This window comes from Erinaceus europaeus, chromosome 4 (genome assembly GCF_950295315.1).
Source record: "Erinaceus europaeus chromosome 4, mEriEur2.1, whole genome shotgun sequence".
NCBI lineage: Eukaryota > Metazoa > Chordata > Mammalia > Eulipotyphla > Erinaceidae > Erinaceus > Erinaceus europaeus.
In genome coordinates this window covers 55,579,622-55,723,800 of record NC_080165.1, presented here as the reverse complement: position 1 = coordinate 55,723,800, position 144,179 = coordinate 55,579,622, and the positions used below count along the sequence as shown (strand labels likewise).

Sequence of the window (144,179 nt, the reverse complement as noted above, 5' to 3'; positions counted from 1 at the left end):
TAACATAGTAAAACAAATTAGCTAGATACACCAATGTAGCAAAAGGCTACAATAACTTACTTGAAAGCCAAATATGCTGAGTAGAAAGATACAACAGCTGAGTTTACAAGCAGACTAGAGAAACTAGAAATCAGAATGACACAGACTGAAGATAAAATCAGCAAGACTGAGGAAACAGAGGAATTTAGATGAAACAGTAGATAACTTATAAAAGAGGTCAAAAGCTAGTGAAATCAACACCTGGAATGAGTTCAGGAGGAATAACATTTGAATAATAGGTACTCAAGAAGAGGTAAAGACAGGAGAACACCATAATACATGATAATGGACTACAAAAAAAAGCAGGAAAAGACAAACTCATATCTGACGCAACAGACTTTACAATAATCAAGATAATAAAAGGTAGAAATGGACATTACTTAATGCACAAGGGATCAAACAACCAAGAGGAGATAATAGTAATCATTATCTATGCACCAATGAAGGGAATCAAAATATCCAAAAAAGTTGCTGAGAGAAGCAAATACACTGATAGCAATACACTGATACTGGGAGATGTGAATATTTCACTCTCTCAAAAGATCACAAATAAGCTATACCACAAGGACAGCATCAATAAATTCAGAGTCACTGAAATCCTCTCAGATCACAGTGAAATTAAACTAACATTCAACAATAAACAGATAATAGAGGAAGTCCCAAAATATGGAAACTTAACAACTACTAGATCAAATAGGAAATTAAAATGTTCCTGGAAAAGCAATTTGGAGACTTAGTGGAACACTAGGAATGGACCTACCCTACAACCCAACAATTCCTTTCCTGGGGATTTATCCAAAAGAGACAGAAACATCTATCAGAAGATATCTGTGTATACCTATGTTCACAGCAGCACAGTTTGTAATAGCAAGAAGCTAGAAGCAACCCAGATATACAATATTGGATGAGTGGTTTAAAAAAGTCTTTCCTTTCATAGCATTCTCTAATTCCATCCCAGATGGATCACTATCTAACAAAGTCCCAAAACCTAGATATACACCAGTTTCTGTGAGAGAGAGCATATGTTCACATGTATCCATAAACTACTGCAAAATATATACCTGAAAGCAGAAGTACACTAGAGTTTGCAGTGAGTACCCCGCCAACACTTCCTCTCCACTATTCCAAGCTTTGGGTCCATGATTGCTCAACAATTTGGCTTTGTATGTTAACTCTCTTTTCAGCCACCAGGTTCCAGATGCCATCAGGATACCGGCCAGGCTTCCCTGGACTGAAGACCCCACCAATATGTCCTGGAGCTCAGCTTCCCCAGAGACACACCCTACTAGGGAAAGAGAGAGGCAGACTGGGAGTATGGACCGACCAGTCAACGTCCATGTTCAGCAGGGAAACAATTACAGAAGCCAGACCTTCCACCTTCTGCAACCCACAAGACCCTGGGTCCATGCTTCCAGTGGGATAGAGAATGGGAAAGCTATCAGGGGAGGGGATGGAATATGGAGATTGGGTGGTGGGAATTGTGTAGAGTAGTACCCCTTCTACCCTATGGTTTTGTTAATTTATCCTTTCTTAAATAAAAAAAATTTTTTAAGTGTAGTTTATATACATGAGAGACTACTACTCAGCTATTAAAAAATGATGAGGTTTTCTCCTTTGCATCATCTTAGGTGAAACTTGAGGATATCATGTTGAGTGTAATAGGCCTAAAAAGGAAAGATGACCACCAAATGATCTCACTTACTAGTGGGACTTAATAAAGTAGGGACAGGGAGGAAGAACACAAAGTGAAACATGAACTAGACATAGTGTATTGCACCAAAGCAAAGAACCCTGAGGAAGGAGGAAGAGGGTGGATAGGAAGAAAACTCTGGGGGCTTATTATATAATGAAATTATATGCATATATCAATGATTGCACTGTAAAGCATTAATCCCTTCAATTAAAAAAATGTTCCTAGAGTTTCAAAAAAAAATGTTCCTAGAAATGAATTTATCGATGCTTCCTTTAAGTCTAGTATGTGGTCTATTTGTGAGAATATTTCATGTGAATTTAAGAAGAATGTATATTTCAGTTTCTTACAGTGAAGAATTCTAAAAATATTCAAATAGGTCTACTATATCCATTTCTTCATGTAAAATTTCTTGTTTCTTATTTCTCTGCCTGGATGACCTGTCCATTTGGAAAAGTGACGATAATTCTTGGCACAGCTATAGAAGAAATAATTGTCCCAAAAAAATAAACAAAAAATAAATAAATAATTGTCCCTATATATAAATATTTATACCAGCTGGTTTTTGGCTTTGCTTTTATTGATGTGGTGAATGACATTGATTGACTTATGGATGTTGAACCAGCCTTGCATTCCTGGGATAAATCCCATTTTGTCATGATGAACAATCTTTTTGATATACTGCTGTATCCGGTTGGCCAAGATCTTGTTTAATATTTTGGCATCTATGTTCATCAGAGATATTGGTCTGTAGTTTTCCTTTTTTGCTGTGTCTCTATCTGCTTTTGGTATCAGGGTGATGTTGGCTTCATAGAAGGTGGAAGGGAGTGTTTCTGTTTCTTTGATCTTATGGAAAAGCTTTAGAAGTATGGGTGTTAACTGTTTCCTGAAGGTTTTGTAGAATTAATTTGTGAAGCCATCTGGTCCAGGACTTTTGTTGTTGGGGAGATTCTTAGTAACTGTTTCGATTTCTTTGTGATTGTTAGATTTAGGTTTTGTAGTTCTTCTTGGTTCAGTTTTGGAAGGGCATATATTTCCAGGAACTCTTCCATTTCTTCCAGATATTCTAGCTTGGTGGTGTATAGTTCTTTATAGAAGTTTCGCATGATTTTCTGGATTTCTGTAGTTTCAGTTGTGATATCTCCTCCATCGTTTACAATTCCATTAATTTGAGTCTTCTCCTTTTTTTGTTTAGTGAGTATGGCTAGGAGTTTGTCAATCTTGTTTAATTTTTCAAAGAACCGACATTTGGCTTCATTGATCTTTTGTATGGTTCTCTTATTTTTGATGTTGTTTGTTTCTGCTCTAATTTTGGTGATTCCTGTCCTTCTGGTTGCTTTAGGGTTCCTTTGTTCCTCTTCCTCTAAGTCCTTGAGGTGTGCAGTAAGGTCGTGTATTTGAGCTTTTTCTTGTTCTTTAATATGTGATTGTATGGCTATGAGTTTTCCTCTCAATACTGCTTTAGCTGTGTCCTAACTATTTTGATAGCTTGTGTCTTCATTTTCATTTGTTTCCAAGAACATTTGAATTTTTTGCTTGAGTGTCTCTCTGACCCAGTGGTTCTTAAGGAGTATGTTGTTTAGTTTCCATAGTCTGTGTCTTTTAATAATTTTCTGTTTGATGTTAAATGTTATCTTTACTCCACTGTGGTCTGAGAAGATACTTGGGATGATTTCAATACTCTTGAATTTGTTGATGCTGTCTTTGTGGCCTAACATGTGGTCTAATCCTTGAGTATGTGTTGTGTGGATTTGTAAAGAACGTGTATTCCAGTTTTTTGTGGTGAAGGACTCTGAAAATGTCCAAGAGGTCTAGTCTGTCCATCTCTTTGTTTAATTCTCTTGTTTCTTTGTTGGTTCTCTGATTTGTTGATCTGTCTAAGTGTGAGAGTGGGGTGTTAAAGTCTCCCCCTATTATTGTATTACTATTGATGTATTTTTGAAGTTCTCTGAGTAGGTGCATGATGTATTTAGATGGTTCCTCATTGGGTGCATAGATGTTGATAATTGTTAAGTCTTCTTGGCTGATTGATCCTCTAATCATTATGTAATGGTCTTGCCTATCTTTTATTACTTTATTTAATTTAAAATCTTTTGTGTCAGAGATGAGAATGGCTGTTCCTGCCTTTTTCTATATAAATATTTATACCAGGTGAAATAGCTTATATGAAAATGGATGATTAGATTAATCCACATTTAGAGTTTGTGAAGTCAAAGTGATAGAAAACCAATAACAAAAGGGCACTTAATTTTTATTATTTTTTTAATGAAAACATACTTAAAATTATTTATCAAGTTACCTAAGTAGGAAAGAGTGGAAAATGAAGTCTGGTAGATCCGATGCACCAGGAAAAATTGAGAAATCATTATCATAATGATGCACTAGAAGTATAGGACTATTAAATCAAGTACAAGACTTTATAGTTCCAGCTTTATCTAAATATTCAACTGTGGATGTCATTTACTACCAACCTTAGCAATGTGTACTAGTACATATTGGATTCAAAACAGGTGACAAAAGTACAGCAGAAAAATGGCTTAAAGCAGCACAATTTATAATAGCCAAAACATGGAAGTAACGCAGGTGTCCAACAACAGATGAGTAGCTGAGTAAGTTGTGGTATATATATACACAATGGAATACCACTCAGCTACTAAAAATGGTAAATTCACCTTCTTCATCCCATCTTGGATAGAGCCTGAAGGAGTCATATTAATTGAGATAAGTCAGAAACAAAAGGATAAATATGGGAGGATTTCATTTATAGACAGAAGTTAAAAAACAAGAGCAGAAGGGAAAACAGAAAGCCGAACTTGGACTGGAGTTGGTGCAATAAACCGAAGTAAAAGACTCTGGGATTGGGGGAGCATTCAGGTCCTGGATCATGATGGCAGAGGAGGATCTAATGGGGATTAAATTGTTAAATGGAAAACTGGGAAATGTTTTGCATGTACAAACTATTATATTTTACTATTTACTGTAAACCATTAATCCCCCAATAAAGAAATAAAAAAACTAAATGTCTTAAATATATATTAGTTTATTTATTTATTATTATTTGTCTTTACAGAAAATAATTAGTTAGCTGAGTACAAAAACTGTGTGCTCCAGGTCCTTAGAAGGTTCTCTGGATGCTGGGGTACAGTGTTTTATTCACATCTCAGGATTGAGAAATAAACTTCATCATACTATTAGTGGCAAGAGAAAAGCGGTTTTATCAAGTGTCTCCCATGCTGGTCTGCACCATGAGGTTCTGGTGCAACGTCTCCTGCATGTGCATCTTCCGAAACTTCTATCTCTTTAATGTCTCTGATGCCTCCCAAGTCTATAATGTTTCATATTGCTCATTGTCTCTCTATATATATTGAGTATGTGGACATACAGTAATATTGACTAAAATAAAATGAAATTTAAATTAAAGGGGCCGGGTGATAGTGCACCTGGTTGAGGCACATGTTACTGTGCTCAAGGACCTGGTTTCAAGCCCCCAGTCCCCACCTGCAGGAGGAAATTTTCACGAGTGGTGAAGCAGTGCTACAGTTGTCTCTCTGTCTATCTCTATATCCCTCTTCCTCTCAAATAAATAAATAATTAGGTAAATAAAGTTAATAAATTAATATCAACTAAAACATGGTTACCATCTTAAAGACATGATTAGATTTGTTGTCTCTAATTCTAATGATTATATCAAATTTTTTGTTTACTCTGAAAATCCTGACATTCCCTCAAGGATATAGGCATAATTCAGGGATATCAGATAAGAGAGAATTCTTGTTAGCCTGAAGCTCTTTTGACTATAATCTGTGCTTACTGTGATATGGCCAAATCATCACCTGGCAGCTGCAGGCAGAACTACAGAGAAAGCAAAGAATTTCTGACATGCCTGGTATAACACACAGCTGTTAGTAATTAAGAAAAACTGTATAGGAGCTGGGTGGTGGCACATCTGGTTAAGCACATAAATTAGCATGTGCAAGGTTTGAGCTTCCACTCCTCACCACCAGGGGGGATAATTCACAAGTAGTGAAACAGATCTGCAGGTGTCTATCTCTCCCTTTCTATCTCCATCTACTCTTTCAATTTCCCTTTGCTCTGTCAAATAAAGGAGAAAAAGAAAAAAGCAAAAATGGCCACTGGGAGTGGTGGATTCATAGTATTGGCACCCAGCAATAATCCACGTGGCAATTAAAAAATAACAATAATGAAGAAAACTTGTTTAGCAGAGAATTAACATTGTAACTAGGGGTTCTCCAACAGATGGGCAATAAAATAGTTTCATAAATTTTGTTGAAAACAACATCTATGCCTTCTATATAACATTATACAAGCATATATGTTCTTTAACTTCTGTCCATCTTGAGACTTTCCAGCTAACAGGAAAAAGTGAAGAGTGATATAATTTTCACTTTAAAGACACACCTAAGAAATATAAGCAAAGTAAGTCAGATTATATACACTATCATACAACACAAGCAATATTGAAGGGTAGATGTTCTATTATTTATATAAGGCTCTAGTATATTTTATATATTTTTTAATTTTTTATTTATTTAAGAAAGGAGACATTAACAAAATCATATTTTATATTTATTAAACAGGAAAGTCTAGTAAAGAAATCTATAACTAATGAGGAAATAGAGAATTTCTCTGAGAGCACTCAGAGTGTCCCAATATCGCATCTTAGGAATAAAGGAATAAACCAGTAAGGAAAAGAAAAAAAACCAATCCATAACTCACAGGGGGAGAATAGTGATCGTCACTGAGTCCCAAATTAATTTCTTATCAATGAGTTCACATGTGAATTATAACATCATTATTTTTTTTCACTGACACAGATGGTTATGGGGCTTGAGTCACTGGACCAAAGCCTAAAAAAAGGTCTTAGGACACCATAGAATGCACTCTTGGGAAAACTGAAAATGTGGGATCCATCTGTCATGTTATAGAAAGATATATCTCCATCCTCATAGTCTAGAAATATTCCTACAACAACTGGTATTTCTCTTAGAGTGAGATGAGTTTCAGGTGAGGTGAGAGCCCAGTATTCCCCATCATAGAGCCTAATGGCCCAGAAGCCATTCTGTGGGGATATTGTGACCCTTCCCTTCCTTGTTGCATTATCCCTACAAATTCCTAGGTCCCAGGAATGTGTGCCCCCAACCTTTACCTCCCAGTAATGTCTCCCCATGCTGAGGCCTTGCTGTCCCAGCACACAGGGAAGGGAATCAAATCTCTGAGTAGAACTAGGCAGATCTTGCTGTATTTCTTGCCAGATTACTTGTCTTCCATCTTCAGACAAGGAGAGGGCAGGATGGGCTGTGGCTGCATCCAGAGTCACATTGACTGCAAAGATAAGTGGACCATCATACTCCTGAGAAGGGCCTCAGTAGCCCTAGGCAAAGGCAAAATGATCCCTATACTTTGAAGTCCTTTCTGGTTCTGGGTGGATACAGGTTACCTGCAACCATCTCTACCAGTGATCACCTAACAAGGTGTAGAAGCCTTACTGCACCATTCGGGTTTTTTCTTAAATATTTTTCATTTTTTTATTTTATATATGTTTATTGGACAAAGAAAGAGAGAAATTGAGAGAGAAGGGGTAAAGAGAGAGGAATAGAGAAAGGTAGATGCCTGCAGTACTGCTTTACCACTTATGAAGCTTGTCCACAACACAAGGTAGAGATCAGGGGGTTGAACCTGGATTCTTGCACATTGCAATGTGAATGCTTAAAGTAGTGTACCACTGCCTTTTTTTTTCATTTTTCTAACTTCCACATGGAAAAATCTCTAGAACTCCAAGCCTGCTTGATGAATCCAACACTACATATGGCTTTTACTTTCTTTTTTTTTTTCACTTGATAGGACAGAGGAGTAAGGGAGGTAGCAAGAGAAAGAGGAAGGGAGACACCTGCAGCACAGCTTCATGCTAATGAAACTTCTCTACTGAAGACAAGGACCAAGGACTTGAACTCCAGTCCTTGTGCATGGTGACATGTCCAATCAACAAATTGTGCCCTTGCCTAGCCCCAACATACCAGTATCAAATGCTTCTTTCCTCCAGTCTGCAAGGAATAAATAAACATGAGAACCTACCACCTAAAAGATAAAGCTGCCTATTGCCAGAATAATATGATGATAAATCCCACAATAAAAATCAGGCATAACAGAAAACAAGGAAATATGATTTTACATATTAGAGTGCCTCTTTACAATCTGACAAATCATGTCAGTCTTGAATACTGGGCTAATTCTTATGCCCTACTCATCACACAACCTCATAGCACTAATATCTTAATTGGTATGTTTGAAGTAAAACTGGGAATACGGTATGTCTGATTTTTTTTTCACTTAGTACTCCCCAGTTTTATGAGATTTTAGCTACTCTACCTATCCCCAAAACATAATGTGGTCTGTAATTAAAAAGTAATAAACTACTAAAATTTAATGCTACAAAACACATCGTTTCTACTAAAATACAGAGCAAACTATTGAGTTCATGGATTGTTTGCTTAGGGGTTTCTTTGTTTCCAATCAATTTATTTGTTTATTTGATAGAGACAGAAAGAAGTTGAGAGGGATGAGAGATATAGAGAAGGAGAGAAAGAGTACTGCTTCCCTTCTTGTGAAGCTTCCACTCTGCAGGCTGGGATCAGGGGCTTGATGCTGGGCCATTACACATGGTTACATGTGCACTCAGCCAGCTCAGTCACCACATGCCCACCCTCTAAAGTAATATTTTTAACTGTAGTTTTTAATTTAAAATAATTGATATGGCTGGAGAGGTGGCTTGGTGATAAAGTACCATGCATGCTTGAAGCTCTGAAGTCTACTCCCAGTGCCATGTAGCAGCAGTAAGAAATTCTGAATGATACAGGTGGCTGTTTATTTCTCTCTATATCTCTATCTTTATCTCTATCTCTCACTTTCTCTCTCTCATTTTAAGAAATAGCATTACATTGTCTTTGGAGGAAATTCAGTGGTAGCACACATGTGTGAGACCTGGGTTCAAATTCCAGCATATACACACTAAATAAATAAATAAATAAATAAATGATATTACCTGGTAGTATGTTGTCCTTTAGACTCTTTACTCACCTGCATATAATGGTGCAACCCTCCAGACTGCAAAAGAACAAAATAGGAGTCTTAATTGGTTTCTTTTCTTATTTTTTAAATCTCTTTATTTATTGGGTAGAGATAGCCAGAAATCAAGAGGAAGAAGATAAAGGGGGAGAAACAGAGACACCTGAAGCACTGCTTCACCACTTGCAAAGCTCTCCTCCTACAGGTGGCATTGCAGGGCTTCAACCTGAGTCCTTACACATTGTAACATGTGTGCTCAAGCAGGTGTGCCACCTGGCCCCTATTTCTTATTTTCTCTTATTCTTTTTTCTATTTCTCAATATTTTTGTCCATTATTATGACTGAGTCATATATATATATACCAGAGCAATGCTCAGCTTTGCTTTATAATAGTACAGGGGACTGAACTTGAGACTTTGAATCCTCAGGCATGAGTGTCTGTTTGCAAAACTATTATGCTATCTACCCCTGCCCTTTAATATTTATATTTTTAAGCGCAATAATAAAAATGATCAGGAGCAGTAATTTAAAGGAATCTATACACCCTTACATTTATAGCTGCACTATTGGTAATAACCAAAATATGTGAGCAACCTAAATGTGCAGCAACAACAACAAAAAAAATGGATAAAGTTAAGGGAAACATATTCAATGGAATACCAATATGAATTTTAAAAAGATGATTATGTCCTTCAGGACAAAGTGGATAGAACTTGAGTTGATTCTCTTAGAGACTTAAGTACTGAGGTGAGAGACATCCACCAGATGACTTTGTTCATATACAAAACATAGGGAATTGAGGAGACTTCTAGAGGCATGGCCATGGAGTTGTTACTCAGCATCACTCCCCTGACTAACTAAATAAAGCAATGAAAAAAGTCACCTGAAAACTCAACAAAATACAACTGGGATTTCTTCAGAAACTCACTAAGCCACAGATGAGTGCAGACATGTGTGGTCAATGGGGTTAGGGAGGGATTCTCAGGACTTAAGTGGCAGCTGGTGCTATTTGGGGAGTTATGTAGCAGAGCGCATTGCTGGTGGCAGGATGTTGGGGATCATCTAATACAATATATACTGTATCTTGATTTTCTGGACTTATGCATGTTTTAGACTAGCATAAACTATGATTTAAGCAATCATTCTGTAAGATTTGACAACTCCATGGTTTCCCAGAGGTCAGTGGGTGTTATGAGAGGCCAAAGCCTCCCCCTCTGCCACAGTGATCACCCAAGGACTGATGAGAAACTATGTGACCTGTTAACCTTCAGTTTATTGCCTATCTCAACACCTTATGGGATTAGTTAGTAAAATAGTAAAAATATTGTACTTGTTCTGAGATAACTGATGTAACTGCCATTTGATATTTACCCTGTGTAATCTGTATCTTTGCTGGGTCCCTAAACTCCTTTCCAGACATACCCCTTATGTCTCTTGCTGATATAAGCATTCTGTGGAACTTCCTTGTTACAAACCTATAAAAAGATAAGACTGTTCTTTGTTAGTGCGTGCACTTCTTTTGTCTCCCTCAGACAGATGGGTGTTTGTCACACTGGCCTTTCTTAGAATAAACTTTAGTCTTAGAATATTTTTCCTTGTTTGAGTAAACTTGTTTGAGTTAGCCTGAGTGGAAATTTCAGTGTCAAAGACCAGTGGTGCTCATCCCTTCAGCAGGAACATGAGTCTGAGTGCTTAACCTGTGAAATTAGGTTCAATGGGATATTAAATTGCCCACAAGGACTCACTGGCGTTTATGGGAAAAATCTGGCTGAGGATCAGAGCCCTCTGGTTGGCTTAGGCTCCTACGACAGACTAGAAAGGTAAATCCTAGCCATTTTGGAATGCATGACAAGGGATTAGCAGCTGCTGCACTTCACTCCCAGGATCAACAATTTAAAGCAATAATTATATATATTTTAAAAAATCACCTAAAAAAATCTACAGTTCAGAACTATGACTTCTTAAGTAACTCATTTAGCCAAAAGTGATTGCAGGCACATATGGTCAAAAGATGGGAAAAGCAATGTAGGAAAGATTCTTAGGACTTAAGAAGCCACTCTTAGTGGTGGCTGGCTCCATTTTGGTACTTACAAAGAAGAGCAAATGGTCAGAGGATGGCATACAGGGAATTTCTGGGACCATAAACTGTGAAGTCAGGAGCATCAAGATACTGAACTGTACACAAGGATCACCAGTTAGCAAAAAGCTAACTGAGAACCTATCTACTGTGGGTTACTCAAATACTAGTATCTGGCTAGGGAAATAAATCCTACCTTTTTTTTTTTAACAGTCAGAAAAAAAAAAAGTTGTCCATGCTGTTACCCACACCTCAACCCACCCCACTCCCCAACAGACACATGCAAATCCCAAAGCTGGAAACACAGCAGGGAGATCTCACATTGACGTCAAAAACAGTAAACCAGGCTGATGACACATGATAAAAATCTCTCTTCTTCACCGATATATAAACGGGTAACTTCAATACCATAAACAACACCTCCTGATGGTATAAAAACAAAAGCTATGCTAAAAATGGAAACTGAGAAATACACAAACAGTAATGACAGGAACTCCAAATGGCCAGGCAAATACAGATCTGGGGAATAAATAACATATAGAGAGTTTATAAAAATAACTATGAAATCAATTCAAGAAACTAAAATAGACACAAATTCAGAGATCATTTTACCAAAACATTACAAACACAGAAAAAGAAAAAAAAAACTCAAGCAGAGATGCACGTTGTGAAGAACAGTTTTAATGTAATTCAGACTATAGTTACAGGCCTAGGAAGTAGGCTAAAAGAGGTGGAGGGGGAAATATCCTCTTTTTAAAAATGTTTTATTAAATTAAATGTTTGGTACAAAATTGTAAGATTACAATTTATAGTTCCACACCACACTCACCACCAAAATTCTGTATCCTCACCCTGCCTTCTCCCAAAGATAACCATCATAGTTCTCATAAGTCTTACAAACAGTTAGCTTGCTTCTATTTGGATTTTTTTTTGGCAAGTTCATATAAATCAGATCTCTAGATTCCATATATGACTGAAACCATCTAGTAGTTATCTTTCATCTCTTTACTTATTTGCTAAGCATAGTCACTTCCAGTTCCATCCATTTTGTTCCAAAGAACACAGTACCATATTTTTCTTTATTGCATGAAATTCATTTAGTATTCCATGGAATCCATATCCTATTACTTCAGTAGCCAGTCATCTGGTGATGAGCATATAGGCTGCTTTCACTTTCTGTCTATTGTGAATAGTTCAGCTATGAACATAGGGGTGTTTATGTCTCTTTGAATTAGTGCTTGAGTATCCACTGGATAAATACCTAAGAACAGTACTGATAAGGTGATTCCATTTCTATTTGTTTAAGGATTCTCCATATAGTCTTTTAAAGGGACTGTCTCAGTTTGCATTCACACCAGCTGAAGCAGAGCTCCTTTTGTCTACACCCTCTCCAACACCTGTCCTTTCCTAGTTTATTAATATAAGCCATTCTCTCAGGTGTGAGATAGTATCTCAGTGTAGCTTTAATTTGCATTTATCTAGTTATAAGTGAAGTGGAGCATTTCTTCATGTGTCTGTGGGCCCTTTGCATCTCTTCCTTAGAAAACTGTCTGTTTAGTTTTTTGGCCCAGATTTTTATTGGGTTATTTTTGTTTCTTTTATAGATCTGTAACAATTCTGTATCTGTGTTTGATATCAGTCATTTGTCTGATGTGTGATGTGCAATTACCTTCTCCTGTTTACTGGGCTGCCTGTTTATTCTTCTATAATTTGCTTTTGATATGTAGGCTCTTTTTAGTTTCATGTAATTTCATTTATTTACTCTTGCTTTCATATGCCATGCCCAGGGGATGAGTCCCCAAACATATCTTTGATATGAAGGTACTACAAAGTTTCACCATTTTCTTCTATAAATATTAGAGTTTCTGGTCTAATATCTAGATGTTTGATCCACTTTATCTTACCTTGGTGTGTGGTGTTAGGTGGTGGTCTAGCTTCACTTTTCTACATGTGGCTGTCCAATTTTCCCAGCATCATCTGTTGAAGAGACCTTCTCTACTCCATTGAGTCCCTTTGTCATATATAAGGATATTATATATGTGTGAACTCATTTCTGGGCTTTCAGTTCTACTCCATTGATGCAGGTGTCCATTTTTATTCCAGTACCATGCTGTTTTAATTATTACTGCTTTGTAGTATAAACTTAAGTTGGGGAGTGTGATACCTCCATATTTTTCCTTTTTCTTCAGAAGTAACTCATAGCCTTTTGTGGTTCCACACAAATTTTTGAACAATTTGCTGAAAAAAATGTCATTGGAATTTTTATATAGATTGCATTGAAACTGTAGATTGATTTTGGTAGAATGGCCATTTTAATTATGTTTATTCTTCCAATCCAGGAACAAGTAATGTTCTTCAACTTCTGTGTCCTTCTCTATTTCTTTTAGCAATGTTTTATAGTTTCCATTGTAAAGATCCTTCACTTCTTTTGTGAAATTCACCCCAAGGCATTTTATCTTTTTTGGTACAATTGTAAATGGAATTGAGTTTTATTTCCCTTTCCTCTTACTCCTTATTTGTATACAAAAATGCCACAAACTTACATGTATTGATTTTTATGCTGCTTCTCTACTGAATTTATTAATTATTTCCAATAGTTTCTTGGTGAAGTCTTTGGAGTTCTCTAGGTATGTCATCAGCAATTCATGATAGTTTGATTTCTTCTTTTCTAATCTGTATACCTTTGATATCTTTCTCTTATCTGATTGTGATTACAAGAACCTCAAGAACTACATTGAATGACAGTGGAGATAGTGAACAGCCTTGTCTGGTTCCAAATTTTATAATTAGAAATTATATTAGTTGTGGGTTTGTCACAAATGGTTTTTATTGTGTGTGTTGAAGGATAGTCCTTCTATTCCCAGTTTCATAAGAACCTTTATTATAATTGGATTTTGGATCTTATGGATGCCTTTTCAGCATCAATTGATATGACTGTGTAATTTTTATCTTTCTTTTGGTTGATAAGATGAATTACATTGATTGATTTGTGGATGTTGAATCATCCTTCTATCCCAGGAACGAATCCCACTTGGTCTTGATGAATTATTCTCTTGATATGTTGTTGGATTCAATTTGCCAAGATCTTGTTCAGTATCTTTGTATCAATGTTCATTAGGGATATAGGCCTATAGTTTTTTCTTTTCTGGTAAAGTCTCTTCCTGTTTGGGGATCTAAGTGATGTTCACCATAGAATGTGTTTGGTAGTATTTTCCCTTCTGCTATTTTCTGGAATAGCTTGAGGAGAATTGGTGTTAGTTCTTCTGCAAATGTCTTATAGAATTCATTATTAAAGCCATCTGAGCCTGGGCTCTTATTCTTGGGTAGATTTTTTTATAACCAATTTAATTTCTAAACTAATGACTGGCTTGTTTAAGTTATCTACTTCTTATTGGGTAGCCTAACCCATGTGGTATGACTCTAGAAATGCATCCATCTCTTATAGGTTGTCCAATTTATTTCCATGGAGATGTTCATAATATTCACATATAATTCTTTATATCACCCCATCTTCAGTTATAATTTCATCTCTCTCATTCCTGATTTTTATTTTTATCCTAATTTTCTTTCTCTTAATTTTTGTGAGTCTAGCCAGTGGTTTATCTGTTTTATTTATTCTTTCAAAGAACCAGTTCTTGGTTTCATTAACCTTTTGGATCATCTTTCTGGATTCTATTTCACTAATTTATGCTTTAATTTTGATTATTTCCTTCCTCCTTCTGACTTTTGGGTCTCTTTGTTGCTCCTTTTCTAGTTGACTCAGTTGTGATTTTAGGTAGTTTACTGGAGATCTTTGCTGTTTGTTACTATGAGCCTATATTGCTATAAACTTCCCTCTTAGGACAGCTTTTGCTACATCCCACAGGGCCTCATAGTTGGTCTCTTCATTTTCATTGTTCTTCAAGTAATTTTTAATTTCTCTCTTGACTTCTTCAGTGACCCATGTATTGTTCAGTTTCCATAGTCTGAATGTATTTCTTTGTTTCTTTTTGTAGTTGATTTCTAACCTCACTGCCTCAAGGTCATAAAAGATACTTTTTATTATTTCAGTATTCACATATTTGTGAAGGCTGTCTTTGTTCCAACACATGGTTGATTCTTGAGAATGTTCCTTGTGCATTTGAAAAGAATTTATATTATTTTGAGGACTGAGGTGGGGGGAATGAAAGGTGCTTAATATATGTTAAGTTCATCTCAACTATGACTACATTTAAGGTCTCTTTGTCCATGTTAATCTTTTGTCCTGATAATATGTCTCTTGCTGTGAGTTGTGTATTGACATCTCCAACTAGTACTATGCTGCTGTATGTCTCCCTTAAGGTCAGTAAGTCCTTTTTTTTTTTTTTTTTACGTATTCGGGTGAATGCATATTGGGAACATATATATTGATAATGGTTATGTCTTCCTGTTGGACTGATCCTCTGACCAATATGTGCTATCCATGTCTGTCACCTTTCACCTTCTTTGCCTCAAAATCTAATTTATCTGATTTTAGAATAACTGTTCCTTCCCTTTTATTTGACTCAGAATATCTTGTTTCAACCTCTCACCCAGCACTTTTTTTGTCTTTCTTTTGGATGTGTGTTTCCTGGAGACACAGAATAAATGGGTCTTTCTTTCTAATCCATTCAGTTGCTTTGCATCCTTTGACTGGTAAATTTAAGCCATTGACATTTAGGGTGATTATTGATAAATGTGGTTTGCTACAACAATTCTGGCTTTTGTTTTAAAGTTACTTTGTGTTCTTGTTGACTGTTTCTGTTTGTTATTTTATGTGGATGGTTTTATATAACGGTCTTGCCTACTATATTTCCTATTTGTCTCTGTGCTATATTTTGTTTTGTAGTTTTCATGAGTATTGTATCTAACAATATTTGCAAGAGTATTTTTCAAGTTTGCCTTGGTTCACCAACAACTATATCACTGCTCTCCTCTTTCTTCTGTCTAGTTTTCCCTGTTCTTCTTGAGTTCCTGGTTCTCTTCTAATATTGATCATCACAATAAAAGTTGGGATTGCTTTGCTGCTTCTTTTCATGTGGAACCCCTTTCAGTAATTTTTGCAAGGCAAGCTTAGTAGTGGTAAATTCCTTCAGTTTCTGAATATTTGAAAAAAATGTTTATTTCTCCCTGATATTTGAAAGATTATTTAGTAGGATATTGAATTTATGGCCGGAAATTCTTTTCTTTCAAGACTTTGAATATGTCATTCCCCTCCCTCTTTGCCTCTAGGGTTTGTGATGAGAAATCTCAGGAGAGCCTGATGGCTCTGCCCTTGGGTATGTGGCTTTCTTCCTTTCCCTGGCAGCCTGTAGTTTTGTTTTGTTTTGTTTTTCTTGTCCCCAATTTTGAATAGTTTTATAATAATGTGTATTGAAGTGATCATTTTGGATTCAAAAATTTAGGTGTGCATTCACATTCTAAGATTTCTATATTTTGAATATTGCTCTGGTATGGGATATCTCAGTTAAAGTTTCTTTGAATATGTTCTTTACTTCTCTCTCCTTCCACAGGGATCCAAATAACTCTGATTTTTGTCTTTCTGATGGAGTCTTCTATTTCATTGAGAAGTGCTTCGTATTTCCTACACCTTTTCTTCAAGAATTTTATTATTTTTATTATGTTTGTTTATTTATTGGATAGAAACAGCCATAAATTGAGAGGGAAGGGGATGATAGAGAGGAGGAGAGATAGAGAGACCAATGCTTCACCCTTGTGAAGCTTTTCCCCTGCAGGTGGGGACAGAGGAGCTCAGATTGGGGTTCTTGTACACTGTAACATATAAACTCAACCAGGTGTACTACCACAAGGCCCTTCTCCAAGAGTTTTAAATTCATGAAGTGTGGTGGTTGTGTATTCTAGTATTGATATTCTCTTTTCCATCTGATTAAGTCTACTTCTGAGGCCACTTACCTTAATCTGAATTGCATTTAAAGTGCCATTTAGGACCTCCAGTAATGTTTGGTGTTTTTTTTTCTTCTATAATTTGTAATTCTTTTGTAAAATGACCACTGAGTTCTTTAATCTTTAATTTCTTTTGATTTTATGATGAGTTTTCTGAATCCTACTTCTGTCATTTTTTTCTAGATCTGAGTCTGTCTGGTCATTTGAAGTTTCTGCCATTGCTGTCTGTGTTTCTCTATTTCCCCATTTAGTGTGAATTTTATTGTTGTGCCAGCAGGAGGCACTGTGGCTAAGGTATTCTAGTTCCTGTTTGTCCATATTAGTGACTGATGGGAGATTTTATCCTCAGTCACCTGGATGGTCCTGTGACCTTCATATTAAATGAAGATCTCCCTGTTGCTGTTCTAGCCTTTGTGGGGCAAACTATCCAAAACCAAGAACAAAAAAATATTGCAGGCTTCTAGGGAAAAGAAGAAATTCACATACAAAGGCATAACCACCAGGCTCTCATCAGATTTGTCATTATAAACCCTAAAGGCAAGGAGGAAGGCATATTCAAAGTATTGAAAGATAAGAATTGACAACTATAAATACCTTATCCTCCTAAATTATCTTTCAAGTATGAGGGAGATGGAAAGATCTTTTCAAGCATTCAGAAACTGAAAGAATTTGCTGCTACCAAGCTTGTCTTATAAGAATTAGCGAGTGGAATCCTACATGAAAGAAGCAGCAAAGGAATTCCAACTTTTTTTGTTTTTTTGCCTCCAGGTTTATCATTGAGGCTCAGTGCTGACACTATGAATCCACTGCTCTTTTTCATGTTTATTGTGTAGGACAGATCTAAATTGAGAGAGGAAGTGAAAACAAAGAGTAGAGAGCAAGTAGGCACCTATAGACCTGTTTCACTGCTTGTAAAGCAACCTGCATCCAGGTGAGGAGCCAGGGGCTCCATGGAACCAGGATGCTTGCACAGCTCCTTGTACTTTGTACTATGTGAGCTTAACCCAGTGCACCACTGCCTAGCCCTCAGGAATTCCAACTTTTAATGTTATGATCAGCATTAGAAGAGAACCAGGAACACAACAAGAAGGAAAAACAGACACAGAAAATGGGAGGGCAAAATAGAGCTATGCAACCCAATGTTGATGAACCAAAGCCAACTTATAAAATACTGTTGTGGATAAAATATAGGAAATTTAAACACATAAACTTGAAAAAAAATTGTACCCAACATATCGAAGAGTATGAGAACTATGGTGGTTATTGGTGAAGAGAGGGGCTCACAGAACTTTGATGGTTGGTATAGTGTGTATAACTCTGTAATTTATAATCTGGTAAACTAGTATTAATCACTAGTATAATAGAAAATATGATCAGGTATGTGAGAGAGAAAAATATAGAAACAATCAGATGTAAGTAGCACAGAAAAGGAACAAGGGCTATAAAACAAAAACAAAGAGGTAGAGGAAGAGAGAACACATACTGAATAATTTTCTAAAGCTTACGCTTCAGAAAGTAGGTCAAAATTACTGCTCTATGTGTGCTGCTACCAATATTACATTGCCAACTACAGATATATTCATTTCTGCATCTTATCCTACTACCATAGGTTTAGAACCAAAAAGATAAGGAAGAAAAAAGAAGGAAATTTTCCAGAAATTAGTTTACTCACCAAGTTTATATTGAGCCTTCCTCCTACCTGTGAAAAAATACATATAGTTAAAAGATAAGTACTTTACATATCATAAATAAGATGAAACAAGTGTCATACATGTGCCATTATTTATGTCTATAAACTTGCCAATTCTCATTTCCAAAGCAATAAAGGGAAACTCTAAAGTTCATTCTACCTAAAATTTCACTACACTTTAAAGAATACAAACTTATATGTAGGAACATGAAGGTTTTTAATATTACCTTTTATAGGATACTGAACAATAGCTTAGAAATATCTGAAACTTTAAAGACATATTATCAATGAATATTATTTTATTGAAAATGCATACATAAATTATCTGGAAACAGAAAAATTAATAATTAGATGAAAATACATAAGAAATACTTTTTTCCTGCCATGACATAACCTCCCCAGACAATAACTTGGATCCACCTGCATATCAGATGTCAGGCTCAGGGAAAAAAAAAAAAACTAGTATAGCCACAGTCCCTTTGAAATTAACTAAAATATTCTACTAGCTATCTACAAAATGGAGGACCCCCCAACACTTCATCTGCACTATTGCAGGCTTTAGGTCCATGATTGTTCAACAATTTGTTTGGCTTTGTATATTAACTCTCTTTTCAGCCACCAGGTTCCAGATGCTAGCATGATGCCAACCAGACTTCCTTAGGCAGACAACCCCACCAATGTGTCCTGGAGCTCTGCTTCCCCAGAGCCCTTCCCTACTAGGGAAAGAGAGAGACAGCTGGGAGTATAGATTGACCTGTCATTGCCCATGTTCATCAGGGAAGAAATTACAGAAGCCAGACCTTCAACCTTCTGCATCCTATAATGACCTGGGTCAATACTCCCAGAGGGTTAAAGAATTGGAAAGTTATCAGGGGAGGGGATGGGATACGGAGGTCTGGTGGTGGGAATTGTGAGAAGTTGTACCCCTCTTATCCTATAGTTTTGTCAATGTTTCCTTTTTATAAATAAAAAATTTAAAAAAGGAATAATCAGAGATTTGAGGCAAAAGTATACTTGATAAAATATTTGCATAGCAAGTGAAATTTTGGTAGTTGTGTGCTAAAATTCATTTTAATCTTGCAAGTTTTTCTATGTCATATTAAACTAGACATATAAGTGAAATATCAGTTTCACAATTTGTGGTAAGCCTATGCAAGAGATCACTAAAACTCTTCATTTTTTCTGTTTTCTTATATGACACAGAAGCAGAGGTAGAGAGTGAAAAAGACCACAACACCAAGGCTTCCTTCACTGTGATGTGAGCTGGACTCAAACTAGGGCGCACACATGTCAAGACAGCACACTTTCCAATCAGCTATTTCACTGGCCTCAAAATCAGATATTTCTATTCTTAATATTTTATTTTATTCTAATGAGAGAGAAATATACAGAGAGAGATAGCTGAGTACTCTTCAGTTCATTTGATTGTGTTGCCAAGGATTAAACCTGGGACCTCAGAGCATCAGGCAGAAAAGTAATATGCATAAGGACTATGCAAGTTTCCCAGAAAAAATCAAATATTTCTAAGCCTAATTCCTTTGTCTGGTTAATCTTATATAATAGCTATTGTCATCTGGAAAAGAGAAGAACCCTGCAATGTAGTGATGAGAAGAGAACTAATACATAGTTTTAGGAAATACATAGAAGTATGAGGATGTAAGAATAAAGTTACCAATTTCTTTCTGAAGTTCTTCTGAAATAGAAAAATAGAAAAACAGAAAAATTAAAATGAGTTGAAATTTTCTAATGTACATAAAAATAATAAGATAAACATATAAAAATCATGATGACTGTTGGTGTACTGCACCCAACAGTCAAGTAAAAAACCAAGTAAAAGACACTGGGAGTGGGGCGAGGGTTCAGGTCCTGGAACATGATGGCAGATGAGGACTTAGTGGGGATTGAATTATTATGTGAAAAAGTGGGAAATGTTATGCATGTATAAACTATCATATTTTACTATTGACTATAAATAATTAATCGCCTAATAAAGCTATTAAAAGTAAATAAATAAAACATGATGAGTACTAAGGGAAACTAGTCATAGTCATTGGGAAGACAGAAAAAGCCCAAGAATGTAGTAAAGAATAGGGAACAATGGAACCCTACCTCTCCAGAGCCCTGCCCTACTAGGGAAGGACAGAAACAGGATAGGAGTATGGATCAACCTGCCAACACCTATGTCCAGTGGAGAAGCTATTACAGAAGCCGGACCTTCCACCTTCACCTCATAATGACCCTGGTCCATACTCCTAGAGGGAGAAAGAATAGAAAAGTTTCCAATGAAGGGGATGGGGTATGGAACTCTGGTGGCTCTGGTGGAATTTTGTGGAATTTTGTGGAATTGTACCCTTCTTATCCTATGGTCTTGTTGATCAACATTAAATAAATAATTTTTTAAAAGGAACAAATGTGTAGTTTTTGGAAATATATAAGGATGAAAGAATAAAGTTACCATTTTTTTCCCGAAGTTCTTCTGAAAAGGGAAACAGAAACATGAAAGTGAGTTGAAAATTCCTAAAGCACAGAAAAATGGTAGAATAATCACAATACTAAAGAACTGGGTGGTGGTGCACCTGGTTGAGTGCACCTGTTCCAATGCACAAGGACCCTGGTTCAAACCCCAGATCTCCACCTGCAGAGAGAATGCTTTGCAAGTGATGTAGCAGTACTGCAGGTGTCTCTCTGTTTATCTCCCTCTATTATCCCCTCTTCCCTCTTGACTTCTGGCTGTCTCTATCCAATAAATAAATATGATAATTTAAAAAAAATTTTAAAGAATAACTACAATTTGAAAAAACAAATGCAACAAAAAAGAATGGAAAATTCATTTTTCTCTTTGAGAAAAGGAGTTAATTTTGTCTCAGAAATCAGGAACATATGAATAGAGACATAAGTAGACTTTTAATTACATAAATCTCTTAAAGATTGTTTCAAGAATATAGGTAATTTAAGATTTAATCTTTTCATTTTTAAAAAAGTTATCTAAGATTTGGACCAAAAGTACACTTAACAAAATATTTGCATAGCAAATGCACTTTTGGTAGTTGTGTTCAAAATAGATTTTAATCTTGCAAGTCTTTCTACGTGAAATTAAACTAGACATCTAAGTGAAATATCATTTTCATAATTTGCTGTAAGCCTATGCAGGAGTTCCATAATCCTCCTCATTTCTGTTTTCTTATATGACACAGAGGCAGAGGTAGAATGTGAAAAAGATCACAATACCAAGGCTTCCGTCATTGTGTTGTGGGCTGGGCTCAAAGCAGGGTGCACACATGCCAGGGCAGCACACTTTCCAGTCAGCTATTTCACTGGCTTCAGAATCAGATATTCTTAATATTTTATTTTATTTTATTTTATTCTAATGAAAGAGAGAGGATACAGAGAGAGATAGCTGAGCACTCTTTGGCTCAGGTTGATGGAGATGCCAAGAGCATGAGGCAGAAAAGTAGTATACATAGGAATATGTAAGTTTCCCAGAAAAAAATATCAAATATTTCTAAGCCTAATCCCTTTGTCTGATGAATCTTATATAATAGCTATTGTCATCTGGAAAACAGAAGAAGCCTACAATGTAGTAATGGAAAGAGAATAAATATGCAGTTTTAGGAAATACATAAAAGTATGAAGCTGTAAGAATAAAGTTACCAATTTCTTTCTGAAGTTCTTCTGCAAAAGAAAAACAGGAAAACCTAACCAACACGATTGCCACCTCAACATGCTTCACTTCAGACTTTGTCCAGAGACTTCACATGTGGAATGACAACACTTCAGCTTCATTACTTGGGTGAGACCTTTCCTTTCATAGTATACTCTAATTCCATCTCAGGTGGTTCACTTTCTAACAAAGTCCCAAAACCTAAATATACACCAGTTTCTGTGAGAGAGAGCATATGTTCACACGTATCTATAAACTACTGGAAAATATATACCTGAAAGCAGAAGTACACTAGAGTTTGCAGTGAGTACCTCCCTAACACTTCCTCTCCACTATTCCAAGCTTGGGATCCATGATTGCTCAACATATTGTTTGGCTTCGTATGTTAACTCTCTTTTCAATCACCAGGTTCCAGATGCCACCAGGATGCTGGCCAGGCTTCCCTGGATTGAAGACCCCACCAATGTGTCCTGGAGCTCAGCTTCCCCAGAGACACACCTTACTAGGGAAAGAGAGAGGCAGACTGGGAGTATGGACTGACCTGTCACCACACATGTTCAGCGGGGAAGCAATTACAGAAGCCAGACCTTCTACCTTCTGCAATCCTCAACGACCCTGGGTCCATGCTCCCAGAGGGCTAGAGAATGGGAAAGCTATCATGGGAGGGGGTGGGTTATGGAGATTGGGTGGTGGGAATTGTGTGGAGTTGTACCCCTCCTACCTTATATTTTTGTTCATTAATCCTTTCATAAATAAAAAATTTTTTTTAAATGAGGAGTCCTGCAGTAGCGCAGCAGGTTAAGTGCATGTGGTGCAAAGCGCAAGGACGGGCCTAAGGATTCAGGTTCAAGGCCCCCGCCAGGGCGGTCGCTTCACAGGCAATGAAGCCAGTCTGCAGGTGTCTATCTTTCTCTCCCCCTCTATGTCTTCCCCTTCTCTCTCCATTTCTCTCTGTCCTATCAAACAATGACAACATTGATAACTACAACAATTAAAAAAAAAACAAGGGCTACAGAAAAGGAATATTTAAAGAATACATACAAACATCTGTGGAAAATGCAAGACAATGCATTTTTAACTTTGAGAAAAGGGATTTATTTTAACTCAATAACCTGTAGCATCTGGACAAACCCTTAGTTATTTTTTTAATTCCATCCATCTCTTTTAAGGAATGTTTTAAGAATATAGGTAATTTAAGATTTAATCATTTCTTTTCAAAAGTAATCTATCATTTAAGCCAAAAGTATGCTTTATAAAATACTTGCATAGCAAGTGTATCTTAGTTGTCATGTTATTATATTGATTTTAAGCTTTCAAGTCTTTCCATGTCAACTTAAAGTAGAAATTTAACTAAAATATCATTTTCATAATTTGTGGTAAGCCTATGCAAGAGTTCATTAAAACTCCTTTCCCCCCTTTATTCATAGATAAATGCAGACAGAGGCATAGGTGGAGAGTGAAAGAGACCACAGTAGAAAGACTTCAGTGTGATATGGGCTGGGCTACAAGCAGGGTACACACATACCAAATCAGTACACAAATCCAAGATGATTTTTTTCACTGGCCCCAAAATTAGACACTTCTTTTTCTTAATATTTTATTTTATTCTAATGAGAGAGAGGCATGATATAGAGAAACTAGGTCATTGTTCAACTTAGACTGATGGTGATGCCATGGATTGAGTCAAAGACCAGGAGTATTGGTCATGAAACTCTTTTCATAGCCATTATGGTACTTTCCCAGACCCAAATCAGATATTTCTAAACTTAATCTCTTCATCTCATGAGTCTCATAATAAAATAACTAGACCTGCAAGACAGTAGAAGCCCAAGAATGTAGTTAAATATGTAGTTTTAGGAAATACATAAGTATAAGGATGTAAAAATAAAGTTACCAAATTCTTTCTGAGATTCTTCTGAAAAGTGAAAACAGAAAAATTAAAGTGAGTTGAAATTTTCTAATGCTCAGAAGAATTGTAGGATGAATGCAATCTGGAAAAAAATGCAAGCAAACAAAAGTGGAGAATGCAGAAATAATTTCATCTCAGGTAGTTCACTTTCTAACAAAGTCCCATAACCTAGATATACACCAGTTTCTGTGAGAGAGAGCTTATGTGCACACGTATCCATAAACTACTGCAAAATATATACCTGAAAGCAGGATTACACTAGAGTTTGCAGTGAGTACCTCCCTAACACTTCCTCTCCACTATTCCAAGCTTGGGATCCATGATTGCTCAACAAATTGTTTGGCTTCATATGTTAACTCTCTTTTCAATCACCAGGTTCCAGATGCCACCAGGATGCTGGCTAGGCTTCCCTGGATTGAAGACCCCACCAATGTGTCCTGGAGCTCAGCTTCCCCAGAGACACACCCTACTAGGGAAAGAGAGAGGCAGACTGGGGGTATGGACCGACCAGTCAACGCCCATGTTCAGCGGGGAAGCAACTACAGAAGCCAGACCTTCTACCTTCTGCAACCCTCAACGACCCTGGGTCCATGCTCCCAGAGGGATAGAGAATGGGAAAGCTACCATGAGAGGGAGTGGGTTATGGGGATTGGGTGGTGGGAATTGTGTGGAGTTGTACCCCTCCTACCTTATGCTTTTGTTCACTAATCCTTTCTTAAATAAAAAATTAAAAAAAAAAAAAAAGAATTGTAGGATGAATGCAATCTGGAAAAAAATGCAAGCAAACAAAAGTGGAGAATGCAGAAATACATTTTAAGTTTGCAAAAAGATTTTAACACAAAAAATCAGGAACTTAATGACAGAAACTTAAGTTGATTTTTAATTCCATGCATATCTCTTTAAGGATGTTTTTAATAATATACTATGAGTTAATATTTTCATATTTAAAAGTACTCTATTATTTGAACCAAAAGTATGCTTCATAAAATACCCTTATGCTACTTTCCCAGCCCCAAATCAGATATTTCTAAGCCTAACCCACTCATCTCATGATTATTCAAATAAAGCAACTGAGGTGGAGTCAAGATGGCTGCATGAAGACAACAACTAAGATGACTCTCCACATAAAATCTGCTTTATATTTTAATGTTTATCAGCCACCAAACTGCAGCTGCTGCCATGACGCCAACCTGACTTCCCTGGGCAGACATCCTAGAGCCCTGCCCTACTAGGGAAAGATGGAAACAGACTGGGAGTATGGATCAACGTGTCAATGCCCATGTCCAGCAGAGAAGCAATTACAGAAGCTGGACCTTCCACCTTCTGCACCCCATAATGATCCTGGGTCCATGCTCCCAGAGAGATAAAGAACAGGAAAACTTCCAATGGAGGGTACGGGATGTGGAACTCTGGTGACAGAAATTGTATGGAAGTGGGAATTGTATGGAAGTGTACCCCTATTATCCAACGAACTTGTCGTTTATAATTTAATATATATATATATATCTTCATAGTCTGGCATCTTCAAATGAAAGCTGGATTTCTAGAACAGTTGGAGAGAAATGGCACAGAGAAACCAAGGTGGAAAGTTGTAACCTATGTATGAATTGGCAAAAAAAAAAATTGTTTAAAAGAACAAAGGAGCATGTTGTCTACATCATCCCAACACATCCCCAAGCCCAGAGAGGCTTATTTGCAAAGGAGGAGAAGGCAGTGAGATAAAAAATCTCCTACAAAATGAACACTCTGGTCAGATTCCAGGCACATCAGACTGTTGCAGTAAACAAACTGACTTAACATTTGAGAGGGGAAAATAAATAAATAAATAAATAAAAGAAATCTGAGAAGAAAACAACAAAACTGGTCACTGCTATGCTGTAATCAGTTTTTTAGGCTCATATAATAATAAGGAGGAGGAGGAGGAGCAGATGCTATCCAACACTTTTTTAAAAATTGGAAACTGAGTAAAGAGACTTGAATGTCTGCTGCTGTCTGAAGCCACAGGATTGAAATTTCCACAGAGCACATCTTTTGCCTCCTATCCCAGGCCTACCTAACAGATCAGATCACAGTGTGGATGTGTGTGAATTTCCTTAACTAGAACTGAACTACAGAGAGCCCTGAATAAACTTAGCAGGCTGATCTGCTCCCTGAAATAATAAGGCAACCTAGCCTCCTCTTCAACCTAGACTAGTCACTTGCTACTGCACCAGACACCCGCAAAAATCAGTACTTGGGGAAGCTCCATCAGATGAATATCCATCCCAGTTGGTAACAAAGAAATTAAACTCCTAATAATGACAAGACCCCAACATACCAGCACCATTATGTGTGGTGATTGCATGTATGTACACTACTATTTGACTTTTTTTCGTCTGTCTTCTCTCTTCCTTTGGCCTTTTTTTTCTTTATATTTTTGCTTCATATGTTTTCTGTTTGCCTCTCTTATGAGTGTATACATGTTCTGTTAGTTTGTTCATTCTTTCTATAGCTCACTGTGTATACTCCTGTTGTTGTTTTTTTTTTTGCCTGCTTATTTTTTGTTTGCTTATTTATTTATATTTTTTGTTTGTTTTTTGTCAGTTAGCTGGTTCAGTAATCTATTTCCCTCTTCAATTTGAATACAGAAAACCCTGCCTCTCATCTTCCAATGGCAGTGATGTCACCATAGAACAAAACCTCAATCCACCCTTGAGACACACCACAAAATGACTAGCTTCAGGGATCCTGGGAAAACAGACCAGAGGCTACCTCACACCATAGCTGAACAGAAACACCCAGAATACAAATTTCAAAATACAAGAAATAAAATATTCAAACCAAAAATAACTACTGAAGAAATGAACCAGGGGAGTCAGTGGGCTAAACACATGTGGCGTAAAACGCAAGGACTGTCGTATGCTTTACATTGGTTTGTTCTAGTCCTCCCCTGCCAAGAGAATTGGATCAGTCCAGTTAATTTCGCGGGCCGCTTGGCCCCGCCCCAAGGAACCCCAGGAGAGGGTTCCTGAGTTCTAGAGTAAGAGAGAGTGTTTGTGCCGCCGCAAAGAGACAGCAGAGTTCTGTTTGGTGATTAGTTTGTCTTAGTTTATGAATCGTTGTTCCTGAATAAAGAAATACAGCTTCCCTGCCCAGCCGTTGTCTCCGCGTCTCTGTTACCCGCCGTGAAGCAAGCCAGGCCGGCAAGAGCCTCCGAAAATTTTAACACCATAGCTGAACAGAAACACCCAGAATACAAATTTCAAAATACAAGAAATAAAATATTCAAACCAAAAATAACTACTGAAGAAATGAACCAGGGGAGTCAGTGGGCTAAACACATGTGGCGTAAAACGCAAGGAACAGCCTAAGAATCCCGGTTTGAGCCCCCCCAGCTCCCTACCTGCCGGGGAGTCGCTTCACAGGTGGTGAAGCAGGTCTGCAGGTGTCTTTCTCTCCCTCTCTATATCTTCCCCTCCTCTTTCCATTTCTCTCTGTCCTAATAACAATGACATCAATAACAACAGCAATAATAACAACAATAAAAAATAACAAGGGCAACAAAAGGCAAAATAAATAAATAAATAAATATATTTTTTTAATGAACCAGAACAGAAGCCTAGAAATAAATCCCAACAAGCCAGAAACAAATAAGAATGAAGACAACTTTCAAACATTAATCAATGTGATAATCACAAGAGTAGAGGAAAGCTTCTGATGGAAATGGGAAAACAAGTGAGACTCTAAAAGAAAACACCAACTATCTCAAAGTAATTAGAGAACTAAAACCTGAAATAGTTTAGTTAAGAACTCAACTAGCTTATAAAACTAATACAGTTACTGGACACGATAACAAAATAGCCAAACTAAGGAATGGAACTAAGGGAGGGAGAGCAGAACTACTGAGACAGACAACAGAAATAGCAAGTTCGAGGATGAATTAGAGAAAAATAAGAAAAAAAAAATCAGCTGTTTCACTGGACTCAAAATCATGTATTTCTTCTTTTTTGTTTTTAAAGATTTTTATTTATTGATTCATGTGAAATTATAGGAGAGAGAGAAAGAACCAGACATCACTCTGGTACATGTGCTGCTGAGGATTGAATTTAGGACCTCATACTTGAGAGTCCAATGCCCCATCCACTGCACCACCTCCCGGACACTTTTTTCAATATTTCATTTTTTTTAATCTAGTAAGACAGAAAGAGAGAGAGAGAGAGAGAGAGAGAGAGAGAGAGAGAAGGGACAATATAGAGAGAGATAGCAGAGCTCTCTTCAGGTCAGGCTGATATGGTACCAAGGGTTGAGCCTGAGACCTCAGAGCATCAGGTATAAATCTCTTTCGCATAACCACTATACTACTGTCCTGCCCCAAATTGGATGTTTCTAAGCCTAATCCCTTCAACTCATGAATCTTATAATAATAAAATAATGATACTCATCTGGAAGACATAAGTATCCTAAGAATGGGGAGTCGGATGGTAGTGCAGTGGGTTAAGCGCACATAGTGCAAAGCGCAAGGGCCGCAGAAGGATCCCGGTTCGAGCCCCCAGCTCCCCACCCACAGGGGAGTCGCTTCACAGGTGGTGAAGCAGGTCTGCAGGTGTCTTTCTCTCCCTCTCTCTGTCTTCCCCTCCTCTCTCCATTTCTCTCTGTCCTATCTAACAACGATGACATCAATAACAATAATAATAATAACTACAACAACAATAAAAAAAGGGAAAATAAATTTAAGAAGTAAAAAAAGAATCCTAAGAATGTAGTGAAAGAATGGAAACAAACATGGAGTTTGGGAAATACATAAGTATAACAATGTAAGAATAAACTTACCAAATGTTTTCTGAGGTTTTTCTGATATGGAAAAACAGAAAAATGAAAGTGAGTTGAAAATTTCTAGTGCACAGAAGAATAGTAGGATAATCCATTCATTTCATGACTATCAAAATAAAATAATAGTAGTTATCTGGAGACAGAAGAAGCCTAAGAATGTAACAATGGAAAGGGAACAAATCTGCAGTTTCAGAAAATACGTAAGTAGAAGGATGCAAGAATAGTTACCATTTTTTTTAAATTTTTAAAAATATTTTTATTTATTATTGGCTAGAGACAGAGAATTGAGAGGGGATGGGGGAGGCAGGAAGAGAGACAGAGAGACACTTGCAAGCCCTGCTTCACCACCTGTGAAGCTTTCCCCCTGCAGGTGGGGACCAGGGACTTGAACCTGTGTCCTTATACATTGTAATGTGAGCTCTTAACCAGGTGTGCCACTGCCTGGCCCCAGTTACCAGTTTTTTTTTTTCTGAAGTTTGTCTGAAAAGGAAAACAGAAAAATGAAAGTGAACTAACAATTTCTAGTGCACAGAAGAATAATAAGATAAGGGAGTCTGGTGGTAGTGCAACTGGTTAAGTGCACATGATGCCAAGCTTAAGGACTGGGATAAGGAATTCAGTTGCAGCCCCTGATTCCCACCTGCAAGGGAGTTGCTTCACAGGCGGTGAAGAAGGTCTGCAGGTGTCTTTCTCTCCCCCTCTCTGTTTTCTCCTCCTCCATTTCTCTCTCTCCTATCCAACAATGGCAACATCAGTAACAACAACAATAACTACAACAACAATAAAAAACAAGGGCAACAAAAGGGAAAATAAATATATTTTTAATTATAAGAAAAATTAAAATTATAGTCATTTAAAAAGAATAGTAGGATAAATACAATATGAACAAATGCAAGCAAACAAAAGTGTAAGATACATTTTTCATTTTGAGAAGAGGGATTTTTTTAACACCAAATCAGAAACATGGGGACAAAGACTTAAGTGGACTTCTAATTCCATACATCCCTTTTAATGATTGTTTTAAGAATATTGATAATTTTATATTTAATCCTTTCATATTTAAAAGTAATCTAAGATTTGAACCAAGAATATGTTTAATAAAACACTTGCATAGCTAATTCCGTCTTTGTAGTCTTGTTTGAAATTGATTTAATCTTGCATATCTTTCCGTGTCAAATTAAACTAGACATCTAAGTGAAATATCATTTTTTCTCCAGTGAGGGAGAATGTGGACAGGGATATTTGGAGGGCTAGTTAGCTAGCTATGCCAACTCTCTACTCCTTAGGGAATGACTCCTTTTGGCCTCTGGCCACAGGTTTTTCTTCTTCAAATTCCACTGATCAGTGTCTTAGGCCCAGGCCCTACTCTAGCTGGCTTCTGGCCACAGGTTTTACTGCTAATTCCAATGGAGGGTGGTAAAGCCAGTGGCCCCCGGGTCCTGCTGTGAAATACCAATCTTACGATTTGTGGTAAGCCTATGCAAGAGTTCCATAATAATTTTCTTTTTTTTTTCTGTTTTCTTAAATGATACAGACACAGAGGTAGAGAGTGAAAGAGACCACAGTAGCAAGACTCCCTTCAGTGTGATGTGGGCTGGGTTCCAAGTAGAGTGCACACGTCAGGTCATACACTTTCCAAACAGTTATTTCACTGGACTTAAAATCAGATAAACTTTTTTTTTAATATTTCATTATTTAATCTAATGAGAGAGGACAATACAGAGAGAGAGAGCAGACTTCTCTTTAGGTTAGGTTGATAGGGTACCAAGGGTTGAGCCTGAGACCTCAGAGCATCAAGCATGAAAGTCTTTTGCATAACCATTATGCTAATGTCCCTGTCCAAAATCAGATATTTCAACTTCTGGGAGGCATGGTTTATGGAATAGCTGCAATCAGAAAGGCACTGTCTCCAAAACAACAACTGAATATAGCCAGAGATTGAATTGGACATATAACCTACAACTGAAAGATCTGCAGCCTCAGGTGGGTGCTCGCTCATGGTTGGGGCTCTAAGGGACACGGATTGAAAGATCAACACAGTCAAACCAGAGCTCCAGGCCAGAGGCAGTTACCAAGTCATGCCATTCTGGACAGTAGTGCAGTTACCAAACCCAGAAGAAAAGAAAATGGAGCTTAATACCTCTCAATCTTTAACTCAGGGTTTTTTTGTTTATTTGTTTGTTTTGTTTTGTTTTGAGCCTGAATTTAAGGCAAGAAAAAAACAAATAGCTTTCATGACCACAAAATAGCCAAAAAAAAAAAAATCCCCCCCCCATCCTACTGCTAGGGATTATACAAATAAAAGAAAGAGGCCACAACAGTAGCACCTGCTGGCCAACAATAACCAATACCAAACATATGTAAACAAAGAAATAAACAACAAAATATGGCAAAACAAGCAGATAGAAGCAAAACAGAGGAAATCAAAGAAATTCCAGATGTAGAAAGTCTATTAGAGACAGACTATAGAAAGCTTATTATGAGACCTCTCCAAGAACTTAAGAATTGAAAGAGCATTTTACTTTGGAATTAAGACACACAAAAGAGGGACTCAGAACAGAATCTGATAAGAAGCTACAAAGCTTGAAAGAAGAACTTCAAGAAAAGTTCACTAAGCAGTTAGGAAGCATGAAAGAAAAATTTCAAACAGAACTGCAAGGACTGAAAGACATCTTTAGTGCAGTTCAAACTCAGGTAGAAGGTCTAGGAAGGAGACTCACACCTGCAGAAGAAAGAATTTCAAATCTAGAAGACACAATTAGCCCACTCTCTCAATTCAAAGATGAGGGAGAGGAAAGGTTTAGAAAGAATGAAGCTACTCCCTGTGAAACTGCAGACTCCATCAAAAGGTTGAATGTAAGAGTGATAGAAATATCTGAGGATAAATCAGGTCAAAGGTCAAGAGGTAATTTTCAAAATCAGATATTTTTAAGCCTAATCCCTTCAACTCATGAACTGTACAATAAAATAATGGTATTCAGATCAAGTTGATATGGTACCAAAGGTTGAGCCGGAGACCTCGGAACATCAAGCATGAAATTCTTTTGCATAACCACTATGCTACTGCCCCTGTCTAAAATCTTATAATAAAATAATGGAACTCTGGCGGTGGGAATTGTGTGGAATTGTACCCCTCTTCTCTTATGATCTTGTTGATCATTATTAAATCAATAAAACTAATAATAATAATGATATTCACTTGGAAGACAGAAGCAGCCTAAGAATGTTGTGAAGGACTGGGAACAAATATGTAGTTTGGGAAATACTTAAGTATAATGATGTAAGAATAAACTTACCAATTTCTTTCTGAAGTTCTTCTAAAAAGGAAAAAAAAGTGAATTGAAACTCTTTATTGCATAGAAGAATGGTAGGATAAACACAGTCTGAGAAAACAAATGTAAGCAAACAAATGGAAAAGGCAAGAAAATGCATTTTTCCCTCTGAGAAAAGAGATTCTTTTTAACTAAAAAATCAGGAACATATGGACAAAGACTAGAGGATTTTTTTATTTAATTCCAGTCATCTCTTAACGATTCTCTTAAGAATATAGGTTATTTGAGAACTTTTTCATTTTAAAAGTAATCTAAGATTTAATCCAAATGTATGCTTAAAAAAAATGCTTCGTTGCAAATGCCATGTTGGTAATCCTGCTCAAAACTGACATTAATCTTTAAATTGATATTAATAAAAAGTAAGCTAGAAATCTAAGTGAAACATCTTTTCATACTTTGTGGTAGGCCTGTACTTAATTTCATTAAGACTCTTCTTTTTCCTTTTTCCTTAAATAGACTCAGAGAGGCAGAGGCAGAGAGTGAAAGAGACCACACTAGCAAGGCTTTCTTCATTGTGGTAGTATACATTGAACCATGATGCACACATGTTAAATCAGCTCACTTTCCAAGTAAACTATTTCACTGACCTCAAAATCAGATATTGCTTCTCTTAATATTTTATTTATCCTGAGGAAAGAAAGAGAACTATACTGAGAGAGACAAAAGAATAGTCTGAAGCTCTGTGAATGGTGGTACCAAGGACTGAGTCTGGTACTTCAGAGCATAAGGCATGAAATTCATTGGCATAACCATTAAACCACTTCCCCAGGCCAAAATCAGGTATGTCCAAGCCTAATCCATTCATCTCATGACTATTAAAATAAAATAATGGTAGTATCTAGAGACAGAAGAAGTCTAAGAATGCAATGATGGAAAAGGAAAAAAATCTGTAGTTTTAGGAAATATGTAAGTAGAAGGATGTAAGAATAAAGTTACCAATTTTTTTCCGAAGTTCATCTGAAAAGGGAAACAGAAAAATGAAAGTGAGTTGACAATTCTCAGTGCACAGGAGAATAATAGGACAAATACAATATGAAAAAAATGCAAACAAGCATAAGTGTAAGACACATTTTTCACTTTGAGAAAAGGGAATTTTTAACACTAAATCAGGAACATATGGAGAAAGACTTAAGTGGATTTTTAATTCCATGCATCTCCTTTAAGGATTGTTTTAAGAATATAGATAACTTTAGATTTAATCCTTTCATTTTAAAAGTAATCTAAGATGTGGACCAAGAATATGTTTAACAAAATAGTTACATAGCAAATGTCATCTTGATAGTCTATTTGAAATTGATTTAATCTTACAAGTCTTTCCATGTTAAATTAAACTAGACATCTAAGTGAAATATCAACTTCATAATTTGTGGTAAGCCTATGTAAGTGTTCATTAAAACTCTTAATTTTTTCCTGATATATATGAAACATTTGGCAAGAACATTAGATAAGAAGGGTACATTTCCACACACTTTCCACCCCCAGAGCTCCATATCCAATCCCCTCCCTTGATAGCTTCCCTATTCTTTATCCATCTGGTAGTATGGACCCAGGATCACTGTGGGGTGTAGAAGGTGGGAGGTCTGGCTTCTGTAACTGCTTCTCCGCTGAACATGGACTTTGGCAGGTTGGTCCATACTCCCAGCCTGTTTTCTGTTTTATTACACGACACAGAGGCAGAGGTAAAGAGTGAAAGAGACCACAGTAGCAAGGCTTCCTTCATTGTGATGTGGGTTGGGCTCAAACCAGGATGCACACATGTCAGCTCAGCACACTTTCCAATCAATTAATTCATTGGACCTAAAATCAGATATTTCTTTTTCTAAATATCTCATTTTTTAATATAATGAGAGAGAGAGACAGACAGAGACAGTAGAGCACTCTTCAGGTCAGGTTGATATGGTGCCGAGGGTCAAGCATGAAAGTATCTTGACAACACTATGCTACTTCCCCTGTCCAAAATCAGATATTTCTAAACCTAATACCTTCAACTCATGAATATTTTGGGGGGGGTGATTAGTTTTTTAAATTTTTTTATTATCTTTATTTATTGGATAGAGATAGCCAGAGATCGAGGGGGTAGGGGAGATATAGAGGGAGAGAGACAGAGCGACACCTGCAGACCTGCTTCACTGCTAGTGAAGCTCTCCCCTACAGGTGGGGACCAGGGGCTCAAACTTGGGTCCTTGTGCACTGTAATGTGTGCACTTAACCAGGTGTGCCACTGCCTGGTCCCAGTGAATCTGATAATAAAATTATGATACTCATCTGAAAAACATAAGCAGCCTAAGAATGATGTGAAGGAATGGGAATAAATTTGTAGTTTGAGAAACACTTAAGTATAATGATGTAAGAATAAACTTACCAAAATTTTTTGGAGGTTCTTCTAAAAAGAAAAAATCAGAAAACTTTTAAGTGAGTTGAAAATTTCTAGTGCACATAAGAATAAACACAATCTGAGAAAACAAATGTACACAAATAAGTGGAAAAGGCAAGGAAATTCATTTTTCACTTTGAGAAAAGGGATTCTTTTTAATTAAAAAAAATCAGGAACATGTGGACAAAGATGTGTATTTGTAATTCCAGTCATCTCTTTTAAGGATTGTTTTAAGAATATATGTAATTGTGGTCTGGGAGGTTGAACAGTGGATAAAGCATTGGACTCTTAAGCTTGAGGTCCTGAGTTTACTCCCCGGCACCACATGTATCAGAATGAAGTCTGGTTCTTTCTCTCTCTCCTTCTGTCTTTCCCATTCATAAATAAATCCTTTATTTAAAAAAATATATGTAATTTAGGATTCAATCTTTTCATTTTTAAATGTGTTCTAAGAGTTCATGCAATGTATGCTTAAAATACTATGCCAAAGCCATCTTCTACAGTTGATTTTAATCTTGCAAATCTTACATGTTAAATTAAACTAGTAGTCTGTGTAAAGTTTCATTTTTTAAATTTATGCTAAGCCTTTGCATATATTCATTAAAAGACTTGTTATCTTTTTTCTAGTAGGGACAGAAAGGCAGAGATAGAGAGTGAAAGAGACCACAGTAGCAAGACTCCCTTCAATGTAATGTGGGCTGGGCTCAAACCAGGATGAACACATGTCAAATCAGCACACTTTCTAAGTAGACTATTTCACTGGCCCCAAAATCAGGTATTTCCTCTATTAATACCTTAAATGAAAGTGAGTTGACAATTTCTAGTGACCATAAGCATAGTATGATAAAACAATATTTAAAAATGTACAAACAGTGAGTTGGGCAGTAGCACAGCGGGTTAAGTGCACGTGGCACAAAGTGCAAGAATGGCGTAAAATGGCAGTTCAAGCCCCCAGCTCCCCACCTGCAGGGGAGTCAATTCAGAGGCGATGAAGCAGGTCTGCAGGTGTCTATCTTTCTCTCCCTATCTCTGTCTTCCCCTCATCTCTCCATTTCTCTCTGTCCTATCCAACAACAACAACAAAAAAGATAGGGATGGACACTACTTAATGCTCAGAGGATAAGTCAATCAAGAGGACTTAACAATTATTAACATCTATGCACCCAATGAAAATCCATCTAAACACATCAAACATCTACTGAAAAAGCTACAACAATATAATAACAGCAACACAGTGATAGTAGAAGACTTGAACTTGACAGATCATCCAGAAAATCAATAAAGAAATGAGGGAGCTAGATGAGGAGACAGATAAACTAGAACTATTGGACATTTTCAGAGTCATTCATCCTAAGAAATTGGAATACATTCTACTCAAGTCCACATGGGTCATTTTCAACCATATGTTAGGTCACAAAGACAGCATCAGCAAATTCAAGAGCATTGAAATGATCTCAAGCATCTTTTCAGACCACAATGGAATTAAACTCACACTTAACAATCAACAAAAGATTAGTAATAGTCCCAAAAGCTCAACAGTACACTCCTTAACAACTACTGGGTCGAAGAGGAAATAAAGGAAGAAATCAAAATATTTTGAGAGTCAATGAAAATGAAGACACAAACTATCAAAATATTTGGGAGACAGCTAAGGCAGGACTGAAAGGGAAGTTCATAGCCATACAAGCGCACATTAGGAAACAAGAAAAAACACAAATAAACAACCTAATTGCATACCTTAAAGACCTAGAAGAAGAACAAGAACAAAAGGAACCGTAAAGCAACCAGAAGGACAGAAATCACTAAAGTTAGGGCAGAAATACATAACATTGAAAATAAGAAAACCATACAAAATATCAATGAAAGTAAATGTTGTTTCTTCAAAAGAGTGAAAAAAGTTGACAACCCTTTAGCCAGACTGACAAAACAAAAAAGGGAGAAGACCCAAATAAACCAGATCATAAATGAAAAAGGAGATATCACAACAGACACCACAGAAATTCAACATATTATGTGAGGCTTCTATGAACAACTATGTGCCACCACGCTAGAGAACCTGGAAGAAATGGACAATTTCCTAGATATCTACAAACTTCCAAAATTAAATAAAGAGGGACTAGATAAATGAACAGGCCCATCACAGCTAATGAAATTGAAACAGTTATCAAAAACCTTCCCAAGAATAAAAGTCCTGGACCAGATGGTTTTACAAATAAATTCTACAAAACCTTCAAGGAAGAGTTAATACCTCTTATTTTAAAAGTCTTTCAGAAGACTGAAGACACAGGAATACTTTCTTCCAGTTTCTATGAAACCAACATCACTTTGATACCAAAAGCAGACAGGGACACAACCAAAAAAGAAAACTACAGACCAATATCTCTGATGAACATAGATGCTAAATTATTGAACAAAATTCTAGCCAATTGGATACAGCCGTATATTAAAAAGATTGTTCATCATGACCAAGTGGGGATTATCCCAGGCATGCAAGGTTGGCTTAATATATGGAAATCAATCAATGTGATCCACCACATCAACAAAAGAAAGACCAAAAACCACATGGTCATATCAATAAATGCAGAGAAAGTCTTCAACAAAATCCAACTTCCCTTTATGATCAAAACACTACAAAAAATGGGAATAGATGGAAAATTCCTGAAGATAGTGGAGTCTATATATAGCAAACCTACAGCCAACATCATACTCAATGGTGAAAAACTGGAAGCATTTCCATTCAGATCAGGTACTAGGCAGGGCTGCCCACTATCACCATTACTATTCAACATAGTGTTGGAAGTTCTTGCTATAGCAATCAGGCAGGAGTTAAGGAATTAAAGGCATACAGATTGAAAGAGAGGAAGTCAAACTCTGCCCATTTTCAGATGACATGATAGCATACATAGAAAAACCTGAGGAATCCAGCAAGAAGCTTTTGGAAATCATCAGGCAATATAGTAAGGTATCAGGCTACAAAATTAACATGCAAAAGTCAGTGACATTCCTCTATGCAAACACTAAGTTGGAAGAAGATGAAATCCAGTAATCAATTCCATTTACTATAGCAAAAAAACAAACAAACAATAAAATATCTAGGAATAAACCTAGCCAAAGAAGTGAAAGACTTGTATACTGAAAACTATGATTCACTACTATGCAAGGAAACAGAAAAAGATACAAAGAAGTGGAAAGACATCCCATGTTCACACCTATGGGCATCTAGTCTTTGACAAAGGTACCTGGATTATTAAATGGGGAAAGCAGAGTCTCTTCAACAAAAGGTGTTGGAAAAAATGGTTTGAAGCATGCAGAAGAATGAAACTGAACCACTATTTTTCACTAAACACAAAAGTATATTCCAAGTGGATCAAGGACTTGGATGTTAGACGAGAAACTATCAGATATACTACCCAGAATATACTACCCAGAGCCATATACAAATTTAATGCTATCCTCATCAAGATCCCAACCACATTTTTTAGGAGAATAGAACAAATGCTACAAATACTTATCTGGAACCAGAAACAACCTAAAATTGACAAAACAATTTTGAGAAGAAGGAACAGAACCAGAGGCATCACACTCCCTGATCTCAAATTGTATTATAGGACCATTGTCATCAAAACTGCTTGGTACTGGAACATGAATAGACACACTGACCAGTGGAGTAGAATTGAGAGCCTGGACATAAGCCCCCACACCTATGGGCATCTAGTCTTTGACAAAGGTGTCTGGATTATTAAATGGGGAAAGCAGAGTCTCTTCAACAAAAGGTGTTGGGAAAAATGGGTTGAAGCATGCAGAAGAATGAAACTGAACCACTATATTTCACTAAACACAAAAGTAAATTCCAAGTGGATCAAGGACTTGGATGTTAGACCAGAAACTATCAGATACATAGAGGAAAATATTGGCAGAACTCTTTTTCACATAAATTTTAAAGACATCTTCAATGAAATGAATCCAACTAAAAAGAAGACTAAGGCAAGCATAAACCTATGGGACTACATCAAATTAAAAAGCTTCTGTACAGCAAAAAAAAACCACTACCCAAACCAAGAGACCCCTCACAGAATGGGAGAAAATCTCTACATGAAATACATCATACAAGAGTTTAATAACCAAAATATATGAAGAGCTTGCCAAACTCAACAACAAGAAAACAAATAAACCCATTCAAATATGGGGAGAGGACATGGACAGAATATTCACCACACAAGAGATCCAAAAGGCCAATGAAAAAATGCTCCAAGTCTTTGATTGTCAGATAAATGCAAATAAATACAACTATGAGATACTATTTCACTCCTGTGAGAATATCATACATTAGAAAAGGTAGGAGCAGCAAATGCTGGAGAAGTTGTGGGGTCAAAGGAACCCTCCTACACTGCTGGTAGGAATGTCAATTGGTCCAACCTCTGTGGAGAACAGTCTGGAGAACTCTCAGAAGGCTAGAAATGGACCTACCTTATGATCCTGCAATTCCTCTCCTGGGGATATATATCTAAGGAACCCAACACGCCCATCCAAAGATTTGTGTATACCTCTGTTCATAGCAGCACAATTTGTAATAGCCAAAACCTGGAAGCAAGCCAGGTGTCCAACAATAGATAAGTGGCTGTGCAAGTTGTGTTATATATACACAATGGAATACTACTCAGATATTAAAAATAGTGACTTCAGGGGTTGGGCAGTGGCGCAGTGGGTTAAGCACACATGGCGCAAAGCACAGGGACCAGTGTAAGGATCCCGGTTCAAGCCCTTGGCTCCCCACCTGCAGGGGAGTCGCTTCACAAGCAGTGAAGCAGGTCTGCAGGTGTCTATCTTTCTCTCCCCATCTCTGTCTTCCCCTCCTCTCTCCATTTCTCTCTGTCCTATCCAAGCCCAGCAATAACCCTGGAGGAAAAAAGAAAAGAAAAGGAAAAGAAAAAAAATGGTGACTTCACCGTTTTCAGCTGATCTTGGATGGACCTTGAAAAAATCATTTTAAATGAAATAAGTCAGAAACAGAAGGATGAAAATGGGATCACCTCACTCTCAGACAGAAGTTGAAAAACAAGATCAGAAGAGCAAACACAAGTAGAACCTGAACTGGAATTGGCGTATTACACCGAAGTAAAAGACTCTGGGGTGTGCGTGGAGGGGGGGCGGGGTGTTCCAAAAAGTATGACAGAACACCTAGTATTGTTATGTTGAAATCTAAGTACAACACACACAATTATTCTTTTAATAAAAAAAAGATGTACTACAAAAAAATAGTTTACAGGATCAGAAGATTGTAGGAGTATAGTTTAGCACCACATCCACTTCCACAGTTCTGTGCCTTTCCCTCCTTATACCTTGGCTCTCTGACCAAATTAAAGAACCTCAGGGTATTATATATAACAAAAAGTATAAAAACAAAAAAGATATAATATTAAAATGTACTAAAGAGAAAAATGACATTATTTATTAAAAGTATAGAGGAATGTGCACATAAATGTGGTATAGAAAAAATTATTATATATAAATACATCTGAGAGGGTTTCCTTTTTTTTTTAGCTGTTCTTGTATCACCAAATTTGTTGGAATAGCATCTATTCATTTCTTCTTCCCCTTCATAATTTAAAGTTGTCTCATGTTTCTATCACTTGTGTGTCTAGATCTGTTTCACTGTGTATCACCTTGTTGTAAGTTAAATGTTCCTTGTCTTTCTGTTTGGCACTCCTTTCAGTGACTCTTAAAAGTCAGATCCAGTAATAGTAAACTCCTCTAGCTTTTGTATGTCTGGTATTGTTTTAGTTAACCTACTACTCAATATGTCATAGTGCTTTCTACATACAACAACAACAAAAAAAAAACATAGGAAATAAGAGTGTATATAGACTTCCTTTTCTGTTTTCTGCCCCTATGTATCTTCTTTGCTATGACCTCTTCGATGACTGTTTTCATGGAGTCTGCAAAATAGTTCACATGGACAGTACATTGCTTTGCCTTATGTATCGCCATCTTGGAGCCTCCTTGTCCAACATGATGCCGTAATCTCTTTCATTGGTTCTCTTTTTCTACTCTTCAATTTTTAAAACATGCTATTGTATTTGTTAGGGATGAAATGGAAATGGAAGTGAAAAAAAACTACCAAATAGTTTCATTCTTATATGGCATACAGAGAAGTAACGCAAATGAACTTGCCCAAAAAGTAGTGATCCAACATAAAATATGCTGGTTATCAGAGGGAAAGCAAGGGGAGGGGAAGTAGGGAATGGGGAGGCACAAGAATTTTAGTGGGTGTGCGATAAAATGCACATATTTGTATATGAATATGAAATGATGTTGTCCATGAAATTTTATAATATTAAAAAATAATGGTAAATGGCTAACAGTAAAAAATTAAAATTAAGTAGTAGTACAGGTTTTTAACAAAAGACAAATGTAAAATTCTGCATTTGTGTCATCATCCATTGTATGTAAAAATTCATTATCACTATAATTAGGATTATCACATTTTTCCTTATAACAAAATTCATTCCTTGCACAGCTCTTAACTCCTGGGTCTTTAAAATGCATTGAAATGTTATTATATCTCACCTTTTCTTCTGAGCCATTTCCATAACAAAAATCCCAGAAATGTTCCTGAGATGCACAGGCAAGGTTTTTTATTAGCTCGTATCCAGGAAGTTATCTGAAAGGAAACACCACAAGTACATCCATTTAAATCTAATTTTTAAACCATCAACACTTTTTTTGCATCCAGATTAATACATTTAGAACCCTCTGTTCCTCAGGTGTATCATAATTATATCTGTGTGCTTCCAGGAAGAAATCATCAGAATACATATCTGGTATAAGCCAAGTTCAAGACAGCATATTGGTACTATAGTGGGTACAAGAAAAAATAAGTGGCATACTGTGCTTAAAATATTCTGAGTCAAATTACATGAGATTGACTTTTACACTCAGGGGTCCAAAGTAGTCACAATAAGATAATAAATAAAAGCAAGTTGTGTTTAAACATGAAGGTCAAAAACATTTTGATGAACCTTTAAAGGTCCTTACCATTACTGCTAATATGCATCAAGTAGTCAAGCCCATACAGACGATCTTAGAAGACGAAACTTGATTAATAATATTCTGCTACCTACAATAGACTTCCCTTAGAATACACCTAAAATAGACTTCCTAGCTTTTTCCAACATGAAAACCCCAAATCTCATCTGCTGTATTTTTTACTTTTTAAAAAATTTTATTTATAAAAAGGAAACACTGACAAAACCATACAATAAGAGGGGTACAACTCCACACAATTCCCACCACCAGCTCTCCGTATCCCATTCCCCCCCCCCCCCATAGCTTTCCTATACTTTATCCCTCTGGGATTATGGACCCAAGGTCATTGTGGGATGCAGAAGCTTAAAGGTCTGGCTTCTGTAATTGCTTCCCCGCTGAACATGGGCGTTGACAGGTTGCTCCATACTCCCAGCCTGCCTCTCTCTTTCCTAGTGGGGCAGGGTTCTGGGGAATCAGAGCTCTAGGACACATTGGTGGAGTTGCTTGTCCAGGGAAGTCTGGTTGGCATAATCTTAGCATCTGGAACCTGGTGGATGAAAAGAGAGTTAACATATAAAGACAATAAGTTGTTGACTAATTATGAGCCTAAAGGTTAGAATAGTGCAGATGAAGAGTTGTGGGGGCTGGGGGATCTCTGTTTTGTAGATAGTTAGTAGGCATATTTTAGTTATATTCCAAAGGGCCTATGGCTATACTAGTTTGTTTGGTTTTTTTCCTGAGCCTGACATCTGATATGCAGGTGGATCCAAGTTATTGTCTGGGGAGATGATGTCATGGCTGGAAAAAGGACCAGAAAGCTGGATCAGGGAAGAAAGCAGCTCCCTAATATATATATATATATATTTTTTTCTTTTTTTTGCCTCTAGGATTGTTGCTGAGTCTTGGTGCCTGCACTACAGATCCACTGCTCCTGGAGGCCAATTCCCCCCCTTTTGTTGCCCTTGTTATTATTATTGTTGTTATTATTGTTGGATAGGACAGAGAAATCGAGAGAGTAGGTTAAGACAAAGGAGGGAAGAGAAAGATAGGTACCTGCAGACCTGCTTCACCATCTGTGAAGCGACCCCCTGCAGGTGGGAAGCTGGGGGCTCAAACCGGGATCCAACACTGGTCTTTGTGCTTAGCGCCATCTGTGCTTAACCCGCTATGCTACCTCCTGGCCCCCTGTTCCACCTTCTATCTTAATGCTTTTCAATCAACAAGTTGTGCAAGCTAACATGACTCCATCCTGACTTCCCTGGGCAGACAACCTCACCAGTTTGTCATGGAACCCCACCTCTCCAGAGCCCTACACCACTAGGGAAAGATATAAATGGACTAGGGGGTATGGATCAATCTATCAATGCCCATGCCCAGCACAGAAGCAATTACAGAAACCAGCCTTCCACCTTCTGCACCCTATAAAGATCTTTGGTCCATACTCCCAGAGAGATAAAGACTAGGGACCCTTCCAGTAGAGGGGAGGGTATATGGAACTCTGGTGGTGGGAACTGTATGGAATTCTCCCCTTATTCCACAATCTTGTTAATCATTATTAAATCACTAATAAAAAAAAAACACTAAAAAGCCAAAAAATAGTATTCTGCAAGCTTTAAAAATCTTCTGTATATAACGGTGTACTTAGAATTGACAATACTAGAGGTGGTGCAGTGGATAAAGCATGAGACTCTCAAGCATAAGGACCTGAGTTCAATCCCCGGCAGAATTGACAATACTCCATAGAACACTTTAAAATGTATTGAGTATACATCTCAAGCTATGAAGTTATATGTGTCTATAGATTTTATCTTTAATATAGTTTTAGTTTCACATCAAAACTGAGCAAAATGTCAGTTTCCTATAGAGCATCTATATACCATAGTTCTTTAGCCAGTTCATCAGTGATCATTTAGGCTAATTCTATGTCAATGTTGAGAACAATGTTTCAATGACCATGGGGTGAACATATACTTTCAAAATAGTGATTTTTTTTTCAGTCTTCAGATAAATATCTTAGAGCAACACTGCTGAACTACATGGTATTTTTTCTTTTTTAAATTTTATTAGTGACTATTGATTTATAAAAGTATAAACTAACAAGCCTATAACTTTGCACTGTTTCAACCACCAAAGTTTTGTATCCCCACCCCCTCCACTGGAAACTACAGCAGTGATCCCCAAATCACAGATATAATTTGACTACTCTTTTTTTCATTTTTAAAAAATATTTACGTATTTATTCCCTTTTGTTGCCCTTGTTTGTTTTTTATTGTTGTAGTTACTGATGTTGTCATTGTTGGATAGGACAGAGAGAAATGGAGAGGGGGAGAGAAATATAGACACCTGCAGACCTGCTTCACTGCTTGTGAAGTGACTACCCTACAGGTGGAGAGCCAGGGACTCGAACTGGGATCGTTACACCAGTCCTTACGCTTCCTTTCTGTAACTATCTATCTATTTTTTTGCCCATTTTTTCTATGGCCATGCCTTCTCTTCCTTTCTAAGTCACACCTCCACCTACTACTACTTCTGAGTGTCCTTTCTTTTTCCCTCTTCTCTTTCAGTGTCCTGAGGCAATTGGAGTTCAGAACCCTCTGTTCACTTTCCCCTAACATTTCTCCCCCTTTGAGAGTAGGAACCAAAATTTTTTTGGGGGTGCAGAAGGTGGGAGTTCTGGCTTCTCTAATTGCTTCTCAGCTGATTGTGGGTGTTGGCAAGCCAATCCATACCCCCAACTAACTACATGATATTTCTACTTTCAGTTTTTTAATTTTTTTCTTTATTGAGGCATTAATGGATCACCATATAGTTGTTGACACATAGACACAATTTTCCATTTCCCTGTGATGGGTGTCTTTAAAGCGCTCTCATCCCTTGCAGAGGTCTTTTCCCATCATCATACACCAGGACCCCAGTGCTTTCTTAGTCCCTTGCCCTCTCTTTCTTCCCCAGAGCCTTTTGCCTTAGTGAAATACACAAACCCAGTCCAAGTTTTACTTTGTGTTTCCCTATTTTCAGGTTTTTTATTTAATTTTTTATTTATAAAAAGGAAACATTGACTAATATTACAGCCCATTATCTATTTCGCTCTCTCACTCGCTCTCTTTCCTTCTCTCTCTCTCTTCCTCTCAATTTATCTCTGTCTCTATCCAAAAATATTAAATATTTTTAAAATAAACTCAGTATATTATATATGATAATAAAAGCAAAGAAAAAGCATTGGGGAAGGATTAAAAGGTAGTAGAGACAAAAATGACGTATTTAAAAAGAAAGAGGAGGTATACATGTAAATATATTAGCTATAAACATATATAAATACAGTGAAGAGTCTTTTTTTAACTGTTTTTGTCTCACCATTCTTTGGACAGTGTCTATCCATTTCTTCCTCTCCTTTCATACTTTAAAATTGCCTCATATTGGGGGACTGGGTGGTAGCACAGCAGGTTAAGTACACATGGTGTAAAGTGCAAGGGTCAGCGTAAGGATGCTAGTTTGAGCCCCCAGCTCTCCACTTGCAGGGGGTTGCTTCTCTCCCTCTCTGTCTTCCTGTCCTCTCTCAATTTCTCTCTGTCCTATCCAACAAAGACATCAATAACAACAATAATAACAACCACAACAATGATAAAACAACAAGGGAAAAAAAATAGCCTCCAGGAGCAGTGGATTCATAGTGCAGGCAATTCATAGTCCTAGCAATAACCCTGGAGGCAAAATATAACTAAATAAAATAAAATTGCCTCATACTTCTTAGGCTTATGTTTCTGGGTCTGCTTTGCTGTGTATCACCTAGTTTAGTGTTAAGTGTTCCTTGTTTCTTTCTCTGTGGCACTCTTTTCAGTAATACTTGAAGGGTATATCCGATAATGGCAAACCCCTTTAGTTTTTTGTATGCCTGGTGCTTATCTTATTGCTTCTTCATATTTGAATGTGAGTCTTGCAGGATGGAATATGTGTGGCTGGCAGTTGTCTTTTGTTGGAGAGTGGGGCCCACTGTCCCGGAAAGTCCAGGCCATTGTTTCCTTAACAGGTTGACCCCCAACTCTCCCTTTGGATCAAGACAAGGGCAGGTTCTCCTGATCTCTGGAATTTATGATGGCTGGACCCCTGGACACCGGTGCCTTTCTACACATGCCACCTCCCCCCCACCTTCCTTCTTTAATTAAAAGCCATGGATTACTATGTGTGGTTAACCTTAACCTGATTGCTCAGCTGCTTCCCCCCTTCTGCCTGCAATCTACCTCCAGAAAAATGTACATTGTAAAGCTTGTGACCAAGCTTTGTATGGTAACCTTTTACTTATGATCAAATAGTTTGTTGGTCAAAATGTGACTATGCATTGTATTGCTCTGTGCTTGGGTTAATGATTACCTCAACCTTCCTCCCAAGTTAGGGGTATATCTGCTCGCCTTTCCTTTCAATAAATGGTTGCCCACCATTCCGAGGCAGTCCCCGGAGATGAATGAGTCTGAGATTCTCTCCACGTACGTCTCCCCTGACACACAGTTACCCTAGGACTCCCTGGGGAGCTGTTCTGACATTCATCCCTTATGGCCAGGGGGCGGGGAACCCAGAGTGGACTGCAGTCTTTTTTTTTTTAACTCATATTATGAGACTATAAGTTAATAGGTGTGGCAGTTATCTTTTAACACTTAGAATATATTACTACACTCTCTCTTGGACTCCATGGTTCCTAAAGAAAAATATGATGTGAATCTAACTATGCTGTCTTTGAAAGCAATTCTTTTCTTTTCCATGGCACCTGGCAATTTCTTCTCTTTGTCCTTGACTTTTAATAGTCTCACAGTTTAAAAGTCTATTTTATCAAATATGAGAAGAGCAAATATCAAATATGAGAAGACCCTTCCTGTCTGTCTTATTGGCTTGAAATCCTTACTGCACCATATCATTAAGAGTTTATGTTTGTCTTGAGATCTGATTTGTATTTGTTATATGCATATTATAGATGGACTTTGGATTCTTCCCCATACAGCCCTCTGTAACTTTTGATTCAGAACTGGTTTCCAAAGAAACCTACATGAATAGAGGGTAGAGATTTCATTCCCAGTCACTGATTTCCAGGTATAGAAAAGAGATTACAATTTGAATTATATTGCTAATTCTCATGAGTTAATCATTTAGACCTAAGTAATAAAGCCTCCATAAGACCCAAAAGGAGGGACTTCGGAGAACTGTCAAGTTGAAGAACCTGTAGATTTGAGAAATGGCACACCTGAGGGGCACTGAAAGTCTTGCCTTTTCCCCATACCTTTCTGTATGCATTTCTTCTATCTGATTACTCCTGAGGTGCACTCTTTATAGCAAAGTGGTAAAAACAGCAAACCATTTTGCTACATTCTGTGAATTATTCTAGGAAACTAATCAAACAAAAGACATAGACTGTAGGAACCACTGTAGTCATTTGGCCAGAAGCATAAGCATAGCCTGGGCTTGTGACCGGCATCTTGACATGAATGTCAGTCTTAGAGAATAAATTCTTAACCTATGAAATCTGATACCATTTCTAGAACACCTATTGGTATTTAAGACTTAATTGTTGTGTGGAAACCTCTAAACATACTCACATTGGAACTGGTCTCAGAGAACTTTAAACAGTCATTTTTCTTCATCATTGCTGCCCACTGTCTGGAATGTGCCTAACATGTGCTGCATATTTATTTGTATTGAATAGGCAACTGTCTTTGCTCCTTGAAGAAATAAAGGCATATCAGTAGTTTTGGTGGTGACATGACAATTAGAATGCAATTGAGGGCAGCATCTACTAGTTGAATTAAAATTTGTGTGTCAGTTTCTCTAAATCTTTATAAAGAAAAAAAGGAGGCATTCTAACTCCACTCTGGTAAGTCAGACCAGATCACTGCAACTGCCTAATAAAGAATCACTTTAAATATTTAATATTAAGTCCATGTTTTGGCATAAATTATTATTTTGTTAATTAGTTTGTTAATTAGTTCCAAACTGTAATTCTGTTTTAGGATTATTTACCAAGAAAATAATGCACTACTCCTAGACATCATTCAAATATAGCTTATTCAAACAGATTCTAATGTGCTACAATTTTTCTTCACAAATTAATTGTAGAGAGTTCAGTCATCTGCCACTGCATAAGTCAATACAATGCAGTTCCTGAGAAACTGAAGTTTTAAAAAAACAATGTCAAGAGCCTGGAGAGAGCTCATTCTATTAGAGTACTAGAGTATTAGAGTACCAACTTGTATACCAACTTGATGTCCCAGATACTACAGGCTCAGCTTCTGACACTGTCTTTGCCAGAGCTGAGTAGTGCTTGACACTTGCTCTCCCCGATACTTTAATCTTCTGTTCTCTCACTCAGAATAAACTAACTTGTTAAAAATCAATGTTAGACAAATAGCACAAGAAAAATAGCACAAACTAGAAAAGTCTTAGCTTCTATTGGACACACAAAAAAATGCAAGTTATATAAAGTTCAGGTAACTGCATTGCTTGCAGGTTTATTTTACTTTTCAATTTCAAAAGCTCAGAATCTCTGATAAGTGTGTAAATCAGAAGTATTAAAATGTTAGTTAAGTGCCGAGTAGTGTAGGTCTCTGGCAAGATAGGAATAGTCAAGATATATTTCTATCTCCTTTTTCTGGTCATTACTAGTAATTATTATATTTGAAACTAGGTATGTATGATTTTCATACGTATAGTATCAAAATAAGAAAGATTTCTAAATGGACTAGAACTCTACACACTTAAAAAGAAAAGCATAACATCTTTACACTAATGAATCTTTAATTTACTCATTCATCATGCAGTCAAGGACCATACATCTTGTTTTCCAAACCATGATTTTTCTTTCCTTTGACTCAATCCATTCTAAACAGGTATGCTTGTTACTCACATTTTGGAAGAATTCACTATGTTTCCAAGACATTAGTGTCACTTGAGAATAAGCATTCATCATGGGTAACTTCAGAGTTGTGTGTGATGCTGATTTTCTAGTAGTTGGCGGTAAAACCCAAGTGAAAGAGTACAAGAGAGCTGAGTCAGTACAAGGAAAGATGCTGGCAGTTCAGGACCTTTGGACTGGGTGTTTTTCTCACTGATACTAACTTTATATACTGAAATTCTGAAAAAGAAAGTATGTATATGTTCAGGTCCTCTGAACCCGTGTATGTTATATTCTAATTACACTGTAGATCCATAGTTAAATCTTTTCTCCAGTGCTTATTAGTGTTATACAGAGAAGTGATTCTACGCATGTGAAATATCAGGACATAACTTGTATAGGTACATCTACCATTGTGGTCCTTAGATGTTCTCAAAACATAAAATTTGAGAGGTTCTCAAAAACTAAAATTTGTATTTCGAAAAAATAAGGCAATGTTGATTATAATGATTATAAATGCTGGACTGAGGGAATCACAAATGAGATTTGTGGTAAGATAGTTAAACCCCAATTCTTTAAAGACTTCATTGTTAACATTAGTCAAATAAAGATGGGAAAATAAAATAGTATTTGCAGTAACTAACCTCTAATGTGGTCCTAATAATCCCCAATTCCTAATATTCACACCTTTGTGTAGTCTCCTTCCACATTTAGCCAAGATTGATTTGATATTTCCAAAATGATTCACCCAGCAGAGTGCAGATAATACTGTCTAGGATGACCCAGATTCAAATCCCAGTCCACCATAAGGGATTTATCTGCAGGGGAAAGTTCTCACAAGAGGTGTAACAAGTTGCTGTGTTGCTCTATCTCTGTGTCTCTCTCCCTCTCCCTTGCTTCTCCTCCTTATCTCTTTCTCTCCATTTCTCACCCTCCATCTAGAGGAAAGAAAAACAATGACCCCTGGAACTGGTTCTGTCTTCTTGTTATTTCAGTTGGTCTCATCAGTCATTCACTGCAGAAAGTCAGCTCATGAGCATCTATCTGAAGAAACACAAATGGCAAAAGTTAAAGATTCCTTTTTAAAATTATTTTATCTTTAATTATTTGACAGAGACAGCCAGATATCCAGAGAGAAGGGGAAAATATAGAGGAAGAGAGACAGAGAGATACCTGCAGACCTGCTGCACTAATCGTGAAGCTTTCCCCTTGCAGGTGGAGACCAGGGACTCAAACCCAGGAGGAGGAGGAGAAGAAGAAAAAGAAAGAAAAAAAGAAAGAAAGAGAGAAAGAAAATTCCGCATAAATTTTAAAGACATTTTCAATAAAACAAATCCAATTACAAAGAAGACTAAGGCAAGTATAAACCTATAGAACTACATCAAGTTAAAAAGCTTCTGCACAGCAAAAGAAACAATTACCCAAACCAAGAGACCCCTCACAGAATGGGAGAAGATCTTTACATGCCATACATCAGACAAGAGGCTAATAACCAGAATATATAAATAGCTTGCCAAACTCAACAACAAGAAAACAAATAACCCCATCCAAAAAGGGGAGAGGACATCAACAGAATATTCACCACACAAGAGATCCAAAAGGCCAAGAAACACATGAAAAAATGCTCCACTCTTTGATTGTCAGAGAAATGCAAATAAAGACAACAATGAGATATCACTTCACTCCTGTGAGAATGTCATACATCAGAAAAGGTAGCAGCAGCAAATGCTGGAGAGGTTGTGGGGTCAAAGGAACCCTCCCGTACTGCTGGTGGGAATGTCGATTGATCCAACTTCTGTGGAAAACAGTCTCAAGAACTCTCAGAAGGTTAGAAATGGATCTACCCTATGATCCTGCAATTCCTCTCCTGGGATATATCCTAAGGAACCTAACACATCCATCCAAAAAGATCTGTGTACACATATGTTCTTGGAAGCACAATTTGTAATAGCCAAAACCTAGAAGCAAGCCAGGTGTCCAACAGCAGATGAGTGGCTAAGCAAGTTATGGTATATGTACACAATGGAATACTACTCAGCTGTTAAAAACAGTGACTTCGTCTAGGCTTTTGAGAGAGTCTGCATATCAAATACACAGCCTATATATTAAAAAGATTCAGTTTGTGTTTTGAAAAACTTTGAGACATACAATTTATTTTCCCCCTCTCAAATTAATTAACTAGTGATTTATATGTCTACATTTTGCTAGGAGTGTACATAAACACCATTCCCACCACCAAAAGACTGTGACCCATCCCTCCCACCCACTCCCACCCCCCACTGGCCCAGGAAGCTGCATGTCTACCCCTCACCACAGGGTTTTTACTTTGGTGCCCTACTTACAATTTGGTGAGGTCCTGCTTTTAGTTTCCCTTTCAGATCTTCTTAGTCAACTTCAAGTAGATCAGAAGCATCCAATAGCACAGCTATATACAAGATACTGGGTATTGTACAGCAAACCATAACAAAAGGACTTTTCAAAGTTAACCCAATTACCAAATAATGTGATGATAACATTAACTATCGATTATCTTTTTGAACCCTAAGACAGCAGGAACCTCACATCTCCACTATAGAGCCCCTACTTCCCCCAGTCCTGGAACCCTTGGATACGGCCCACTTTCCTGTATGCCTCTCCCAATCCATATCAAATAATATTGTATCCGCTGATCACAACCTAACCAACGCAACGATTGCCACCTCAACATGCTTCACTTCAGACTGTGTCCAGAGACTTCACGTGTGGAATGACAACCCTTCAGCTTCATTACTCGGGTGAGACCTTTCCTTTCATAGTATACTCTAATTTCATCTCAGGTGGTTCACTTTCTAACAAAGTCCCAAAACCTAGATATACACTAGTTTCTGTGAGAGAGAGCATATGTTCACATGTATCCATAAACTACTGCAAAATATATACCTGAAAGCAGAAGTACACTAGAGTTTGCAGTGAGTATCCCCCTAACACTTCCTCTCCACTATTCCAAGCTTTGGGTCCATGATTGCTCAACAATTTGTTTGGCTTCGTATGTTAACTCTCTTTTCAGTCACCAGGTTCCAGATGCCATCAGGATGCTGGCCAGGCTTCCCTGGATTGAAGACCCCACCAATATGTCCTGGAGCTCAGCTTCCCCAGAGACCCACCCTACTAGGGAAAGAGAGAGGCAGACTGGGAGTATGGATGGACCAGTCAACACCCATGTTCAGCGGGGAAGCAATTATAGAAGCCAGACCTTCTACCTTCTGCAACCCTCAATGACCCTGGGTCCATGCTCCCAGAGGGATGGAGAATGGGAAAGCTATCAGGGGAGGGGGTGGGATATGGAGATTGGGTGGTGGGAATTGTGTGGAGTTGTACCCCTTCTACCCTATGGTTTTGTTAATTAATCCTTTCTTAAATAAATAAAATAAAATAAAATAAAAAACAGTGACTTCACCATTTTCAGCGGATCTTGTATGGACCTTGAGAAAATCATGTTAAATGAAATAAGTCAGAAACAGAAGGATGAATATGGGATTATCTCACTCTCAGGCAGAAGTTGAAAAACAAGGTCAGAAGAGCAAACACATGTAGAGCCTAAACTGGAATTGGCATATTGCACCAAAGTAAAAGACTCTGGGGGGGGGGGGGGGGTTGGGGATACAGGTCCAAAAAGGATGACAGAGGACCTAGTGGGGGTTGTATTGTTATATGGAAAACTGGGAAATGTTATGTATGTACAAACTATTGTATTTACTGTCGAATGTAAAACATTAATTCCCCAATTAAGAAAAAAAAAAACTTTCAACCAACAAGCACATAGTCTTGCAAGCATATCTTAGAGCTTTATCAAGCTTCCAGAAGACTACAATCCAAGTAAGTCAAAATTGTGATGCAACTTAACGAGAGATCTTAAATAAGAACCGTTTAACTAATCCAGCCCTAGACTCCTAACCCTCAGAAAAATATGTGAGATAGTAAGCACTTTGGACTGTTAAATACAAAACTGGCAGATAAATTGAGTTAATAGTGGGTGAAAAATCATCTTCAATATCATTCCTTTTGGCAAAAAATTATAAAACAACAGAGGGGAGATTTTAGAAAGTACATGCAACTAAAACTCCTCTATTATAAATGTAGGAATATAAATTTATATTTTTATTTAAATTTAATCCTAAAGCTAACTCTAACGGTAATATAAGTTATGTCCACATTTGGAAACTGCTATCATCTACTAAAGAAGGCTAAACATAATCTTCCTGAGACCCAGAAATTCTTCCCCAAAAAATGCACAACAGAAATTAGTGAATATTCTTAGCAAAAGATAAGTCCAATAGTGTTCACAGAATAGAAGAGTCAAACATTGAATATAACACATATGTTCCTAACATATTGAAATAAATAAATTCTAGTACATTAAGAAATTAAATGCTTTCCCGTATGCATCTCCCAATCCAAACCAAATAATATTGCATCCGCCGATCACAACCTAACCAACGCAATGATTGCCACCTCAACATGCTTCACCTCAGACTGTATCCAGAGACTTCACGTGTGGAATGACAACCCTTCAGCTTCATTACTCGGGTTCCAGATGCCACCAGGATGCTGACCAGGCTTCCCTGGATTGAAGACCTCACCAATGTGTCCTGGAGCTCAGCTTCCCCAGAGACACACCTTACTAGGGAAAGATAGAGGCAGACTGGGAGTATGGACCCACCAGTCAACGCCCATGTTCAGCGGGGAAGCAATTACAGAAGCCAGACCTTCTACCTTCTGCAACCCTCAACGAGGGGTCCATGCTCCCAGAGGGTCCATGCTCCCAGAGGGATAGAGAATGGGAAAGCTATCATGGGAGGGGGTGGGTTATGGGGATTGGGTGGTGGGAATTGTGTGGAGTTGTACCCCTCCTACCTTATGTTTTTGTTCATTAATCCTTTCTTAAATAAAAAATTTAAAAAAAAGAAATTAAATGCTATGTAGCAGTGAAAAAGAATACAGGTACATACTCAACAATGTAGATTGATTTTATTACATAATTTCTATTAAAATAAATCACAGAATATATGTACTGACATATTGCAGTTATATGTGCTTATATGTACCTTATAAAATAGAGAATACTTGGCACAGCCATATACAAATAATGTCAAAGGACATAAATTATGGTGATGTTGGGTATGATATAGCAAATCCTAACAAAGGGATTTTTCAAAGTTAATCCAATTACCAAATAATGAGATTATAACAAAAACTATCTATTGTCTTCTTGAACCCTAAGACAACAGGAACCTCACATTTCCTCTATAGAGCCTGTTTTTCCCACAGTCCTGGAACCTCTAGGGTGGGGCTCACTTTCCTGCATGGTTCTCTCAACTCATACCAATATATTTTATATACCAATATTATTATATTGCATCCGCCGATCCCAACCTAATCAATGCAATGAGTACCATCTCATCATACTTCACTTCAGACTGTGTCCAGAGATTTCAGGTGTAGAATGTCAACCCTTAAGCCTCATTACTTGGGTGAGACCTTTCCTTTCATAAGATTCTTTAATTCCATTCCAGGTGGTTCACTTCCTAACAAAGTTCCAAAACCTAGATATAGACCAGGTCCCTGAGATAGAGCATATGCTCATATGTATCCATTAGGGCAAAATATATACCTGAAAGCAAAAGTACACAATAGTCTGCAGTGAGTCAGTATAAAGTTCCTAATGAAATAGTATCTAATTAGACTTAGATACCCTCCTCTCATACTTCCTATTACAGTTCCCTCACTCACTCCAAAGCTAACCTTATCAAAGCAAGGACTGCAAAAGCTGAATAAGAGCAGGAGATTGGCATACTTTAATAATGACTCTTTAGTCACTATCAGGCCACCCCATCAGTTGGGGTCCTATTTGGGGGGTCCTGAGATTCCCAAACAGGCATAATGGGCCTAGAGCTCAAATAAATCCCTGTCTCCATTGTTACCGGTCATCTCTTTCAGGAACAACAAAATAGACCCCTTTGTGGGCCCCCCATAGGACCTTACCCTCAACTTGGATAAACAATAGTAGAGAATGTTCCATCCTCCAAAGGGAGGCTGGACAACATACTCTATGCTACACCTGAGGAAGATGGATCCTGATATTGGGGCAGCTTGGGAATGTTCCTACTCATGATCACAGAATGTGAGCTCAGATCTACAGAGATGCAGAGGTCACATAGGCTCTTAAGCTGCATATGGGCCCCAAACCAAATCAAATTGATGGGGTTTACAGTCGGCAATATTGACACCCCTTTCCCATATTAGGGAGCTACTGTCTTCCCTGATCTGGCTTTCTGTCCCTTTTCCATCCACAACATCATCTCCCCAGACAATAACTTGGATCCACCTGCATATCAGATTTCAGGCTAAGGGAAAAAAAAAAACTAGTATAGCCACAGGCCCTTTGGAATATAACTAAAACATGCCTACTAGCTATCTACAAAATGGAGGGCCCCCCAACTCTTCATCTGCATTATTCAGCCTTTAGGTCCATGATTGGTCAACAATTTGTTTGGCTTTGTATGTTAACTCTCTTTTCAGCCACCAGGTTCCAGATACTAGCGTGATGCCGACCAAACTTTCCTGAACAGACGACTCAACCAATGTGTCTTGGAGCTCTGCTTCCCCAGAGACCCACTCTACTAGGGAAAGAAAGAGACAGACTGGGAGTATGGATTGACCTGTCACCACACATGTTCAGCAGGGAAGCAATTACAGAAACCAGCCTTTCCACCTTCTGCATCCCCAATGACCTTGGGTCCATACTCCCAGAGGGATAAAGAATAAGAAAGCATGGGGGGGGGTGTGGATACGGAGAGCTGGTGGTGGGAATTGTGTGGAGTTGTACCCCTCTTATCCTATGGTTTTGTCAGTGTCTCCTTTTTATAAATAAAAAAAAAAAAAGTGAAAGTGAATAGAGAGTACTACTCCATGTGTGGAAACCAGAGTGATAATTATCTAAGGCAGGGTTGCATGATCAGGTGGAACAAGCAAACTTTTTAGGAAACTGGAAATTTTCTATATCTTTATCTAAATTTCATATTTACATAAACTTCATTTAGTTGTATCATGCTAACAAAGACTTTTTTCTGTTGCCCCACAACTATGCCTACATGCTTGGAGTAAGGTCAGGAGTTACATAAACATATAGTAAACACAGAATCTGACATAATCACTAGAATTGAGATATCAGGTCTGATACAAAGCTGTCTACATACTAGGAGAAAGATCATTTATTCTCTATGCCCTTAAGATGTTTATGTATATCCTAAAGATGTTTATATTGACACAGCTGTATGCACACATACCTAATAAACAGAAGAACAGAGAAGTCCAGAGCCTAATTGTGAGATGTACTCCCTGTGTCTGCCGCTCCATATCCTCTATTTTCTCTCACCAATAATGGTGTAATGTCTTAACCATGAGACATGAGCAAAACCCTTATCCCTGGTAATTTATTTTAATAATTTTTATTATCTTTATTAATTTGATAGACACAGCCAGAAATTGAGATGGCAGAGGAATATAGAGAAGAAGAGAGACAGAGACACTTGCAACACTGCTTCACCACTCACAAAGTTTTGCCCTTGCAGGTAGGAACCAGGGTATTGAACCTGGGTCCTTGAGCACTGTAACATGTGCACTCAACCAGGTGCCCCACTGTCTGGTCCCTCCTATGCCTTTTTTTCTATATTGATACCTCTGTTGTGGAAATATACTAGAAATGGACCCTCATGACAACAGCATTCTTGTAAATCAGCATAAGTAGTATTTTTCAACACATACACTATCATATAGCCAACAAACAAATATTTAGAAAATGGTGTGTCAGGATTCTTCTGTGAAACGAAATAAGGTACATAGAGAAAGATATGCACTTCAAAGAATGGACTTACAGTTAGTGAACTTGGGAGCTTTGACAAATGTAGGTCTACATATTCTATGAACGAGTTTTAAATCAACAAGGCAGTCCAGGAATTCAGGTGCATATATGTAGAGTTTCTATGATGCAGTCTTCAGGTATAATTTTCTTCTTGGGAGATCTCAGTCTTGGGGGAAAGATTTTTTTGTTTGTTTTTCTTTATTTTCTGTCCTCTCTGGAGCTTCATTTCGCTGGTCTGAACTTTTCCAATAAAGGCAGAGAGGCAGAAGACAAGAGAGGGAAAGAAACCAAAATACTAAATTTTCCTCCAATGTGGTGGGGGCAGGCTCAAACATAGGTGACAAGCATGACAAGGTAAATGAGTTATTCTGACAGTCCTTAGTATTTGGTCTACCATTTGTTGATTGGGTGATTTCAGACATCTCAATCTTAAAGAATTTTAGTCTGAAATTTATTAGGGATTAAATAAATTTGTATCTTCTAGGACGCAATAAAAGTAAGTTTTATTACCTACTCATTCCTATCTCCACAATAACATGAAATTCCCTAGCACCACAAACTTCTTAATTTCCCCTAATTATCTAACTCCAGCAACTCTTTTCTTTGATTCACCCTTAATTTCTATATTTTAAGTAAATATAGGAGGTATTCCCTTTAATCATCACTTGACTGCCTATTCAGTAGGATGTTTTCTTAGAGCTGTAAAGACAAATGAAATGCAATAAATGACTTTCAAAAAACTCTCTGAAATTTTAAGTTATGCCAGAGCCCAGACAGAGAAAGCTCCCTTCCAATAGCTTAGATTTTTTTGATGCTCCAAAGAATTCTGAGATTTTTTCCAGCCTCTTGATCTTCCTCTTCCTTTCTTTTTGCCTCTCTAAAGTTCTAGCCCTTTGTTGTGATACAGATTCCGGAACCTTCATTGGCCACTCTCCTGTAGTCTGCTTAGGTCTGACCAACCTGAGCCACAAATTTCTCTGTGACCCTCTTAGCTTATCTACAAGGGATTTCCCACATCCAAGTTAATACAATTCAGAGCCAATGAATTTAAGGTGTTCATTTTGTCTTCTTTTACCTCTGACAAAGAAATGCAACTGACACAGAACCAATTGAAGATAACAACTAGAAAATGGCAGTCTTGGGTATGCACTGACTCCCTTTCCAAGATCTACTTGAAACTACTGACCCAAATGTCTTTTCTGTGTAGAGATAAGGATAAAGGAAGAAAGGTGTTAAGATTGTAGAAAACAGAGTAGAGTTTATCTAGTGAAAACAGTAAAAGATGACCAGGAATTGTCTCTGATAAAATGACCTGGTCTAAGTAATAAGAACTACAGGTGAATTTTCATTTCAGGAATAACTTTGGCTGTCATCCTGATCCTTCTGGGACTTGCGATTTTGGCTATTTTGTTAACAAGATGGACAAGACGAAGGCAAAACGGTATGTAACAATGAGTCAAAATTGAGTTTTTCTGAAAGTGATAGCGTGAGGAATCCCAAGATTCAGCTTAAATTTGTTTCTATCAGATAATTTTTGCCAATATTATGACAATTTCCATTTCATAAATTGAATACTCTCTTCTAACCTACTAGAGAATTCTACTTGCACTTTTAAATGTTCCAAGTTTATATTACCAAAATGTCAGTCACAACAAAATCATACATATATATATATATATATACATATACAATGATAAAAAGGTACAAAGAAATAAAATTTAAGTAATCAATTTTTAATTTAGTAAATAACTGCTGTTAATTTTTCTGATATAAAAACAGGCATGGGAATGGGGGTAGATAGCATAACTGTTATGCAAACAGACTCTCCTGCCAGAGGCTCCAAAGTCCTAGGTTCAATCCTCCATACCATCATAAGCCACTGCTGAGCAGTGCTCTGGTAAAAAAAAAAAAAAAAATGGAAGAATACATTAGATGTGACAATAATCACAAAAATAAAAATTAAACTGTCACATTAGAATTAGAAAATTATCTGGATAATAAGGTAAACTACCTGACAGAGGAAATGGAAGACAGAAGACATTATGCTAGCAGCATACACTACTAGCTAGTAGTATGTGGAAAAATTTTAAGAATTCTAGTGACTTCATGTAGGGGGAGATGATAAAAAGAAACAACTACAGAGTAGTCTTGTCAATAAAATAAAGATAGGGCTTATAAAAATAATAAGCACTTTTTTATGTTTTATGGAGAGGCAGAGAGAAAGAGAAAAGAGACCCCAGCACTGAAACACCCTTCAGTGTGATGGAGGTTGGGCTCAAACCGATGCTGTGCACATAGGGAACCAGCACACTACTCCAGTGAAGTATTTCACTAGTTTTGCGGTCAATTTTGTGAAGTTTTTCTTTCAGGGTTTTTCTCTTCATTTTCCATGTCATTCTAGTTAATTTCATCTCCTTCTTATTTCTCTTCTACAACAGCTAGCAGTCCCCAAAGATAAAGTAAAATGGGCACATGGTTAAAACAGGAGTGGTTGTAGACAGTGAAAAGGTGGGAACCAGAAATGTATCAGATTGAGAGGGACAACTCTGAATAAGGTATCAGAGTTTAGGCTGAGGACAGCTGCAATGAGAAAGAAAATAACTCTTAATATGAAAATAAGTTTTGCTTAATTCTTCCACAGAAATTGATGTCTCAAGATACAGTTCAGAACAAAGTAAGTACTTATAGCCATTTAAAAATATATAGTAAACATTTTTATAATTCCCATATATAATGGACTAAATTTTTCTATCTTGTTTACTGTTATGTCTCCAGAACCTTCCACAGTATCTGCTTCCATAAATTGTACATCTAAGTTACTGGGAGAAATCCACCAAGAGTTATCATTCAACACTGAATATCAGCCTGGAGTTAGGCATAATAAGTAGCGAGAAGGCCTGCATGACTATTCTAAGGCTCCCTTCGGATGCCTCCATATTAGGAGTAGCAATAGTAACACCAAGCCATGGTAATAGCAGATTCATCAGACACTGAAGTAGAAGTTCTAAACCTGCTAGTAATTAGGGTTTCATTAAAAGGTTTGAGTATAAAATTTTAATATAGCCAAGAACAATGAAAGGGGGAAAAAAACCTAAAGTGATTATAATTGAGTAGACAAACTTCAGGATGTAAGGAGGTAAAGGTGATTTCTACATAAAGCACCAATAAATGAGATAAAGCTGCCAACAAAGAAAAAAAAAAGGAGAGAGAGAGAATAGGATAAAGGGGCAAGGGAGATAGCAAAATGGTTATGCAGACAGACTCTCATGCCTGAGGCTCCAAAGTCCCAGGTTCAATCCCTGCACCACCATAAGCCAGAGCTGAGCAGTGCTCTGGTGCCTCTCTCTCTCTCTCTCTCTCTCTCTCTCTCTCTCTCTCCTCTTTTTCTCTCTCTCTGTATCTCTCTCAAAATAAAATAAATAAAATATTTTTTAAAAGGAAAGAAAGAAAAAGGAGAAAGAAAAAATCCCAAAGTAAGGGGGAAAAAGAGCTAGATGTTGGAGTATCAATAAGGAAAAGCAACTTTGAGACCACTTCCAATTACTACTGAGCCTGGCTAATATGAAACTGGGTGACTGACATGGCCACTTACAACATCTGCTCTTTTTTTTAATATAAATATTTTATTTATTGGATAGAGACAGAGAGAATTTGAGAAAGAAAGGGGGGGAGGATTAAGCGCACATAGCGCAAAGCAGCAAGGACCGGTGTAAGGAAAGGGGAGATAGGGAAGAGACAAAAAGAAACACCTGCAACCCTGCTTCACCAACAGGTGGGGACAGGGGACTTAAACCCGGGTCCTTGTGCGTTGTAATGTGAGCACTCAGCAGGGCTGACCCCTCAGCTTCTGCTCTTATTGTCTATTCATAGCCCCTAGTTTCTGAACAGTAGATTCATTTGTACCACTATTTACTATTGGGGTGTGCATATCTATAGTAGCTCTGAGTCTTAAATATGGTCCCAATAACTTTCAAGGCAAAAATATCTCTTCTCTGTTTCCTCCAGGCGCTGGTCTTCTGGACTATGAGGATGGTAGAGGTAAATTTATTAAACAAGTAAACAATGGAGAAAGTTTTCTTCAGAGAACAATGTTCTTTTTTTTTTTTTTCTTTTGCATCAGGGTTATTATTAGGGCTTGGTACCAGCACTATGAATTCAACACTCATGGTGGCCATTTTTTCCTTTTTTTTTTTTTTGTTCTTTCTTTCTATGTTACTGGATAGTTACTGAGAGAAATTGAGAGAGGAGAGGGAAGGAAAGAGAGAGAGAGAGATCTGCAGACCTGCCTCACTGCTCTCGAAGTATTCCCTCCCTGCAGGTGGGGAGCAGAGGCTGGAACTTGAGTCCTTGTGCATGGGAATATGTGCATTTTACCTACAAAAGTGCACCACTACCCAATCCCAGAACAAAATTCTTTATATAGATAGATATAGATAGATAGATTTATTTTCCCTTTTGTTGCCCTTTTTATTGTTGTTATTGTTGTTGTTGTTGATGTAGTCATTGGATAGGACAGAGAAATGGAGAGAGGAGGGGAAGACAGAGAGGAGGACAGAAACATAGACACCTGCAGACCTGCTTCACTGCCTGTGAAGCGACTCCCTTGCAGGTGGGGATCCAGGGGCTCCAATAGGGATCCCTATGTCTAAGAAAATTCTTTAGAGAACCCTTGAACATGATTTGTTAGGTTAGTGCATTTTTTTCTATTATAAAATTCAGCTGTCAATCCATCTTTCCATGTGTATATGTTTTCCTCAGAAAAGGCAAGTATGCCCTTTTCTAGGAATATTAAAGTAATTTTTCCAACTCCATTTATCAAAATCTGGAAAAGACTGAGATCTTTAAACAACATCCTAGATATGAGGATAAATGTCTATTGCGTTTGGTTTTTATGATGATTAAATTGAATAGTCTATCAAAATATACATTGGAAACTATAACAGTGTAATAGTAAACATAACTTATTATCCCCATTTTAAAAGACTAAATCAGTGCTAATAAATGTTGATTATTATCCAAATTTATCTAGAAAAGGAAAAAATTCTTTGGCTATACCTCAGGTCAAATCTTCACAGTAGCTCCATATAAGAGATCCGTAACTCCCTGCTAGTAGCTCCAAGACCAGTGTTATGGAATAGTTTAATTCTGTGTTTGAATTTCTCATTTTAAATGATAATCAGCTCTGAGACCATTATTATAATTTTCAGTTTTGAACTGAAGGAAATACTGTTTTCAGAGCTTCTCCAGGCCTGTCTCCCAGTAATCTCTGAGCACACTGAAACCATCCTAGAGAAATCTATTGCACTATAACTACCATTCTTTGATAGTGTGCTTCTTTGGCATGAGCTTGGCCCAGATCTGAATCTGGCCCTCACTAAGTTGAAGGAAGCTTAGGTACTTTTGTCTCTTTTAGAACTTCAAGCATGAAGGTCTTATGCATAACCATTATGCATCTCCCTGGCCATATAAATTATATCTTAGCTGACAAACATTTTATAAATAAATTCATACATACGCTAAAGCAATGTTGCCTAATTGTATTAAATCACTGTAAGCTTTGTTCTTGTGTTATCAATTAAGCTTTTTTGTTGTTGTTGTTACTGCACTTACGAGGTTGCCTATCTCTAATTTCAATTAAAAAAAATTTCAAAAAAAAAAAAAGAACAAAGCACTTGGTGCACTTAATCCACTGCACTACTACTGCCTGACATTTTATCCTCATATCTAGGATGTTTAAAGATCTCAGTCTTTTCCAGATCTTGATAAATGGAGTTGGAAAAATTACTTTAATATTCCTAGAAAAGGGCATACTTGCCTTTTCTGAGGAAAACATATACACATGGAAAGATGGATTGACAGCTGAATTTTATAATAGAAAAAGATGCACTAACCTAACAAATCATGTTCAAGGGTTCTCTAAAGAATTTTCTTAGACATAGGGATCCCTATTGGAGCCCCTGGATCCCCACTTGCAGGGGAGTCGCTTCGCAGGCATTGAAGCAGGTCTGCAGGTGTCTATGTTTCTGTCCTCCTCTCTGTCTTCCCCTCCTCTCTCCATTTCTCTGTCCTATCCAATGACGACATCAACAACAACAACAATAAAAAGGGCAACAAAAGGAAAAATAAATCTATCTATCTATCTATCTATCTATCTATCTATCTATCTGGATTGAAGACCCCACCAATGTGTCCTGGAGCTCAGCTTCCCCAGAGACACACCTTATTAGGGAAAGATAGAGGCAGACTGGGAGTATGGACCAGCCAGTCAACGCCCATGTTCAGCGGGGAAGCAATTACAGAAGCCAGACCTTCTACCTTCTGCAACCCTCAACGACCCTGGGTCCATCCTCCCAGAGGGCTAGAGAATGGGAAAGCTATCATGGGAGGGGGTGGGTTATGGAGATTGGGTGGTGGGAATTGTGTGGAGTTGTACCCCTCCTACCTTATGTTTTTGTTCATTAATCCTTTCTTAAATAAAAAATTTTAAAAAAAAGAACAAATTCAATAATGAATCAGATTTGGTGTATTGCACCAAAGTAAAGGACTCTTGGGTGGAAAGTAGGGTTCAGGTCCTGGAAAATGATGTCAGTGGACCTAGAGGGGGTTCAATTATTATGTGGCAAACTGAGAAATGTTATGCATATACAAACTACTCTATTTTGTTCTGTTACTGTATTTTATTGTTGGCTGTAACCATTAATCCCTTCAATTAAAAAAAAATAATGAATCAAATTTGAGCCACTGAGTTCAATCTTCATATTCCTCATAATAACACCACTTGGTTTAAGACCAAAAACATCATTTCATATTGAATTTTAATATTCATTATTATTGATAGATTTACACTCTAGCTCTCAAATTGGGTTTTATGGTCTGACTTGAATCAAAAATAATGATAGGAGAAAGAGAAAGAACCAGCCATCCCTCTGGTATATCTGCTGCCTGGAGATTGAACTCAGGACCTCATGGTTGAGAGTCCAATGCTTTATCCACTGTGTCACCTCCCAGACCTGCCAATGCCCATGTTCAGTGAAGAAGCAGATGCTTCTAGAAGCCAGACCTTCCACCTTCTGCACCCCATAATGATCCTGGGTCCATGTTCCCAGAAGGATAAAGAATAGGAAAGCTTCCAAAGGGGGGGGGACTCTGATGGTGGGAATTGTGTGGAATTGTACCCCTCTTATGCTCTGGTCTTCTCGATCATTATAAAATCAATATAATAATAATGATGATGATAATGCTTATTTGAAATAAAGCACTCAGAAATCTTATATCTAAGGAGATTCCCAAATATATTTCACACACACACACACACACACACACACACACACACACACACACACACACATATCGCTGAGTTGAGAAAAGAAAGAGGCGGTAACTTGGTTCATATTACACACTTAGACTTGGTCTATTCCTCTTCTTACCTTTCTGATTTGTCATGATAAATAGGAATGGTGAGCAGCAGATCATGGCATCCCTTCCTTTTCTGAGTGAAATACAAGACTATGGGGACTCTAGGAAAGTAGCAAGATGTCTTAGCAGTTGGATTTAGAGTAATGATAAGACTTGTCTATATATAAGCTGTTGGTAAAATTATTTTTTTTTCCCAGAAGATTTTTCCTCTCAAAGATCTAAACGAGGAAGAGGTAAACAGATTTTTTACCTAGTAAATAAATAATGCAGATATAATTGTCAAAGTAGAAACTCACCGTGCTTTCACCTTTTCTTTTAGGATTCCGACATTCATATTCAACAGAAAGTGGTAAATAAATTAGATGCTGTATTTCTGAGAAGTACAGAGTTCTCCTTATGAAAAATTAAGGCTCTTATATTTTTTTCTAATCCTCTAGATCTTTCATATGATGACCAAGGTAAGTCTGTTGAGAAATTGTGGGAGAATGAAAGCCTACCCAGGGGAAAAAGACAAGAAATCAAAGTAGTGTATAGACCTTTCTTAGAGTGCTTAACTCGCATGTTGAGACTCCAGAATCTAACCCTGAATCCTGCATCTAGCCACATACACCAGAATGATGCTCTGTTTCTCTCTCTCTCTCTCCCTCTCTCTCTCTCTCTCTCTCTCTCTCCTCTTCTCTTCTCTTCTTTCTCCTGCGTCTCCTCTCTTCTGTCTCCCTCTCACATCAAAGTTTCTATCTCAAATGAAATTTCTTTAAAAAAATAAAAAATATACTGGACTGGGGAAACAACATAATGATTATACAAAAGACACTTATGCCTGAGGCTCTGAAGTCCCAGGTTCAACCCTCAGTGCCACTATAAGCCAGCGCTGAGCAGTGCTCTGGTAAAATATATAAATAAATAAATAAATAAATAAATATTCAGAAAGGTTCACCTTCACAATAGGAGGTATCTTTTCAACACTGCTATTCATTAACTCTTTTTCACCTCAGTTAACAAGGCAAACTGAATATTCAAGAGAAATCAAACATTTCTACTCTCAAATACTAGTCAGACTGTGCTTTTCTTAATGTAAATGCTAATCAGTGGAGGAATACTATATGTCAGAGCTCAACATGAAAAAAAGGAGGAGAACCAGGAGGTAGCGCAGTGGGTTAAGTGCACGTAGCGAAAAAAAGGAGGAATATTTACTATTTAAGGATTTCCTTAAATTTCATCACACTAGAGCATAACCTAGTCTTTGAGATTTCAAAAGTACAAAAAAAAAGTGCTGCTAATGTCTTCTACTGTTAATTACATCTCATGTTTGCTGGGGAGGGGATGTTAAGTAACAGTTAATCATAAGAAAAACACATTTAACCAAGACAAGAAGTTATCTGAATATAAGAAATTTAAAAACACACAGATAAGGGAGTCAGGTGGTAGCACACGTGGCATGAAGCTCAAGGACTCATGCAAGGATCCCAGTTGGAATCCTAGGCTCCCCACCTGCAGGGGAGTCGCTTCACAATCGGTGAAGCAGGTCTGCAGGTGTCTATTTTTCTCTGTCCCTCTCTGTCTTCCCCTCCTCTCTCCATTTCTCTCTATCCTATCCAACAACAACGGCATCAATAACAACAATAATGACAACAACAATAAAAACAAGGGCAACAAAAGGGAAAATAAATAAAATACATGAAAAAAACACAGATAAGTAAAATTAAGCTGCACACAAAGAAAAGAAGGTAATTAGCATATGATTAGCACTGGCTATGTACTAGTCACTGCTAGATAATTTATTTTGCTTTATTTTCAAAAGACAGAGAAATTGAGAGGGCATGGGGAGATAGGGTGAGAGGAAGAGGGACATCTGCAGTACTGCTTCACTGATTGTGAAGCTTCCCCCCTGCAAGGTGGGAGAGGGCCTTAACCTGAGTTAACATGAGCACATGGTAACATGTATACTCTGCTAGGTGTGCCACCGCCTAGTCCTTGCAGTTTTCATTTTATTCAGTATTTACAAGCAATCCTCTCAGGGGCAAAGAGGATGAACTACCCAAACAATCCCCTTTCTAAGCCATCTTCTAGCCTACAGGTTGCTTCCATGCAAATAAGAGAATGCTCTTTCCTCCACACCCTGCACTAGGGGCCACTGTTAGGGATCTCAGACCCTTTGTGTAGTGAACCACCTATATAACCATAATCCTTTGATTCAAAAGTCAATTTAAGAGGAAGTTCACTCTTACTATGTCCAAAACTGTAACTACTACTAGTCCCTTCTTCACAGAGATGCTGGCACCTGTATTCACTCAGGTCATCTACACTGGATCATCGGTAATTCCTTTCCCTCACACTCTCCATCAGTTATGCCAGAAAATCACATCAGCGATACTTTCAAATTGTATCCCACACCAGACCACTTTTCACCACCCAGACTTTTCTAGTCTAAACACCATCTCTGGCCCTGACTACTTCAATTACTTTGCTTCTACTCTTGTCCTTATAAAGCCTATTATTTCTTTTTTTTATTTTATATATTTTTAATATTTAAAAATTATTTATTCCCTTTGGTTGCCCGTGTTGTTTTATTGTTGTAGTAATTATTGTTATTGTTGTTGGATAGGACAGAGAAAAATGGAGAGAGGAGGGGAAGACAAGAGAGGGGGAGAGAAAGACAGACACCTGCAGACCTGCTTCACCCTCTGTGAAGCAACTCCCCTGCAGGTAGGGAGATGGGGACTCAAACTGGGATCTTTACGCTGGTCCTTGTGCTTTGTACCGCCTGCGCTTAACCCACTGCGCTACGTCCTGTATCCCTATTTCTTATATTTTTATATTACAGAATTCCATGTCGACAAGCATTTGAATCCACACCATTCCCACCACCAGAGTTGTGAATCTTTAGTCTTCCCACTGCAATTCACCACAGTTCCCCTAAAGTTGTAGACATGGGCCAACCATCTTCTCATAAGTCAGGGTGATCCTTAATGAATAGTTCTAAAGTTATAATTAGCTTACTGCACATTTATATCACTAATTTACTGAAGAGGAACTTGTTCTCTCCAAAGATAACCCTAGTGATTTGCCTAAGGTCACAGAATTTACAAGTGAGTTAACCCATATGTAACCTAGAATTGTCTGACTCTGAATTTTAGAGTCATTTGTTCATAATATTTAGCAATAAACTGTCCTTATATTCTTTTCATTTATCAGAGTCATAGGGAGATAAGTTTGTATTGCTTAACCACCTAATCTATAATATTACTTTATTGCAGCATGGGTTGTTAAATTCACCCATAACTAGCGCAAAGTTCCAGAGATAAAACACAAGAAAAGGATCTGGCATGCTAATTGAGGGTCAGAGTACTCGAAATGGAAGTATTAAACTTGAGCCTAGGAGACCTGCTAAGCAAAGTTATGGATCTTCTACTAATCTGAGTGATTTGAGGCAATCACTTAACCCACTGGATCACTATTTTCTCTTACTTATACAGTAAAGCTAATATTTTTACAAAAGCAAGTACAGTAAATGAAGATACTTATAGAAAATTTCAAATGCGGCATATGGAAGTGTTTAGCATCTTTTATATTTTCTGTTTCCAAACAATCCACAGAACCATAAGAGATAAGTAACATAGGGAGTCAGGCGGTAGCGCAGCAGGTTAAGTGCACGTGGCGCAAAGCGCAAGGACCAGGGTAAGGATCCTGGTCCTTGGTTCGAGCCCTGGCTCCCCACCTACGTGGGAGTCGCTTCACAGGTGGTAAAGCAAGTCTGCGGGTGTCTATCTTTCTCTCCCCCTCTCTGTCTTCCCCTTCTCTCTCCATTTCTCTCTCTTCTGTCTTACAATGACAACAACAATAACTGCAACAACAATAAAAAACAAGGGCAACAAAAGGGAAACTAAATAAATAAATATAAAAAAAGAAATGAAAAAAAGGGGAGCCAGGTAGTGGCTGGTTAAGTGCACACACTGCAGTGCACAAGGACCCAAGTTCAAGCCCCTGGTCCCCATCTGCAGGAGGAATGCTTCATGAGTGGTGAAGCAGGGCTGCAGATGTCTCTCTGTCTCTCTCCCTCTCTATATCCCCCTCCCCCTCTCAATTTCTGTCTGTCTCTATCCAATAATAATAAGAAAGATTTTTTAAAAAAAGAAATAAGTAACATTAATGTCAACACAAAGGATTTTTATGTATTTTGGATATAATTCACATCACAAATACAAAAGTGAAATGTTCATTTTCAGAAAAGGAATCTTGGAAAAAATACATACTATCTTCAAATTCTTAGTAGATATTTATACTTTAGTAAAATACAAAAAGATAAAACTATGTAAGTTACTGCTAGGGTATCAGTGGGGATACTTGGCTTCACATATTCACAAAAATAATAGTGATAACATGAATAGTTTTGTCTATTTTGTTTTGTATTTTTCCATAACTTTTATAAGGTTTTATACCTATTTTATAACTATTATACCACTATTATACCTTTTATAAGGTTTTATACCTATTTTATAACTATTATACCACTTAGAAAGCAGGGTTTTAGTCATAAGATACATAACTTAAGCACTCATTACAATTTATCATATTTTGGGGCAGGGGTAGCTAGCATAATGGTTATGCAAAGAGACTGTCTTGCCTGAGGCTCCAAAGTCCTGGGTTCAATCCCTGCTTTAAGTCAAAGCTAGTGCTCTGGAAAAAAAAAATACACAGTTTATCATATTTTCATTGAAACTGAATTCTCAGTCAGTTGAGTTGACATTTATTGTCTTACTCTCAGCTTTATTTCCTAAAAAATATTTTTTTGGAGTAGGGTTAATAGTTTATAGTATATTCTTGAATACATAGACACAACCTCTCATCTTCCCTTGATAGGTGACACAACAGGATCCAATGTCCTTTCATCCTATTCCTTTCTCTCCTTTCCCAAAGTCCTTTGCTTTGATGCAATAATGCCACACCCAGTCCAAGTTTCACCTTTAAATTTTCCCTTACTGACTTTATTTCCTAAATTCTACCTATAAGTGAGATCATTTGATATCAGTCTGTCTCTTTCTGGTTTGTCTCATCCAATATAATACCTTCAAGTTCTTACCAAGATATTACAAAGGAAATGGCCTCATCATTTTTAACAGCTCATATATATCATGACTTTCTTAGCTATTCATCTGTCATTGGCATCTGGCTTTCTTCAAAATTTGAGGCTATTACAAACTGTGCTGCTATGAAGATAGGTGTGCACAGGTCTTTGCAATTAGATGTTTTTGTTTTCCCTGGATATATCCCCAAGAGAGGGATTGCTGGGTCATAAAGTAGGTCCATTTATAATGTGATGAATCTCCAGACTTTTCCATAGAGGCTTGGACCAACTTACATTACTACCTGCAATGTGGGAAGGTCCTTTTTTCCAGCAGGTGGTGTGTTTGTCTTTTCTGGTGTATGACATTCTCACAGATATAAAGCGGTATCTCATTGTGGCTTTTTTTTTTGCAGGTTTTAAAACTTTTTGTTAGCATATTTTAAAAATTGTGCATTCCAATAATTAAAATCATTGAACAAAAAAATGGCACTCTGATGTAACTGCATTTTATAGCCTGCAGGCCACCTTAGACCAACTGGATTTTGACTCTAGATTTCACATGGTCTCCCACTCAGCTTCCTCCTCCACCAACATGCAAGTTCTCTCCCTTCCCTGCCAGCCAAGGGGTGGGAGAGGTAGGCTCGGCCATCGTTGTCAATAGTTCTTGGGTGTGAAAAGGGGCAGCACAGTCATTTAAACTTGATCCAACCTCTTTGCATCTTACAAAGTTAAACAGCTAAAACTAAAATAAGGCAATGCTTGTGGAATGTACAGTGTGCATATTGGGGACACCTGCCTCATTATGGTTCATCGGCTTGCTTCTCCTGTTCAGTCGTTTCTTTTGAAGGCAGGGGGGTTTTCTCTTGCGTTTCTGTCTTCTTCAATTTTGACTTAGCGAATTTCTCAATCTCAGCCTTATCGGGTTTGTCAGACACGGTTGCGGAAGAGAGCAGAGCTGATGCAAGAGCGAATCTGAGAAGTTGAACTGTGCCGGTGCAGCTGCTGAGTGTCTCATTGTTGCTTTTATTCTCATTTCCCTGATCATCAGTGACTTTTTTTTCATAAGTCAGTTGTCCCTTTGTTAGAGAAGATTCTGTTCTTGTCATTCTCCCATTTTTAGTGGGGTTGTTTGTCCTTTTATTATTGAATTTGATCAGCAAACGCTAGAAGAAGAAGAATTGAATTTGATGAGGTTTTTTTTTTTTGTGCATTTTGGTTATCAGATCTCTGTCTGATGTGTACTACATAAAGATTGTCTCCCACTCTGAGGGGAGGTCTTTTTATTACAGTAGAGATTCCTCTTGCCATGCAGAAGCTTTTCAGTTTGATTTGGTCCCATTAGTTTATTTTTACTTTTGTTTTCCTTGCAATTGGATTTGACTCAGCAAAGATGTAACAAGAACTTTCATGTAATTCACCTCATCAACAATTGGAAATCTGGGGGGTCAGATGGTAGTACACATGTTACCTTTCTCAAGAACCCAGGTTTAAGCCCATACTTGCCACCTGCGGGGGAGAGGCTTCATGAGTAGTAAATGAAGGGGGGGGGTAGTAAAAATAGCTGCCAACAGCAAACTGATAAGTGCTGGCACAGAGCCCCCAAACCACGATTATCTCAATAGATGCAGAGAAAGCCTTCAATAAAATCCAACATCCCTTTACTATTAAAACATTTAAAATGATGGAGCTAGATGGAAAATTCCTTAAACTAACTGAATCTGTATCAGTCCTATAGTCAATATCATATGCAATGGCAGAAAAAATTGAGTTTTCCCTCTGTGGTCAGATACAAGAGGGCTGTCCATGTAATCTTGGACCACACACCACATTTCAGTATACACAAAAATATACTGAAAATGGATCAAAGATTTAGATGTTAAGCCAGAAACTTTCAAATACTTAGAGGAAAGCAAAGGCAGAACTCTCTTCCATATAAGTTTTTAATATGTTTTTATGAGACATGAAAATGAGAGACATAAACCATATTAACAACTCAGTTCTGGCATGTATCAGTGCCGGGGACTGAGCCAGCCTGGGACCTCTGCTATACCAGCCTTGTGCTCTAACACTGAGCTATCTTTTGATCCTTCACCTATATACTAGATTCTATTCTTCCAATTTTCCATATATTCATTGTTTCTTCTTATTACAAATATTTACCTTTCTCAACTTCTGACTTTCACTTTTGTTTTTTGTTGTTGTTGCTTTTTTTTTCTTTTAGATAGAAACAGAGAGAAATTGAGAGAGGAAGGGAGATAGAGAGAGGGAAAGAGACACCATGCAGCCCTGCTTCACCACTTGCAAAGCTTTCCCCCTGCAGGTGGGGACCAGGCTCAAACCCAGGTCATTGCACATTGTATGTAGTGTGTGCACTTAACCAGATGTGCCACCAACCTACCCCTTGTTTTTATTTATTTTTGCCTCTGTAGATAGGTAAGTATTTTGATTAGGTAATCTTCTATAACGATACCAAAAAGTACAAGCACTGAAAATCTAAACTGATGTTTCTTTTTTATTTTCTCATTTTTAGAGGGATCCAAAGAATATTATAGTAAGTATGCCCTTGTTTCTCAACAACAGTTTGTCCCCCTTCGCTAATATTTTCCTACACTTTAAGTGCTTTGAGGGAAAAGAAAACACTCCAAATGGATAGTAAACAATAAATAAAGTCTCAGTTCAGGCTAAGGATGAGGAACTAATAGCTAACAAGCTTCCAAATTGGGAATTAAGCAAAACAATTATAATAATAATAAAATTTTTAAAAATAATGAAAGTGATGGGGTTAAAGGAGAAAAGACAAGAGGCAGGGTGAGAAATGTAAACAAAGAAAAATGTATGTCAAGGAGTCAGGCAATAGTGCAGCGGGTTAAACGCATGTGGCACAAATCACAAGGACCAACATAACAAAGCCAGTTGGAGCCTCGAGCCTCCGACTCCCCACCTGCAGGGGAGTCGCTTCACAAGCGGTGAAGCAGGTTTGCAGGTGTCTTTCTCTCCTCTTCTCTGTCTTCCCTTCCTCCCTCCATTTCTTTCTGTCCTATCCAACAATGATGACATCAATAATAACAACAATAATAACTACAATAATAAAACAAGGGCAACAAAAGGGAATAAATAAATATTAAAAAAAAAGAAAAATGTATGCCAGAAAGTTTTATGGAGGGGGGGTTAGATAGCAAAATGATTATGCTAAGAGACTCTCATGGCTGAGGCTCTGAAGTCCCATGTTCAGTTTCCCATACCACCATAAGCCAGAGCTGATCAGTGCTCTGGTTAAAAAAAAAAAAAAAAAAAAAGTTTATAGGAATAATATCCTAAAAAATGAAAAGATACTATAGAACTTTTTTTTCTTTTTGTCTCCATGGTTATCACTGGGGTTCAGTGCCTGCACTACAAATCCACTGCTCCTGTGACTTCTTTTTTTTTTTTGATACAACAGAGAGAAATTGAGAGAGGAGGGGAAGATAGAGAGGGAGAGAGACAGAGAGGTACCTGCAGACCTGCTTCACTGCTTGCAAAGAGACGCCCGGCAGGTAGGGAGTCAGGATGCTCAAACTGGTATGTTTGTGCGGATCCTTGCACTTAGTATTATGGGCACTTATCCCGGTTCAACACTGCCCAGCCCCCTAGAACTTCTTATAAGATTATAGAGAGACTGAAAGAATGGGAGTTACCCATTTTCACAAACTTAGAACTTATGAAATGGAGAAGACAAAACCATTAAGTTTATTAATCAGGAAATTACTGTGTCATTACCTATTTTACAATCTCCATGATTGTGGTGGGGGGGGATGACTATGCACTAGAAAAACCATTGTTTCTTGAGAATAAAGCAGTAGGACTTGGTTTCTAAGAGGCAACAAATGATTCAAGCTGAATACAAATGTTAGAGATCCAAACATTGTTGATCCACTTTATGTTTCTGTGTATATTTGTTTCAGCATCATCAGCCAACTCTTTAGGTAAGTCTTTTTCTGAGTTTCTTTCAATTCTACTGTAACCTGGTTTGCACAAGTCTTATAGTTTCTATATTTGTGTTTTATTTTCTCTTAATGAAATTTTTAAAGTACAAAAATAAATAGCAACTGCAAATCCACATCTTTGACCTAATAACACATATTTTCTCATATTTCTCAACTGACTGATAATATAGATGCCACCTTCATTTTCATTTTTTGACCTAGTCCTGTTCTGTTCTTATGTCTTAAGTTCTGCCCATAAAGCCTTAAATTATATTAGTATTTCTTAAATTATTCTCATTTAATTCTAAACTCTAATAATTCTTAAAATTTCTTGAATTTCATTTATAAAAAGTCATACCTATAAAAGTTAACCATTTTGTCTTTTTCCTAATTCTTGAAACTTTGTCTTACTTGGTTTGTAGATTTTATTATTTCTCCCAGAGTAGTAATTACAAGCACTGAAGAATGCCTTTTAAGGAATGCTCCCGGTTTCCTTGTTATATGTGATACTTGTTTCTATATGGAAACTCTTCTTAGGTTAAGGAAATGACTCTCCACTATCAGTTTATAACAGATCTTATCAATAATGGGTATTGGATAAGTTTTAGCTAATGGTATCTTTTATTCACATGAAATTATTTCATGATTTTAAAAATTTGTTCATTTTTTCTATTTTTCTTCCTTTTAAGTTTTCTCAAGTAACAGTAGTTTCTAACATCATAGAGTCATCCAATGTACCATATCTCAACATTTGTATATATTACATTGTATTCTTCACCAAAAACTTAACTTCCATACACCACAGTAGAATTCACTATACGCAACCACCTAGACTACCACAGAGTGTTACTAAGGAAGACTATAAAAGTTTGAAGTTTATACACAAAAAAGCTATAGCTCCAACTGCCTGCCACTCTACATTATAATAAATTTTTTTTCAGTTTGCTATCAATGATTTTTCTTTTTATTTTATTTTATTTTATTTTTTTATTTAAGAAAGGATTAACTAACAAAACCATAGGGTAGGAGGGGTACAATTCCACACAATTCCCACCACCCAATCTCCATAACCCACCCCCTCCCCTGATAGCTTTCCCATTCTCTATCCCTCTGGGAGCATGGACCCTGGGTCATTGTGGGTTGCAGAAGGTAGAAGGTCTGGCTTCTGTAATTGCTTCCCCGCTGAACATGGGCGTTGACTGGTCCGTCCATACTCCCAGTCTGCCTCTCTCTTTCCCTAGTAGGGTGTGTCTCTGGGGAAGCAGAGCTCCAGGACGCATTGGTGGGGTCTTCAGTCCAGGGAAGCCTGGCCAGCATCCTGATGACATCTGGAACCTGGTGACTGAAAAGAGAGTTAACATACGAAGCCAAACAAATTGTTGAGCAATCATGGACCCAAAGCTTGGAATAGTGGAGAGGAAGTGTTAGGGGGATACTCACTGCAAACTCTAGTGCACTTCTGCTTTCAGGCATATATTTTGCAGTAGTTTACGGATACGTGTGAACATATGCTCTCTCTCATGGAAATTGGTGTATATCTAGGTTTGGGGACTTTGTTAGAAAGTGAACCACCTGAGATGAAATTAGAGTATACTATGAAAGGAAAGGTCTCACCTGAGTAATGAAGTTGAAGGGTTGTCATTCCACACGTGAAGTCTCTGGACACAGTCTGAAGTGAAGCATGTTGAGGTGGCAATCGTTGCATTGGTTAGGTCGTGATCGGCAGATGCAATATTATTTGATATGGATTGGGAGAGACATACGGGAAAGTGGGCCCTATACAATGGTTCCAGGACTGGGGGAAGTAGAGGCTCCATAGTGGAGATGTGAAGTTCCTGCTGTCTTAGGGTTCAAAAAGATAATGGATAGTTAATGTTATCATCACATTAATTGGTAATTGGGTTAACTTTGAAAAGTCCTTTTGTTAGGGTTTGCTGTACAGTACCCAGTATCTTGTATATAGCTGTGCTATTGGTTGCTTCTGATATACTTGGTCTAGGATTTTGAGAGAGTCTGCATATCAATCACACAGCCTATATATTGAAAAGATTCAGTTTGTGTTTTGAAAAACTTCGAGACATACAATTAATTTTCCCCCTCTCATATTAATTAACTAGTGATTTATATGACTACATTTTACTAGCAGTGTACATAAATACCATTCCCACCACCAAAAAACTGTGACCCATCTCTCCCACCCACTCCCACCCCCCACTGTCCCAGGAAGCTGCAAGTCTACCCCTCACCACAGGGTTTTTACTTTGGTGCCCTACTTACAATTTGGTCAGGTCCTGCTTTTAGTTTCCCTTTCAGATCTTCTTCCTCAACTTCTGTTGATGAGTGGGATCATCCCATACTCATCTTTATCTTTCTGACTTAGCTCACTTAACATAATTCCTTCTAGCTCTGTCCAAGATGGGTCAGAGAAGGTGGGTTCATTGTTCTGGATAGCTGCATAGTATTCCATTGTGTATATATACTATACCACAGCTTTCTCAGCCACTCATCTGTTGTTGGGCACCTGGGTTGCTTCCAGGTTTTAGCTATTATGAATTGTGCTGCTATGAACATAGGAGTACACACCTCTTTTTGGTTGGGTGTTATGGAGTCCTTGGGGTATAACCCCAGGAGAGGAATTACTGGATCATATGGAAGGTCCATGTCTAGCCTTCTGAGAGTTTTCCAGACTGCTCTCCACAGAGGCTGGACCAATTTACATTCCCACCAGCAATGAAAAAGGGTTCCTCTGTCCCCACAACCTCTCCATTATTTGTTGCTGCTGTCCTTTTTGATGTATGCCATTCTTACAGGAGTGAGGTGGTATCTTAGTGTTGTCTTAATTTGCATTTCTCTGACAATCAGTGACCTAGAGCAGTTTTTCATATGTTTGTTAGCCTTTTGGATCTCCTCTGAGGTGAATGTTTTGTTCATATCCTCTGCCCATTTTTGGATGGGGTCATTTGCTTTTTTGGTGCTAAGTTTGCTGAGCTCTTTTTATATTTTGGTGATTAGTTTCTTGTCTGATGGATGGCATGTGAAGATCTTCTCCCATTCTGTGAGGGGTCTCTTTGTTTGTTTCATAGTTTCTTTGGATGTGCAGAAGCTTTTCAATTTGATGTAGTCCCATTGGTTTGTTTCTGCTTTAGTCTTCCTTGCAATTGGGTTTGATTCATCAAAGATGTCCTTGAGGTGTAGGTGGGAAACTGTTTTACCAATGTTTTCCTCTAAGTATTTGATTGTTTCTGGTCTGACATCTAGGTCTTTGATCCATTTGGAGTTGATTTTTGTTTCTGGTGATATAAAGTGGTTCAATTTCATTCTTCTGCATGTTGCAACCCAGTTTTCCCAGCACCATTTATTGAAGAGAGCCTCCTTTTTCCATTTAATCCTTTGGGCCCCCTTATCAAAGGTTAGGTGTCCATAGGTGTGGGGATTTATTTCTGGGCTTTCAATTCTGTTCCACTGGTCTGTGTGCCTATTTTTGTTCCAGTAACATGCTGTTTTGATGATGATGGCTTTATAATATAGTTTAAGGTCTGGAGTGTGATGCCTCCATTTCTGTTTCTTTTCTTCAAGATGGTCTTGGCAATTCTAGGTGTTTTCAGGTTCCAGATAAATGATTGTAGTGTTTGTTCTATTCTCTTAAAGAAGCTTGGTGGAACTTTGATGGGTATTGCATTAAATTTGTATATGGCTCTGGGGAGAATATTCATTTTGATGATATATATTCTTCCAATCCATGAGCATGGGATATCTTTCCATTTCGTGGTATCAGTTTCTATTTCCTTGAGTAGCGACTCATAGTTTTCAGTATACAAGTCTTTCACTTCTTTGGTCAACTTTATTCCTAGGTATTTGATTGATTTTGCTGAAACAGTAAATGGGAGTGATTTCTGGATGTCTTCTTCAGATTTAGTGTTTGCATAAAGAAATGCCACTGATTTTTGTACATTGATTTTGTAGCCTGATACCTTGCTATATTGACTAATAACTACCATATCTCAACATTTGTATATATTACATTGTATTCTTCACCAAAAACTTAACTTCCATACACCACAGTAGAATTCACTATACGCAACCACCTAGACTACCACAGAGTGTTACTAAGGAAGACTATAAAAGTTTGAAGTTTATACCCAAAAAAGCAATAGCTCCAACTGCCTGCCACTCTACATTATAATAAAAAAAATTTTTTAATTAAAAAAGGAATCAGGACGTGACCCAAGCTGTGTTCTTTCCTATAACAGCATCTAAATGTAGTATCACCATATGTTGCCATGGGATATACAAATAATACTCTTGTTCTGTTTTATTTTAGCACTGTCTCAGTCAAGCATTGGTAATGGTAAGTTTCTTTATTTTTAAGTCTGGTTTTTAGCCTCATATAATCAAAAAGGCATTTGTCTAAATTTCTAAGATTTCTCACACTGAAGAAAAGCAGGCTTAAGCTTCACATTTCAAATTTCTCTTGATTCTTTTTTTCACTTTTTGATTTTTTTCAATTTATTATTAATGATGCTTTACAAGATTGTAAGTTTACAGGGTATAGTTTCACAGCAAATGCCCACCACCAAAGTTGTGCTTCCCCACCCTCCAAATTATAACTTCCATAGTTCTCACAAAGTCTCAGTTTGTTTACTTCTGTTTGTTTTCAAGAGTTCATGTGTTTCAGCTCTCTATTTTCTTTTTTCTACATAATCCATACACTTAAATAGTCAGCAGGAAATAGATGAAAGTTCCTAGGGGTTTATCATAATGAAATGTCAGCAGCAAACAGAAACCTGTTATTCTGAGAACACAGAATAAATGAAGAGAACAAGGAGTAAGAAAAGTAAGAATGGAGATACAATATCAAGAATAAATGGTGTAAATGGTGTTTTTCTTAAGAATTTCAAAGCTTTGTATGAGTGAAAGGAAGAGGGGCATCTTCCCTGAAAGTGTCTCCAGATCTGGCTGACACTACTAGATATGTCTAATTCCTTCTCCCTCTGAACCCCTCTGACACTCAGGGTTTTTGGTCACCCCATACCTTGGTTCTAGAATTCCCCACTTCAGCCCCACTCCCCAAAATGTATGATTTTTGAACCAGATAATCACATAAACCTTATTTGTTTTTCCTTTTAGAAGAACAGAGGGGTAAGTGCCTCTTCATTTCCAAATTCTAAATACCCTTGGTGTCTTACAAAGCTTCCTAACTCTCCTTGGCTCTTGTTCTTCATTTTCCCTACCTTCTCTGTCACTTTAGCTTTTTATCTAAAATTAATGAGAATTTCATAAATAAAAAACATAGAGGACCAAAACTGCTCTAATTGGCTATGGTGATTTTGACAAAAACAATGAACAGACACTTTGACTTAGAGAAGAGGAAGAACAAAAGGACTGAGAAAAGGGTAAAGAGTAGGTAGAGGGAGTCGGGCGGTAGTTCAGTGGGTTAAGCACACGTGGCGCAAAGCGTGAATGGACCAGCGTAAGGGTCCCGGTTGGAGCCCCTGGCTCCCCACCTGCAGGGAGTCACTTCACAGGCGGTGAAGCAGGTCTGCAGGTTTCTATCTTTCTCTCTGCCTCTCTGTCTTCCCCTCTCTCCATTTCTCTCTGTCCTACCCAACAACGACAACAATAACAACAACAATAATAACTACAAGGGCAACAAAAGGAATAAATAAGTAAATCAAATAAATACTTTTTAAAAAGAGTAGGTATAGAGGACTAGAAGAAAATTGTAAACTAAGTCATTTTTAGTGAGTTCACATTTACATGTTACAGATGAGAACACTGAAGTTCTAGGACTTTATTTAACTTCAAAGTGCATTTATCAATAGTTAGTAAAAGATAAAACAGATTATAAACACAGGTCTTTGTACATCAACTTCTATGCTTGTCCAACTAACTCAAGATACTATTAAATATATTTAATTTCCAAATTCAAAGTTTATTTTTAATAAAGTGTGTACCTTGGGAATTGTGCATATATAAAATTAATATTTCGATTTTAAATATATAATTGAAAAAGTCAGGGTGAATTAGTTTGTGGGGTTTCTGTGACTGACATAACTGTTGTACTGCTTTGTTTTAAAAAAAAAAAGTCAAAATCATTCTGACACTAATATGCTCCTTTAATTTTGCTTATGACAATAGATGAGTGAAGTTTAAAATTATACATAACTAAAGAACCAAGGGGCTAAGCAGTGGTGCACCCAACAGAACATACAAACTACCATGTATAAGATGGGTTCAAGGCTCCCCACTAGAGTTCTGTTTATTTTCATAAGACTTTGTCTATTCCTTTGTTTTAAACCCTGTAGTATTAGGGATTTGCTAAGTAAAGTCACAGGCAGGAAAGTGGGCTTGGGTGCAAAATAGGATGGGGATTATCAAATTTATAAAATAACAGGCTGGAGACAGAGCAAACCACTTCTTAAACCTGAGACTTCAGGATCCCAGGTCTAATCCCCAACACCACTAAAAACCAGTGGTGACAGTGCTCTGATTAAAAAAAAAAAAAAATTCACATAACAATTTAGCCTTCAACATGTGGCCTTTCTACACTGATTATAGTGGGGCTTCTGTTACTGTGTTACTCTCATTAGAAGCTGCACACTGCAGATCTGGTAACCTATGTGTCTGCTGGGAAATGAATGAGAGAGGGCACAATTTCTGGAAAAAGTTCTTGGGGAATGAGAATTATTTAACTATTAACTCAAGGAATAATTTGAGTATTTCTTATTGTTCTCTAGTTGCCCTTTCTCTCCATGGATCTGTGAGTAAGTTTTCTTCTCATTTCAAAATCTGCTATATGGGGTTCCTATAGTAGACAGAGGACTTTTCCCTGTCTTATCTGCTCCCTGTTTCATCAGATCAGCAGGGCTTGAGTCCTTATTCCCCATCTTCCTTTTCATTATTTCTCTCACCTATATTATCCTCACCAGTCTCCATTTCTCCCTTGCTAAGACGATGGGACATCTCTTGAAGCTTTCATTCAAATTCCATCATATTCTTTTCTGTATCTTTTTTTTCTTTCATTTCTTCTTCTCTTTAAAAAACAGACAGCTGCCATTCTTCTAAATTTTTTAAATTTTTATTTATTGGATAGAGACAGCCAGAAATCAAAGGGGAAAATGGATGATAGAAAGGAAGACAGACAGAGAGACACCTGCAGCCATGCTTCACCACTCACAATGCTTCCCCCTGCAGGTGGGGACCAGGGGTTCAAACCTAGGTCCTTGTGCATTGTAATGTGTACTTAACCAGGTGCGCCACCACCTGGCCCCAATAGGTGTCATTCTTTCATTACATCTGCTTTCCTAAAGGAGGAAAAGTATGCTGTTCACCTTAACTGTGGACTTGGGGAAAAAACATATTCACTTCTGTAATCATAAATATGCATTATATCTCCATAAATTGAAACTTACAAAAAAAAATCACTTTTAAATGAAGTTTGACAAAGTGTTTTAGGAATATAAAGGGTCTCTTGTTTAGAAATTTCAGACTCTGGAGCCAGGCAGCCTGGCTTTGCACTCCAAGTGCCCTATTTCCTGAGTCTCTGAATATAGACAAGTTAATCTCTCACTAACTTTTTTTTAATCAGTTAAGTAACTGATTTTAACAGCCAGCTGAAAATCTAAATAGAATAAAACATGGATTATAAGAGGAATTAGATGGCATTACTAGAGAAAAGAGATTAATTGAAGTGATAATTATAATTTTCAAACAATATTTCAGCACTTAATGAATAATCAACAAGGATAATGGAAGTATGTAAAGAAAAAAGTATTGAAACAGGTAGGTCAGGTGAGCATAGGAGAGAAAGGAATAGAGAGGAAACACTTCAGTGAAAAGCTCTAAAACAGGAAAATAAAAGACCAAAGTAAGTTCTAAAGATCTAAGTCATGATTTCATACATAAATAAAAACCTTTGAAATCTTATTGGAAAGTTTATTTATTTCAGAAGTAAAGTTAAGAACTAGAAGTCAGTTATCTGGTAGAATGTTTGACCATATTCCTGGTCCAGGTTGGAACCCTGGCACCACATAGGACTGTCATAATGGGGGGGGAGGGTCTGGTGCTATGGTGCCTCTCTCACTCTCCTTAAGATAAAAAAAAAATCATCCAGGAGTGCTAGAATCACGCATGTGGGAGGCATTGGCATTGCTACAAATAAATACTAAGCTTTATTATTCACTCATTGAGTGAGTGGCTTATTTAAGGAAACTTGAAATCTTAAACACTGAAACAGGGCTCGAGATTGCTAACAATCTCACTGGCTCTTCAAAGGGCATAAAATACACTGATTAGCATACCAAAAAAAAAAAAACAATGAAATGTTTTAACTGTTCTGACCAGCATTTATAACTTTTCAAATAGTAATAGACAATAAGAGAAAAATAGAGAAATTGGTACAAAAGTAAAATACAACAGAATACCTTAAATGCAGTGGAAACTACTACTTTGCTAGAGAATATCATTACTTTAGGGAGCAGGACGGTGGCGCTGCGGGTTAAGTGCATGTGGTGCGAACGGCAAGAATCCTGGTTCCAGCTCCCCACCTGCAGGGGATCCCCTTCACAGGCGGTGAAGCACGTCTCCTGGTGTCTATCTTTCACTCCCCCTCTGTCTTCCCCGCCTCTTTCCGTTTCTCTCTGCCCTATCCAACAACAACGGCAGCAATAACAACAATAATAATAACAACAATGACGACAATAAACAACAAGGGCAACAAAAGGGGGGGGAAACGTTTTAAAAAAATAACAGAATTTTCAGTTTTCCTATTCATTGTTGCAGCTGGTTTTAAGATGGGAAGTACAATTTCCATTTTAAAGACTGCAAGATTAATGCTCAAAGGCCAGTCATAGAATGAAAAGAAGAGCAAAGCTAATCTTAACTAAGACTGTATCACACACCTGGAGAGAATGGAATTGTCTATTTTATGCTTGCTGAGAGTCTAAATCTAAAGGAGGTCATATTTGTTGATTTTCATCACAGGTGATACAAAAGGCATGAAAGCAACTGCAGAACCTTTAGGTAAGTTTCCCCTATTTCTCAATTCAATTCTTGGTAATTTTTGTTTGTTTTGTTTTTTATAGTAGATTTTTCTTCTATTGAGGACAGGGACAGGGATGAGAAGGCACTTTTTACTGAACAACTAGTTTATTATTTTCCTTTTACATTACCAGTGTGAAGAATTTGAGTCAAATTGTGTAAGCAAAAAGTCATTCACTCCAGCACAGAAAATCAAAGCAGTACTTAAAAAACATTTTTTATTTATTTAATAGAGGAAGAAATCATTAGGGAAGGGGAAAATAAGGAGGGAGAGAGAGAGAGCTGCAGAACTGCTTAACTACTCATGAAACTTTCCATTATAGGTGGAGGCAAGTGGCTTGAACCCTGGTCTTTGTGCTTAGTATCCTACACACTCAACTGGTCATGGCACCAATTGGTCCCCAAAACAGTACTTATTATAGAGAAAGTGAGAGGGCAGAGCAGTGACACACCCAGTTAACCCCACGTAGTATGAAGCGCAAGGACCCAAGCAAGGATCCAGGCTCAAGCCCCCAGCTCCCCAACTAAAGGGACACAGCTTCATAAGCTGTGAAGCAGGTCTGCAGGTATCTATCATTCTCTCCCCCTATCTTCCTCTCCTCTATCAATTTCTTTCTGTCCTATCCTATAAATGGGGGGGGGGGGGATAGCTGCCAGGAGCAGTGGATTTGTAGTGCTGGCACCAAGCCCCAGTGGTAACCCTGAAGGAAAAAAAAGTTATTACTAGTAGCATTCATCATCATTATCACCACTGCGATAGGGGATACAGATTTCCAGTTGTTAGACTGCTAAAAGCAAGATTTTCTCTGTCAGAATGTTCAGACCTGTTGGTGTCCAGAAGCAAACTTTTGTAGGAGATGGTATTTACTTAAAAACAAATAGTTTTTAGGGTGGAGAGATAGCATAAAAGTCAATCCCCCACCATAAACCTGAGTTGAGCAGTGTTCTGGGGACACACACACTTTTCTTGACTTTTTTTCTTGTTGCAGAAATAATCCCCAAAAGCACAAGACTAGAGCCAGTTCTTGGTGAAAGAGAGGAGTTTATTACACCGGTGTATAGGAGACTCCAGATCACTCAGGAAGTTCTCCCTGCACCTTGGAAAAACCCACAATTTTATTGCTGTCCCTCCTCCTGAAAGGAGTGTAAAGAGCAGATTTATTTCACTATTACAAAGTAAGCAGAAACCGAAAAAGGCAATCTTTCACGTAATTGCTATACATGCTTCTTATCTGTGGCCTTGGTATGGCCAGAGAAGGGGAGGCCTAGTGCTTGGTATGTATCAGTCCCTAGATAGCTGGATTCCTCCCTAGTTATCTTTACCTTTAAGCACCTTTGCTGTTTGTTAGCTTAGGAATGTGGATGGGGAGGAGGGGTAGCAACTACAGCCACTGTCTTCATTGCAGGGAGAGCAAGCACAAAGGAAATACAGTCTTAGGCTTTATGTCTCCATATCACAGAGGAAAGACAATTCTCCACCAGGAACATAGATTAAAATGTCTACATGGGGTGAATCCGAAGAGTATGCACTCTGTGTTCACCTGTTTTCCACAACATCCTGATAGCCTCAAGAAGGGGAGGAGGTTTACTTAAGATAAATATATGGCAGAGCAGAGACTTGCTTTTATTTCCCAGCAAGTGTAATAAATGAGGAAGTCAGGGATAGTTGGGGAGAAAGAGGATTTTCTCTTTGATAGTTTTAGGGTCCTGAGTAACTAAATGATTTTCTTTTTTCCTTTCTTTATTTTTTTAAATTATTTATTGGGTAGAGACAGCTAGAAATCTAGAGGGAAGGAGGAGATAGACAACTGCAGCCCTGCTTTACCTCTCTCAAATCTTTCCGCCTACAGGTTGGGGCTAGGGGGCTTGAACCCAGGTCCTTGTGCATTGTAGCATGTGTGTCGAACCAGGTACATCACCACCTGGGCCCAAGTGATGATTTTCTATTTGGCAAATGAAAACTACAAAATCACATACCTTCTTACCTAATTAAAAATAAAATAAAAAATCAAGAGTGAGCGGGTTAAGGCCACATGGTACAAAGTGCAAGGATCCCGGTTCGAGCCCCCGGCTGGCTCCCCACCTGCAGGGGAGTCGCTTCACAGGCAGTGAAGCAGGTCTGCAGGTGTCTATCTTTCTCTCCCCCTCTCTGTCTTCCCCTCCTTTCTCCATTTCTCTGTCTTATCTAACAATGACAACATCAATAACAACAACAATATTACAACAACAATAAAAAACAGCAAGGGCAACAAAAGGGAAAATAAATAAATAAATATTTAAAAATTTTTAAAAATCAAGAGTTAATGCAGTCACTTAACAAAAGTAATGCATTTAAATTAAAAGGGGTTGACAGAGGAAGATAGTAAAAATTAAGAATAAAAAATATAAATGCAAAGAATATGATCTTACCAGAGATGAAGACTTTCCTTCTTACTGACTTCCATGTAAATATGTCATGTAGAAAATGCTTAATCTGAAACTCTCCTAGATGTATACCTTTCAATCTTACTCTCTCCAAATTCACTTGTGTTTGTATTTTAGCAGGCACTGCAGGACCCATAAGTAAGTTCCATTTCATTGCCATTCACCCTGCTTTACTACCCTACTAGAATATGTAAGACTTTTATTCATGAATGTTTTTGTTCTCTCTTATAGAAATTGTCAGTCCTTTTCTCTTTTATTTATTATCCTTGTCTTAATAAAGTAGGTACTCTATCAGAAAGTACTGTTAGTTTAAATATTCTTCAAAGTCAACAGCAAAAGGAAAAGGATTAAGAACAAAAATATTAGCTAAAAAGGTAGGAAGTCACATCACTTAAATGCCAGGGGTGGGGAGTAGACAGCATAATGGTTATGCAAACAGACTCTCTGGTCTGAGGCTATGAAGTCCCAGGTTCAGTCCCAGGGCACCACCACAAACCAGTGATGATCAGTGCAGGGGGGTAAGGGGGGGATGCACTAGTAAAGGGTTGGGGAGACGGCATAATTGTTATGCAAAAGATTTTCATGCCTGAGGCTCTAAGATCCCAAATTCAATCCCCAGCACCACCATAAATCAGAGTTGATAAATCCTCTGGGGTGTGTGTATGTGAGTGCCTTTCTCTGTATCTCTCTCATTAAACAATTTTTTTTTATCCCAGTAACACATATAGGAAGAGGGCAATGAGTTGTAGCTGCTAATGATATTGTTTAAATGTTCACTGCTTAAAGTGGGGTCTAGGACCTATTAGTATATTAGAATCAACAAAGTTTGTTGGAAATTCAGAATCTCAGTTTAAAGTCTAGAACCTAAATTGCAAAACTACAATTTCCTGGGGCTAGGGGGAGGGAAGGCAATGAACTATATATATTCTATCTAAGTTTAGCCATTTCCTGCACCCCTGTGGAGTCTTGACATTCTTCTAGCATTTGCCCTTCTTCCATAGCCAGTCAACAGCATCAGGTTGAGCCTGATGTAAAGTTTCAAGACCTCCTTTGAATCTGGAGAGGTGGCAGTTGTTGACTGTGTGGGTCATAGTCTGTCTGGAGCCTCAGGGGCAGTTCAGGTCGTCTCTGGCTCCCCAGCGGTGGAACATAGCGGCGCACCGGCCATGGCCTGTTTGATAGCGATTGAGGAGGGCTCAATCATAACGTGCTAGGTCAAAGCCGGGTTGACGCTTGCAGGGGTCTGTGATGAGGTGTTTGTTCTTTACCTCAGCTGACTGCCAACTCTGTTTCCAAGAGTCTGGAACAGAGAAGTTCAGTGTAGGCGTAGGGGACTAGATTGGATGATGAGACGTCAAGCGTTGGACAGGGTGGGCGAAGATATCCGCGTATATTGGCAGGTCCGGTCGAGCGTAGACGTGGGAAATGAACTTAGATGATGCCGCATCCCGACGAATATCTGGCGGGGCGATGTTGCTAAGAACTGGCAGCCATGGAACCAGGGTGGAATGGATGGTTCCAGAAATTATCCTCATGGAGGAATATAATTTGGAATCGACCAAGTGGACACGGGGGCTACGGAACCATCCTGGGGCACAGTATTCTGCAGTGGAATAGCATAGTGCCAGAGATGATGATCGTAGTGTGGAAGCGCTCGCGCCCCATGAGGAGCTGGCCAGTCTTGCAATGATGTTATTCCTCGCGCCCACCTTTGCTGCAGTTTTTATGAGATGTTTGTGAAATGACAGAGTGCGATCGAGAGTAACGCCAAGATAGACTGGCTGGGCTTCATGCCGGATTCTCGTATCGCCAAGCTGCACATTAAGCTCACGCGAGGCCGAGGCATGATGTAGATGGAAAACAGATGATACCGTTTTTGCAGTGCTAGGGATTAGTCGCCATTTTTTACAGTAATCAGATATCAGAGACATGTCTTTCGTGAGTGTTTCCTCGAGGATGTCAAACTTGGATGCCTGAGTTGCACAGCACATGTCATCGGCGTAGATGAACTTCCTTGAAGAAGTTTCTGGGAGGTCATTGATGTAAATATTAAATAGCATAGGAGCCAGAACAGAGCCCTGGGGGAGGCCACTTGAGACAAGTCTCCATCTGCTAGACTTGTCACCCAGATGCACCCGGAATCTTCTGTTTTGGAGAAGAAACGATATAGTGTTGGCCACCCATGGAGGCAGGCATCTTGAGATCTTGACATGAAGAGTAGCCTTAAAGTCAGTGACAGGATATTACCAAAGTTTAATTTTTCTTAATATATTTCTTTTGTTGGTTTTGTTTTAGTTCCTTTTTATTATTATTGATTTAATGATGATCTACAAGACCATAGAATAAGAGGAGTACAATTCCACACAATTCTCACCACTAGAGCTCTGCATCCCATCGCCTCCATTGGAAGCTTTCCTGCTTATCCCTCTGGGAGCATGGGCCCAGGGTCATTATGGGGTGCAGAATGTGGAAGGTCTGGCTTATGTAATTGCTTCTCCACTGGACATGGGCACTAGTAGGTTGATCCATACTCCCAGTCTGTTTCTATCTCTCCCTAATGGGACAGGGGTCTGGAGAGGTGAGGTTCCAGGGTATATTGGTGAGGTCATCTGCCCAGGGAAGTCAGGTTGCCATCATAGTAGCATATGCAACTAGATGGCTAAAAAGCATTAAGATATAAAGCAGAGCAGATTGTTTAATAATCAGAAACCTATAGGTAAGACTCTAGCAGATGAGATGTGGAGTCTCCATTTTGGAAAAAGCTAGTAAATCTATTTTAGGTATATTCCAAGGGGCCCATGACTTTACTAATTTTTGCCTGAACCCGACAGCCAACATGGAGGTGGGATAAAGGTATTGTCTGGGAAGATGGGATCAGAGTTGGGAATAGGACTAGAAAACTGGATCAGGGAAGAGACTAGCTCCCAAATATGGGGAAAGTATATAAATATTATTAACTGTAAACTCCATCGATTTGATTTGGGGGTCCATATTCAGCACAGGAGCCTGTAACCTTTGCATCTCTGTAGGTCTGTGCTTGCACTCTGTGATCATAGCTAGGAACATTCTAGACTGCACTCATTGCAGGAGCCATCCTCCTTGAATGGCAAAGCATGCTGATTCAATCTACCTTCAGACAATGGAACATTCCCTACCACTGTTGATCCACATTGAGGGCAAGGTCCTATAGGGGCCCACAGAGGGGTCCATTATGTTGTTCCTGATGGAGATGACCAATGACAGTGGTGAGAGGGATCTGTTAGAGGTCTAAGCCCATCATGTCTATGTGGGAATCCCAGGATTCCCTGACTAGGGCCCCAGATGATGGAGTGGCCTGGTAGTGTCCAAAAACGCCACCATTAAACTATGCCAATTGTTTTATTTCTTTTATCAGAGGACTGCGCAGCTATGGTTTATGGTATTGCTGGGAACTGAATCTGATACCTCTGGTACTGCAGGCATGGAAGTCTTTTACATAGCCATTATGCAATCTCCTCAACCCTCTTAAAGATTTATTTAGGGAGGCTAGATGGTAATGCATATAATGCAAGGTACAAGGATCCCAGTTCGAGCCTCCAGCTCCCCACCTGCAGGGAGATGCTTCACAAGTGGTGAAGCAGATCTGCAGGTGTCTTTCTCTCCCTCTCTCTGTCTTCCCCTCCTCTCTCAGTTTCTCTCTGTCCTATCCAACAACAATGATAGCAGCAATAGCAACAACAACAATGGAAAAAAATACTTATGGCAACCAGGAGCAGTGTATTTATAGAGCAGGCAGTGAGCCCCAGCAATAACCCTAGAGGCAAAAGAAAAAAAAAAAAAAAAAGATGTATTTAGTGGGTCAGGAATTGGCAGGGTAGATTGAGCCTAAGGTTCTGAGTATAATTCCTGGCATCATGTACCAGAGTGAGACTGATTCTCTTTTTCTCCCCCCTTTTCATCAATAAGTAAGACTTTCTATTCTTATTTATTTATGTACTTATTCTACCAGAACACTGCTCAGCTCTGACTCATGGCAGTGTTGGGCATTGAATCTGGGGGGCTTTTGGTGCCTCAGGCATAGCCATTATGCTATCTCTCCAGCCCTGTTAACATGCTTCTGCCCATTCCTGCTAAGGATATTTAGAACTTGAGTTCCTGGACCTAGACCAAGTTAGAAAGTAAGAGAAAGAATAGGAATGATTTGAATCTTGAGGCTCCTAGCAAATCATATAACATTTTTATTCTTTCTGGATTATATACAAGAAATGTCATTAAAATAAATTTCAACCTCAAGGGTAAACACCCTCCAAAAGTTAAGAGATAACGAATGTGTGTGTGTATGTGTGTGTGTGTGTGCGCACACGCACGCAAATATGTACCAAAAAAAGTTGTTATTGCCAAATATGGGTTTAGTACCTTAATCTCTTTACCAACTAGCCAATCCTAAGAAAGTCTTGAATCTATCTAGCAATTTTTATTATAAGACATTGCAGGCTATATTACTCTGCTAAATAAAGAAACCAAGGTTGTCCACAAGAGACAGAAATTCCCACTACTTACATGTGAAAATTGAGCTATAGATTCTAATGAAGCAAATTCAGGTTAGCCCAATAAGCAGAAAGGCACTGCCATAAGCAATCCACTTACAGGACACTTTTGGGGAAGACACTGGGACCATTGCTTCCTTGTAGCTCCAACTGTCATATCCCAGTAGTAAACAGGGGACCCCCAAGGTAAGTCTTATTTTTCATCTAGTTAAACGGAAATTTTACTCCTGGTATCTGTATATTTTGTTTTCTCAAAAATAATTTCAATGCAAATTGTATCTCTATGTAAAAGAGCTATTCTGATCAGTTCTATTTTGGTTTTCCCTTATTTCAGCTGGAGCTATTGGACCCATAAGTAAGTTTGTTTTTTTTCTGTTTCCTGATTTTTGCAGTTTGTTTTTCCATGGGATCAGAGACCCTCTTTTACCTCATTCTAACCCTGTTTCTCATTATGATTATAATTGAATGTCCTGACAGCTCTTGCAACTCAAGCTATCAGAAAAAACAGTATCTTGAATTGTCACTAAGTGTTAAACAAGAGAAACCCAAATAATTCATATTTAAATGATAGCCAGAAAAAATAATCACTAAATTGTGACAAAAATAGACTGATTCCTAAAAGGTGGAAAGAGATGCAAGAACAGCTGATATTTCTTGGAGAAAAAAAAAAAAGCATGATAAAGACAAAGGAGAAAATAGTAATAGAAAAAAACATAAAGGAATGGACACCCTATGTATCTTAACAAATTTCAATTCTTTGAGACAGCTGAGGGATGAATAGAGAAAAGAGAGGGTGGACTGAATCCAAGAAAAAGACAATCCAATTTCTATATGTTCTTCTATGTCATAGACTTCTCATGAGTGAATATTGAATGGTTTTACCTGGTCAAAAGGTTATGATACTAAAATTATCTGTAGACTTGCAGGGATAGGTCTGTCTGTCTTAGGTTGAGATGCTGCACAGTTTCTTTTTGTTGCTGTTTCTGGGGCTTCACCTTTTCAGATAGAGAGAAAAAAAGCACAATGGGGAGGAGAGGGATAGATACCTCAGCTCTGAAACTTCTTCCAATGCTGTGAGGGCTGGACTCAAATCCATGTCATACCAGGTGTGCTAACCAGATGAGCTATTTCACCAGCCTTTCAATTAGCAATAATCACGCCCCAGATAAAACTCATTGGCTACGATACTGCCACTGCGCAAAGCTCACCAGCCTTTCATAGGTACTTTATAAAGATTATCAGTGGGGCCGGGTGGTGGTGCACCTAGTTGAGTGCACATGTTACAGTGCACAAGGACCCAGATTCAAGCCCCCAGTCCCCACCTGCAGAGGGAAAGCTTTGCAAGTGGTAAAGCAGTGCTGCAGATGTTTCTCTATCTCTCTCCCTCTCTGTCACCCTCTTCCCTCTCAGTTTTTGGCTGTCTCTATCAAATAAATAAAGATACATTTTAAAAAATAACAATAAAAAATAAAGATTATCAGCGGCATGAGAATTCTTTATTTATTTTCTAAGAACCATTAGTGATTTGAATAAGACTGTTAAGGCTTCTAAACAAAGAAGTAAGTGAAAATGAGGCCAACTGACTTGGGAACATTAATAGGTTGAAATTTTTGGTCTGGAATATACTTTTTATCTACCTGATGTGGTTTGGGTGTGTGATATATTTTTTATTCTTAGTATACTGAGAGTTTATTTAAATGTTTTCTCCTTGAAAAATTCACGTTAAGTGAAGTAAGTCAGAAACAGAAGGATGAATATGGGATGATCTCACTCTCAGGCAGAAGTTGAAAAAAAAGATCAGAAGAGAAAACACAAGTAGAACCTGAACTGGAATTGGCGTGTTACACCAAAGTAAAAGACTCTGGGGTGAGGAGGGGGGAGAATACAGGTCCAAAAAGGGTGACACAGGACCTAGTGGGGTTGTATTGTTATATGAAAAACTTGGAAATGTTGTGCATGTACAAAGTACTGTATTTACTGTCAAATGTAAAACATGAATAAAAAAAAGAAAGAAATGTTTTCTAAGGTAACATTTGAGAATTGACAGATATGGTTTTTCGTTAAGAAATGAGTTTTCTGGGGCCAGGTGGTGTTGCACCTGGTTGAGCGCACATGTTACAGTGCACAAGAGCCCAGGTTTGAGCCCCTGGTCCCCACATGCAGGGGGAAAGCTTCACAAGTGGTAAAGCAGGGCTGCAGTTCCTCTCTAGAACTCCCTTCCCTCTCAAATTCTGGCTCTGTCTATACAATAAGTAAATAAGGTAGTAAAAAATTTAAAGAGTTTTTAAAAATGAGTTTTCTTATGTTTCACTTATAGTGTTTATTTGTTGAATATTGTTGAATATTGTTGAATATTAATAATCTCGGTTTAGAGCTGTAGCTGACTGTCCTTTGTTATAGTAAATCGTTCTTGTAGGCTTTCACACTATTTTCTATGAACATCTTGATGCTCTTAGTTTTTCTATGTGTGCCTTTTATTTTTATTTGTTAGTAATAGTATGTTACAAGATTATAAGATTACAGTGTATAGTTCCCCATCACACCCACCACCAAAGTTCTGTATCCCCATCCTCCCACCTCCCACTATATTTCTCACAGAAGTTGGAAACAGTTTGCTTGTTTCTCTATTATGGGAAATCTTGTAGTATCAAACCACACTGATTTTCCTCCTTTCCATATTTCAGTGCAATTCACAGCACCTATTCGTGAGTAACATTTATATCTGTTTTGTTTCCTTTGATTTCTGTCTTACAAGGTCTAGTGAACTGATAATCACCTGTTTTCTGATGTCATATTTCTCAAGTCCCTAGCATTTCCATTAGTTTCCAAGAAGATTCTGTTTGTGTGTGTGTGTGTGTGTGTGTGTGTGTGTGTGTGTGTGTGTGTGTGAACTAGAAAGACTGAAATAGGTTAGCATATAAAAATTAAAGAAAAGTCTTAGTAGCAATTATAATGCTTAGTTAACAAGGGGAGATTCACTTTTCAAATAAATAATAAGTTCTTAACAAAATTAAAGAGAGAGAGAGAGAGAAATGTAAGAAAAAAGTAGAAGCACACATTAGTATGTAGTGAGCCTTCCCCAAATCTCTTAAAATGCACCCATTATACTGAAAACAGTAAGAGGCCTCCATTCCTAAAGGTCCTTAAATTATGCTTCAAGGAGCCTACCCAGGATTACCATACAAACTATTCTTGATCTTCCTGAAGTTTCCATTTATGACATTCCATCTAGAATGAGTATGAGAGGATTGATAGTTCCTTCACAATGCTGAAGCATACTGACATCTCTCCTGCTATCCCCTCTTATTTTTCAGCCGGAGCTACGGGACCCATCAGTAAGTGAGTTGTCTAATTCTCTCTGGAGCATTTTAACTTCCTTCAGTATCTCAATCCTTTAATGAATCCTGTGCTGGTATTTCAGGCATTTGGTGTCCAAATTTTCTTGATTTTTTTTTTTACTTAGCAATTTTGACCTAGTAATTAAGAACCCTGCAAATATACTGGATTCCACTACTAAATATGAACAACACAGTACAGAATAAATTTCTTGTAGAAGGTTTCCAGTGACTTATCAACATTATACAAAGGATGTTTAAAAGCAAAGTGAGATATAAAAAAAGTGGGGGGGAATTAAATAGAGTATGGGGGTCATTTCCAACCTTACGCAGGGGTTTAAATAGGCCAAAGGAGGTGACAGCTACTTATCTTTTCAGTGAATTCATTACATGCGGATACCTTGATACACTAGATTATTTTATCATTCTAGAAAGAAAATCATCATTCCCACCACTCAGGCAGACGCCAGGTTTAGTGATACAGATGCTTTGTAGGAAAAGTTCATTAATGACCTCTGGAACCTAAAAGCACCACTAATTTCTTTTACCTTTTTTCTATTTTCTATTATTTGCTTTTAGAACTTTCTCAAAAGACTATTGGTAAGTAATTTAAGTCTCAACTATGATATCTTTTTAATTTTTATAATGCTTAAGCTATCAGTTTACTTTTATGTCAATGATTGGTGGCCACAGACTCTAGGACCAAGTGTTATTGCTGTCTCATTATCCCACCCACCCAGATTCTTAAAGGCTGGATTTACCCAGGTTCTACAATAAAAAATTATGAACCATGAAACTAGTATTCAAACTGGAAAAGCTACCATCTCATCTGTGAACTGGGTTCCCACTTAATTATATAATTTATCTCTTGAAACTAATATGTAATAAAATTTCTGAACACAGCACCCGAACATGCATTCTGTGCAAAGACTTTTTCATTATTGGATCTGTCTTCATTTTGCAAAATAACACAAATTTAAGGGTTTTGGTTTTTTGTTTGTTGTTTTTGGTAGGGGTTGTTTTGTTTTGCTTTGTTTTGCTTTAGTTTCTAACTGCTTTGAACAGTTCTCATCAGAACAATTGGGTTCTGTTATTTCAGCTCTTAGCAACTTAGCCGACTACATTTTCCCTTTTCTTTATTTTTAATTATCTATTTATTGGATAGAAATAGCCAGAAATTGAGAGGGGAGCTACAGAGAGAGAGAGAGACAGACACCTGCAATACTGCTTCACCACTCAAAAAACTTTCCCCCTGTGGGCAGAGGCTGGTGGCTGGAACCCAGGTCCTTGTGCAGTGTAATACGGGTGCTCAACAAGGTGTGCCACCACCCGGCCCCAACCTACTGCATTTTTCCATAGAAATCTCATAAATAGTAAATAGGCTTAAAGATACAATTATCAGTAGTTTCATACTTACATTAAAAAATAGCAAATGACTATAGCTTCATGCACTGTATTACTGAAATTGCAACATAAATAAAACGTTCTATTTTAAATTTGTTATGTAATTTGGGGTTTCCTAGTATTCATCTGACAGAATAAATATGATTTGTACTTACTACATTTGTCCATAATCACATCTAGTTCACTACTCCTGCAATAGCTTGCAGTGTGTCACACTCTCACATGCATTATTGTTTGGGGGTCTAAGCAATGTTCCAATGGTGGTCAATAAACAAAGGTAAGAAAGAGAGAAGTGAAAGTACACTAAGTCACAATTTAAAAGTTGGAAAAATGGAGAGAAAAAAAATAGGAAAACTAAAGAAACAAAATAAATTATCATCTATCCAGAAATTTATTGACTTTTACAAAGAGGATAAGAGCCTAGGTATTGTCCAGGATCAAGGGTACTTTTTTCTGGCCACTGCGTCTTGGTGCCTACACAATGAATCCAACACTCTTGGCAGCCACTTTTCCCCCTTGTCTTTTTTTCTTTTTTTCACCTGGTAGGACAGAGATATCTTGAAAGGGAATAGAGAGATAGCTTAAAAACCTGTGAAGCTTCGCATGTGCAGGTAGTGACTGGTGCCTTGAACCCAAGTCCTTGACTGTGGTAATGTGTGCGCTCCAGTGGTAAGCCATTGCTGGCCCCTCAAGGGAACTTTTTTAACACAGACACAGTCAAAGAAAATATTAAATTATTTTTTCAGAATACCTAGATTTCTAGTATATCTTTATTTCATAGCTCAGGATATCCAGAACTAGTAAACCAACCTTTGATTCTTTTGCAAAGACTTATTTTTATTAATGAGAAAGAAAGCAGAAGCATCTCTATGACTCGTGTGGTGTCAAGGACTGAATTTATGACCCCATGCCTACAGAGTCTGAACTTTTTTCCCAGTCCGTGACTTTCTAGCTTTTGTACATAGGAAAATCTTTTCCCCCCCCCCCGAACTCCCCCCGTGGGGTTTATGTATCAGAAAAAGGAAAAAAGATATTTTTCATCATAGTTCTTATGAAGTAAGGAGCTGTGCAGAAGAGAGTTACTGCGACATCCACTGGGAGGATGGATGTTCTTTTTGAATTTTTTTAAATGTTTTTTATTTATAAAAAGGAAACACTGGGGGTCGGGCGGTGGTGCAGTGGGTTAAGCGCACGTGGTGCAAAGCGCAGGGACCCGCGTAAGGATCCCGGTTGAGCCCCCGGCCCCCTACCTGCAGGGAAGTCGCTTCATGGGCGGTGAAGCAGGTCTGCAGGTGTCTGTCTTTCTCTCCCCTCTCTCTGTCTTCCCCTCCTCTCTCCATTTCTCTCTGTCCTATCCAACAACAAAGCAACGTCAACAATGGCAATAATAACTGCAACGAGGCTGCAACAACTAGGGCAACAAAAAGGGGAAAAAAATGGCCTCCAGGAGCGGTGGATTCATGGTGCAGGCACCGAGCCCAGCAATAACCCTGGAGGAAAAAAAAAAAAAGGAAACATTGACTAAACCATAGGATAAGAGGGGTACAACTCCAAACAGTTCCCACCACCATCCGTACCCCATCCCCTCCCTTGATAGCCTTCCTATTCTTTATCCCTCTGGGAATATGGACCCAAGGTCATTGTGGGATGCAGAAGGTGGAAGGTCTGGCTTCTGTAATTGCTTCCCCGCTGAACATGGGCATCGACAGGTCATCCATACTCCCAGACTGCCTCTCTCTTTCCCTAGAGGGGCAGGGCTCTGGGGAAGCAGAGCTCCAGGACATATTGGTGGGGTTGTCTGTCCAGGGAAGTCTGATCAGAGGGATGTTCTTTTAACATCAGTGAAATGGACACCCACAAGATTAGCAGAGTCCTCATCTGGCACTAATTTACACAGCAGGACTTGAGACAGGAAATGCAACTTGACAGCAGAGCAGTATTTGTCATCCCTCCTCTGTAGGAATAACACAGTGGCCAATGGAAATATCTCAAAGTCACTCTTTCATTTGCCATTGGCTGAATATGGGGATGTCTCTGTAAGATGTCTCCTGTAAGAACTTCATATACGGGGCCGGGTGGTGGAGCACCTGATTGAGCGCACATGTTACAGTGCACAGGGACCTAGGTTCGAGCCCTCTGGTCCCTATCTGCAGGGGGGAAAGCTTCACAAGTGGTGAAGCAGGGCTGCAGGTGTCTCTCTTCCTCTCTATCACCCCCTTCCCTCTCAATTTCTGACAGTCTCTATTCAGCAAATAAAGGTAAAGAAAAATTTTTAAAAAAAAAGAAAGTCTTCATACACATATCCCTAGGGATCCTAGGATAAATATATGTTCAGTACACTTAGGGAAGCACAGAACTCTAATATATATATATATATATATATATATCCCAGTTCAGGAGCACTTTGCTAACCAAAGACTATCCTTGTGCAAAAGCCAATATAACTTAAAATTTTTATCAGATCACTAAAGTATCATAGCTAGAAAATCAACTGAAGGGGAACTGGGTGGTGGTACACTTGGTTGAGCACACATGTTACAATGCACAAGGACCTGGGTTCAAACCCCCTGTCTGCACCTGCAGGGGGGAAACTTCCCAATCAGTGAAGCAGTACTGCAGGTGTCTCTCTTTTTCTCTCCCTATTTCCCATCCTCTCTGGGTTTCTGGATGTCTCTATCTAATAAATAAAGATAATTTTTTTAAAAAATCAACTGAAGGTCAAATTCTCTTTGCAAATGAAAGGCTTTGGTAACCCTTAGTCTGCAGACACCAAATGTAATCAAAGCAGAAGTTTAATGCTTTGTCAGTCCCCAATAAAGTCAAAGCTAAATTTTTACCACTCACCCTAAACCTATCCTTAGAACATATTAACTGGTCAGAAATATCTTAGTTCAAAGGAAAGCCTTTGAAAAGGTTGTATCTACTACTATTACTGATAGGAAAGGGAAGTGCAGAGTTTTACCTTTTTCTAATTTCATCTAGATTGACAAATATCCTGGAGAAACCCTTGCCTCAAGATAAATATTACAGTATATGCCAAATATCTCTTTTATTTTATACTTGTGTAGCTGGTTTAGTCCTTCGTGATGATCTTATTATTTTCTCTACCTCCAAAAGCTCTGTCCTTAGAATAAATTAATGAAAATTTTATTCTAGATTTGAACATGCAGCTAATATGTCAATTTGAATTTCCTTTCAGTGCAAACTCCAGGACCTATTGGTAAGTGGGACATATATCATATTTTTCTATTAATGGTTATAGTGATTTGTCAATTAAGAAAAATGTTTCCAAGCAAAGTTGCAGCAGAGATAATCTTTGGGAAGATATATATAAACATATAGTAAATTATCAATAATACAAAAGAAGTAGGACTGTGATAGTAAAGCAAACATAATTTGTAGGAAAGCATGGAGGAATATAGTGGGGAAAAAATACAAATAAGGGGAGTCGGGCTGTAGCGCACCGGGTTAAGCGCAGGTGGCGCAAAGCACATGGACCGGCATAAGGATCCCGGTTTGAGCCCCGGCTCCCCACCTGTAGGGGAGTCGCTTCACAGGCGGTGAAGCAGGTCTGCAGGTGTCTATCTTTCTCTCCCCCTCTCTGTCTTCCCCTCCTGTCTCCATTTCTCTCTGTCCTATCCAACAACGATAACAACAATAATAACTACAACAATAAGACAACAAGGGCAACAAAAGGGAATAAATAAAGTAAATATATATAAAAAATTTTAAAAAAATACAAATAAGGTTTCTATATAAACACCTACACAAAAAGTCAGAATGAATGAATATCCTCCCAACTAAAAGAGAGCCACAAGTTTCTCTGAGGAAAACTGATTCTCATATAGTCCAGGTGCAGTGTAATAACATATTTAATGCTGAATATTAGAATTTAGTAATTCCTGGGAATCCATTTTTATTCCTGTCCTTTGGTACTTGTGTTTATTTATGTACAGTAGCCACAATAATTTACCTATTTTTATTTTTTAGTACAATACACTGGACCCAAAGGTAAGTCCCTTATCTATTCTTCCTCTGGTATTTTTTGGTGTTCAAGTGAAACTGACAATAGCTTAAAAATCGACCAAACCTCTTAGAGTAGAAGACGCACTCTGAAGACCCTAGCTGTTTTGAATCCTTAATGATGACTCTTAATCTTCATGTTCTACAGTGTCTAGAGAGCATTTTTCTGTCCTGAAAATATTTATTTCCACAAGAAGAGTAGTTGTATATATGGTTTTATGTTTCTCAGTTTCCACCTGCTAAAAATCCTCCAAGGTTTGTTTTTAAAGAAAAAATGGTAAAAAAAAAAAAAATCTTCCTAGTAGTGTCCATAATGACATCTATAATAATGCATAACTTTGTTTAAATAACAGGAAAAGAATAATAAGGTATATTTCCAGTTCTGAAAAGCTTTGTAATTTACATAGGGGCTATCCAGAGGTATTAGGAACAATGTAAAGAAAATGAGAAAAGAAAGCTAAATTCTAAATATATATATGAGAGAAGACAGACACATTTAAATAGACTAAGGTCTTACCAGTCTCTTTCCCAGTTTCACAGCAGAAGTCTACCAAGGAATATAACTTAGGATCAAGTCAACTCTGAATCCCCATTCTTCACTACCAATTTCAAAAGCCTTCTCTACTTTCATGTCCTATCCCAAAATATATTAACCCTACACTCTCTTCAACACATACATACATACACACAGAGACTACACACACACACACACACACACACACACACACACACACACACACACACAGCTTTAGGAAAGTGGTTATGACAATAGTTGGACTGTAATTACAGGTACTGGCAATGTATCAGTAAACTACAAAATGTAAGTAGAAGAAAATAAGGTAGAACAGTGGATAGAGTGTTGGATTCTCAAGCATCAAATTCTAATTTTGGTCCCAGCATCACATGTGCCAGAGTGAGGACCTGGTTCTCTTCCTCCCTCTCTCAAGTAAATAAACAAATTATTAATTTTTTAAAGAGAGATTTAAAGGTAACATTAATGTTACCTTTAACCAGGATAAAGCCAGTGTCAAAATCTAATGTCAAAACCAATCCAAATTTATAAACATTACGGAATCTGAATATTTGATGACAGCTTTTAAACATTTAAATCAAACAGGAAAAAAATTATCAAAAGTCAGTTGTACTCAAACTGAGCTCCTACATGTGTCAAAGACTCACCTGAACACTAAGGATAAAGTCATGAATTAAGAGAGAGACATGGTTGATCTCTGATGCCATGGAGTTTACAACCTTACAAGGTGTCTGAAAAAAAAAAAGAGTCAGAATGGAGGACAGAATACTACACAGTCATTCTATGAACACTAAAACTATATGTTTCCTGACTTTTAAATTATAATTCTAAATATCCTTTTTGTTAGCTAACACGTGTTATCAATTTTTAACTAACCCCCCCAAATCAAAGATGCTTCTCTCAGGACTCTTAACACCAGGTTCTATAGCTTTGAAAGTTCTCATAATTCTCATTGCTGAAAGATCATAAGCCAACTCACATTATAGGACGCCACCATGACTATAAGAAGCATCTCACTGGGCAGAAAATCTATATGGGCACTTAAGATTCCTCTTCCTTTCTTTTCTCACCCCACTTAATTCTTCCCTATGTGTAAAGATAGAGACAGACTGGGAGTATGGACCGACCACTCAACACCCAGGTTCAGCAGGGAAGCAATTACAGAAGCCAGACCTTCCACCTTCTGCATCCCCCACAATGACCTTGGGTCCATACTCCCAGAGGGATAAAGAATAGGAAAGCTATCAGGGGAGGGAATGGGATGCAGAGTTCTGGTGGTGGGGATTGTGTGGAGTTGCACCCCTCTTATCTGGTAGTTTTGTCAATATTTCCTTTTTATAAATAAAAATTTTTTAAATTTAAAACTATATAATTATGAATATATGCAAAGCAGATTGTCACATTTATACCTCCTCGGTTGTCCCCTAAATTAGAAGTAATTTGGAGAAAGTTAAAAATGCACTGATTAACTTTTAATAAACATAAAAACAAAACAACAACAAAATGTACTTTGAAACCCAGGAAGTGGTGCAGTTGAACTTCAAAGTATAAGGTTCCACATTCGATCTCCAGCATTACATGTGCCAGTAATCATCTGGTGTCTCCCCCCCATTAATAAATAAATCTTTTTAAAAATAGCTTCACATAGGACTGATAAGGAAAAATTTTTCAAAGCAATTGAAATATTAGGTAAAGAATAAGAGTGACAAAATTCCAAAAAGGTATATGGTTATGACATTACGAACCCATGGAAGTGCTCTAAGTACTTTCTATTCCTGAAAGGAACAAGGAGGTTAAACAAGAACTCACCTTATGGGCACTCTCCTGCCCCAAACCTGAGGAAAGAGGGTTGAGGAAGCAGAGCACAAGTGTGGGTACCTAAGCCCATGTGCTGCACTGAGCTAGCAGGCAGATTTAGAACTCCTTGGATCATCTATTTCCATCACTAACACTCATTTCTCCCTTTTTATTTTCTTCCCTTTTTTCTACCAGCTGAAAGTTCAGAAATGACCAGTAAGTTACCTGCCAATTCCTAAAGGATAATCTCCTTTGGTTTCCTACAGGGTCTGTGAAATCATTTGTTTCTGTCTTATGATTATAGAAATGTTTGTATCTCCATCTCCACTGCACCCCATCCCCCCCAAAAAATATAAAGAACGGGGAAATGCAAAGCCCCACTTAAAAGCCCATATTAATATATACACATAATTTCATTTTCAGAATAATTGAGGGAACTATCCAGAGTTGATTGTGACTTGTCAGCAGGGGAAGAAGAATGTTTGTGCTGGTGAATGAAAGCTTGCTCAGGCTATCAGCAATAGAGATGAAGGACCTGGTTAAGCCCACCCACCCACTCCCCACTTGCAGTAGGGACACTTCATGAGCAGTGATGCAGGTCTGCAGGTCTGCAGGTGTCTCTTTTTCTCTTCCCCTCTCTAACCCCCCCCCCCAATTACTCTCTTATTGAATGAAAAGGAAAAAAAAAAGCCACCAGAAGTGGTGGATTTGTAGTTCTAATACCAAGCCTCTGTGACTAGAGGCAAATATATATATATAATTGTCTTCAAACTAAGCAGGAATACAATTACAGCACATGACACTACAACACCTGCATGAATTAATACTCCTGCCATTGCCATTTCCAATAGCCCTTCTCAGAACAGCATAAAAAGTAGTTCCTCTAACCACACTAATTTTTGTCTCTCTATTTTTCAGGCACAGGGTCTTCTGGTAAGTGTGACTATCTCCTTTTTTTTTTTTTGCCTCCAGGGTTATTGCTGGGGCTCAGTGCCTTCACTATGAATCCACTGCTCCTGGAGGCCATTTTTCCCACTTTGTTGCCCTTGTTGTAGTTGTTATTGTTGTCATAGCTGTTGTTGAGTAGGACAGAGAGAAATCAAAAAGAGGAAGGGAATACAGAGAGGAGGAGAGAAAGATAAGACACCTGCAGACCTGCTTCACCGCTTGTGAAGCGACCTCCTGCAGGTGGGGAGTCAGAAACCTGGATCCTAACCCAGCTCTTGTATTACCCACCCGCCATGTGCGCTTAACCCGCTGTGCTACCACCAAGCTCCGCACTATCTCCTTTCATGAAGGAACTCAGTAAACTCCAGCAGTCTCCAACACAATTTGTTGAATCAAAATGCATCCACCTATATTGGGATTGCAATAATAGTATTAGCTTAAAGTGCCTATTTCCTCGAGCCCTTGTTTTTCCATTAATCAGAATTCTATTTAATTAAGAAGTTTCTAGCATATTCATTTCTTCCTATAAAAATTAAAGCTTAATGGAAGAAAGTTTCTCTGAGACTCCAAAGATTGCCTATTAGAGGGTTGGAAAGACAACTCACGTGGATAGTGCACCTGCTTTGTCATGAACACCATCCAAGTTGAAGTCTGCCTCTTATTTCACTGCAGGAAAATTTAGTACTGTGGCAACTTTCCTTCTAGCTCTATCTTTTCATGTGGAAAAGTTGGCTAAGAGCAGTTAAGGCCTAGCATTAATGAAAATTGCCAGTTAGGAATTTTCTTTACTGAAGGGGAAAAGTAAATGGGAGAAAAATATGTAGATAATACCTGTTTTTTCACTAGGGTCATCTATATAAGAAATTAATTAAATATTTAGCATTAATAATAAACCTAGCAAAGTCTGTTGAAACTTGAGTTCTGATAAAGAAACTGGGAACTCATATTCTTTTTTTATCTTTGCTTATTTATGATTGCATAGATTCAGAGAATTTGAGAATGGGAGAGGGAGACAGAGATGGAGAGAGACAGAGAGAAACCTGCAACCCTGCTTCACCACTTGTGAAGCTTTCCCCCTGCAGGTGGGGACCAGGGACCCAAATCTGTGTCCTTGCGCATTGTAGTATGTTCACTTAACCAGGTGTGCCACCTCCTGGCCCCTCTTTTTTTTTTCCTGATTCTAAAGTTTACTCTTTGTACTATCAATGTCTACTTTTATTTATTTATTTATTTATATTATTTTATTTTCCCTTTTGTTACCCTTGTTGTTTAACATTGTTATGGTTATTGATGTCGTTGTTGGTAGATAGGACAGAGAGAAATGGAGAGGGGAGGGGAAGACAGAGAGGGGGAGAGATAGACACCTGCAGATCTGCTTCACCGCCTGTGAAGCGACTCCCCTGCAGGTGGGGAGCCCGGGCTCGAACCGGGATCCTTATGCCAGTCCTTGTGCTTTGTGCCACGTGTGCTTAAGCTGCTGTGCCACCGCCTGACTCCCGTCTACTTTTATTTTAAGGGGAGTTCAATGGTGTTTACAGTTCTTTTTATTATTATTATTATTATTATTATTATTATTATTATTAATGATTTAATAATAATCGACAAGACTGCAGGATAAGAGGGGTACAATTCCATACAATTCCCACTACCAGGGAAATGTATTCCATTCCCTTCATTGGAAGTTTCCCTTTTCTTTATCCCTCTGGGAGCATGGACCAAAGATCTTTATGGAGTGCAGAAGGTGGCATGTCTGGCTTCTGTAATTGCTACTCCGCTGGACATTGGCATTGCCTGGCCAATCCAATACCCCCAGCCTGTTTCTATCTTTCCCTAATGGGATAGGGCTCTGGGGAGGTGGGGTGGTCTGACCAGGGAAGTCACTTTGGCATTATGGTAGCACCTGCAACTTGGTAGATGAAAAGCATTAAGATATAAAGCAGAACAAATTGTTTAATAATCAGGAACCTAACAGTAAGAATACAACAGGTGAGATTTGGGGTGTTCATATTGTAAGAGGCTAGGAAGTCTATTTTAGGTATATCCAAAGAGGCCCATGACTTTACTAATTTTTTCCTGAGCCTGACAGTTAACAGGCACGTGAGTTAAATTATTGCCTGGGAATGATGTCAGAGTTGGGAATAGGACTAGAAAACTGGATCAGAGAAGAAAGTAGCCCCCAAATATGGGGAAAGTATATAAACACCATTATTTGTAAACTTCATCCATCAGAACTAGGGTCCATGACTATTCCATGTTTAGCACAGGAACCTGTGTAACCTCTGCATCCCTGTCATTCTGAGCTCACATTCCATGGTCATAGCTAGTAACATTCTAGGCTGCACTCATTTCAGGCCCATACTCCTCGAGTGGCAGAGTATGTTGGCCCAGCCTCCCTTAGGAGAGCTATTGCACACTTTTACCTTAAGGTATATGTTTTCCCCTAACTTACAGATACATGTGCACATGTGCTCTATCTCATGGGCCCTGGTCTATATCTGTGGTCTAGATTCTGTAGCTTCCTTAGGAAGTGCACCACCCAAAATGGAGCTAAAGGGTGCTATGAGCTAGGAAAGGTCTCACCAGAGTATTGGAACTGGAGTGTTGACATCCGAGGCCTGGCATCTCTGGACACAGTCTGAAGTGAAACATGTCAAGGTGGTACTGCTTCCATTGATTTGGTTGAGATCAGCAGATGCAGTATCTAATGGTATGGATATCAGTATCTAAATGAGCATACCCTGGACGTACCATGACTGGGAGAAATACGTGTTTTATAGGGAATGAGGAAGGTTCCTTGCTATCTTGGAGTTTAAAAAGACAAAAGTTAATTATTATTATAACCAAGTTATTTGGGATTTTGGTTTACTTTGAAAACTCCATGGTTAGGATCTACTGTACCATACAAGACCTCACCATGATTTATGTTCTTTGCTGCCATTTACAAATAACTCCATCTTATGCACTGACAAGACCAGCTGCTCTGGTCTCCCTGGTCTAAGATTATAGGTGATTTAATATTTCCAAAGAAAAAAATGCATTATCAATTTAAGCCAAAGCCCAATGTTAAAACTGAATTAATTTACCGATGTGAAGCCTTAAGCGCTTAGATTGAAGTATATACTCAGAACTGGAGTCTATGCATTAAAAAGCTGGAGCTAGTCATAAATTTTTGAAAATTTCCTGTGTCTTTGATCAGAAAAAAAAAAACATTCCAAGCAATGACATCACTAGAAAATTCACCAACAGAAAAAAGAAAAAATAGAAGAAAAGCTGGGCATTGGTGTATCTGGTTGAGTGCAAATATTATAAGGCTTAGTGACCTGATCTCAAGAGCCAATCACCACCTGTAGGGAAATTTCACAGTAATGAAGTAGAACCACAGGTTTCTCTCTTCCTCTCTATATTCCCTTACCCTCTCAATTTCTGACTGTCCTGTCAAATAAATGAATAAATAAATTATTGAGAGAGAAAGGAAAAAAAGATAGAAAGAAAAAAGGAGATTAAACAAGAGAAAGAAATAAAAAGTCTCTCTGCTTGTTTTTCAGGGAGACCGCCTTCTCATGCAGTCAGTAAGTGTGTGTTCATTTAATTCTCTGCCATGGGGCTCCACTGGTTTCTGGTCAGGTCCAAGGGCTATATCTGACCAAAGTGAAATGCAAGGGGCTTAAGGTATATCTGGGCCTTTTACTACCTCATTGTCAAAATGTGTCAAGGTTACTAATGATCGGCTGGAAAGTTCTAGTACTACTGATTTACATACATTGAAAAGGAAAGAAAAAACTATATGTATATTATCATTAAAGACTATAGGAAAAGAGAAATTTGGACTTCTTATCTAACACTAACTGATTTTCCTCATTTGAATTCCCAAATATATGAAGCAAATTTTGCTTACCATATATGAATTTAATAAGCTTGAAATTTTCTTATCTTTATTTATTTATTTTTAATAGAAACAGAGAGAAATTGTGAGGGAAGGGAGAAATAGAGTGGAAAAGAGACAGAGAGACACCTGCAGACCTGCTTCACCACTCCTGAAGTTTTCCCCCTGCAGGAGGGGACCAGGGGCTAGAACCCGGATCTTTGCGCACTGTAATGTGTATGCTTAACCAGGTGTGTCACCACCTGACCCCCTGGGCGTGAAATTTCTATTTCCTCATTATCTTGCTTTCACGTTACTAACAATTTTATAGATACAATAAATGTGCATTGGTAGAATATATAGATATAGTACACGGGAAATTTTCACAGCAGTTAAAAAATGACCATCTACAAAAGAGTTAATGATTTGAAAACTAAATTGAATGGGGGAAGGAATAAGAGATAGTAATTTTGTCTGTCTTTTTTTCCAGCTGGATCAACTCCACATGCCATCAGTAAGTCTTTCCATGTTTCTTTTCACTGTAGGGGTTCTATCACCTCTCCTTTCTTTGACATAGCTAGAACGCTGAGCTTGGGGTACATGCTTCCTTAATCTTCCCAAAGTCAAGATTTCATTGTTATTCTGATGTTTTTAAATTCAAATCCTGCTTATTTACATAAAAATAAAGCTGTGCATCCCCCTGTAGTAAAGACCTAATGAAAATAAATTCTGCAAATAGAAGGGGGAAAATAATGGGTGAGAAGGGGTTGCAAAGATATTAATACTTCTTAGTCTTTAAGCTCATCCATCTTCAATGCTCAATGCTAAGTCTAAAACTAAAGCAAGAGGGACAGGGTGGTGACTTACTGGGTCCTCATCTACAAAGGGAAAGCTTCACCAGTGGTGAGCACTGTTACAGGTGCCTCTCCCTCTTTCTGCCTCTCTTCCCCCCTCTTTCTCTTCTTCTTCTCTGTCTCTTTCTCTCACCCTCAATCAAAAAATAAAGTAAAGATAAAAAGTAGAATTTAGGGAGTCAGGCTGTAGCGCAGCGGGTTAAGCGCAAGTGGAGCAAAGCACAAGGACCGGCATAAGGATCCTGGTTTGAGACCCCGGCTCCCCACCTGCAGGGGAGTTGCTTCACAGGCGGTGAAGCAGGTCTGCAGGTGTCTATCTTTCTCTCCTCCTCTCTGTCTTCCCCTCCTCTCTTCATTTCTCTCTGTCCTATCCAACAACGACAACAACAATAATAACTACAACCAATAAAAAACAAGGTCAACAAAAGGGAATAAATAAATAAAATAAATATTAAAAAATAAATAAATAAATAAAAAGTAGAATTTAATCTTATGTTTCAATTATTCAATGAGAAAAAACTCCCCAAATAAAATAGAGGAAACAGTGGGAGAGAAAGAGTTGTGAAAAAAAAGTCATAGGACATAAACTTAATGGAGTATTACTCATCACTTTAAAAGCACTATATATCTCCTTTGGGGCTAAATGAATGAACCTAGCAGTGGTTATGCTTAGTGAAGTAGGGAAGTGAGTGATAAATATGTGGTGATTTTATGCGTATGTGCCCTACAGAGAGCTGAAACATATAAACTTGAAAAAAGAAAAAAATATATATATAGTAAACTCATATCTCTGACCTTGGGAGAACTATGGTGGAGAGGTTGGGGATATAGAGCTTTGGTGGTAGGAGTGGTATGGAATTATACCCCCATTATCTTATGACCTTGCAAATAACTAGTAAAACCATGCATTAAAAAAAAAGAGCTGTACTGACATTTCTCTGTTTGTCTTTCAGCTGGCCCATCTTCAATGCCTAATAGTAAGTTCAGTCCAGTGTTCTCCTATTTGTTTTGTGCTCTATACAAGGCCTAGTGATCTGTCCCTGCAAGGCTCATTTTTGACACTTGTGCAACCAAGAGTCACAGTTTTTGGTTTCCTCTGCTTTCCATACATCCAGATTCCCTCTCTGTGAAGCAAAATTTACTTAATTTCAAATATACATTTAATTTGAGACTCCTTATGCAACAGATATTCATGTCTGAGGTTCAAGATACCAGGTTCAACCCCTGACACCTACATAAGCCAAAGCTGAGCCATACTTCAGTAAAACTAAATAAAAGTTTGTATCTCCTGTACAATAAGAGCAGGGGCAGGGAGATAACAATATGGTTATGCAAGAGACTTTTACGACCGAGTCTCTGAAGTTCTGAAGACTCAGATTCAGTCCATGAAACCACCATAAACTGGAGCGGAGCAGTACTCTGGAGGAAAAAAAAAAAATGAGGAGGAGGAAAAAGAAGAAGAACATCTATGTAATAAGATCAGCCTCCGAGTGACTCCCCTGGTTGTTTGTTTGGTTTTGGTTTTTGATAGATAAAAAGCTGAGGCTATTTGTGGCGTATGGCATAAAAATTCTTCTCCCATTGCTAAGGAGGCTCTCTACTTAAGTGGCAGTTTCTTTTGCTGTGCAGAAGCTTTTTAATTTGATGTAGTCCCACTGGTTTATTTTTGGGTTTGTTTTCCTTGCCAATGGATTTGAGTCATTGAAGATGCCTTTAAAACTTAGGTCACTTGGGTCCATACTCCCAGAGGGATAAAGAATAGGAAAGCTATCAGGGGAGGGGATGGGATACGGAGATCTGGTGGTAGGAATTGTGTCGAGTTGTACCCCTCTTATCCTATGGTTTTGTTAATGTCTCCTTTTTTAAATAAATTAAAAAAATTTTTAAAAACTTAGGTCAGTAAGAGTTCTACCAGTGTTATCCTCTAAATATTCAATAGTTTCTGGCTTAACATCTAAATTCTTGATCCATCTTGAGTTTACTTTTGTGAATAGTAAGATGAAGTGGTTCAATTTCACCTGTTGGCATGTTTCAACCCTATTTTCTCAGCATCATTTGTTGGTTAACAACCAAAATATACAAAGAGCTCACCAAACTAAAAAATAAATAAATAACAACATCCAAAAGTGGGGAGAGGATATGGACAGAATCTTCACCAAAGAAGAGATCCAAAGGGCTAACAGACATATGATATAATGCTCAAAGTAACTGATTATCAGAAAAATGCAAATAAAGTCAATGATGAGATAGCATTTCATTCCTATAAGTATGTCGGAAAGTATAATAACATCTGAAAGTATAGTAACAAACAATTCTAGAGAGGTTGTGGGGGCAAAGAAATCCTCCTATATTTTTGGTGGGAATGTAAATTGTTTTAGTGCCTATGAGAGCAGTCTGGAGAACACTCAGAAGGCTAGAAATGAACCTACCATGTGGCCAGACAATTCCTCTCCTGGGATGTATCCTAAGGAAACAGAAATACCCATCCAAAGAGATCTGTGTCTACCTACATACATCGCAGCACAATTTATAATAGTCAGAATTTGGAAGCTGCCTAAGTGTCCAACATGATGATTGTCTGAGAAAGTTGTGGTATATATGCACAACAGAATGTAGTCATATAATATACTCAGATATTAAGAATGAAGTCACCAGGGCAATAGCACAGTGGGTTAAGTGCACATTGCATGAAGTGCAAGGACCATTCTAAGGATACCGGTTTGGGCCCCCAGCTCCCCACCTGCAGGGGAGTCGCTTCAAAAGCGGTGAAGCAGATCTACAGATGTCTCTCTTTCTCTCCCCCCTCTGTCTTCCCTTCCTCTCTCCATTTCTCTCTTCCCTATACAACAATGATGACATCAGTAACAACAACAATAATAACTATAACTACAGTAAAACAACAAGGGAAACAAAAGGAAAAATAAATATATTTTTTAAAAAAGAATGAAATCATCTTCTTTACCTCATCTGGGATGGAGCTTTAAAGACTCATGTTAAGTGTGATAAGCCAGAAAAAGAATGAATATGGGATGATCTCACTCATGGGCCAAACTTAAAATACAGGAAAAGGAAATGTGAAGTGAAGCATGGACTAGTTGGGTGCATTGCACCAAAGCAAGGGACTCTGGAGAAGGAGGATGGGGACAGGGTGGAAGAAGTGCAGGGTCAGAGAGATTTTAGGTCCTAATACAATATGACTGACCTAAGCTGTGCGTGAGAGCAATTTGCAGACAATTATCTTGGTGAGATGAGAAAATTATAGCCATATGCCAACAACAGTACTATAAACCTCCTAATAGAAAAGAAATAGAAAGAAAGGAGGAAATAGAATGAAAGGAAAAACTAAGCTCAATTCTAATCTAAATAGTCATAGAATTCAAACAAAGAACTATACTGCAACCAAGTTTCTTCCCGTACAAAAAAAAAAAATGCCTCCTTAGAACTCAGTTTGTTCCTTTCAAGCAAGTATCTACAGATATCTAATTTGCTTTTTCCAGATTTGCCTATGGCACCTATAAGTAAGTACTACATCTATTTCTATACTATGGTTCTTTTTGGTATTCTTCAGTCTAAGAACTTTCATTCTGTTAAAGGTATTTGGGTTCTCATAGGTCTCTTGCTTCCTTATTATCCAAATTCCCCTTTTTTATAGATAATTTATGAAATATAGATTAAAAGGACAATTAGTATTTGTCAGTAATAGAAATCCTGAAGAGTAGTTATGTTCAAATGACAAGAGATTTTGTAGGGGTTGAACAGTAGTAGCACACTGGGTAAAATGCATATGTTGCCATGCTCAAGGACCCAGGATCAAGTCCCTGGTCCCCACCTGCAGGGTAAGACTCAAGAACAAAGGAAGAGTGTTACACGTATCTCTTTTTCTCTCTCGTGTTCTCTTAATCTCTATAAAAAATGGCCACCAAGGGGGCTGGGCGGTAGCACATCAGGTTAAGCACACATGGCATAAAGTTCAAGGACCGGCTTAAGGATCCCAGTTGGAGCCCCCAGCTCCCCACCTACAGGGGGATCACTTCACAGGCGTTGAAGCAGGTCTGTAGGTGTCTTTCTCTCTCCCTCTTTGTCTTCCCCTCCTCTCTTGATTTCTCTCTGTCCTATATAACAACTACAACAAGAGCAACAAAATAGGAAAAATGGCCTCCAGGAACAGTGGATTCATAATGCAGGCACCAATCCCCAGGGAAAACCCTGGAGGCAAAAATTTTTTTTAAAAAAATGGCCACCAGGTTGATGGTTATGCTATGAGACTTTCATGCCTGATGCCCCGAAGTCCCAGGTTCACTCCCCGGCACTGCCATAAGCCAAAGCTGGTAAGTGCTCTGTTTAAAAAAAAAAAAAATTTGAGGAACAGTGAAATAGTGTAGGTAGTGATAATCCTGGTGGCAAAAGGAAAAGAGATTTTGCAAATTCCTTCAGATGTCATTCAGTGGCCTTTACTTAGAAATATACCCTAAATTACTCAGGTTCACAAGTGAAAAGGGCCTTTAAAGAAACCAAACTTTATCTCACAGCTAAGTTTGCACTGCAGTGATTCTTTAGGGTAGTTTGGATGCTTATGGCCACCAAAATCTTCCCCTCAAAGACATCAGTAGAATCTAATTATTATCTAATTCTGTTGGTTTTTTCCACTTGATAAAAATTACATGAATTTCTTTTTTTTGCTCATTTTTAGTGATTTCACAGAGAACCTCAAGTAAGTTCCACTCAGACTGTTATATGTAAAGTATTTCCTAAGCTGTTTCTATTTCTAAGTGCACCTATGATGACACTCATTTCTCATATTTATTTCCACATTACCTAATATTTCCATATTAGAACTGAAAGTATTCTTTATATATAACTAGTACAGATCCTATTATCTTAGTCCTTAACTCAATTTTTCAGGGAACAGATACAATGACTTAATCTTTAAGCCATATCAATATTGACAATGGTGATATTTAATACAGAATTCATAAAGTCACCTCCACACTAAGTTCAAGTTTTCCATAATTCAAATTTGGTTCACATGGCTATAATACAAATGATTTTATACAATTTTTATATCTTTTGGAGTTTCCCAGATAAAAATTAAATCACATTAGTAGCAAAACCCAAACTTCCTATCAAGATTAAAAATTCAGAAGTTGACAGAACCCAGGCAGGTACTGTAAATACATGAGGTAAGTCGTATCCCTTAGAAACTGTCAAGAGTTGGGAGGTCATATATAATCTACAGAGACAAAACATGAGCTACATGGACAACCTAAAATACTCCATTGTAAAAACTATAAATAATAAACCAACACAGCATAGTAACTGGAAATAATAAATCAATACAGCAGATTAACTAGGAATAATAAGCCAATACAGCACAGTATGCAAAAATCTGTGGCAAATAATGTACTAGGACTGAAAGAGAATGACCAAAAAACTCCTAATTGCAACATCATCTTTCTTAAAATCACTTTATTAAGAAACTGTCTCTTAATTTATTTTATTTTTTGGTATTAGTTTTTTAATTTATTTTTTTTTTATCCAACGCTGCTTCTTTGTCTTTTCTTTTCTTCCTCTTCTTACCTCTGTTTATTTCTGCTCTGATCTTTGTTATTTCTTCCCTCTCCTAAGTTTGACCTTCGGGTTCTTCTGTTTTTCATTTTGTTTTATTGCAGTTCTTTCAAGTATAAAGTTTGGCTATTTATTTATGGATTTTCCCTCATTTTAAAATGTGTTCTTCATTACAAAATTTAAGTGCCTAACATCACAAATACCATGATACATATGATAAAGAATACATGGAACTTGCTTTCAAGAGAAAGGAGCAACACTCAGAGGAAAATCAGGCGAGAAGCAATGGTGAGGATTGTAGAGATCAACAGTGAGTGAGGTGGCAAGGGAGGTATCCCAGTGGTAAAGCTCAGGAATTGCCTGCATGAAGCTCTGAGTTCATTCCTTGGGACCACATGTGCCTGAACAAGTATTTCCTTCCTTCCTTCCTTCCTTCCTTCCTTCCTTCCTTCCTTCCTTCCTTCCTTCCTCCCTTCCCTCCTTCCTTCCTTTCTTTCCTTTTCTTTTCGTTTTTCTACTTATCTATCTACCTACCATTTATCTACCATATATCTATACCTCCCTCTCCACCAACAAGTAAATAAATCTTTAAGATTTTTATAATATAAAGAAAAAGGAAAAAGTGAGAGCTAGAGCATCACTGTGGCATAAGAAATGCTGGGACTCAAACTCAGGGCCTCATACTTGTAAGTTCAATGTCTTCATCACTGCACCACCCACCTCTGAGGCTGCAATAAGTAAACCTAAAAAGGAATAATAATATTATTATTATGAATAATAATAATATTAATAATAATAATGTGGTTAAGATAAGCTAGATTAGGATATCACACATTTTCTGATCTCACTCAGTCAAAACCTAGGTGAGAAGGAGTAAACACTGTCACTAGTTACGGACCCTTTTTATTCCATAGCATTCTCCAGGTAAAGTGATTCTTGTTTAATCCTTCTCACTATTCAATGTATAATTATTTGAAAAAAATATATATGTATATAGCAGCAGCAAATATGTGTCTCTATTTAGTCAGACAACCATGCTAATTTGTTTGTTTGCCTTTGTTATTAAAGCAAGACCTGGAAAATCTACAAGTAAGTCCCATGTTTCTCAACTCTGTTGTTAGCAATGATATATCTAGAAGCTCTTTTTTTGTACTCAGTATAGCTATACCAAGCCCTCAAATATATATTTCTGATTTTATGGTTTATTAATTTTTTCTGCATTTCTCACCTACCTTGTTATTTCTCTGTTCCTATTTCCAGTTGCTTGCTATATTTGCAACTACCACTTAGAGACTAGAAGTGAAGCTGATACCAGTGAGCTTCATAATAATAAATAAAATGTATGAGTACCTATAATGTTCCAGTCACTGTACTCAATACTTCATATATGAATATATTACATCAGATAAATATTGTTATTCCTGTTATAAAGAGAAGGTAATAAATTAAGGTAAAGCAATCCACTATTATAATTAATTACAAGAAGCAAAGGCTGGAATTCAAAACTAGGTCTATTTACCTGAGTGAGATAGAGAGACAGTATAGTGGTTATGCAAAAGACTTTCATGCTGAGGCTCCAAGGTCCCAGGTTCAATTCTGGGCACCACCATTAGACAGAGTTGAGCAGTGCTCTACAATCAATCAATCAATCAATCAATCAATCAATCAATAAGGCAATGCCTCCATCCAAGGCAAATACTGTCACCCTTCCTTAAGAGATTTATACTTGGGCACTGGATGGTAGCGCAATGGGTTAAGCACACATTGTGCAAAATGCAAGGACCAGCTTAAGGATCCCGGTTCAAGCCCCCGGCTCCCTGTCTGCACAGGGTGTCACTTCACAAGTAGTGAAGCAGGTCTGCAGGTGTCTATACTCCTCTCTCCCTCTCTGTCTTCCCCTCCTCTCTCAGTTTCTCTTTGTCCTATCCTATCCAACAACAATGATAGCATGGCAACAATAACAATAATAACAAAGGCAACAGGGCAACACAATAGGAAAAATGGCCTTCAGAAGCAGTGGATTCTTAGTGCAAGCACTGAGCCCCAGTGATTACCCTGCAGGAAAACAAACAAACAATAAAAAAGGTATTTATGCTTCAGATGGAAAAAGAAACTTTTCTAAAAGAAATCTGAAGAATAATAACTATTAAACAAGAATTATAGTAGTTAACAATTTTTTTTAGCTAGACACAGGAAGAATGAGAGAGAGAATGATCATAGCACCAAAGCTTCCTTCAGTATGGTTTGGGCCAGACTCAAATCTGGGTCATGCACATGGCAAAGTAGTACACTACCCAAGTGAACTACTTCCCTGTCTCTGTAGGAGTTTTAAGTCAATATAATTATTTCAAAGAAGTGATGGGAAAGGAGGAAGTGGTAATTTTATGTCATTTATACCTTTCTGTATAGATGACATAAAATCTAAGTTAATGATTTTTAAAGATATTTATTTTAGTTGATAGGACAGAGAGAAATTGAAGAGATGGGGAAGATAGGCAAAGAGGGAAGGGTTGGGGGAAACCTGCAGCAGTGCTTCACTGCTCTTGAAGCTTCCCTCTGCAGGAGACTTGGGGCTTGAACCTGGGTCATTACATATGGCAATGGGTCTGCTCAACCAGTTGCACCACTACCCAGCCTGAATAATTATTTCTTAATTTAAATTAACAGAAATAAATCAGAAGAAACAGAGCCTTTCTTTTCAAAAATGCATATAATTTTTTGTTTTGTTTTCATTTTTTCTTTATGGGTCACAAGATTGTAAGATTACAATGTAAAGTTTCACATCACAGTCACTACCAAAGCTCTGTGTCAAACCCTCCTATCTCCGAAAGATAACCACCATCGTTCTCACAATGATGAAATTAGAAAATTTTCTTGCTTGTTTTTTTTTTCTTCAAGTTCATGTATATCAGTTCTCTAGACTCCATATATGAGTAAAACCATCCTGTAGTTGTCTTTCATCTTTTTACTTATTTCACTAAGCATAATCACTTTCAGTCAGTCTATTTTATCCCAAAGGACACAATATCATTTATTTTGACTGCAGGGTAGTATTCCACGGAAAATATATCCCATAAATTCTTTTCCATTAATTTTTATTATCTTCACTCATTGTATAGAGAAATGCAGAAATCAAGAAGGAAAGGGGAGAAAGGGAGAGAGACAGAGAGACATGTGTAGCTTTGCTTCACCACTTGCAAAGCTACCCCCCTACAGGTTCGACCGGGCTTGAACCCCGGTCCCTGTGCCTGGTAACACATGCTCTCAACTAGGTGAGTCACCACCCAGCCCCTCCTATAACTTAATTCATCTGTTGATGGACATTTAGGCTGCTTCCACTCTTTGGCTATTGTGAATAATGCAGGGGTGCATATATCCCTTTAAATCAGTGTTTGAGTGTCACTGGATAAATGCCTAAAAGTAGGATTGCTAGATCATAAGGTAATTCTATTTTAAAATGCATACATGTTCAAGGGTACTTGAGCATAAATTACAAAGATATTTTCTCACCAGCACTGGCTAATTTGTAAATATAGAGTTTGATATCTCAAAACCATGTTTCTAATTTTTCTGGCAAAATAAATTAAAATTTTTTTTTTCATCCATAAGCCCTCTCATTCACTCATGTATTTGACTTCTTTTTCACAGTAAAACAAGAGCCAAGTGAGTTCTGTATCTACTCATCAATTATGGGTTTGGTTCCTGTGTTGATTATTTCCATATTTCTAAACTGTAAGATCTTGGCATTCAGGTTCCTCAACCTCTTTTATTTTTATATTGAGTTGTTACCTCTAATGCTACTGATAGATAATTTTGAAAGTAAGAATCCCAGAGATGCCAAATCAATTAAGTTGACTACTGCTGACCTGTAATTGGAAATAATGCTCCGGAACATTTTTTTTGGTAAATTGCCACCTATGAAAAGAATACTAGTTGTTATTATTTTATTGGGTTTATAAATGATTTGGGTAGAAATTTTAAAAGTAGAATATGACACAAATAATTTGGAAATGTTAAATTCATTGAAATTCTATTTACTAAAAATATATATATTTAATTAAGAACCTGCTGTGTGCCAGGCACTGAGTAAAACAGGAACCAAAACAGGAACCAGAATTTACATGTAAATGTAAACCTTCCTGGCATGTTTCTCATACATAGAGACTGATACTAGGAAGAAAAACAACTTATTTCTTGCATTTCTTTGGAAATGGAACTCTTGTACCTATCAAATTTTAGTGTTAAATAAGAGTAATTCTTCCTACCTCACTGTAGAGTAGTGATGAGAGCCATGTTCTCTGTATTCACTTCTTTTAATAAGGATTTATTAAGGAAATAATCATTAACAAAACAGTGGTCACATGAGTACCATTTCACATCTCCCCATTATACATGTCTGCATACTATTTTTTATTTATTTATAAAAAAGGATGCACTGACAAAAACCATAGGATAAAAGGGGTACAACTCTGCACAATTCCCACCACCAGAACTCCGTATCCCGTCCCCTCCCCTGATAGTTTTCCTATTCTTTAGCCCTCTGTGCGCATGGACCCAGGGTCAGTATTGGGTGCAGAAGGTGGAAGGTCTGGCTTCTGTAATTGCTTCCAGGTCGACCCATACTCTTATCACCAACCTAAGCTCTCCTCCTCAATCATGCTAGTTTCCCAATGCCCTCTCAACCTCACCTTCAACTTTCCCAAAATCCTTGACTTTACTTCCACAGACACACCTCAATCAAGTTTCATCCTTTTTTCTCTTTTTTTGTTTTTTAAATTCCACCTGTAGGTGAGATCATTCACCATTCTCCTTCTCACTGATCTGACAACATTTCTCAAGTACCATCTAAGATTGCTTCTAAACTCACTCTAACAATGTCTACAATTCTAAGAAGTTCCCTTTCCTTTTGATACTTCTGTTATGATCTGGCTGTGGGTTTTGTGTGTGTTTATGTGTGTGTGTGTGTTTTCCTTTTTTTTTTCCTAAACATGACTCTTTGTTTCAGGTGGGAAATGAAATTAATATTTCTCACATGTCTTTAGAATCCTGTTAAAATACTTATGACTGTATGCAAAGTATAGACCACAAAGATCAGAGGGAAAAAAATAAATGAGTTTTCCTTTTCAGGGAAAAGTATCTTTTTGCACATTTGATAAAAACATAATAGAAATTGGGCTGGGAAAATAGCAACTTGCACAGTAGACTTTTATGCTTGAGGCAGCACCATAAGCCAGAGCTTAACAGTACTCTGGAAATAAAATAAAACAAAATAAAATAAAATTACATATGTAAGTAGTATTGCCTGAAGAGGGAAGCAGAAAAATGAAGTGTTTCCTTATTTGACTGTGCAGAAACTGTTCATGTTCATTAGTACTTGCATATAAATTGACCAATGTCTTCTTCCATTGGACCACTGAATAATATGTGGGGAATGAAACTGACAAATATTAAAAGAGAGATTAACATCTCTTAGGATTGACTACTGACTTTTTAACAAAAAGTATATATTTTCAAGATAAATGGAAGTGAAAAAAATCATAGACGAATAAATAATAAGAGAAAGTAATAAAAACTAACAATTTGTGTTTGGATTTTAGCATATCCAACTGTACCTATCAGTAAGTTCCTTTTGGCTTTTTTATTTTTCATAAATGTAATGTATTTGGCAACCTACTGGCATATTACTCAAGAGAAAGAATAACTACCTTACCAAAAGACTAGACTTTAAGAAATAATATTTGTTTTGATAAATCAAATAGCTCTTAATAACAAATGAAAATTTTCAATACTGCAAAAAAAGTAAGAGAAAATATACATAAAATAGAATATAACAAATGTGGAGATAGAAGGAAGAATAGAGAAAAAATGAGGTATGTATGGTAAGGGAGAAGAAGGGGAATAACTGAAATGCATATTCATGGTTGTAATTTTTTGAAAGCTCTTTGCAGAATTTATATCCTCCTAACTAGATGGGGGTGGGGGGGCACCTAAAAATATAGTGGCCTACTCTTGTCTTTTCACTAAACTGAAATACACTGATCATTGACATCAAACTGGCACTATACCTTTGCTACAATGGAATGCCACTCCCTTTTATTCCATTATGGGTGTCTTTCTGGGGAAGGTGTTTGGTGTCCTCAAAGATTTCTTTGTTGACATTTTGGAAAGAACAAAGAAAATTGTATTTTTCACCCCAAAACCCTACTAATATATTTTGTTTCATATTCTTCTGCCAGTTACTTCAATACCTATTGGTAAGTCATTGTTCATGTATTGCTCAATGCCTTTAGAATAGATTTCCTTAACTAAAGAATTTTGCATTTATGTTTTCCAACTCACATTGCCTCCTATTAGCTACTATCCTCTTAAATTACCAATGAGTTTTTAGAAATTAATATGACATCACTCAGTGTTGTGAGAGAGAAGGATATTTTTATCAAATGTTAAAATTTTTGTCTAGTCTTACCGTTTTTAATATCATTAACATTAAAACATCCTACCGAAGACACTAGGTAGAGTTATGACTTTAATATGATATTGTCTGTATAAATTCTCCAGCTGCCTTTCATCAACTTTCTGCATTCCCTCCACCCTACATAAAAAACTACCCATACTTATTTTAATAATAATCTCTAAAGTTATTACTAGCTAAAAACACAGAAACAATGCTTACTAACAGTTGTGTGAAGTTAGTATTTGATAACGACAGTGCCTAATTATTGATAACCCCAATTCCATAATAATAAATATCATATACCATCCCTCAGTGCTTATGTTACCTGCAGTTTATATGAACGTGTGGGTATATTAATGCTTCTATCTTTGTCCTTCAGCCCTATACTTACTTATTATAGATTCCTTCTTAGGAGGAAGAGTGGTCTCAGAAATCCTTTTCCTTTTTCCCTACAAAGAATATGTTTAGCAACTAAATATTTGGAAGTTTAAACTTTACTACAGTTCTTCTCCAAACTGATCCTCTTTGGTTGCCAAGTTTACTGTCCTTTGACCTCCTACAGAATCAAGACCCATGTTTTGATTGGCTGTAATCACATTTGATTAGCACCGATGTTTCAGGTGTCTGAACTACTATAAATCAGTATGTGCTTGGACATTTAGTTTCCACATGGGTAAAGTGTAAGTCTACCATTTCTGTTCATGTAAAACCTCCAGTTCTATAGTTTTTTTACCCTTTTTACTTTCAGATTTATCTGAAGTTCCTAAAATTCGGATTCTAAATGAAAATCTAAGATTATTATTGCACAAAAGTAAAAGACTTTGGGGTGAGTTGGGGGGGGAGTTTAGGTCCTGGAACAGGTTCGCAGAGAACCTAGTGGGGGTTTTATTGTTATGTGGAAAACTGAGAAATGTTATGCATGTACAAACTATTGTATTTACTGTCAACTGTAAAACATTAGCCCACAATAAAAAAATAAAAAAATAAAATCTAAGATTATAAAGAACAAAGGAAGTAGGCATAATATCAACTTCTTTTCAAAACCAAAATCAATTCATTAAAATAATAGTTTAGGTAAGGTAATTTTTTGTCAGGTATTTTTTATACAAGACCAGAAATAATAAAACTTAAGTGAAATCTAGAATAACAATATAATAGAGATGAAGAGATAAGCAGAGCCACTAGAAAATTAGAGATTCTATTAGGATTAAAAACAAAATAAAAGTAAATTTTAAATGAACATCACTAATTCTTAGAGTTATAAAATCTCAAAAAGAGAGAAGAAAAGGGAGAGGAGTTAAACTCAACTCAATTCTGCCCATTTAAATGATATATACACTGAAAGATTTAGGACTATAAAAGATTGTCAAGAATTTAAAATTCTTGCTAGTGGAACTTCTCATTTGACATTATATTTGACACTTGTCCTGTGCTACTTTATGCCCCTGAAATAAGTAAGAACCTTCATCTTACATGTGACTTTCATGTCTTATACATAAATAATTATTTAGCCACTTTGAGAATTCTGATTAATCCTGAAGATTTTCATTAAAAAAATAGAAAATCGTCATGTTAAAGTTTTTAAATTGATAATTACAAGCAAACTTTCTGAACTACAAAACATATATAATGATGAGACCTGAAGTGGTGGTAGAGATTTGAAAAGAAGGAATGATGACAGAAAGAATGAATAGGAAACTTAAATTATTAATCTTGTTCTGTTTAAAAATATATTTTATTAGAAATAGTGAGTTTTATCCATAAGACATATAAATATCAAATAATCTACATAATTATGTTAGTAAATTAGGGTTAATATTGAACTAATCAGTATTATATAGAATTTAATGTTCATCAAAAGTCTCTTTTCTGGACTTTTCTTTAATCAGTGGAAAGAGTACACAATTTTTTTTTTTAGTGACATTTATCAATTCCATTTAATCTAACATTCTTTCTAAATTTTGTATCCATACAGAAAAAATAATTTTAAAAAATGTTTCCCAGTATATTTATGATCCATTTCCAGAAAATGACTTGACATATAGATAATCAGTACTTGCTTGGCCCATTCAAATAGCATTTACACTTCTGTATGCTCTTCCTTTGCTTTGCATTTTATTGTAAAATTGCCTAGTTCAGGGGCTTCCTCTGGTAGTACTTCTTCCCATGTGAATTTTAAGATTCTGATTCTGCAGTGAGTACATAATTTCAATAGTAATCAGGGGCCAGCTGGTGGAAAACCTGATTAAACACATGTTACCATACACAAGGACTCAGCTTCAAGCCTCCAGTCCCCACTTGAAGGGGAAGCTTCACAAGTGGAGAAGCAGTGCTCTCTTTCTCCTCAATTTCCCTCTGTCTTATGAAATTAAAAAAAAATAGCAAATAATTTTTTAAAAGAGTAACCATAATCTCTTTTCTTTTCTAGCAATTGGTCCTATATCAGCTGGTAAGTTTTTAATTGCCTTTCTCAACTTCTTCTGACCTGAGTTGTCTTATTTATAGAAGATTTTTTAATATTTGACCAGTACAAACTGTGAGAGTCACATGATTTTCTGTTTTCCTTTATGTTTTCTAATATTACTTTAGATTAAGGACAGCTTTTAAGTTTGGAGGGTGTTTGTTATTGCTGTGTTGCTTTGTTTTTATGGAAGTGTTTGGTAAATCAATGAGATCACAAAAACGAAATAAACAAGAAATCACACGGAGGTCCAGGAAAATAATTTACTTGGACAATGTGCCTGGTTTTCCATGCATCCCAGGTTTGAGCCTGGCCCCCACCACGTTAGAGGTAGGATGGTTTTTCTCTGTTTCTCTGTCTCTATCTGCAAAAGTCAGCCTGGAACTGTGAAGCCCCCATGACATCCAGGACAGAAATGGAGGAAGAGAGGGAGAAGAACTCACATAAAAAGAAAAAAATGTATGAGATCACAGGAAAAACCGCGAAAGTAATACACTAAGAAATTCATATATCAGTCTGGAGCAATAAAGTCACAAAAGGGATTAAAAAAAAAAACAAGGTGATTTTTTTTAGTGGTATACTGAATATATATGTTGATTTTCAATGATGCACACCTAAAACTGAAGTAATGTAACTTCAACTACAATGACTGGCAAAAAACTCTCTCTCTCTCTCTCTCTCTCTCTCTCTCTCTCTCTCTCATTTTATATATCAAATGTTCCAGCATTCACTTTCTTTCTAAGTCACGCCTATACTTATTACTACTTCTAAGTGTTCTTCCTTTTTTTTTTTTTCCTCTTCTCTCTGATAAGGAAAACAGCGCCTGGCTTCCCCTAGTGTTTTCCAGATTGGCTTCCCTTTCTGTGATGAAACACAAAATTACAGGGGCCAGGCGGTAGCACAGTGGGTTAAATGAAGCGCAAGGACCGGTTTAAGGAACCCGGTTCAAGCCCTGAGCTCCCCACCTGCAGGGGGGTCGCTTCACAAGCCGTGGAACAGGTCTGCAGGTGTAATTCTCTCCCTTTCTCTGTCTTCCCGTCCTCTCTCGATTTCTCTCTGTCCTATCCAACAACAGTGACAGCAATAACAACAACAAACAAGGACAACAAAAGGGAAAAAATAGCTTCCAGGAGCAGTAATTTCCTAGTGCAGGCACTGAGCCCCAGCAATAACCCTGGAGGGAAAAGAAAATTCCCGGTAATAAACATTTCAAGTTCTGGTAGAACTGAAATTCAGAGCCTTTTGGTCATCTCCCCCCTATCTTTACCCCTCTGGGAGTATGCACCACAAATTCTTTTGGGACTGAAGAAGGTGAGAGGTCTGGCTTTTGTAATTGCCTCTCTGCTGGACATGTACATTATGTTGACCCATACCCCTGTGCTGTTTATGAAGGGAGGGTGTGGTGATATACACATACCATATATAAGTGTGAAAGTATACCCTTGAAATATAATTTTACAAAACACTGTTAAATCAGTAATTAAAATATATATATATATTTAGCAGTTGAAGTAACTAACCAGCAGAGACAAGACTTTGTATGCAAGAGCCTCCAAGTTTGATCCCTGCTACTACATATGCCAGGGTAGTGCTATGGCCTCTCCTTTACATGAAATAAGCTTTTAAGTAAAAAGATGAACAAAACCCTGGTAAGGATTATAAAAGAACTAAATAAATGAAAATGTACTTCATTTTTATTAATAGGAAGAGTCATTATAGTCAAAACATCAGTTTTCTCAGTTTTCTATAGGCTCTACAATTTCTATCAAAATTCCAGCATGGCAAGCTATAAATATTAATAAATTAATTCTATGTGTTGAGACCAAAGACTTAAAATAGCCGATATTATATTGAAGGAGACAACAAATTGGAGGATTGACACTCCCTAAATCCAAGACTTATCTATATAAATTTATAGTAATCCAGATAGTAGGGTATTGATGAAAGGATATGAAACTGAGGGTGAAATAGATTAAACAGTCCAGAAACAGTCACACATAAATATAGTCAATTAATCTTAATAAAGGAGCAGTAGTAATAAAATGAAACAAATATACTATTTTTACTGATGTTGAAAGGACTGGAAACCCATTTGCAAAATAATGAATCTGAACCCAGACTGTATAATCTGATTTCTAAACATAAATGCTAAAAGCTATAAAGAACTACAAAATATATTCAAAGTTCTGAATGAAAAAGGCCTACATTCAGGAATATCCTGCTAAGTTATCAATCAGGTTTGAAGCAGGTATGAATTGCTTTTCTGATAAGCAGCAATTAAAGAAATCCATCACCACTAAACCAGGTCTATGAGAGATACTAAAAGAACTCACATGAAATAAAACAAAAAATTTCTTCTCTCATGAAATTGTGTGTTGGGAGGGGAGAGGGAACAAATAAAACCAGGAAAAAAGCCCAGCAAATTCCATGTGTGGGCACAATAACAGAACTAATATTAGCAAAAGGCTGGGGATGAGAGGCTGGCCTATAGGGGGAGAGTTGGTCCATCAGACTTTAGGAGAGAGATATTGGTGTGCTTTGGTCAGGGGTCATGGTGGGGTAATGCATCTTGAAGAAATGGAAATTGTACCTCAAAACACAGACTTGTAAACCAAGGATAACTAAAAAAAAAATTATTTTTAAGTTAGAATGCTGCTATGCAAATGATACTATCAAGAAAATTACAAAAGTCAGAATAGAATAAAATATTTTCAGGCTTTATATCTAATTGAGAACTATAATCCAAAATATACCCCAAAAAACCTTAAAATTAAATAATAATACAAATTTAAATGACCAAGACTAACAGATATCCAACCAAAAAACATATACAGATGTCAAATAAGCATGTGAAAAGATACTCTACATCATATGTCTTCAAGAAAATGCAAATTAAAACAAAATGAGCTAATAGGTTTGCTTGCTACAAACGTATTAGAATGGCAAAAGTTCAGAACATTGGTGAGAGACTATTAACTAAGATGTAGGGCAATAGGAACATTCATACATTGCTGGTAAAAATGCAGAATAACACAACCATTTGGAAGAAAATTATTCCAAAAATTAAGCATACTCTTACCACACAATCCTAGGTATGTATTCCAAACTGTTGAAATCTGTGTGCATACAAAAAATTATATAGATAATCATACAAGCTTTAAACATAATTGCCAAAACCAAGATATTTATCAACAGATGAAGAAATAAACTATGGTACATCCAGAACATGGAATATTAACCAGCAGTAAAAAGAAACAAGCCACTGTCATGAAAATATTTGGAGTGAAATTTAAATGTGCATTACCACATTTTAAAAGGTCAATCTGGAAAGACTATATATTGTGTGATTCCAACTAAATGACATTCTCAAAGACAAAAAAAAAAAAAACTATGGAGACAGTGAAAAGATCAGTGCAGGGTGTTATGAAGGGTAATAGGAGAGAAACAGAGAAAATAGGATTTCCAGGGCAATAAAAATACTCTGCATAATGCTATAATGATGGATGCATATCACTGTACATTCGTCCAACCCAATGAATGTACAACACCAAGAGTCATATAAACTCTCAACTTTGGGTAAGCATAATGTATACACACATGCCACTCTGATAAGGGATGTTTATATTGGAGGAAGTTACACAGGCCATAAGGATAGAAGGGTAAGGGAAAAAATATCTGTCCCATCTTCTTAGAATAGTTGTGAAGCTAAAACTGCTCTAAAAATACATTCCTTATAAAGAAAATATTAGCAAAGATAGATTTTTGTAAGTCACCCTATTACACGCTATCTACAAGAAGCTCACTTCAAATGTAAGGAGGGTAAGAATACATATGCCATGAAAGCATTAAAAAGGGAAGAACAGGCTACCCAACACAGGTAAATAAAGCAAGACAAAATAAGCAAAGTCACACGATAACATCTTTGGACTCAAACTGCAGATCTGAAATGACCAAAGAGAATTGAAAGGCCAGAAAAATCTCACTTGGATAGTGTGTTGCTTTGTCATATGCATGACCCTGGTTCTTCTCACTGCATTTGGAGGAAGATTTGGTACTGTGTTGTTTCTTCCCCCTACCCCCCCTTTCTCCTCTCCTTAAAAAAGTCAAAGTCAGGGGCCGAGCAGTGGCACAGTGGCTTAAACGCGCATGGCGCAAAGTGCAAGGACCAGCATAAGGATCCCTTCTCTATCAATTTCTGTCTGTTCTATCCAACAACAAAGACAGCAACAACAACAACAATAACAACTATAAACAACAAAAGGAAAAAAATAGCCTCCAGGAGCAGTGGATTCATAGTGCAGGCACTGAGTCCCTGGAGGCAAATAAAATAATAATAAAAAGTCAAAGTCATCCTGGAAGGATGACACCACAACACTTAACACTTTACAAAGAGAGGGGCTGGGGAGGATTAGGTTGATTGAGTTGCAAAGATGGAGGATGTCCTAGGAACTTTGAAGCATGTTGGTACTCTGATGGTGGGTGTGGTGTGGTTAACATATTTTGAAGAATTGTGAAACTACACTTCTAAAACATTCATAGTCTTGGAAACCAAGGTTGCTTCAAAAACAAAATAAATGAGAAAATAACTCACCAAGGATTTCAGCATCACTAATCATGAAAATTAAACCAACAGTGAGATATCACCACCTGATATCATTTTAAGTGACTATCATCAAGAACCTGAGCCTTTCTGTTTCTCTCATTAGAGTTAAAATATATATATATTTTTAAAAGTTGGGGCAGATAGGTAGGTAGTGGTTTAGTGAGTGGAATGCATGCCTGCTTGTCAGAGGCCGCAGACTAAATCACCAGTGCTACATATGATGAAGTGGTGCTCTTTCTGTTTCTCCCTCTATCATACAAAAATAATATTTTAAAAATAACACAAGGTAAATTTCAGTGAGAATATAGATTAAAAGGGAACGTACCACTGATAGAAATGTAGATTGAACTACTAAAAACAGTATGTATGTTCCTAAAAAATAAACAATGATAAATTTGGGTATATAAACAACAGCCATGAAAATAGGATACCAGATATATATATTTACCCCCATTATAGCATTATATGCAAAAGTAGTCCATAAAAACACCACCAATACCTATCAAGTAGTTGAAGATAATGTGATACACATATACAATAGAATATAAATCACTCAGGAGTCGGATTTAAATGCACGTCTGTAGTATGTAAGGTAGAGCAGCGGGTTAAGTGCACGTGGCACAAAGCACAAGAACAGACGTAAGGATCCCAGTTCAAGCCCCTGGCTCCCCACCTGCAGGGGAGTCACTTCACAAGCGGTGAAACAGGTCTGCAGATGTCTGTCTTTCTCTCCCCCCTCTCTGTCTTCCCCTCCTCTCTCGATTTCTCTCTGTCCTATCCAACAATGACGACATCAATAACAACAACAATAATAACTACAACAATAAAACAAGGGCAAAAAAAATAAATAAATACATTTAAAAATATTATAAATCACTCATGAGAAAGAATGACATACTGCCACTTGCAACAACATGGGTAGATCTTGATCATAGGTTAATCATTCAGATGGAAGACAAGTACTGCATAATAACATTTATTTATGGAATCTAAAAAAAAACAAAATTGTTTTTACTCAGGGATTATGGTTAAAAGGATAGGATAGATTTACTTAAAGGTATAAAAAGGCAATAAATACTAATTAAATCCTAGAGGAAATATGTACAGTATGGTATTATAGTTGAGATATATACAGATTATATTGACAATATGATAACAATATAGTATAATTATCAATCTTTCTGAGACTAACTAGAACTTGATATTTCCAACTAAAAAGAAAGGTCACTGTGTAATAGGGTAAAGGTGCTAATTATCACTACAATGCAATCATAGTACAATATATCACTATAAAATTAATGTCATACATTTTTATACAATAAGCCTAATATACTTAATTTTTTAAATTTAATAGAAGTAGAAGACAACTACTAGACATTTTCACCTATATGCAGAATATAGATAAGGAAAACACAAGGACTTACAAAAATATATAGACTGTCTCTTGGACTTTATGTGAACTAGATGGATTATCAGAGGTTGGGGAACAGAACTTTGGTGGTGAAAGGATGTGAACAATATCCTTATAATCTTGCACTCTTATAAACTACTACTAAAATATTTTTTAAAATTAATAAAGTTGCTTATCACAGGGTCTTTCTAAACCACTACCTAAAGTGGTAGGTAAATGGAGGTTCCCCACACTTATTAAACAGAATGTAATGACACAGAGAGCATTCAGTATGGATCCACTCAGTCCTTGCTTAGAATAGAACTGAAAGCCCAATACAATACCTAATGCATTTGTCTTTTCTCTTTCAGTGGACAGTTCTGGAAAAATCAGTAAGTGTGAATCACTCACTTCCTTGACTTACCTATTGCTGTGTCCTAGGATCTTTGAGGTGTTATTTTCATTCTTTATGTGTGTATTTCAAGTTTTTCTTATAGTTTAGAGTGTTCAATTTTTAATTAGGTTATTATCTTTTTAAAGATGTATTTATATTTATGGGGAAAGAAGAAGATAGAGAGGTCAGAGCACCAGTTAGTTCTATCATATCTTGTGCTAACATCAAACCCATGGCCTCAGATTCTCAAGTCCTACACTCTACCACTGAACTATTTCCCTAGTCCAGATGAGTTATTTTCTCATATTTTCAGTCTCAGCTAATTTTCTTGGTAAGAAAATGTAATTGTCTCATTTGAATCAGCAATTAACCATTAAAGACTGTTGTTGCCATACAGTCTCAGCTCGTCTATCATAAGGTAACTTGTTTTCCTTGGGCTGTAACCTGGTAACTGACCATTATACTAAAATTCCACAAAATCAACATAAGGAATAGGTGTCTGTCAGGACAAGATAGTTATTATGACAAATGAGCAAATAAACATATGTGTATATGCCAAACTGATCTGAAGGAGGATGAGTAAAAGACAATGAATGATAGGAAATGCAATTTGAATTTTAGTAGAATGGATATTCTACTAAAAACTCAATCCTACACATGTAAATAAATATCGTCCTCAAATTTTCTTCCTCTGTGGAATGGGATGTGAGACTGGTCACCAGTATTTCTGAAGAAGAAACAAAGGCTTCCTACCTGGACATTCTGTGTATATATTTTCCTATAAAGCTGGGTGTTCTTTTCTCAATTAGAGAATTTTCAGTGATCTTTCATTGTGTTTTATTTTTAGCTTTATCTCCTGTGGGTAAGTTCCACTTCTATTCTAAACTCTTGTAATTTCCATTGCTTATAGTTATTTTCTAACTTGGCTATTTCTACTTCCAAAATAGAAGTTTGAGCTTCTAAGATGATGTAAAATGCTCCTATTCTCTACACTCTTCTAATATTTTAAATAATCACATTAGAGAGACTGTTGTATATATGATGGTCACACAAAGATATGTCTTCTTCTAGACTCTGGAAAGGAACCTTTTTACTGATTCCTTGAAAAATATAAACATAATTTAAAAAAAAATAGCATTGGTTCCTGAATTGCATTAGTTTCTTGCCAGGAAATTTAAGACTATTAAATCATGTTAATAAAAAAGGTCAGTGCGGTAGAGCAGCGGGTTAAACGCACATGGCACAAAGCGCAAGAATCGGCCTAAGGATCCTGGTTAGAGGCCTCAGTTCCCCACCCGCAGGGGAGTCGCTTCACAAGCCCTGAAGTAGGTCTGCAGGTGTCTATCTTCCTCTCCTCGCTCCATTTCTCTCTGTTCTATCCAACAAAGACATCAATAACAAAAACAATGAAAAAAATTTAAAAAAGAGCAACAACAGGGAAAATAAATAAAAAGGGCAGTCAGGAACAAATTTTTGTTAAATTAAATTATAAAATAAAAAAAAGAAAGGAGGGAGGAAGGAAGGGTGGAAAGAAAGAGAGAGAAGCAGAAAAGCACCACAGCATTAAAATTTCTTCCAATGCCATAGGGAGGCATGAACTTGGGTCATAAGTATGGTAAAGCAAGTGCACTATGCAGATGAGCTATTTTGCTTGTGCAACATATATTTTTCTTTGTTACTGTCAGTGTATAAAAATCATAATTCCGGGGATCGGGCAGTAGCGCAGCGGATTATGCACACATGGCAGAAAGCGCAAAGACCGGCTCAAGGATCCTGGTTCAAGCCCCCGACTCCCCACCTGCGGGGGGGGGGGGGGGGGGGGGGGGGGCTCGCTTCACAAGCGGTGAAGCAGGTCTGCAGGTATCTATCTTTCTCTCCTCCTCTCTGTCATCCCCTCCTCTCTCCATTTCTCTCTGTCCTATCCAACGACGACATCAATAACAACAACAATAATAGCCATAATAACAATAAAACAACAAGGGCAACAAAAGGGGAAAAAAATAGCCTCTAGGATTCATGGGGTAAGCACCGAGCCCCAACAATAACCCTGGAGACAAAAAAAATCATAATTCCAGCACATCACTATTTTTAGCAATAACTATGAAATATATGAATGTCATATGTTAAAGATTCATTCATTATGTTAAAAAAAACAAAATTTTATTTATCTTCCGTTATATTCTAATCACTATGAAAGATATGAGATATTGAGTCTCCATTTACTATGTTCTGTGCTAGGAATTCATTTTCAAAAACAGAATCTCAAGTACTTACCACAGTTTACCTGGGTCGCTGTTGTCCCTCACTTTATAAATCAGGAGTGGAGCTCAAACAATGGTCCAAAGTCAAAGAGTTTGTAAGCAGCAGTGTCAGGATCTAAACTCAAAACTTTCTGTCTGCAAAGTAAACACTTTTTCCACACCAACATATTTAATGCCTTTTTTGTGATTAATCCTAAAACCCTACAATATACAAATATTTGTAATGCAACTACATATTTACTAGAGAAGCCATATGATTAAATCTACACTAAAGAATTTAAATATATAGTAGTCTATCAAGACCAATATTTGACTTTTATCTGTTTTCTAAATTCAAATTTATATCCAGATTATCTAAGACTGGGGAGATAGTATAGTGACTTAGATTCTACATCAGACTTTGATACCTGAGATCCAGAAGGTCAACCCCTCTTACCACCATAAGCCAGTACTAAATCAGTCTCTGTTTCTGTAATTTTGTGTTTTGTTAAATAAAAATTTAAAAATTCTCACTGGACTTCACCAGTCCAGGTTAACTTTTCCCCATAGAAACAGATAGAGAGTGAAAAATAGCACAATACCAAAACTTCATCTAGCGCAGTGGGGATCGGGCTTGCACCTGGGTTTAATAAATATTTTTGAAAGTATTTCATGCACAGATTGATTAATCCTTCAAGGAAATCATATGAAACAAAATACAACAGTTTTAAGATCCTGTAAATAGATAATAATCAGAAGCAAGTCACACAATGAGATGTATTTCAAACAGTCTAAACAGTGGCAAAATACATTTTTATATTTAATTATGGATAATACTGTTTTTCAGTTAACATTAGAGAGAAGATTGGGGGTGAGTGGAAGGACTGGAGGCTGAGAGGGATAGTTATATTTTTTTATTCATAGAACAAAAACAATATGCATTCAGAGCACTCATGTGTCTACCTTCCTCTGATGTGCTCTCCATTCAGGAAAGGTAGGGAGGTTATGAGTTTTCTTTTTTTTTTTTCTTTTTTTTTATTTAATAAAGGATAAATTAACAAAACCATAGGGTAGGAGGGGTACAACTCCACACAATTCCCACCACCCAATCTCCATATCCAACCCCCTCCCCTGATAGCCTTCCCACTCTCTATCCCTCTGGGAGCATGGACCCAGGGTCATAGTGGGTTGCAAAAGGTGGAAGGTCTGGCTTCTGTAATTGATTCCCCGCTGAACATGGGCGTTGACTGGTCCGTCCATACTCCCAGTCTGCCTCTCTCTTTCCCTAGTAGGGTGGGTCTCTGGGGAAGCAGAGCTCCAGGACACATTGGTGGGTTCTTCAGTCCAGGGCAGCCTGACCGGCATCCTGATGACATCTGGAACCTGGTGACTGAAAAGAGAGTTAAAATACAAAGCCAAACAAATTGTTGAGCAATCATGGACCCAAAGCTTGGAATAGTGGAGAGGAAGTGTTAGGGGGGTACTCACTGCAAACTCTAGTGTACTTCTGCTTTCAGGTATATATTTTGCAGTAGTTTATAATACATGTGAACATATGCTCTCTCTCTCTCTCACAGAAACTGGTGTATATCTAGGTTTTGGGACTTTGTTAGAAAGTGAACCACCTGAGATGGAATTAGAGTATACTATGAAAGGACAGGTCTCACCCGAGTAATGAAGCTGAAGGGTTGTCATTCCACACGTGAAGTCTCTGGACACAGTCTAAAGTGAAGCATGTTGAGGTGGCCATCGTTGGGTTGATTAGGTTGTGATCGGCAGATGCAATATTATTTGATATGGATTGGGAGAGGCATACGGGAAAGTGGGCCCTATCCAATGGTTCCAGGACTGGGGGAAATAAGGCTCTATAATGGAGATGTGAGGTTCCTGCTGTCTTAGGGTTCAAAAAGACAATCGATAGTTAATGTTATCATTAAATTAATTGGTAATTGGGTTAACTTTGAAAAGTCCTTTTGTTAGGGTTTGCGTACAGTACCCAGTATCTTGTATATAGCTGTGCTATTGGTTGCTTCTGATCTACTTGGTCTAGGCTTTTGAGAGAGTCTGCATATCAATTACACAGCCTATATATGAAAAAGTTTCAGTTTGTGTTTTAAAAAACTTCGAGACATACAATTAAATTTCCCCCTCTCATATTAATTAACTAGTGATTTATATGACTACATTTTACTAGCAGTGTACATAAACACCATTCCCACCACCAAAAGACTGTGACCCATCCCTCCCACCCACTCCCACCCCCCACTGGCCCAGGAAGCTGAATGTCTACCCCTTACCACAGGGTGTTTACTTTGGTGCCCTACTTACAATCTGGTCAGGTCCTGCTTTTAGTTTCCCTTTCAGATTTCTTACTCAACATCTGTTGATGAGTGGGATCATCCCATACTCATCTTTATCTTTCTGACTTAGCTCACTTAACATAATTCCTTTTAGCTCTGTCCAAGATGGGTCAGAGAAGGTGGGTTCATTGTTCTTGATAGCTGCATAGTATTCCATTGTGTATATATACCACAGCTTTCTCAGCCACTCATCTGTTGTTGGGCACCTGGGTTGCTTCCAGGTTTTAGCTATTATGAATTGTGCTGCTATGAACATAGGAGTACATACCTCTTTTTGGTTCGGTGTTATGGAGTCCTTGGGGTATAACCCCAGGAGAGGAATTACTGGATCATATGGAAGGTCCATTTCTAGCCTTCTGAGAGTTTCCCAGACTGCTCTCCACAGAGGCTGTACCAATTTACATTCCCACCAGCAGTGCAAAAGGGTTCCTCTGTCCCCACAACCTCTCCAGCATTTGTTGCTGCTGTCCTTTTTGATGTATGCCATTCTTACAGGAGTGAGGTGGTATCTTAGTGTTGTCTTAATTTGCATTTCTCTGACAATCAGTGACCTAGAGCTGTTTTTCATATGTTTGTTAGCTTTTTGGATCTCCTCTGAGGTGAATGTTTTGTTCATATCCTCTGCCCATTTTTGGATGGGGTCATTTGCTTTTTTGGTGCTAAGTTTGCTGAGCTCTTTATATATTTTGGTGATTAGTATCCTGTCTGATGTATGGCATGTGAAGATCTTCTCCCATTCTGTGAGGGGTCTCTTTATTTGTTTCATAGTTTCTTTGGATGTGCAGAAGCTTTTCAATTTGATGTAGTCCCATTGGTTTGTTTCTGCTTTAGTCTTCCTTGCAATTGGGTTTGATTCATCAAAGATGTCCTTGAGGTGTAGGTGGGAAAGTGTTTTACCAATGTTTTCCTCTAAGTATTTGATTGTTTCTGGTCTGACATCTAGGTCTTTGATCCATTTGGAGTTGATTTTTGTTTCTGGTGAGATAAAGTGGTTCAATTTCATTCTTCTGCATGTTACAACCCAGTTTTCCCAGCACCATTTATTGAAGAGAGCCTCCTTCTTCCGTTTAATCCTTTGGGCCCCCTTATCAAAGATTAGATGTCCATAGGTGTGGGGATTTATTTCTGGGCTTTCAATCTGTTCCACTGGTCTGTGTGCCTATTTTTGTTCCAGTAACATGCTGTTTTGATGATGATGGCTTTATAATATAGTTTAAGGTCTGGGAGTGTGATGCCTCCATTTCTGTTTCTTTTCCTCAAGATGCTTTTGGCAATTCTAGGTGTTTTCAGGTTCCAGATAAATGATTGTAGTGTTTGTTCTATTCTCTTAAAGAAGCTTGGTGGAACTTTGATGGGTATTGCATTAAAATTGTATATGGCTCTGGGGAGAATATTCATTTTGATGATATTTATTCTTCCAATCCATGAGCATGGAATATCTTTCCATTTCGTGGTATCAGTTTCTATTTCCTTGAGTAGCGACTCATAGTTTTCAGTATACAAGTTTTTCACTTCTTTGGTCAACTTTATTCCTAGGTATTTGATTGATTTTGCTGAAACAGTAAATGGGAGTAATTTCTGGATGTCTTCTTCAGATTTAGTGTTTGCATAAAGAAATGCCACTGATTTTTGTACATTGATTTTGTAGCCTGATACTTTGCTATATTGCCTAATAACTTCCAGTAGTTTTCTGCTGGATTCTTTAGGTTTTTCTATGTATACTATCATATCATCTGCAAATAGTGAGACCTTGACTTCTTCCCTTCCAATCTGTATTCCTTTGATTTCTTTCTCTTGCCTGATTGCTATGGCAAGAACTTCCAATACTATGTTGAAGAGTAACGGTGACAGTGGACAGCCCTGTCTAGTCCCCGATCTGAGGGGGAATGCTTTCAGCTTCTGTCCATTGAGTATGATGTTGCTGTAGGTTTGCTATATATGGACTCCACTATCTTGAGGAATTTCCCATCTATTCCCATTTTTTGTAGAGTTTTGAGCATGAATGGGTGTTGGATTTTGTCAAAGGCTTTCTCTGCATCTATTGAGATAATCATGTGGTTTTTGGCTTTGTTTTTATTGATGTGGTGAATGACACTGATTGATTTACGGATGTTGAACCAGCCTTGCATTCCTGGGATAAATCCCACTTGGTCATAATGAACAATCTTTTTGATGTGCTGTTGTATCCAGTTGGCCGAGATCTTGTTTAATATTTTGGCATCTGTGTTCATCAGAGACATTGGTCAGTAGTTTTCCCTTTTTGTTCTGTCCCTATCAGCTTTTGGTATCAGGGTGATGTTGGCTTCATAGAAGGTGGAAGTGAGTATTCCTGTTTCTTCAATCTTATGGAAAAGCTTCAGAAGTATGGGTACTAACTGTTTCCTGAAAGTTTTGTAGAATTTGTTTGTGAAGCCATCTGGTCCAGGACTTTTGTTGTTGGGAGATTCTTAATAATGGTTTCTATTTCTTTGTCTGTGATTGGTGCATTTAGGTTTTGTAGTTCTTCTTGGTTCAGTTTTGGAAGGGTATATGCTTCTAGGAATTGTTCCATTTCTTCCAGATTCTCTAGCTTGGTGGTGTATAGTTCTCTATAGAAGTTTCGCAGGATTCTCTGGATTTCTGTGGTGTCAGTTGTGATATCTCCTCCATCGTTTACAATTCTATTAATTTGAGTCTTCTCTCTTTTTTGTTTGGTGAGTCTGGCTAGGGGTTTGTCAATTTTGTTTAATCTTTCAAAGAACCAACATTTGGTTTCATTGATCTTTTGTATGGTTCTTTTATTTTCAATGTTGTTTATTTCTGCTCTAACTTTAGTGATTTCTGCCCTTCTGGTTGCTTTAGGGTTCCTTTTTTTGTCTTCCTCTAAGTCCTTGCGGTGTGCAGTAAGGTCGTTCATTTGAACTTCTTCTTGGTGTTTAATATGTGATTGTATGGCTGTAAGTTTCCCTCTCAGTACTGCTTTAGCTGTGTCCCAAATATTTTGATAGGTTGTGTCTTCATTTTCATTTGTTTCCAGGAACATTTGAATTTCCTGCTTGAGTGTCTCTCTGACCCAGTGGTTCTTAAGGAGTATGTTGTTTAGTTTCCAAATTCTGTGACTTTTAATAATTGTCTGTTTGTTGTTAAATGTTAGTTTTACTCCACTGTGGTCTGAGAAGATACTTGGGATGATTTCAATGCTCTTGAATTTATTGATGCTGTCTTTGTGGCCTAACATGTGGTCTATCCTTGAGTATGTGTTATGTGGATTTGAAAAGAAGGTGTATTCCAGTTTTCGGGGGGTGAAGGACTCTGAAAATGTCCAAATGTCTGTCAATCTCTTCATTCAATTCTCTTGTATCTTTGTTGGTTCTCTGCTTTGTTGATCTCTAAGTATGAGACTGAGCTATTGAAGTCTCCCACTATTATTGTATTACTATTGATGTATTTTTGAAATTCTTTCAGTACGTGCTTGAAGTATTTAGATGGTCCCTCATTGGGTGCATAGATGTAAATCTATTGTGTCGGAGATGAAAATGGCTGTTCCTGCCCTTTTTTGTGGTCCGTTAGCCTGTATGACAGTTTTCCATCCTTTCACTTTAAGTCTGTGTTTATCTTGTTGTGACAGATGGGATTCTTGCAAGCACCATATGGTTGGGTTATGTTTTCTAATCCATCCCACAACTCTGTGCCTTTTGATGGGTGAGTTTAAGCCATTGATATTTATTGATATTATGGATTTAATGTATTGTAGTGCCATTGTTCAAAAAAAAGTTTTTTTGTTTGCTCTGATATATTGCAAGTATTATAGTGATGTTCTTGTTTATAAGAGGTCTTTTAGAACCTCTTTCAGGGCCAGTTTGGTGATGGTTGCTTCCTTTAACTGTTGTTTGTCTAAGAAGGTTTTGATCCCTCCATCTAGTTTGAATGAAACCCTAGCAGGATATATTATCCTTGGTTGAAACCCTTTTTTATTCAGGGCTTGATAGATATCTTGCCATTCTCTTCTGGCTTTTAGAGTTTGAGTGGAGAAGTCTGCAGATAATCTTATGGGTTTTTCCCTGTATGTGACTTTTTGTTTCTCTCTTGCAGCCTTTAGGATCCTTTCTTTATCCTTACTCCTTTTCATTGTGGCTATGATGTGTCTTGGTGTCTTTAGGTCTGGGTTGATTCTGTTTGGAACTCTCTGGGTCTCTTGAATCTTGATGTCCTTTCTGTTATTCAGGTCTGGGAAATTTTCTTCTATTATTTCCTCTAGAATGTTTGCTTCCCCTTCCTCTCATCCTCTGGCAGGACAATTATACGAATGTTACTTCTTTTGAGATCATCCCATATGTCTCTGTTGTTGTTTTCAGTGTCTCTCAATCTCTTTTTGAGCTCTTTCACCTCTTTTTTAGTTTTCTCTAACTCATCCTCTGTCTGACTAATTCTGTTTTCTGCTTCTGTTAGTCTGCTTTCCCTTGCCTCCGCTTCTTTCTTCATTACAGCTATTTCAGCTTTCAGTTCTCTAATTGCCTCAAGATAATCAGTATTTTCCTTGGGGGTCTCAACTGTTGTTTCCCTAATACTGCCATTCCTTTCCTCCAATGTTTTTTCATTTCTGTGATTAATAAGTTTATTATTGCTTGCATACTTTTCTTTTTTTTTTTAATTTTTTATTTAAGAAAGGATTAGTGAACAAAAGCATAAGGTAGGAGGGGTACAACTCCACACAATTCCCAACACCCAATCCCCATAACCCACCCCCTCCCCTGATAGCTTTCCCATTCTCTATCCCTCTGGGAGCATGGACCCAGGGTCGTTAAGGGATGCAGAAGGTAGAAGGTCTGGCTTCTGTAATTGCTTCCCCGCTGAACATGGGCGTTGACTGGTCGGTCCATACCCCCAGTCTGCCTCTCTCTTTCCCTAGTAGGGTGTGACTCTGGGGAAGCTGAGCTCCAGGACACATTGGTGGGGTCTTCAATCCAGGGAAGCCTAGCCAGCATCCTGGTGGCATCTGGAACCTGGTGATTGAAAACAGAGTTAACATATGAAGCCAAACAATTTGTTGAGCAATCATGGATCCCAAGCTTGGAATAGTGGAGAGGAAGTGTTAGGGAGGTACTCACTGCAAACTCTAGTGTAGTCCTGCTTTCAGGTATATATTTTGCAGTAGTTTATGGATATGTGTGCACATAAGCTCTCTCTCACAGAAACTGGTGTATATCTAGGTTATGGGACTTTGTTAGAAAGTGAACTACCTGAGATGAAATTAGAGTGTACTATTAAAGGAAAGGTCTCACCCGAGTAATGAAGCTGAAGGGTTGTCATTCCACACGTGAAGTCTCTGGATACATTCTGAGGTGAAGCATGTTGAGGTAGCAATCGTTGCTTTGGTTAGGTTGTGATCGGCAGATGCAATGTTATTTGGTTTGGATTGGGAGATGCATATGGGAAAGTGGGCCCTATCCAAGGGTTCCAGGACTGGGGGAAGTAGGGGCTCTATAGTGAAGATGTGAGGTTCCTGCTGTCTTAGGGTTCAAAAAGACACTCAATAGTTAATATTATCATCACATTATTTGTTAATTGGGTTAACTTTGAAAAGTCCCTTTGTTATGGTTTGCTGGACAGTACCCAGTATCTTGTATATAGCTGTGCTATTGGAAGCTTCTAATCTACTTGGTCTAGGCTTTTGAGAGAGTCCGCATATCAAATACATAGCCTATATATTAAAAAGATTCAGTTTGTCTTTTGAGAAACTTTGAGACATACAATTGATTTCCCCCTCTCATATTAATTAGCTACTGATTTATATGTCTACATTTTGCTAGGAGTGTACATAAACACCATTCCCACCACCAAAGGACTGTGACCCATCCCTCCCGCCCACTCCCACCCCCCACTGGCCCAGGAAGCTACATGCCTACCCCTCACCACTGGGTTTTTACTTTGGTGCCCGCTTGCATACTTTTCTTATCTATGGTTACTTCTGGCTGATTTGTAGTTTCTTCTGGGCTCTTGTCTTCATTCATTGGAGTAGCAGTTTTATTTATTTTTGATCTACCCATTTTTTTGATTTATGTGTTTCTTTTTTTAATGCTCTGTTTTCCTCAGTTGTTGTGTCTTGAGTAAAAGCAACACTGTACTAAATACCTTTATGACAATTGCACTCACCAACCTCAGGAATTACAATAGCAACTGAAGCAAGTATTGAAGCAGTTTAATCACTACCAGTTAGCCAAACAATGTCTCCAGTCCATGAAAAAATATTAATCAAATCCCAGTGAAGAGGAAAGAGAAAAAAAAGAAGGGATAGCAAGAAGAGACAGTTATGCAAATCTACTATCCACTGTATATTCTAGGAGTAACAAGAGGGGAAAGGGAAGTAGAGCAGAGATACACACATAAAGAGTCCACTCTGAGTCAGATTTCTTCCCCAAAATAATTCACAAATTCAGAAAGGCAAAGAAGAAGGAAGGAAGAAGTGTATGACAAGATAAAAAGAAAAAAAAAAGAAACAAGAGAGAGAATAGAGAAAAGATAAGAAAATAGCTGTAATTAAAGAGCAGTGAAAGGAAAGGGTTTTTTTGATTACTTTATTTTTAATTTAATTTAATTTAATTTTTTTAATTAGCTAGAAGGAGGAAGGGGAGAGTCTGTAGAGGAGGTAGGAGTAATGAGACAAGTTCCTCCCACAATAGATAAGATGCCCACTACCCTAGCAATGAAAGATACCCTAAGAGTTAATTCTGATTAACCTAAAGGGGGGGGAGATATATGCCATTATGTAATATTAATAATAAAATAGAGCAGGGTAAAAAAAAACCCTGTCCCAGATTACCTTAAACCTCGTGAGCAGAGGCAGCTGATTGTTAAGAAAGAAAAAAATATATACGAATAAAAAGAAAACCTCAGGACTAGACAAGGATCGCTGAAATAGACGGTTATGCAAATTTACTATCCACTGTATATTCTAGGGGTGGCTAAAGGAGGAAGGGAAGTTGAGCAGAGATACTCGCAGTGAGAGTCCACTCTGAGTCAGAATTCTTCCCCAAAATAATTCCCAAACGTGTATCAGTGAATTCAGTGAAAGCACACTGTTTGGTCATGTGGGAGATGGGGCCTGTGGCTTTTTAAGCTGTAGGATTAAGGAAGAAAGTATGACAAGAATGAGAAAATGAAAAAAAAAGAGACAGAGAAAAAAGAAAAAGATATGAAAAAGAAGAGTAATAAAAGAGCGATGAAAGGAAAGAGTTTTTTATTTATTTATTTATTATTTAATTAGCTATGCGGGGGGAGGGGGTTGGCAACTTAGAAAGAAAAAAGGCCAGAGGTTTCAGAAGGGAATAGACTTAGAATAAATGATACTCCCTGGTGGGACAGGAATCTTGGTAAAGGAAGAAGCTCAGCAGGGGAGCCTGCTAAGAGCTGGTCCCCAGGGACTGGTTATGGGGGGGGAAGGAGGAGGAGGAGCACTTTGGGAATAATAATTTAAAAGAAAAAAAATTTTTCCCTTTTTTTCTACTCTATTTTTTAACCCAAATTAAGTTATAGTTACCTCCTTGGTGTCACCGCTAGGACCCCTTATTGACTGGCCTACTAAAAGCAGAAAATCCTACTGTTTCCAGATGATGTGGTCAGAGTTCAAGCCACTAGCAGCTTCTCAGTCTGCCATCTTCCGGGAACCACCACCAGTTATGAGTTTTCTTTACAAAAAGAAAAAAGACAATGAGAAGGGATTGTAGAACAACTTGATTCATAGAGGTGAATTTTTTTTATTTTTAATAACTTTTTGACACTTTAAAAAGAATTGATTTAACCCTTTTAATTTTTTTCTTTTTAAAGCATATTTTCAACAATATTTCAGACATATTCTTCATATTCAAACATTTCCAGTTGAGTTATTTTTTTAAAAAAAGTTTAACTTTTATTCTTTGTTTAAAGAAAGACTAAAAGCAGTAATTCACCAATTTCCATAATCTGCTCAAATGAGTCTCTTACTTTCTCACTTCCACATTCAGCTAATAAGACTGTTACTTCTTAAATGTTAACTCTTGGTCTGAGAACTATGATTCGTCTCTCTAGAGCTTAACAGTTTAGAGTTTAAGTACCTAATGAGAATAGTTTTTAGTATTTTCCATGGAATGTTTTCTATATAACTTTAAGCATATAACTCAAAAAATAGTAATACAGATATCATTATACTTTTCAGCTTTAACAAAAATTAATCCACTTTAAATTAAGATAAATTAAATCATTGGGATAATTACCAAAAGTTTTATTAAACTTCTCAGTTGTATTTGGCTATTATTTGCAAAAAAGAGGAAAAAAGAAAGAAAAATTAAATAGAAAAAAGAGAAAAAAAGACTTTCACCTAGGGCTTACAACTTTTGATATCACAAGATTATAAAGTCCAAGGAAAATAAAAAGTTTATGCACTATCCAGTAACCTGTAGGAATGGTGAGAGATACTTAGAATTTAGTGAAGTATAGTTTGTGGCTTACCATTACAACACAATATTGTAATAAAAGTGAGCCTTATTTTATAAGTTTTAACTATTGTAGTTTCCTGGAAAACAAATTCTAGGAAATCTAATGTGTATTACTTAAGTATGAGAAAAAATACAGCATAAATGTTAAAATAATTATGGGTATAAAGACACTATTTGATGGAATTATAGGTATTTATCATTGTAGAATAGGAAAGAATGCATTTCATAGGAAAGTTAAAAGCCTCACTGAAACAAGCTCTTTTCCACATCACACCACAATACATCCCCCACTCAAAATAAGTGTCTACTGTCAGGTATAAAGATACTCTGGATTATTTTTAATACAGAAATATTTGGGATATTTTGTCAGTGTTTTCTGTTTAAAAAAATTGAAAATGAGTGTGTCTAGAATAAAATATCAGTTCCCTGATCTTATTGAGGAACACTAGGAAGGAAAATGCATAAAGTGGTTCAGAAAATATCACTGAAATACTCCTAGTGTTATTTTTATTTTGATATCAAAAGTTTAAATTTCAAAGAGAATACAATGAACTATGTAAGATTTTTAATTTGCAGTTCCCATTTACTAAATACAGGTGTATCTCACTTTTTACAACTGCCAAAAGTCAGTTAAATATATGTCAATTTTTCAAACATAAAACTCTAAATGTAACAAAAAGTTCTTTCTGAAAAAGAGAAGCCGAGTAAAATTTTAAACAAAAACAATCCTTCTGTAATGCAATTACCCATGCATCTAAATAATTTCATTGGAACTAAATATGCCTTATCTTATTAGATCATGGCTTTTGCCTGTATTATCTTATAGTAGTAATAATAACCAACATTTAGTCACTACTATGTCCCATGCACTGTGTTGAGAGCTTTACTTAGATAATATTATTTAGTTCTCAGAATACTTTTATGAAGAAACTACTACTGTTGTTCCCACTTTATAGACTAAAAAAGTGAAGCTGCCCCAAGGTCACCCAGATAGGAGTCAGAATTTGAACCAGTTTGTCTCTATAGGGCCTGCTCCTTAAACATGTATCTAGAAGTATTAAATAATTCTATAAAGTGTACAGATCCAGCTAAATGTGTGGGAAAAATGAGTCTTGGGAGACTAAGTATTTAACGAGCAGAAATGCTTTGGTTCTAGATGCTTTGGTTCAACTTTTACATTCAGTGTTCTGTTCTTTCAATATTAAATATTAGCTATTAGATTTTCTCCAGGCAAAACATGTCTCTCTTCTATAGCATAACAAAAAATCAAAAAAGGAACTACAACTACACAATTCTCCTTAGTAGCACTTATTTCCCCTTAATTGAGAGAAGAAAATCACCAAAAAAAAAAGAATAAATTCAAACTTGTTAAATAAAATAGAAATTGAGACATAACAGAGTTGCTATACCTATACATGAAAATAAGGACTTGAAATTTGTAGTCAATAGCTACATATCCTAAGAAACAGTCTCTGGGGGTTGGAAAGGTTTGGGTTGGAACTGAAATCCAGAGTCTGAATAATCAGGTTCACCTCCACCATTTACTGTTTCCATAACTATATTCATAATCATTTCAGCTTTTTCTGCCTCAGTTTCTTCAATTGTAGTATATGAATAACAATAATATCTACCCTCTGTGATTACTGTGAGAATTAGATGAGTTCATCCATATAAAGTATTAAGAGTGGTGAGTGACTGGTATATGATAAGCACTCATAACTAGTAGCTAATACTAGTAAATTTTGCATAATGATATGTATCTTTATCCAATTTGGAAAACTTGCTAAATTCTCTTTTCAATTCCATGCTTCAGAAACATAATACCACTTCATTAGAATATACTTTTCTTACATAACTATTAAGCATTATTGATAAGCTACAGTATACTATACAAATACCACTTTATATTTTACCTTTTCATTGACCAGCTATTGAAGTCAAGGATGTTATAAATATTTGTATGATTTTATACATAGAGTCCCACCACTTTATATTATCAATAAATCTCAAGTTATTATATTTATTAATGTTAAGACAAGTGAAAAAAACAATATCAAAGGAAAATAAGAATAAAAAGCAAGTACTTGATATCTGAATCGTGCACTTTTGTTGTATGCTTAGTTATATTTCCAGGTTACAAGGATGGAGAACTTGCAAAAAAATCTGATTCCAAAGCCCATATTCTAAAACATGAAAGTTCCACAAAGACTCAGAGTAGCCAAGAAGAAACCAAGGCACCTCTAAAGGAAGAAATTTTATTCACAGCCCCTAAAGAACCTATGGCATCAGCAAACAAAAAAGAATCAGAAAGCAAAGCAGAGGGTATTGACTTGGAAAAAGGTGAGATAGAAATCAAAGTCAAGGCAAAAGAAAGTGATGCTGAAATACTAAAAAGACAGGAAGCCCAAGAAAAGGAGAGTGACTCAATAATGCCTAAAGGACAGGAACCCCAAGAAAAGGAGCATGAAAGTGGACCAAGAAAAGAGCAAGAAACCCAAGAAAAGAGTGAGGGTGGAACACTCAAAGAACAGGCAGCTCAAGGCAAGGCAAGTGAGGCTGGAATGTCAAGGGAACAAAAAACTCCAGAAGAGAGTGAGACTAGAATACTGAGAGGAAAGAAGTCCCTAGAAAAGAAACGTGAGGCTGAAATACCAAGAGAGCAGGGAGCCCAAGGCAAGGTGAGTGAGGCTGGAATGCCAACGGAACAAAAAACTCCAAAAGAGAGTGAAACTAGAATTCAGAAAGAAAAGGAGACCCAAATAAAGAAAAGTGAAGCTGAAATACCAAAAGATCAGGGAGCCCAAGGCAAGGTGAGTAAGGCTGGCATGCCAACAAGACAAAATACTATAAAAAGGAGTAGGATTAGAATACAGAGAGGAAAGAAGTCCCAAGTAAAGAAAAGTGAAGCTGATATACCAGGAGAGCAGGCAGCCCAAAGCAAGAAGAGTGAGGCTGGAATGTCAACAGGACAGGAGGCACAGGAAAAGAAGGAAGTTTCTAAGGATCAAAACAAAGAAAGGAAAGATGAACAGAATATGAAAGATACAGAAGAAAAAGATGCTAAAAAAAGAAAAGTGAAAAAACCAAAGGTAAAAAAAGTAGCAGAAGCCAAGGATACAAAACAAAATGTTCAATAAGAGTATACAAGAAAACACAGACCAAAAAAGGCGTCATAATGAGGGTGAATTAAAAGAAAGTCCATAAGACAACTCGTCATTATGAGTCCCCTCCTACAGATACAAGTCACATTCCATACACTGCTTCAATAGATCATGATCGCGGGATTCCTTTACACATCTTCTGTTTCTGCTCTTTGGAAGTTTCACTATTTTCAGATCTCTCAAAACAAACCTTACTTTCCAAATGCTTGTTTTATAAGTTAATACTTACATTATTTAGTCAAGAAAGCCTGAAAACTTTCTGAGAGAAAACATTTTGAATAAATATATATATATAATAATTTTGTCAAGTATTATATCTCTATGAAAGCCTAACCAGTCCACCAACCAATAGTCCCTCATGGTGGGACTAATATTTACAAGGCAATGTTCTAGCAATAAAGAGCATGCCAGGGACCAGGTGGTAGTGCACCTGGTTGAGTGCGCATACTATAATGGGCAGTGATCCAAGTTGAAATCTTCCTGTTCCCAACTGCAGAACGAAAGCTTCACAAGTGGTGAAGTGGTGTTTCTCTTTCTTCTTTCCCCTCACCCCCACCTTCTCTTCCTTTTAGATTTCTCTCTGTTTCTATGCAATAAATGAATAAATAAATGAGAAATTGTATACCAAAAACTATAAAGTATAGTCTCTGGGTCCAGATGGTGGCTCACCTGAAAAAAGAAGCATGTTACTAACTATGAGGAATCTGGATTAAAACTCTCTTTACCACCTACAGAGAGAATCATAAGTAGTAGAGCTTTGCTTCTCTCTGTGTCTCTCTTCCTCTCTGTCTTACTGCCTATCAAAAGAAAAAAATAAAAGGCCATTGGGAGCACTGGAGTCATCTTGTGTGCACCAAGTCCCAGCACATAATCCTGGAGGCAAAGAAAAAGTCACAGTCCCTGCAATCAAATAGCTTGCAACATATACAATGGTATATAGCTTACATGACAATATCATTAAAAAGCAAAACCCAAGTGTCAAATGTAGTTTAAATAGACAATGTAAAAGAAGGTAGTACCTTCTTAAGAAAGCAAATAAAATAGCTAGTCCCATGGGGAAGGGACCGGTTGTAGGTGGTGTGTCTAAAAAGATGGCTATGGATTGGAAAAATAGTTCACTTGGGTAGTGTGCTGATTTCTCTTATGTATAACCCAGGTTCAAGCCCAGTCCCTGTTGCATTGAAGAAAGTTTCAGTGCTGTGGTTTCTTTCACACACACTCTCTCTCTCTGCTTCTTTGTCTCTGTCTCAATCTGGAAAAGTCATCCTGAAGTAGTGAAGCCCCAGTCACAATAAATACACGCACACATATATACATGGCATTAATATTCTGAGTAACATAAAGTATAAGAAAGGTAAATGGATTAAATACTGGCATGCACTAGGGAAAATAATTTTGTAGTTGCAGCAGACTCACGAGAAGCTTACTAAGGTAAACATTTGTAAAGGAATATTAGAAGATTCTGAAGAGACTTTGAAAACAAACCAGGAATTCATATTTTATTCTATAGGATACTAGAACCCTTCTCGGAATTTAAGAAGAAAGATGT

At 37.5% G+C, this 144,179-nt stretch overlaps 1 protein-coding gene, 1 long non-coding RNA gene and 1 pseudogene across 2 annotated transcripts; 2 read left to right on the top strand and 1 right to left on the bottom strand.

The window, feature by feature from the left end:
- Positions 1-57,310: 57,310 nt before the first annotated feature.
- On the top strand, positions 57,311-142,888 carry TSBP1 (testis expressed basic protein 1). Its single transcript, XM_060190809.1, has 26 exons — positions 57,311-57,507; positions 57,720-57,806; positions 59,007-59,039; positions 60,371-60,403; positions 63,982-64,014; positions 64,101-64,130; positions 64,219-64,239; positions 71,377-71,397; positions 72,788-72,808; positions 77,130-77,156; positions 79,546-79,572; positions 81,791-81,829; positions 84,389-84,409; positions 89,132-89,152; positions 91,482-91,502; positions 92,712-92,732; positions 96,736-96,756; positions 97,527-97,547; positions 100,807-100,821; positions 104,382-104,411; positions 105,189-105,212; positions 106,506-106,529; positions 109,050-109,070; positions 110,243-110,263; positions 112,186-112,206; positions 141,603-142,888. Exons 1-26 carry the CDS (start codon positions 57,495-57,497, stop codon positions 142,604-142,606), a joined length of 1,671 nt encoding a protein of 556 aa, XP_060046792.1. The 5' UTR covers positions 57,311-57,494; the 3' UTR covers positions 142,607-142,888.
- LOC132538392 (U4 spliceosomal RNA) lies at positions 89,880-90,002 on the bottom strand (annotated as a pseudogene).
- LOC132538070 (uncharacterized) lies at positions 96,735-100,831 on the top strand. Its single transcript, XR_009549479.1, has 4 exons — positions 96,735-96,756; positions 97,527-97,547; positions 100,084-100,104; positions 100,807-100,831. It is a non-coding gene; the product is annotated as an uncharacterized LOC132538070 (long non-coding RNA).
- Positions 142,889-144,179: the final 1,291 nt, after the last annotated feature.

Bases quoted from the DNA above. Each gene is read 5' to 3' on its own strand.
- TSBP1 (XM_060190809.1), top strand. The intron at 64,240-71,376 runs GTAAGTCTGTTG...TCTCATTTTTAG, and splicing joins TCTTTCATATGATGACCAAG to AGGGATCCAAAGAATATTAT. The intron at 110,264-112,185 runs GTAAGTTCCACT...TTGTTATTAAAG, and splicing joins GATTTCACAGAGAACCTCAA to CAAGACCTGGAAAATCTACA.